Here is a 114,508-nt window from a genome sequence, read left to right as displayed (position 1 = left end):
AACTGTGTCCTTTTAAAGGGAAGCCAGCCGGGGAAGAATGAATGCTCGTTTTACAGAGCACTTCCCATCTGCCGTTCACCAGGATCCTCACCCTCCACCAGGCTGGGGGATCTTGGGCATTGGACAGCCAGCCTGCCGTGGGGCAGTCCCCCAAGTCCCTGGAAGTGCCAGGCAAGGCATACTGAGGTGGTGGGGTTTTGCACATTTCAAAGAAGGAAACCTGGGACCTGATATCTCATTCTAGAAAGTAATCATGGACTTAATTGCATTTTCCTGCAGAGTTGCCTTAACATCAAGGGAAAATCAACAGGGATTGTTCAACATCAAGACTAATCTCACATATGGAACTTATTGAACGGAGGAACGTTTTTGCTGGCTCAAGGTGAAATGCTGGGCTAAATTCTCCTTCAGCTGTGAGAAAAGCCCTAGGCACGCTCATCCTGCATTTTTCCAACTGTAAAGAGCTTCAATTATACACATATAACCCTTCTCTCCCTTCTACAGCGGTGTCGCAATGCAACAGTGCCTCATTATCATCAAACTCCTCTTTTATGGCTATAGGAATATGTGGAAGTCTTCTACCCTTGTTACACAAATGACTCCTTAGCAGCTTTATTTTAAGAAACTACCCACAACTGGTAACACAACTGCATTTTATCTGTCACTGAGGGGAAGCTGTGACTGATGCCCGAGCGTGTCCTCAGCAACCACGCCTATTAGGGCAGCTCCTATGCATCTAAGCCACTACAGTAATTCACCACTCCCTGTGCTCCACACTGAATCAGTCTTGCTTCTGCTTACAAACTTGCTTGCTAATCAGACATTTAATACTACTTATGCATAGGGAGGAAATATGTAATTCCTTTATTGGGATAAAAAAAAATGATACTAAAGAGCAGGTCAAGTTCCAAATCCAGCAGTAGGTTTAAACCAATGTTGCTCCCTTTTATCTCTCTCTTTTTTTTTTTTTCTTTTAACAGCTGTAGCTGTGCACAGATGGAAAAACATTTGGTCAGAAAGCAGCAAATTAGTGTTTTCAGGCTAGAATTCTGCTCCCACCGCTCCTCCATTTCCATGCAGCTCAGAACGCTTTACTTCTTCTTAGTACTGACATTTTTGCACACCCAGTTCATGCCGTCCTTCAGACAGAGAAAAGGTAATGTTAGTCAAGCGACGGGAGGAGGAATCCCCCCAAGCCCACCCCACCACCATTCTGCAAGCACCACGTTCTGCCTCCTCATTGACCCCCTGCCTGCCCTTCTGTCCCCAAAATCACTGGGGGTTAAAAAAATAAGTGCTTCCTTGCTTGGTAGATGTTGTCACACAGAGGTTATTAAATCTTTCATCTGACCCTAAAAAAGTATCCATCATCTCATCATGTCCCTATGTGTAGGTCCTACGAGGAAGGATCACTTTGCAGTCAAGGTATGTCAGTGGCAGATGAAGGCTCAGTTCCAGGTTTGGCTACAGATGATTTCTGTAATCTTGGGCAAGTCATCTCATCTTTGAGACTCGATTTTAGGAGACTGTTTGTTATACGGTCAGCCCCCAGTTACGAAAACAGCTCTAATTCTCTGTTCAGCCTCAAGCCTTGAAATCCAGATCCATGAAAGTCACTGCAATAACCAGACCTGGACCCTGCTCCCTGTTCCTCAGGGCCCCCACAGAAAATGGGCCCTCAGGGATCCTACAGGGGTTCAGTGAGAAGCTATGTGGTCATGTTTTAAGAGGCTGATATACTCTTTAAGGTGTCTCTGTAAAAATGTGTGGGTGAGCTCTCTGGCCAGAGCAAGCAGGACAGCAACACTTGTGCCATGTATATCTGATTTGTGAGTTTATTGCTGAGATCCCAGAATGGGATATGCTACTGAAAGCCAAAGCAACACTTCATCTGCTCCTGTCACTTATCACTGAGACGTGCACAATAGAGTGCAAGATGCACAGTCTCCTCATATTTGTGTCCTATCAAATCCCTTACCTCTATCCTGTCCATGAGGTATCTCTGCGGATAGGGAGGCTAAAGGTAAAAGGTAGGGTTTTGGGGATGAGAGAGGAGCAGCACATCTTTGTGTTTGGAAGTCAGGCAAATATCACCTCAGAGTTCAGAGTGGAGGGATTTCACTGTGTTATGTTCAGTGGTCATTTCTGTATCATTACCGCAACAACCTTCGTTAGACTCTAAGAAAGGTGAGAGCTTTTGGGAAAACGTCACTGGTAGCCCCATTGTAGCAGTGTTGCTGATTTCCTATTCCCTTGTTCCCAGACTGCCGAAAGTCTGCCAAGGGCCTCAGCTTCTCCAAAGACAGGTAGCCCAAGGCAGAGTACAGCAGGCCCTTCAAGTGAGCGACACTCACTGCTGTGCCTCTGTGTTGTCCCTCAACCACAAAGGTGGTAGCCATGTCAGAGGGGAGCTAAAGAGTTAAGAGAGAAGAGAGGGAGTCCTCAGGGCTTAATCAGAAGCAGAGAGGTTCTCACTTGAAAATACCAATTCACCTTGATAACTGCGCTATGTGACACTTCTTATCTGAAGGGGAGCAGCAACTTTTGAAATCAGCCCTTGTTGCTATGTTAAATAAAGAATAAGTGAGCCCACTTTGTGCTGGGATGCACATGAGGCCCTACACTAATAACACTTCTAACTCTAACCTTGGGGAGGGTTGGTGTCTCCAGTTTCATTTATTTATCTCCCCAGCAGAGATCAGTGTAAAACAAATTGTCTGAAATCCTCTGAGCAAATGGGAAAAGATGAGCGGTAGATTCATTTTAAGGCCTGGTAGCTTTGTGTCTTCCCCATTCAATAACACTGATAACCTAGGTGTAAAACATGTAATGCCTTAAGCAATCAATAGCATGGTTTAAAGCTTATCACTTTAGAGAGAGAGGGAGCGAGTGATTCCCAGCATGAGGAATGCCAGGGCTTAACAATGGCGCTGGAAGGAGAAGTGTCAAGCCTTTAACATGATTGTGTGCTTTAGAAATCTGCATGATTGCCTGCAAAGAGTAAAAATAAATAAATAACTAAAAATGCTCCCACAATGATTTCAGCTTCCCTTGCCTTGGAAGCAATAATCACATTTGCACACATCGTGGTATACAAGGCAAGCAGAGCTCCTCATTCATTTTGAATGTAGGTTTATTTGCTGAACCAGAACAGCTGAGACAGCTTAAAGTAATAAATATCAGCTGACACTCTCAGCTATTCAGCACAGTAATCCCAGAAACAATACATCACTGCAAAACAACAAACACGCATCCTATCTTCTACCTAATCTGACCACAACCTGAATTCACAGTGATTAAAACACTGCCTGCTGCCATTGGGGAGCTCGGCAAGGAGAAAGGCAGACCATTGCAGCACCAGCGCAGCAAGGGTCATAAAGCAGAGTTTATGATGGGATTTACCATGGCTGGGAGCCTGGCTGCATGAAGCATTTAACGAGGGCAAGAGAATGACATAGCAAAATGCAAGAGGAAAGGTGAACTCCAAACACGCTTGAAATACGTAAGTAGGTCACCAAACTTTTAAAGCAGGAATAGATTTTAAAAACTCTTTTCTGGCATGAGTTAATTGACAGGAAAAATCACATTTAATTGTAAATATCCCCCTGCCTGACAGTGATAAAGCGAAAATTAACATGTTCAGCTGTATCAAAAAGGTGTATGTGAGATGCCTTCCTCAGCTATGTCTGCAGCTTCTGGTGCAAATTTTTTTTTGAGGGGGTGCAGTTGCTCTGCAGTGTCCCCAGATGCTTTGGAGAATACCAAATGCAATGCAAAGCAAAAAAACCTAAAAGGTATATTTGCAGTTTTTCTACTATGGTGTGAAGCAGGACAGAGCATTGGTAAGATAAAGAAATCCAGGGAAGCTGCTACAAACACAAAGAGCTGCTATGGGAAGGGCACATGGGAAGGAAGAAACAGTGCTTGAAAGAGTCAAGTCCTCAAGGAGTCAACTGTTGTCATCCTTTGTCCCTGCACACTCTGTCCCTATATCTGCATGTTTAAAAGATGGTTCTGTGAAGAAAGTATAATCCCCACAGTAACATTTAGATCTTGATAGATGTCCTTGTGCTGCTTTGTTGAGACACAGAGACATTGGCAGGTACTCTGAGGACTGACGCGGATACAATTATTAGTATTCCAGCCTCAAGTCAACCCTGGGAAAACTTAGCCAGGGAAAGATTTCAGATCTTTCAGCTTTGCCTCTCTTAGCTCCTTAACAAGCAGCTAGTAAACTTTACCAAAGCAAAGAGAGTGAACCCCAGGGAAGAGGATAATGCTCCTTGCAGAGAAATGCTGCTCACACAACCCCGCCTTGCTGCAGTCCCATCTGCTGTTGTGCCAAGGGAGTTGTATTCCAACGCCCTTTGGGAAAGTACTGGTAGAGCCTTCCCTGGGAGAAATAAAAAGTCCTGCTTAAGATTAGCCCACTGCTTGCTTCTTCTTTGCATTATCAGCTTTGCGGCGATGGGAGTGAAGTAATCTGACTTCAAACACAGCAAACAAGTCCTTTCCACCCCATAAAAAGCATCACGATTTTTGCTCCCCTGCAAGCCTGGAATCAGGCAAGGCCACAAGCTTGTGACCCCTAGTATGACCTTAAGGACAGAAAAACTTAATCCTTTCATGTAATCCTCTGTCTGCCATAACAAATTGGGTCAGGCAAGTGCAAAATTCTCAATCTCTAACATTTTTGGTATGCGTTATTCTGTCACTTTCTTCTCCCTCTGCACAGCCAGGACTGTGCCTTCATTATCTGTCATTTCCTTGCACCTCCAGTGATCATACAGGCTGGCTCTTACAGGCTCCTGCCAGTACATTATCCACTGGTTTTTGCCGGGGTGAAAGCTTATTTTCTTGTCCTCTGAGACCCTGTATCCTTGATGCAGTACTGTAGACTCCCTCCTTACCCTACTGAAAAATCAGAAGACACTGCGCTGTAATCTGGAAACATGGTTGCTTTTCCTCAACATGCACAGGCTCTGCCTGCCCCAGGAGAGCTGCAGTCATCAAACTGGTTTTAAATCATATTTACAAATAGCTCCAGCACCTTGTTAAAATGTGGAAGATCCCCATCCAGCCTTTCCTGGCTAAGACTACACCTAAGCTCTGCAGATAACCAGATTGCCAGGGATGGTCCTGTTCTGAATCTTGCCCTTATGAAAGTATTGAATTGCAGCATAGAAATAACTTAGGTCTTCGGCTTCATTCTCAACTGGGTTGAAATAGCCAGGGAAGAGACAGAGGTTCAGCCCTTCCCACAGTCCTTTGGGCCAGATGGGCTCTGGCATAAATTGCAAAAGTTTAGTGGCTACTCTCAGTTTCACTGGCTTTTAATGGTCTCCAGAGGGTCATTATGTTTGGGAGACTCTGGACACAATACGCTGCATCATCATTCTGGAGGACAGTTCCTTGGGGCAGGCTGAATTCCCGCTGCCTTGATTGGAGAATCTTGCTTCAGACAAGAAACACGCTGCAGAGCACACATTGGTCCCAAGCCTTGAGTCATATTTAATATCACACCCTGGCCCCTAAATAACACCTCAGCAAGAGAGAAGGCAGCAAAGCAGAGGGGTCCTGTTTGCTTTCACACCACCCTGGCTGGCCAGGGTGGAATGTACACAGCTTTTTCACAACAAGGGCTACAATTTGAGATCTCGTTACAAATACCCCAAGAGAGCCTACGTGGCACCAGAGAATCGCTGTGAGGCAACAGTTCCCTGATGTTCCTCTGCTGTCATCAGTAATTACCTCCCTCACTTGCTGTACCCTGTGCCAGGTCTCAGTGTAGGCTGGTCAGTACCCCATTCCAGAAGCAGAGCCCAGATGGCTGTGGCAAGGAGAAAAGGCTTTCCTGCTTTTTAACTGGAGCTGAGGATAAGATCAGACCTAAGCAGACATTTTGCTTGAAAAAGCCTCGATGGCACCATGAAGTCTGATTAACAAGTGCTGCCCACAGTTACAGTCAGGAGGTAATGAAGTCTTCAGCTGGCATAACAGGGGCTGCCAGCTGGCATCCAGAGACACTACATGGAGTTTCCAGTTAACCCAGTCACCTCTCTTCTGAGCCTGCTCAGGACATTGCTAGGCCCCTTTTCCAGGGTCCCTAATGGTTAATTTTAAAAGAGAAGATGACTATATGGATTCTCCCCTTAATTAACAGTTTTATTAAATAACCCATTTCAAATAATAGTTAAATTCTCTAAATTTATATCACTCTATTAACCATAATCTAATCTCATTAACCTTGAAATCCCCAGTCTTAACTACCCAGTTCTGTACATGATGGTGCTAGCTGCTAAACTAATTAAATGACCTTCAAACTATTTCTCCTTCATGTATTAGCATTATTTATCTTTGCTCATTGCTATTCTTTCAAGCTATCACAAACATCTTCCCATCTGAACTCTTGCTCCTGCATGTGCTTGGTACAAGCTATGACACCATTCTTCCTTGCAAGATCCGTCAGAAATGTCTCCAGTTCTACTCCAGCTAATATATTCCATCACCTGCGATGGTTGGCGTGCTGGTTCCTTGGCTTTCATTCTGAACAACTGATGCTTCCCCATCTCCATTTATTTTGCTGCCACTCACTGTCATTTCTCAACGAAGTCCTTAAAGCGGCGACCTGAGATTTAACCACACATGGAGAGCTCCTGTTCTGAGCCTCTGGTACCTGTGGCCCTGGTGTACCATAATCCTCAAAAACATCTTTCCTAATCTGACTCTTTAAACAACTTCTTTGATTCTCCTAAAGTTTGACCTCTCCTTAACATACCAAGACTGAAGACACCATTTTTGCCTAGGCTGATCTGGGTTTAGTTTAAAAGCCATCTCCCCAAACATTTTGTTCAATTTGCAAGGAAGGGGAGGGCTTGACATTCTTGCTGTCTGATTTGACACGGCTGAAGTTACGGCTGAAGAGAAATGTAGGGGCTCTTCTTCTATAAGCTATAGAGAGGTTGCAACTTTCCTGACTTTTCTGCAATAATTATTTATGGAATAAGCTGCAGTATTTAGGGCAATGAGACTGACTACAACAAAGTGGGATGTTATCTAGCCTGCATCTAAACTAATTTGTCTAGATAAGCACGATGAACAAAATACATAGGCCTGCAAATACTTTTATTTAGTTCTGGTCTTCTGTTTTCTGGAAGTGAATGCAGAAGCAGATTTCATTTCCCTGGCAGAGGGCATTGGGCTGAGCATTTTACACTACTGGATGATTAGGGATGTGCTGTGCTTCAGGGAGGAGGCACAGTAAGAAGGTGCTGTCGTGGAGAAGTGTGCAGCCCACTACAGAGAGCCCACAAATCTGCCTGAGAAGGAAGCACATTTCAAAGCTCAAGAACAGAAAGCAACATTTTGTATCATTTACTTCTTCCACATCCAACACATATCTCTGAATTTCATCTGTCTCTTTACTGCCCCTTTGCAGTTGAAGAGCTGCCTTGGACTTCCATAACCTAGAGAAGGGCCTGAGGCAGGTAGGAAGGTGACCTATGTTTGCCTGAAACCCTGTTAACTGCAGCCTCGTTTTCCTGGTCAGATTTCTTTGGGCTGGAAACTTCAGAGTGAAGATAAGAGCTGAAGCCCTTGACAGCACTGGGTACAACATAGCTGAATTTGTAGCTTAGCTAACTACAGGCCCTTTAGAGAACACCACCTACCACATTCAGGTCTAAAAATCAAGTTGAGAATTTAAAATCATAACTGCTGTACTGGGTCAGACCAATGGTTCACCCAGGCCAGGATCTTCTTTCTGGATGCCAGGGGAAAGACCATGTAGGAACAGCATCTGCCTTACCCTGTTCTTTGCTCCCAGCTCATGGCCCAAGCTGTTTCTCAGTCAAAAGCTGCCTCCAGATCTTACTGGTCAGTGATTGCCTGCACATCCCTTCTTCAGAAATTCATTTAAGTATTTTTCAGATACCCTTTTTTTCTGATACCTTTGGTCTCCCCAACATCCTGTGCCAATGAGATCCAGAATTTAATTATGCCACTTGCAAAGAAGCACTTATTTTTATTTCTTTTAAACTGTTTTCTGATTATTTCATTAGGAACACTCTTCCTCTAGCAATGTAAAAATAGCATACAGTCTGACATTTTTATACCACATTTTATAAATTCTGAACATATTCCCACTCTCTGTTCTCTCTCTTACAACTGCTAGTCCTAATTTATTTATTATCCCTGTATACAGATGCCACTCTGTGCTGCTGATCATTCCTGACAGAGGATCCCCAAATCTCTCCTAATTCTAAGCAGATATGTAGACTGTATTTTTTTTCTGATTAGAGTAGTTAAGAGCCTAGAAGAGGTTACCTAGAGAGGATGTGGAATGTACGTGCTCAGAGATACTTATAACTTGACTGGACAAGACTCTCAGCAACCTCCTTTAGACTCACAACTATCCCTGCTTTAAACATGAAGTTGGTCTAAAGATCTTCTGAAGATCCTTCTACTTAATTTTTTGTTGGACTTTATGATTCTACTATTACTACTAAAATCTTTTAAATGTGGCAGAGACAGAAATTGAGGCCATGTTCAAGATATGGGCTCACAATGACTTTAACCTGCTAAAAAAGATGTTTCTTCTTTGCTTTCTTGTAATTGTCTAGCATTTGAATTTTCCTCTCTGGCCTTTGACGAGCTCTGCTCCCAAGGATCTGCTTCTGAGTAATGGCAGCTAATTTTGAGTCCATCGTCGTATAATTAGGATTGTTGTTTCTCATGTGCATTATTTTGCACTTGTCAACACTGAATTTCATCTGCCATTTTACTGCCCACTCAGCATGGAGGGCTGCTTCTGTAACTCTTCGTACTCAGCTTGAGACCTCACTATCTTGAACTGCTCTATAGCATCTGCAAATAAGATTTTACTGAAACTGCAGTGAAGATAAATGTCTTCACCATTCTGTTTCTTTAAATATCAGTGAAGGGAGTACTCAGATTTCCAGCTCTGCAAATACCTCATTAATTCAGGAAAACCTAAGAGTGAAATAAACAAACCTAGGTCCCATTTACATTACAAAGAGCTACTATACTGCAGGAACTGACTACAGCACAGGAGCCCAAGACACAACTCCTACAGTTCAGCACAGGGAACAGTGCAGGCCCCTCGGTGTGTTTTTGCTGCCCCACATGCTGACATTAGAAGAGGTTGTTGCTCCATGTGCAACTCTTGCATTTCTCTGGATCAGAAAAATTGATCAGTTTTTTTCCCTGGTGCCTGGGTTTAGTAAAATGCCAAATGACATCAGCAGCAAAGGTAAATCAGATTTCTAGAGTCCATACTCGTACCAGTCAAAGGGTTTATAGTAAAAGACAATTTGTTTTGTGAGAATGATTAACCTGACAGCAGTCTCTTTAAAAGAAATCAATGTCTTCATCTGGGCCAGCTAAGGGCTCCTGACTGGGGAGGCAATCACTGTCCCCTTTACCAGGGATGGAGAGACCCCAGGGGCCCACAGCTCTCCCTTCCCTTTGCACAGGACCCAAGACACGCACCCCCCACGTTTTGCACTGCAGGGCTTTGGCTGTGCTGACCCTCATCAGTGAGGCTGGCCCAGCCCCACCCTGCAGATCAACAATCTCTTAGAGATGGCCTGCTGGCACAGCAAGCCTTCTGCAGAGCCTCACCTGTACTCCCTCTCCCGAAAGAGCTGAACAAGACTGGATCTGCCAGACTCTGTCCCGGATTGTGTGTAGGTTCAGTCCTTCGGCAATCTCCGAAGCAGGGGCAGCCGTCAGCAAATCCTGCTTGTTAGCAAATATGAGCACGGGGACTCCGCTAAGCTTTTCTTCATCCAAAAGCTCAGCCAGCTCCTGTATCATTTACAAGGGAGTGGGGTGGGGGGAAGATGGTGAGAGGGAAGGAAAGAAAACCTTCAACCACCAGTGCTTGTCTCTAATTAGAAATATATTTAGGGCAAACGCTAGAAGAGTGTGTTCCAGTGAAACCTAGATCTTATTATAAGAGAGCAAAAATGTATACAATCATCTCTGCCCAAGGTTCAAAAGCTATTTCTTCCAATTACAGGTTAGAAAAAAATCTTCATTTTGGTCTGAAATTAGCAGTTGCCTTAAAGACTACAACTCTGTGTTTTACCAGTCTCTGATCCCAGGAGACCAAAACTGATGAAACAGCAAAAAACAACATGTAAATTGGCAGTATGAGGAATCTGTCTTAAGTTATTGACTGACTGACCTGATTTGTACCTGAGCAAGCGTTGACACTGGCCCTGATATCTTTGCTAATCATGAGTTTCAAGGAGTTGTTCGAAGTCTTAATCACTGCAATTGAAAAAGGAGAGGACTTCCCCACCCCCACCACCCCCCCCCCAAAATGGAAATCTCCCTCCCACAGGAAAGTGCTGATGCTTTTGAAGGCATTGGTTAGCTGAAGACAAGCTAGATCAGCCTTAATAGCTGAATTTTGGCTCCATATGCATAGCACACATTGGGTGGCATCTTAAAAAATAGGTTTGTTCATTCAAAACTGGTTGACTCAAAAAGATTTTTTGAATAGCTCAAATCTGAATCTGCAGTGGATCAATGGTGGCAGAAATACTCCATGTCTAGGTTGCGCAATGGTCTCATGTGAAACCGGCACTCAGTCTCAAGTCACTTCCCTATGGGAACATATGACAAACTCAGCAGAACATGAACCTGTAGGGGCTGCTGGCATTGCAGACAGATGAGTATAGGAGATTTTTGTGGCCTCCTTATTTAGCTGGAAAGGTCTCATGCTCTCAGATAACGTTCTAACATCTTTTATCCACTGAATAGAAACTTCTGGATTAAACAAGTTGGGGAGGTGCTAAACTGCAGTGGAAATACAACTCCATCCCCCCAAGAGCAATGTTTGGTTTGGAAGCCGGGATGAGAGGATGGAGTTATAAACAGAACTGGCTGGGAATTTTTCAACAAAATAGGTCTTTCATCTGACACGGTTGATTTATTGAAACCAAAAGTGTTTGCGGAAATATGACGAGGGGTTTAGGCTGGCTCCGCCTGACTCAGGCAAGTGATCTGCTGCTTCCTTTCCATCTCTTTTGCCCAATGAATATTAAATTACTGATATAAAATGAAATAGCTCCAGCAGGGGAAAGATTCCCCAACCCCTAGAACAACCAACAGTTCTGCTGTTGGGGTGTGTCCATGAGACTTGAGAGGCAAAAGATCAAGTATTCCTTCAAATCAGGCAGAACAGAAGGCTTTAATCTACATCTCCCATTTCTGTGGGGTAAATCTATTGCTAGCTATTTTGGGACACTGTCACTTTCTGAATTTTATACAACGAAGTTTAAAAGTCCTATTTTTGTTCCAACCTAAACCAAAAAATGTTACAAAACACCAGAACTTTATTTTCTGGCCAGTATTAGTTAGAAAGTTCTTAGCTTTTTTACAATTACATCCAAAAGACAATCAAGTCAATATGATTTCCATTTCAGCTTCATAAATAAGAGAATAGGATTCCTCAGGGTCTTGGTTTGGCAAGGTTTAAAGGACTTAGAGAAGTTTGTTGCTTCTTTCAGTATTAGGCTCCAAATGTTATTATTGTATAACTTCAATGAACACTGTTCTATTTAAACAGAATTAGGCTACCTATTTTCCTTGTTTCACATCTACCAAAATAATCTGTATTGATGTTGAAAGACAAGTCTCTTGAAATGCAAATTTCCTTCATAAACAACAAAATCTTCTTCCTAACTTTTGTGAGCAAGGGGCACTCAGAAGCACTGAGTTACTTCAAAGGAAGCTGGCCTTAAGTAACTTACCTGACCTGTTTCTTCAAACCTCTTCCTATCTGCACTGTCAATGACATAGATCTGAAAAAAGAAATTACAGGAAAAGTTACTCTTCCCAGAAGATACTCTTCCACAGTAGCATGTGCTTAAGTGAGTTGGACCTACTAATTACACTTTTGGGCACAAAGATCCTTGCTATTATTTGCAGCAAATGTTGACAAAACTTCATGATGTTCTGAAAGGAGAGGAACCACCTCTTTTAATGCCGGGGGAGTGGACAGCCATGTGGGTAGAATCAGAAAGGAGCTGGCAGCAGTACTGGAGATGCTGTCACCATCACCATAGTGTATTATCTGAAGAGAACAGGAGACTGTTGGTATTGTTTCAAACTTATTGTTACAAGCTGAAGCTGAGCATAGAAGGGCAAAACCTGGGAAGCCAGACATGGCCTTTCACCCCAGCAAAGTGTACAAACACTGACCTGGTGTGACTGTGCCGTGCTGCCCTCTAGCATCACCTCCTCAATAAGCCACTAAGGCACACAGTGGCACTCAGGGGACACATGAATGCGTTGGAGACATTGAGTTTGTCTCCATCAGGCAATCCTACTGTAGCCTCTTGGAGAGGGTGGTTGGGTATGAGGGCTGGATTTAGCCTGCAAGACTCCATCTTCAGCTGCCATCTAAAAAAATGGGGAACCTCAGTACAACATGCAGGCAGGAATAGACTGGTATCCCTTTTTCATTGCTTGATACATGAAGGTTTTTGAAGAAGGATGCTGGGATAGCAGACAGGGACAGGACTGGTAACAAACACTGAGCATTTTGCTTCCAGTTGCTGCCATTCCCCATCAGTAGTGATTGAAGCTGCTAGCATGTCATCTGCATGCTCTTTGGTGGCTTACAGGGAGCAAGTGTCAGCCTGGTTTTCAGGGAATAGATGAGCACAGCACCCTGCCATCATGATAAATGGCATCCTTGTAGGCAGTCTCAGCATAAGACTCCATGCTTCCAGAATAATTTTGATCAAATAGTAGAAGGAGGGAAGATCTCTAACAGCAATATCTATTAAACTATAGGCACTATCTTAATGAGCAGCATTTGAGTTGTTTGAAATGGGACCAAACATGCAGCAGGAAAATCTGTATGCGAGGCCTGAGGAGGTAACCCAGCAACCTCCCAGCCGCTCTGCCGATCACTTGGGGGCTGATGTGCACTGACAGAGGCTGGGGGACACGCGGCAGGGCTGGCCGCAGCTGCGTGGGGATGCGTCACCGGAGCACACACCCGGTGCCACGTGATGGGGACCAGCCCGTGGGCATGACACACAGGCCTCTCCCTGCAATGTGATCCCAGGCACGTGCACCAATACTGGATCAGCTACACACGTCCTCCCCGTCCTACCAAGCATCCACCCCTATGCATCCCATTTAGGGTAGGAAACACAGAGCAAAAGAAAGGAAGAAGCTGCAGGGATGGCAGCTGTATTCTGGGGCAATACTGGACTGTCATCTGTCCTCCCTCGGGACATCTCTGGGGAAGTCCACAACACATGAATGCAATGGTCGAGCGCTGCTTGTGAACTGAAAGGCGGCACTTTCCATATTACGGTGCTTCTCTAACTGGGAAGGAATAGCTCTGGGTCCCATCCAGCCAGGCTTTCTCCTGCTCCACTCATTCCTCACTAGGGAGCTGTTTTGCAAGATGAGAACTAGAGACAACAGTGCTTGGGGCAAAAGCCACAAAAGCACAGCACAGAGAAAGCAAAGTATGTGCCGAGTGCCTACTTCCAAACCAGCAAGCGCTGTGCCAAATAGCTGCAGGTGCCTGTCTGAATATGCAATCAGCCAGATATCCACACCTTATTTGCCTGCGTTAAGCTTCCAAATATCACAGGTGTGTGATGCAAGATCAAGCTCTCATTCAAAGGCACCTGCATGGATTTGAATTTGTAATTACTTCCTGCTTTTTAATACTCTTTAGAGGGTCCTTTCTGTTTTATGCAATGCAGTTTAGGGGAAGAGAGAAGCAGGGGGTCCTGGGAACTGTAGTGTATCTCATGTCCAACTTCCTTTTATGGCCAAGGCCACACAAGAGCCTGTTTTTGCCTGTGGCAGTTGGTAACATAGTTTACCAATTTGAACACCGTGTTGGAGAATGGTGATTTGAGAAAGAAATTCCTGTAAAGCTGGGTACCTCCTTTGAGAAACAAGCCAAAACACAACCTGGAATAAATGGGTTGGGCAGAAATTGCAGGTGGTGGGACTAGATGAAGAAATAACATAAATTGGCTCAATTTATAAATGCACAATCTGCACCAGGTTTGTCAGAGGGTAAAACTACTGGCTGAAACAGGGGTAAGGACTGGCAGAAGACAGAGTGAGCCATCAGCACATACGTGATCTCAGTTTTGGTGTGTATGGAAATAGCAAAGCACTAGCTCAACATGCCAACATCTCCCAGTTTGGAACTGGGTGTCAGTATTAAGTGCAGTTAGGGGAACTCAAGTCCATCTGTGCACCAGCTATTTGTATTCACACTGCTGCTTCCCCCAAAATGATTCAGCCTCTATCCACCCATTTTTCTTACTCATATGAAAAGAAGGGGTTTCTCTGTACATTGCTTTAACTGGGGTGAGAGAGCGGTAGGGAAAACAACTGCTTTCATCTCCTTCAGTCTTCAAATTCACCTGTATTTCTGCATCTCCCATGCAGCACACACTAGGAAGGGTGGAAGCCCACAGGCCAGTGTAGCTCATTGTCTTTGCCAGCAGAGTCTTCCAGATATTGTTTTGTGGTTGCACAGCCTCTGCAGCCTGAGCACCTGCCACAGCAGGCAGAGATCCCAACACTGCTGCTTTGCAGGGCTGACCTTGATCTACACACTTACTGCCTCCCCACCACCCACAGCACTAGAGCCTGGGCTCAGTGGGCACAGACACCTCACAGCCACACCATCTCTGTCCTCAATAGCCACAGAGGAGCACAGTGTGTGACCTGCTCGTTTCTCAAACCCAGATCATACCCCATGGAAAATCTCACAGTTCCTCTTTGCAAAAGCAATCAACCAGGTTTATGCGGTGGTGGCTGTCCTTGAACTTTAGAGTCCAAATTAAGGCTCAAAAACAAAGATTGGCAAAAGAGAGTATCAAGGGTTTATTAGTCACATTTAAATAACAGCTTCATTTGGACAATGTTTTCTAAGCCTGCAGGCACAGCCAGGCCTTTCAGCAACTGGACACGAGCCTTGGTGAACAGAGTCCTATTCCTAGTTCACTGATCCTTCCATGCAAGTGCACTGAAGCTCCTGATACATTAGTGAGTATGTGTGTGACAGGAGGGAGGAATGGCATCTTTCTGAGAGAGCTTCCCACTTTCCCATGGGAGTCAGCAGACCTTGGCTTTTCTCTGTTCCCACAGGCAATACTGCCTGGGGCAGAGAGAGGCCTGCAGCCCCCAGTATGCCTTCATCCTGGCATATGTGGCTGCATGCTAGAGGTGATCTTTGAAACTAGCCAAGACAGCACCTGAAGGGTCCCAGAGCAATCTTCTCTGGCATGGAAAAACAAAGGTCCTGCACTGTAAATATAATGTAGCTAATCGTAAGGTAAATACAGCTAAGTTGTCAAAACCATTAAAAGACAGTCTTATGATTAAAGGAGAAAAAGAAAAGACAAGGGGTTTCTCTGTGTCCCTCACTCAGAAACTTTCCCATCTGATGCCAGACAGAGCATTTAATTCTTATTCCTCAGTTTCTCCATCTATAAAACAAGGGCACCATACTGACCTACCTCTACAAATGATGCTTAAGTCACATGACAGGCCTTCAGAGTCTCCAGTGAAAGGAGCTATAGATGGGTAAAGTACACGTTATTAATGTTCTTTCATTTGAAAGAGACTGAGATGAGAGGAAAGGAACTGGCTATAAACAGCACCATCCTGTGAAAGTAAAAACATGCAACTGAATGATTTCTGCAAACATAACTGTATTTTTCTTACTGCACTCAACCAATCTTGCCATTTAGCTCAGAATAACTTCTGTTACAATGGCAATGGTGTTGCTGAGGGCTGGGACATTACATTACTTGTTTCTGAATTTCTGGCTGAGACCTTGGAAAGCCATTGCATGAACACAGCATTCAGCTGCAGCCAATACTCACAAGGATATCAGTGTTTTCAAAATAGTTCCTCCAGTATGGTCTGATCTTCCTCTGTCCGCCTATGTCCCATACGTTCAGTTTGAAGCCTTGAGACTGTACACTTTTGATGTTGAAGCCCTGGAAAGAGCAGAAACAAAGCCACATAGAGCATAAACCAGAATGGCTGGAGCATATTCGTAGCCAGACATGAACACCTTATATATCCCATGCCTCCAATGTGCAGTGAGGTGGGCTGGGCAGCCACTAAGATGGATCAGCTGTGGGACAGGCACCAGCAAAAGCAGCTGCCAAACCATCAGTTTGTCAGTGTTCTTGGGTCAAGGGTTGATGCTGTCATGCCTATGGAGACATATGATGCAGTTAGTGCCCTGAGAGAGCTCAGCAGGGTGGGTGCAGGAAGAGGTGGGAGAGCTGCAGATAAGGAGAAAACAAGGGCAGTGTGAGAAGCAAGATTGAGCTTGTGAAAGCTGAGTAGACAGTCACAACTAATATGAAGCCAGAGGTCTCAGCTCAATTCGACACGACACAGCTAATGCTGGGCTTAAAAGAGCAACAGCTGCACGTCTGAAGGGTCCATTTCATCAATTAGAGCACCAACTGAAAGTGCATTCAAGTAGAAAAACAGGATGTGGTGTGGGCTGGCAACACGCTGCCACACCACCCAGGGGACCAAGGCTTGGAATTAGGGTGCCAGGCCTGGGAGCTTTGGGAGGCAGCTACAGGGTGGGGGGAAGCATCTCCCATAGCTCTCTAGCAACCTCCTCTGGAGCAATGCTGCAGTGCTTCTGACGGGAGCCATCCCTCTCCTCCAACCCCAAAGCTCAACAAAAGGGCATGAGAGACATTAGAGAGGAGAAGTGGTATATGCAGAACCCTTGGAGCTGGTTGGGTGAAAGATGTAAACAGATAAGGGTTTGTCCAGTGCTGCAGCATCCACTCTACATGTCCCTGTTTGGCAAGGACAACAGGAACAAAGTCTCATCCATGCAACTGTAGCATGTCTCAAAAGCCTTTTGCAGAACTCCACAGCACTCATCCACTTTTGCACTACCTGACCAATCTGGCCTGAAGCTCTCTGGCTCCTTCAGGAAGTCTCCTCTTAGGCAGAAAGGACACAAACTTAATGGTGCACCAGGCTCCAGTTGCTCCCCCTTTTACTGAAAGACTGATGAATCATGAGTGCTTTATATAATGTGGCAGGTGGCACCACAGTAACTGCCTCAAGAAGAAAAGGCCTTCCTCACCTGTGTTGGGGTGATGTGGCTGATGTCCTCTGATGCCAGCTGTTTCAGGAGTGTGGTCTTGCCTGCATTATCCAGTCCCAAGAGGAGGATTCTCACCTCCTGGTCTGGGGTGCTTTTTAGTTTGCGCAGGATTGACAGTAAACCCTAAATGCACAAGAGAGACCACAGCTGTTATTTCCCCACCCCAGCCCTCATCCCCCACAGTGCTATGCTCTCCTCCCTTGAAATAGATTCTGTCTGGTGGTGGGTCCCAAGACACCCCGAATACTTTTCTGCAGTCCCTATTCCCATTTCATTTCCTACTCCTCCCTTTGCCCCTATTTTCTTCCATCTTAGAGTATCAACAAGGTCTCAGACAGCACAAATGCCACACAGTGGGGTGCACTGCTGGCTGCACTGCTCTTGTCACACAGCTGCTTGGCATTCCCCGTGCCAGGGAGACAGTGCCTATGCATACCCTGTGCAGAAGCTGCAGAGCACATCCTTGCCAGCTTTTCATTACCTTTATCAGAGGGAAAACACCATTAATTTGATCTGCCTCCTAGGTAACTGCAGGTTACGATGTACGTGACATTGGTTCTTCTCATAGTAACTACTCTGATCATCTCAAACCCCGTTTATCTGTCTAAAACATGCTGAACCCAGGGGGCATGTGCAGTTCTGAGTCTCAGGATGTAGCACTTAACAACTACCTCAGATTACCACACATCCTCACTAAGAAAAGCACAGTGGATTCCAGTCATTACCCAGGCTCAGCTCTCTGAGCTGACAGTATCACTCAGGATTAGGAAACAGAATATGCAGGTCACCTCATTTACAAACATGCACCTTACAGCAGCACACCCAAGCTTTTGTCAGTGCTACCAGTCAGAGACCAGCACCTGTCTAAAATGGCTGGAAAAATATTCTGGATCCTGGCACATAACCAAAAGATGCAAATCATCCCGCTTCCACCTGCACAGGACCAGGCTGTGACACCAGGAACACCTCGGTGTTTTCGGCACGCTGCCACACTACTCTGCAGCCCCTGTATGTCAGGGACTCCTCCTCAGAGCCCAAGAAGCACACACACCACACTGAGACCCTGCCTGTGGACACAGGTGCTCTTGCTACTAATTCACGTGAGAAAATCCAGGAAAGAAATACACCTACAGCCCCTTCTGAAGCCCTCAGTCCTCAGCCCTCATCTCTCCCAGACAATTCCCTTGTTGAAGCCCACTAAAACCAAGAGCCAGGAAGAAAGTTCAAATATCAGCAGAAACCGGAGCCCATGGGGCCCATACGTCGAGCCTTTTTGTTCTCCCAATAGCAAAATTGAGAAAATGCTTCTTGTCAACCTGCAAGGGTGTAATCAGTTAAATGTCTTGAAGTGCTTTGTTGCTATGAGGAACTAAACCCTCTAAATATTCCTGCTGAGAGCCAAGGACTATTTGAGCCTTGAAGGTTGCTCCTGATCCCCTCCAGATCGCGGCAATCAGAAACTTGTCCTCAGGATAAAGAGCTGCACGTTGCAGTACAACCGTCACCGCTGCAACGCATCCCCTGTCTCCAGCAGTGTCCTCCTGCCCACTCCCAACCTCAGCCATTCTGCAAATGCTGCTTCTGACTGCTCACCTCCCTGCTCCCAGGTGGGAGTGCTTTGGGAAGGACTTGGCACTACAGGCTGTGAAGCTAGAGCTTTTAGTAACGCTCAGAGATAAAAATGCATATGACATCTGATCCACCCCTGTAAGCATTTTTGATTTCAGTGTAATTTAATGGGTTTCTGTTAAATTAAGAGCTACAGCTCAAAATACATGTGTGATGTGTAAGAAACAGGGAGAAGAGAAGGAACTTAGTAAAACTGGGTTCGAAAGGTCTCTGTAGAAAGCTGCAGGATTGCCACTGTTGCTGTGCTTCTAAAAAGCACTGTGGAAAGCTGAGGTTCAGAAATTCAGAGCTTGTGCAAGCAACAGCAAAACTGCAGTCTTACTGCCCAATAAGCAGGCTGAAGGTATCACCTATTTCATAGGTGATAGGCAGGTAAAAAACTGGGAATCCAGGCCCTGCTCAAGAGCTGTGAATTAGAAATGGGCTCTGCTTGGTAGAGGGTGCCATGCCTGCCCAGTACAGGCACTGGCACAGGCACAGTAAATCCCCAAATAGCTTTTAGTTGAAGTGTAAAGGCCTGTAACACCACGTGCAGGGCCCTGAGGGCCAGATGCTCACAGCTGGCTCTCACCCATGGGCCCATGGCTAATGAATTTGAAGGGCTGTGTTCAGTGCAGCCAGTCACTGCAAGCCCTGCCAGCCCAACAGCTCATCTCCCTGGCCACAGTGCCCAAGCCATGTTCTGCCCCAATGATGGTCTGCACCTCCACACGTCTGAGGAAAGAGAAAAGGAATAGCAAAAATACTTCTAATGGTTACTTGTTTATATGCATGTCCTTAGTGCCCTTGACATCATTAAAAAGCACAAGTTTTATCTGCATGACTAGCAACACATTTTCTTTTCACTGGCCATCAAATTTACAGTTGTGTTTGCTGGCTTGTAAATCTGTGGATTTATGCTCAGTGTGGACAGACTCCACAGGAGCAGGAACTCTAAAATTCACACATTCTCCTTCCTTTATAGGGAAACACTGAATTTCCCATTCTTATGGGCCTGACCCAAAGCCAATGTACATCAGCAAAAGCACTACTGCCGACTTTGGAGAGCTCTGAATCAGGCCCTATTATTTTAGTTTATTGCTCACAGTTAAAAAAAGAAGCTGTTGAAATGCTAATCCTATTCACAGCTCCACTTGCTAAGAGCAGAGCAGTGTATCCCAGAGCAGATCAGGATTAGGTGCCTTTATATTTCAGAATTCAACTCCAAAATACTGAGCGCAAAGAAATGTATTACAAAGTATTGCTTATCTACCACGGAGGAATTCTCAAGGGTCGGGAAGAGGAACAGTTGTAAATGTTAATAGAGCTTCTCCCATCGTAGATGGATGCTATTTCTGGGCCAGTATGACAGCCTATGAGAAAACGATCAGCATCGTTCCATATTCTACTCAAGTGACACTGCTGCATGGCTGATCACAGGATTATCGGGGGTAGCCAATAGAAGAGAAGATATATATAGAAATAAAAGTATTCTCTAAGGTATAAAGTAAGCTGATTTAAAAGGCCGGAAGACAAGCAAGACAACATAGAGATGTGGACTTTATTTCAGTAGCTGCCAGCATAGGTTACATGGTCTGTATATACAACTTAAATCAAGAGCCAAATAATAGTATTGGTTCCTGTGACTGTTACTATTTTGTAAATAGTATTTAAAACTTGAATCCAGCATTCTCCCTGTAGTTAGAAAATATTTAAAACTAAGGAAAGCCATGTCCAGGTGCATTTCCCAATTTTTTCTTTTTAATTTTTTTTTTATTGGTCTTGTGAGCACACTGGCTAGAAAGACAGAAGGCATTTCCTGACAGCTTAGTAGGCTGGAAAAAATAACTCAGCAGAGTTCCCTGCTGCATGCCACCACAATGTGGAACAAGCAGCCCCTGTTGCACACACACTGATGGACAAGCACTCCTCTGCTGGCAAACACAATGCTGAAACTAACGGGCTGAGGAGAGTCAGAAAGCAATGCCTTGTTATTGATGGGACCTGTCAGGTAGAAAGCCATGAAATAGGAAGATCTGGTGCAAAGAGGATGCACAGAAGCAACAGAGGAGGAGCAGATTTTTGAAGCAGGGCAGGTAAGAAATGTCTCATGCTGGGACTTAGCCAGTAGTGAGAAGGGAAGATTCCCAGGATGCCTGCATAGGAGCCAGGCCAGTGGCACTTGCTCACTGGAGTGTCCAGGGTGAGAAGCAGGATAAGTCTTAAGCAGGCCAGGGTTGATGTGAGCTAGCTGAGGAGCCGCAGAGATGTCTCACAGGAGTGTAAGGGCAGCGTGTCAGCTGCACAAAACTAAGCAGACTGCGGCATCTGTAACAGAGAAGGGAACTGCAGATGCTGCTCAGATAATGAACAGCACAGCATGGCAGCGTGTGCAGCCTTTGGAGAAGGGCAGCCAGACAGAGCAACTCAAGGCTGTGCACAGTCAGCCAGTATCTGCTTCTTGATCACCTCTGGGTTAAGCAAACTATGTCTTATATCAGATTGGCTTGTTTAAAAACATCTTTGTCCTTGGTGGAGAGGGTTTTCTTTACAAGCACCATGAGGAGACAGACTGATGGGGTCAGCAATGAGGAGACTATTTTCCAGACAGTGAGCGGGGACATGCAATAAAGAAAAAGAGACTCCTGACAATTACTATGAAATCAGAGTGGGGCATTAAATTTGAAGACGCAACTAAATGGGTAAGAGCACTCATAAACACATTGAGCATGAAAGCAAAGCTAACCATCTTATTAGCATCCTTCAGAAAACAGGGATGTGTGGTTTTATGAAAGTATATCATTGCTAGGTTTAAAATACCCACCAAATTATCAAAGGACTTTCAAATATAGCTGCATGCAGTAATCCTATTCTCTCTCTCAAAAAAAAATCCTACATATATAAAAATACAGTGACATTTATAGTCCTAGCTAAGGGTTTTGTGGGTTTATTCATGCTGTATATGGGTCTCTTGAACTAGTTGATGCATGTAACTACATCCTGTACCACAGGAGCCACTGAAAGGAAGATTCACTTTACAGGCCAAAGCAAAAATTGGTTTGGGACAAACAGAGCATTGAGATAATCTGTTTAAATATTGTATCAGATTGGCAATATAAAGCCATAATGGAAAGAACAATTCTCCCTTGTATTGAGGGCTGGATACACTGGGCATGGATAAAAAGCGTGGCCCGCAAGCTGCTGCAAAGTACGGTTGATTCTTATTAGGAAAGAGAAGTCAATGTATTCTGTTTAACTTTATTAGCCACAAGCCTCAGATAATGAATTTAAAATAAAGCCACCCTCAGTCACCACCAATTGCTTATCTACTAGATGTGGACATTTAGGTAGAATCAATTCACTTCACCAAGATGCAATAGAGCCACAAAGCTCAGCAGCTCAGCCTGCCATTACGACCACATCTTTCCCATGTCTACGCCCCTGCAGAGATGCCCTCTTTCCCGCTACTGCAACCACAAGTCACTTAATCCTCAAGACTCATCTCAGCCAAGCACATTTGCCATTGAAATGACAACTCCTGTCTCCGTACAGCTCCCCAGCACTGCTGAGCTCTATTCACAAACTTCTGTGACTCTCCTACAACCGTGGGAGAAACTTCACAAAATATCCATAAAACCAGCCCATGATTCGTCTGCTAATTCCTTCTCTGCCACACCTACAATCCTTGGTGAGGTTTAGGCAGCAAACATATCAAGTTCAAACCTGTCTTGGATTCTACTTATTCGTATCAGTTGGTTATCTCTCACCCCAGACAGATCATATTTCCATGGCATGGGAGCACCTCCATGCTCTGCTGGCACAGCACCTAGCACAGCTCTGGGCACCAATTTATTTACTTTCTATTCAGCAATATGGTAGCAGTTCACCATTTTTGAAGTGTAAGTTAAAGACAGAGGGTACACGTGACGATTTCAGAAAGTCACGCAGGAGGAGCTGACACAGGGAAGGACGAGGGGCTTAGCTGAGCCAAATATCTTGCCTTGCACAGTGGATATATGAGGCTACATTTGTCATCCAGGGTGCAATCCTGCACAGACAGAGCTGGAGGAGGGGAGTCCATCCTGACAACTGCACTGATTAGCTGGTGTCCTGAAGAATGACGTCTGATTACCTTTATCTTCGGCTGCAGAACTGCAAATGTCACTAATGGTCATAAAATCATCCAGTCTTTTTCAAAATACAACTGATGTAAATTAATCTATTGAGCACAGTTTATTCAATACTTCTTACTCTGGCAAAACTCCCAAAAAATCATTTGCTTACTGCATGTCTCCACCATATGGTGTCATTCAATGCAGACTTTCTTTCCTGCATTGAAATCCAAAATTTAATGGAGTCGAGTCACCTACAGAGTTTTTCCAGCTCAAACCTACTAATGTAGTTTTCTGTTAAAGAGGTCACACAGCACTTTCCAGTTCGATACATAAGCCAATACCAGCATGAATCCTCTTTTCATAATTAAAATCAAACTCCTCTGGTTTCAGCAGGTTTGAAAGAAGTATTTTGCCCTGTGCAGAGAAGAGCCAATGCCTATCACTGGACAATGTCAGCAGTCTCTGTCTGGTTTCATAACTTCAAAGTCTTGGCCAGTGACTGGTATTCTCTCCTATCTGCAGGTGATTTCTCATATCATCTTCTCAGCAATCAGTAAAATAAACCAAAAAACATGACATTGAACTGTACTGAAAACTGAAGTAGTGAGACACTTATAATCCTTGAAAGCATTTTTAATGGAACCGTTTTAAATAGAGCCTTACTGCCACGGAACAAGGCACAAAATAAAGTCTTTCTAAGTATGAGGTATGCCTAGAGCAGGCAAGACATAGATGCTGGTTTTCCTAGAAACATGGACTCAAGACCAGAAGAAAGATGCCTGACTATGCATTTAGCTATGCTGGTATTTTATCCTTTTCACCAGATGTGCCTTATGTCAGCTAGGTACTCTGTGACTCAGTTTTCTCAACTATAAAACAGGGCCACACTTTGACTAATCTGGTTTTGACACAATGATGTCATCTTCAATCAATGGTTTTAGAAAAACACTGGCCATCCTCTGGCCCCAGCATCTATCAATAACATACCATGTCTCTTGGTAAAAATTGTTATTACAGTGACAATAGGAAGCATTATTGTGACGAGGAAGCCACAAGCTCTGCTTTTCACAGCATTTCCTAAGCTTTGGAAAGCAGCATATCCTTTCGTGTAGCAGCCTCCCTTCGTCCTTGCCACGCACCCACTGCAGATGCTGCTTAATGGTGCCAAAGACTTTCAGCACTACACATCTCTCATGCTTTGCAGTTTTATGGCTCATCTTTCCCTCCGTGCTCCAACTACAACCTTCCACCACCCCTGCCCCACAGCTGTGAGAAATCCTAGTATGCTCTGCAGAAGAAGACACTGCCCCTCTGTACTTACTCACTTGGATGAACACTGAAATAACTTAAACCTCAGCATTAACCCTCTTATCACTGGAGCTGGAGCAAGCAGTCATCGAGGGGAGTTTAAGTGCTTCTCAGTGCAGTCAGGACATGGCAGGAACGTGCTCATGGGCAGCTACCATGGCTCAGATGACAAGCAGTAAATTGTTACATCAAGCTGTCTGGATGATTTCTGACTGCTGACCCATACCCTCAGGCTGCCATAGCTGCTTTGGATGTATTTGCTGTTGTTTTGGAGTTTCTACCACAAATGATTATTCTGTTTTACTGAAAGTTGAGAATCTGGAGAAATAGTGCATTGCTCTCCAGTCCTCTGTCCAGTCCAGCCAGCACACCAGGAACCCCAAAGTGCCACCCACCCTAGAGCCTTGAGAGGCTACAATTCAAAAAACAACTCCAAGAAATGGAAAATAGACAAAGAGGCAGTAAAATGTTGTATCAAATAACATGAACACTGGTGAACACCCAGTTACCCTCTCTGCACACAAAGCACCTGGATAAGAGCAGCCAGATCCCAGACTACACCAGCTTATCAGGACATCATAAGGCAGAAGAGTAGATCTGGCAGCTGCAAGCCAAATGTGTCCCACAAAGCACTGCACTGCTGGAGGCAGCTGCCCTCATCTTTACAGCAGATGTCCATCCTGTGATGGCTTTGGTGCCTGGTGTGACATGTCCCATCACCAACTCATCTAAAATAGAGAAGATCCCATAGGCTTTATCTCAATCTTCTTCTCTATGACCCAGCAGGTAGGGATGCAGCCAGAATTAACCCAGTGAAGATAAGAAGCTGCCTTTGGTGCTCTTGCTTACACCTCCTCCCATGCATGAATCCTGCTACTTGCATGAATCCAACTTATGTCCAGAGGGCTCCTGGACAAAATAAGGCTTTGCCCTTGGGAAAGCTCCTTCCCCATCACTATTGCCTTCTGCTTGTGCTCTCTCTTCATGCAGCATCCTCACGAGTGGCTCCACATCCATAGCAGCTCTCTCTCACCACCCCTCACCCATAGTTCCAACCCCTCCTTCTAGTCCTCACTGCACTTTGCCAGCATCCCACTTGTCCCACCCCAACTACTTTGGCATTTAAACCCAAATTGTTTCCAACACCTGGATGACCCTGGTCTATCATCCAACCTTCTTCCAACCTCAATTTAGACTGCACTACACCCTCACCACCTCACCTGTTTCCCAGCATTGCCCTCCACCCGAAACACACAGTTTTTTCCTTCAAACTGTGCTACTACCACTCAAAACAATTTATTTCTCTTGTCCAACACTTCTTTTCTCCCTGGGATCTTTCTGTCTCTCATCAACATCAAAACTCCACTTCCAGTCTTTCCCACAGTTTATTCTTATTTCTTCTTTTGAACCCATACTGTCCCTCATCTTGCCAGCCCATGACAGAAAACCCCAGAACACGCAACATCCCAGCAAACTATCCTAGCCAGCCAAACATTGACTGGGTTTTCCCACTGACTCACCAGACTGTCCATCCCATCCAACTGGCAGTTTTCTCTCAGTCCCTGAGCACTTTGTCCTGGCCATTTCTGAACACCTAACCCCTTCATCCAGTCTCTCTCTGCCATGACTGAATTCCCCTTCTCAGGCTGTGTATTAAAAACCAACCCTTCCACCTCAGCAAGCTGTCTTCTAGCTCCCTCAATTTCTATAGCCAGGATTCAAGTCCCAGGATGGCCTCCTCCCATCTTGGCTGGGTTGCCCAGTGTCCCTTTAGAGTCACAGCTGCTCCCAGACTCTTCACAGGCAATCTCTGAGCACTGCCTTCCATCCTTGCCAGGCTCTTCCATTGCTCGTTCCCTCCTCAGGCCACTGCCATCCTGGTCCCCAGCCCTCCCAAGCACCCACCCCTCCATCACACCTTCTACACCTTGACTAAATCAACTCCAGGCATGCTGATTCCATCCCAACAAAGAGGCCCATAGCATCCTCCTGGCCTCTGTCTAGACGTGATTCACAAAATCAATTAGATTGTAAAACACCTCTGAGATCACCAAGTCCAACCTATGACCGAACACTTACATGTCAACTAGAGCATGGCACCAAGTGCCATGTACAACCTTTCCAATCTTTCCCTAAACATCTCCATGGATGGTGATTAAACCACCTCCCTGACCAGTCCTTTACAATGTCCAATCACCCCTTCTGTGAAGAAATTCTTCCTAATGTCCAGTCTGAGTCTCCCCTAGCACAGCTGGAGGCTATTTCCTCCTGTCCTGTCACTTGGGTCACTTCTACCTGGGAGAAGAGGCTGATCCTCACCTGTCTATGACCTCCCTTCAGGTAGCTGAAGAGTGATAAGATCACCCCGAGTTTCTTCCTCGTCAGACTACACAATCCCAGCTCCTTCAGCCACTCTTCACAGGACTTGTGCTACTGGCCCTTCACCAGTTCTGTTGCATTTTTTAGCACTCAACATTACGTCTGTGTGCTGCCAGGGCCCCAACCCCAGCCAGGGTCTTCCACAGCTGGAGGCCCCAAACTTGCACTGTTCCCATCCCTTTGTATGGGTGCCTGAACCCGCACAGCCCCAGGCCCCCATGCCTGACTGGATGCCCCAGGTGGGCACTCGGACCCCAGGCTGGCCAGACTCCCTGGGTGGGTGTCACAGGGTGGGTCAGGCTGCAAGGGACCACAGTCAGTCATCTGCTCCAACCTCCCACTCAGGCGGGGTCATCCTTGAGCACGTGGCACAGGATCGTGTCCAGATGGTTCTGGCATATCTCCACTGAGGGAGATTCCACAAACTTTCTGTGCAATCTGTTCCAGTGTGTGGTCACCCGCACAGCAAAGTTCTTATTGTGTTCAGGTGGAACTTCCTGTGCATCAGTTTCTGTCCGTTGCCTCTTACTCTACTGCCCGACAGCACCAAGCAGAGCCGGGCTCGGCCGCCCTGGTCCCATCGCCTTAGCACCCCCTCTCGTGGCCCAAGGCCTGGCCGTGCCTGCCACGAGCCCGGCCGGGCCCGACAGACCCTCCGGCCCCCATCACCCCACGCTCCGCGGGGGGATCATCCGCGGCCCCAGGCGCCCCCGGCCGCGCTGGCCCCGGCCCTCACCTCACCCCGCCGCGCTGGCCCCGGCCCCGGCCCCGGCCCCGCTCGCCCCCGCCCCGCTCACCATCCTCGGCGCGGCCCGGGGTTACCATGGGCAACTGCGTCACACCCACCCCGCGCGCCGACGTGCCCGCGCCGGGGGAGGGGCCAGCGACGGCCCCCACCCACAAACGGCGCATGCGTACGAGGACGGCCCTGCCGGGAGAGGTGGGCGCGGCCGCTCGGGGCTCTGTGATTGGCTGAGGGCGGCCACGCGTCGGAGCGCGGGGGCGGTGAGCGACTCGTGGGCGGGAGGCGGGAGAGGGGCCTGGGACCGCAGGTGGGGACACGTGGGGACGCGATGGGGCCGGGCCGGGCCGGGCCGGGCTGGGGCGGGGATGTGCGGTGCCGAGCCGAGCCGTGCCGTGCCGTGCCGATCCGAACCGAGCTGAGCCGACATGAGCCGTGATCCAGCCACGCTGGAGGTGTACCGGGGCTGTGCCATACCGGGCCGAGCCTGGCGTTTGCCGAGCTGTGCTGTGCCTTACAGAGAAGGGCAAGGAAATTGGCGAAGGGTCTGGAGCTCAAGTCTTATGAGGAGTGGCTGAGGGAGCTGGGAGCGTTTAACCTGGAGAAGAGGCTCAGGGAGACATCGCTGTCTACAGCTACCTTTGAAATGAGGTTGTAGCTAGGTGGGAGTGGGCCCCTTCTCCCAGGCAACCAATGACAGGACGAGAGGATATTAGTCTGAAGCTGTGCCTGGGGAGGTTCAGGTTGGACATTAGTAAGAATTTCTTTACAGAAGCGTGATTAGATAGTGGAAAGGACTGCCGAGGGAGATGGTGGAGTTTCCCTGGAGGTGTTTAAGGAAAGACTGAACATGGCACTTGGCTAGGGTTAGGCACTAGGTTAGCCATGCTGTAGTGACATGACATGGTGATGTTTGGTCATAGGCTGGGCTCAGATGATCTCAGAAGTATTTTCCCGCCTAATTCATTCTGTGATTCTGTGCTGTGCAACCGTGGGCATGTGGTGCAGCACCCCGGGGAGCATGCAGGGCAGTGCCATGGCAGTGCAGAGCAGCATTAGGGATGTGCAGGACGGTGCTGTGGAGGGCACAGCACAGTGTGCGTGTGCTGTGCACACTCGGGGGGTGCAGAGTAGTGCCCCTGTAGGAGAGCCTGCAGGGCAGCCTTGTGGACAGTTGAGCTGGGCCCTACAGTGCTGTACAGCACCATACCCCCCCAAGGAGGGGGGTGCGAAGTGCTATGGGGTGCAGCACAAGTGGGGTGACCCCAGGCAAGCAGGGTGATGTGTGAAGGAGTGGCCTGACTGCAGTGTTCTGCTGACAGCAGGAGTGCAGGGGCCTCCTGGGCTCAGGGCTGCTGAAAGTCCAGTTGTCCTGTTAAACATAAACCTGCCATGGCTCTCACCCAGCTGACTGCTCCTGTGGCCGTGGCAGGCATGCACTCAATGAGCAAGCAAGGCAGGATCCTACTGAGCGGCCTTTTCCCCTGCCCAGACCTACACCAAGATGGCCACAGTTTCCCTTAGCTTCAACATCGACTCCCCACGCTGGGACCAGAGCACCTTTGTGGGGCGCCTGAAGCACTTCCTCAACATCACCGACCCTCGGACAGTGCTGGTGCCAGAGGAGGAGCTGGACCAGGCCAAGGCCCTGGTGGAGGGCTGCAGGTGAGGGGCAGGGATACAGATGGGGGAGGTGCCGTCCCTGTGTTCATGGCCATCCCAACCACTGTGCAGTGTTGCAGGGGGATGGAGGCAGTCATTCTCAAGCAGGTATGCTGTGATGTAACGTCTGTTGGAGGTAGTTTTGGGGGGGTTTCCCAGGCTTCTCCCAGGAGCCTCAAGCCGTGACATGCATCCTTCTCTGGAGATGTTTCCTCTGCCTTTCATGTGGTGCCCAGAGCTCTGTGCCTCAGCAATGCTGGGTGCTGGCGGGCCTGTGCAACTTCCCCTGATGGGCTTTGGGTTTGCAGGGCTGGGCTGGTGCCACCAGGAAGCAGCCAGGAGCAGCTGCTCTATGCCAAGAAGTTGTACGACTCAGCCTTCCACCCTGACAGCGGTGAGAAGATGAACCTCATTGGGAGGATGTCCTTCCAGGTGCCGGGGGGCATGGCCATCACTGGCTGCATGCTCCAGTTCTATCGGTGAGCTCCTGGGTACACCAGGTTGGGGACACAACCCTGACAGCCCCCAGCCCCTCTCAAGGTCCCCAATGGCCAGAGCACAGCCAGCCTGTCTGGGTGCTGCCCAAGGCATGCCCATGCTGCTGTGTCTGCCTGTGTCCCATGGTCAAGCCCAATGTCTCTGGGGTCTGTCCCCAGCACCCAGCCTGTGGTAGAAGCATCACAGATTCCTCTGACCCGTGGCATGGCTGGGTATGGTCTCACCTCACCCTGAGCTCAGCTGAGATGTTCCCATAGGCCCTGTAATGATTAATGCAACCAAATCCTGCTTGGCTGCTGCTCTTGGTCTGTGGCCCATAGCAGTCTTTGAAACTGAGGACCAAATGTGCCCTTAGGCCAGGCTGCTTCAGCATCCCCAGCCCCTGCTGACAGCTCCCTGCATTTCTCTTCTCTACCCCCCCTGCATTCCAAAACATGCTCCCTGTGTCCCTTCCTGCCCCACGTCATTGTCCCCACATCCTGCCCCACTGCCCCACGTCAGTGTCCCTGAGACACCAGTAGAAACCCAGGCACCCTCATTCCCCTGAGCCTCTTCTGTCCCTATGTGTCCCCTCCTTGCTGCTTGCTTTGACAAAGGCTTATCTCAGCCCAGCAGAGGATGGCTGCCACCCTGCTGAGAGCTGTGTCTCCCACCCCTGCCTAAGTGCCTTGCAGAACTGGGCCCTCCCCTTTCTAAGCTCCCCAGAGCGACCAGAACTCCTGGGATCATTTACCAGCTCTGCCACTGGCTTGTCACTTTGCCACAGTTTCTCAGTTTCCCTTTGGAGACACCATGATGAGTGGATTGCAGGCATCTTGGCTGTCTCCCTGCCAAGTCTGGCCGCAGGCACAGGCCAGGTGTCCCTGACAGCCCTCGGGTGCTCTCCCATCCCTTCCCTCCACAGGACAGTGCCTGCCGTGGTTTTCTGGCAGTGGGTGAACCAGTCCTTCAATGCCTTTGTCAACTACACCAACCGCAACGCTGCCTCCCCCATCTCTCTGAGGTGAGCGGCCCCACAGGATGGAGTGTGTCCATTTGATGCACCCCTGGATGACCTGTAAAGACCCTCTATGCTGTGTCTTGGGCACAGAAGGAACAGGGCTGAGTCAGAGTTGGTGATTCTGTTGTCTCCCTTCTTTGAAATTGCTGTCCAGGCAAATCGGGGTGGCTTATGTCACGGCCACTGGTGCAGCCCTGGCCACCGCAGTGGGACTCAACCTCTACACCAAGGTATGCCAGGCTAGGGCCAGGTGGGGCAGCTGGGCACATCCTGCTCTCCTGTGCTGATGCCAGCCTGTTTCCCACAGCGAGCCCCACCCTTGCTGGCCCGCTGGGTCCCCTTTGCAGCTGTGGCTGCTGCCAACTGTGTCAATATCCCCATGATGCGGCAACAGTAAGTGTCACGTGTGGCTGGGGGGCTTGAGGGACCTAGCTCCCTCCAAAGGCAAGCTGGTGGCAGCCAGGCTCCTGGGCTGCCTGCCCTCCCTGCCTTGGATTCCCCTCTTGGGAGCTGGAGAGAGATGAACTGGGGTCTGTGCATTTGCAGTGCTGTGTCTGTGGTGGAGATGGGTGGGATGGCTCAGCCTCCACCTAGAACAGGAGGGTGATTTTCGGCTGAGGATAGCTGCTCTGGAATCCTTGCTGGAAGATCTCTCAAACCCAAAGATCTCCTGCATGTCGTGGGAGAACCCCAGTCCGTGATATCCTGATGCTGGGACACCCCAGTTGGGGTCCTTGTGGTGACCTGTGCCTGCTGCTCGAGGTTCCCCACAAGTCATGGCACAAGGAGCTCGGGTACTGTGTGAGGGACTGTGCCCTGGTTCGGCTGTGTGTCCAGGCAGTGTCTGTCCCTAGCACGGCCAGATCCTGCTCGCAGCTGTGCCCTGAAGATGGCAGCATCGGCTGGGCTGGGGACCGTGGTGCTCCGGGGTGCTGGGGCCCCGTGCCCTGGGGGCATCCGGGGCTACTGCGTGTAGAGGACTCCCCTGGCACCCCCTCACCCCATTGCTGTGTCTTTATGCTTTCCCGGCCATCCTGTCCTCCACTCACGGCTGCCTGTCCCCTTCAGGGAAATCATCAACGGGATCACAGTGACAGATGAGAACAACAACGAGCTTGGCCGCTCCAGGGTGAGTCTGGGGATGGGGATATGGGTTGGGGCACGGCGCTGCCGGGGCTCACCTGCTGATTTTGCTTGCAGAGGGCAGCAGTGAAGGGCATCGCACAGGTTGTGCTCTCCAGGATCACCATGGCAGCACCAGGCATGAGTGAGTGTGGGGCAGGAGAGTGCACAGCTGAACTGGGGGCTCTCCAGGACCCACCACCTTGCCCTCCCCTGCTTCAGTTTCCCTCATGAAAAAGAGGTGGTCCTGCATCCCAGATGGCATTTGCTCTCCTCATCCGGCCATTCCCATCACAGGTCCCCAAGCCCTAGCCCCCTCCATGCCAAACCACAGCCTGGGAGACAGGGGGTGCTCCTATGGCAGTTTGGCCCCACAAGGATGCATCTCATGCTCTCTGGCCCTAGCCCCTCACCCTGCAGCCTGGCACCCCCTCTGCTCCTGAGACCCTTGACATGCTGCAAGCCCAGAAGGAAGGACAGGAACATGAGGAGCACAGACCATACTGCCCAAGTGATGGATGTGTGGGGGTCTTGTGTCAGGTCCTTGCTGCCAGCAAACACTCAGTAGCCCCCAGCATAACTAGCTGCTTCCATGGCCTCCATGTGGATGGTCCTGCTGGGACAGCCCTGCAGGCTGGCTAGCAGGATAGCTGTTCTGGGATCTGGGCTGACCTTTGCTCTCTGTGCCTAGTTATTTTGCCCATCATCATGGAGCGGCTGGAGAAATTCACCTTCATGCAGGTGAGTGCATGTTTCTCCTGCCAGTTGGTTCTGTGGTGCTCCAGCCCAGCTTCCCTGCTGCTGATATGCTGGGGATCAAATGGGGATTTGCAGAGCCCGGCTTGCTTTGCTCCCTACTTCAGTCATTGATACACCAATGGCTTCTCAAGTGACATGGGAAGCTATGGGAGGGTGGCAGGTTTTGGTGCACACCAGAGGTGTTGGGCATTCAGCCTTATTGAGGGGAGAAGTCTGCCCACCCTGTGAGTGGGTCTTGTGGTGAGGCCAGGGACCCAATTCTGGCTCTTCTCTTGCAGCGGATCCGGGTTCTCCACGGGCCTTTGCAGGTGCTGCTCTGCGGGGGCTTGTAAGTATCTCACTCACCTCAGCTCAATCACCTGTGAGTGCCTGGAGTATGGCTCCAAAGAGATGCTTGAAAAAAATACTTCTTTCCGAGAAGAAATTGCAAAGCTGCTTACCTTTCAGCTTGGACTTTGCCCAGTTGTTGGGAGTCATGGTGTGTGAGCAGCATTTCTTGGGCTGAAATCCCTATGGCTGAAGGGCAGACAGGCTGGGATCCCCAAGACTAATGCTCTGCTCTTTTCTGTCCCACAGCCTCCTCTTCATGGTGCCAGCAGCCTGTGCCCTCTTCCCCCAGCGATGGTACCTCTTCCACTGTTTCCTCCTCCTGCATGGGATCTCGGGAACTTTCCTCTTTCCCTAGTTCCTCTCTGTCCATCCCAGGAGAAGCATGATGGGCACCCACCCTTCAACCCAAGGCAGTGCCTGCCTGCACACACTGGTGCCCGGGGCAGCAGGAAAGCATGTGCCTCCCCTGCTCTGGGAGCTCTGTGCTGGGAGCAACAGGACATCCAGCTCCATGGGCAGCTCTCTGCTTTCCAGCACTGGGAGGGAAGGGTGGTGGGTCTTGCCATGAGCCTGCAAGATCCCTGGGACTGCAGAGGCCTCAAGTGGCAATGGGAAGGGAGGATGGTTTGACTGGTGGTTGAGGAGGAGGATCATGGCTCTCAGTGTGTATCTTCCTCTCCACAGCTCCCTTGCACTGGCTGACCTTGAGGTGGAGCTGCGTGACAGTATCATGGCCAAGCACGGGGACAAAGTGCCATATGTCTATTTTAACAAAGGACTGTGAGTGGAGACTACCTCAGGAGCCATCACACCCCTCTGGCCTCCTGCCACTACTATTCCCATGTCCCCCGAGCAGGGTCAGAGGCACAGTCCAGCCCAGATCTGCGCCCCCACCCAGCACCTTCTCTGCAGCCTTCTTCCACTGTAGAATCAGGATTTGACTCTGTGTCCAGCTTGCAGCACTCTGGCTCATCCTGACCCATGCCCATCTGCTGCTGGCCATGTCTCAGCCTTCTTGTGTCCCTCTTGCCCTGAGGGATGCCTGTGCTTCCTGTGCCTTCCTGTGGCCCAGCCTGTCTGGGCCTCACTGGGTTTGGCCCCATGAGGCATGAGGCTCTCTCCCTTGGGGCTCAGAGAACAGTTCTACCTCCAAACGCAGATATCCTGCCATTGTACCAGCAACCAAACTACATTCCTGCCTTAAACCACCACAGTAGCCTCTTCTCAAGAGATGGATCATGTCTTGGCAGGTGTGAAGGGACCTGTTCTCTCTGCACCATGAGAGTGACAATTCCAAAGTCCAGAGATCAATGCTTGGACTATGCATTCCTTGCTCTCAGATACAGGTTCTATTGACTCTGTGTTTGCCACAAGCCAGGAAATAAATAGCTAGTTGTTTTTAGCTCTGATTTCTTCATTCCTCTGAGCACTGTCACCCTTGTCCTGCATCTCTGGTCCCCACGGTAGAACCATGAAACTGCAGCTTTAGGGGACAATTGGCTCTGTGCCCCCTTTGACATGGGGAAGAAGACAGAAATCACAGAATTGTTAGGGTTGGAAGGACCTCTGGAGGTCATCTATTCCAGCCCCCCTGCTGAGGCAGGGTCATTGGAGCAGGTTACACAGGAATGTATCCAGGTGAGTTTTGAGTTTTTCCAGAGAGGGAGACTCCACAACCTGCCTGGGCAGCCTGTTCCAGTGCTTTGCTATCCTTAATGTGTAAAGAATTTCTTCCTCATGTTGAGGTGGAACTTCTTGTGGTTTAGTTTATGGCCATTGTTCCTTGTCCTGTCGCTGGGCCCCACTGAAAAGAGCCTGGCACCATGCCCTTGGCACCTGCCTTTGAGACATTTATATGCATAGATGAGATCCCTCTCAGTCTTCTCTTTTCTAGACTGAATAGACCTGGCTCTCACAGTCTCTCCTCATAAGAGATGCTCCAAATCCCTCATCATCTTTGTGGCCCTCTGTTGAACACTCTCCAGTAGCTTGTCTCTTTCTTGTCACAGAGCTGTCAAGGCATTCACTCAGGCTCTGAATTCACTCAGTGCTGATGCACTGCAAACAGCAGAGGAAGGTTGAAAAATAAATGTGGTGATTTTTAAAAACCAGCTGTGGGTTGTGCTATCTCTGTTTCTGGTTCTCTGGGCTGGACTGGTACGCAGGTCTCATGCTTGCCTTGGAAAGGAAAAGTGTGGACTTTGTAACTGACCAAGCATCAGGGTGAGGGTGAGCAAAAGGGCCAGGAGAAGGAGGAAGAGTGTAAAGGATGGCATGAGCTCTGAAACTCTTGGGCATTCAGCAGCCTTCCCCAAGAGGTTCTTGGGGCTGCAAAGTCCTATGTCAAGTGACAAAGGTGATTGTGCTGTGTTCACAGTGACAGTCATCCTCTTCTGGGGCCTGGGAGGATAATACTGGGTGACCCTTCCTACACCCATGGGTGCTGTTTATCTTCATGGCCAGGCAGAGTTTCATGAAGCTATCTTGGGTCTGCCATGAGGCCTCTCCCACCCCAAAGGAGAGCAGCTTGAGTGTGCTGCATCCTAGTCTGGGGAGAAAGGAGCCCAAGTCCTGGACTAAAACCCCTGCTTCCAATCAGCTGCATCCAGGCTCTGTTGGCTGATAAATATCCCTTGGTGGGACAAGCATGTTTCTAACAAAGCCATATGACATGGCTGCTCTGAGAGTCCCGTGGATGATTCATGTTCCTCCCTCCAGTCAGGGATACATGTCAGATCTCTAGGGCAGCAGCATTCTCACATCAGCCACTACTCACATCTACTGCCTGAGTAGAGACATCTTACCCATTCTGCTCCTTCAGAGAGAGCAGCTAAACCTGAAAGGTACTTCTTGAAGTGCCAAGCTGTATCCACAGCAGGTTTGCTTCTGCCAAAGCTGCAACAGGCAAAGATAATGTCTCCAACCACATGTAGTTACTGCTAGAAAGCTGTAAAAGAGCTCTGAAATAATTAATAGCAGAGCAGAAAGTAGGAAAACATGTTCAAAGATGTATATCTGATCCCTGGGCATTATTAGATCTCTTGTTAAAGCACAATTAAAGTAATAGATAAGCACATTAAATGAAACAGATGTCACTCCTCCTGGGAGGAGCCGCAAGGAGACTGCCCTCTGCTTTTCTTAAGCTCCTTAGCTGACGCTGCTCTTGTCCTACACCCCAAACTGCTGTGATGACTTTCAGAAAAGTATCTGTAGCAATCTTTTGGGTCCAAGGTGCCTCTGGCATGCTTGGGAGCATGGTGATGTTTGTAAAATCATGTGCTATAGCACTCGAAAACTGCCCTTTCCCTGTTCTTGCTGTTCACCCTTCCTGCCTTGGCAGTTTGGAGGGGTCCTGGCAGGGCAGGGAGCTCCGTGGGCAGTGATTCTGGGGCAGCAGCCACACGAAGCCAAACTTGGGACCATGGCAGCAAAGCCTCAGCTGTTTGGCCACTCCTTTTTTCCTGCCCCATCCATACTAGAGGGGCAATGGAGCACAGAGACCTCCTGAAGTGCTATTGCCATCTCAGATCAGCTCTTCTCCTGCCCTGGGGAGTGGGACATGGTGCAGTTCATTGCTTATGGACAGAGTAAGAGGTTTGCTCTGGGCTTGTAGAATTGGCAAGCCATGCTCAAGACAGAGCTTCCCTCCCACCTCCCTGAGCTTATAGCAGTGGATTCCCTCTTCAGATCAACATGGATTTATGCCAGCTGACAGTTCAGCTCAGCAGGGTTTCTAGGTTTCTAGGTTGTAGCTGGAATCTCCCCCTGAGGATTCAAGTCATCTCAACAGCTCACATCACTCTGGACACGGTCACTGCAGCCAGTGCCTGCCAGCCCTCCCCAAAACCACAGTAAGTCCACAGCCTGCCTTGGTCTCACTGGGGAGCAGAGGAGCTGCTGCCAAGCTGTGGCCAGCCTGGCCTCCATTTCCCATTGCAACAGGAAGGAAATCTCATTGCAAAGAGTCAGAGCCAGACAAATCCCTGCTTGGGAAGAGCAGCAAGTGTTAATTGCTCTCCAACAATGAGTCACACCTGATCTGGGCTTGTCCTGTGCTCCCATGAACTCCATGCCTTTTCCCTGCTGTGCCTCTAATTTCAGGGCTAGCTGGGAACAGGAATAAAGCTCCTTCAATAACTGTGTGTGGCGGAAATGTCAGTGTTCCAGCATGTTTACGACCTCACTTCAAATGGTAACCACACCAAAGATGTCACGTTGGTCTGCAGCAGAGCCTGTGTAGGGGCTGGGGAGGCTGCTGGGCTCCCTCAAGCACTGGCAGTCCCAGTGGGAGGGCTTGGCCAAGGGCCTGTGGAGGCTGGGATCTGGCTGCCACAGGAAGAGGAGCGAGCATGGTGAAGGTGTGATGGGTGAGTGCCTGTTGGCCCACACTAGCAGCTGGCGGGTGAGCTGATCCGGATAGAAAAAAGCTAGGGCATGAGATAAGTTATTAAATCAATTATTTTTTCTGGCCTTTCTTAACGTGTTATCTGAGCATCTGATGAGCCTCCTTATGTCAATCCACCATTGAGGCTGTCTGGTACGCTGGGAGCGGCAGTGTAGAAACCCTCTGACACTGCCCCAGGAACATGGGCTATCTCTCCCGAGCCGTGAATCAATGTCCAGTGCTGATGCCCCCACTCCGGCTGGGAGTGTGTACGATCACTGTGTGGGGACATGCTGGGACACAACTGCAGCGGGAGATCCTCTTCTCCATGCTGCTTATGTCTCCCAATGGTGCTGGCACCGACATATTGCTACCCACTGGACGCCCTGAGTCCAGTGCCATTCCACTGCTGCCATCCCAGCACCCTCTCCATGCCGCACTTCCCAGGTCCGGGCGGGCTGCTGGGGTTTGGGACAATGTGAGCGCACTGGGGAGGAGGTTCAGCAGGGCTCATGCTGAGCAGGAGTGACCAGCTGAATGGAGGATGAGTGCCTGGCGGCCACAGGGCGGCTGTGGCTGTGGAAGAGGATGCCTGTGAACCCCCTTTTCGCAGTGCCCAGTTGTGCTCACGAGGTTCCATTGCGGTGTGTCTGTGTGTCTGTGAGCGTGTCTGTGTGTGTGTGTCAGTGTGTGTGCGCAGCCCCCGCACCCCTCTCCATCCAGTTCCGCCACTCACAACATGGCGGCCCGAGTACGACCACAGGCTCCCTCCTCGCAGTGCCACGCTCAAGATGGCAGCTCCCTGCGCGCAGACCCCGCCCCTCCCGGTTTTGCCATAAGCGACATCGCTCTCAATCAATGGCAAGCGGAAAGCCGCGCCGGCCGCCCAATAGACGAGTGCCGAGGGCGGGTCCGGGCGCGGGGTGCCCCTGGGCTCCCGTCCCGGGCCGCAGTCGGGCCGGGGAGGCGGGAGCGGGGGGTGGGGGGGATGGCGAGGAGGCTCCGCGCCGCCATGGCCCTGCTGCTGCTCCAGGCCCTGCCCGAGGGGCTGCCCGCCGGCGCGGAGCCCGCCCAGGTAAGGGGGAGCCTCTCGGGGGGGGTCTGGGGTCGCGCCGTGCCGTGCCGGGGGGCTGCGTCCCTGGGAAAAGGGGCGGCTCTGAGTGCGGGGGGCTGCGCCGGCCCCTTGGGGCAGGGGCTCTGGCCGGGAGTGCATGAGGTGCCAGGGGGAAGAGGCTCTTGGGGGCCCGCCTGTTTGGGGAGCCCCGTGACTTGAGTGAAGCTGGAGGAGATGCAGAGCCCTGGCTTTGGGGCTCCTGTGTACCGTGGGGATGGAGAGGTGGTGTAGGGATCCAGGCACGGGTGGCAGTGCCGCTTGCAGGGGCTTTGTGCGGCAGAGTGGCTGCAGGACGACAGAGAGAGGTGTTTGACTGGACACCAAGGGAAAGGTGGCCGTAGTGAGGGCAGGGGGCTGGAGCTGGTAGGTGCGCAGGGGCCTGCGGGTGGAGGTGCAGGTGTCTTTTGGAGGTGGTGGCAGGGAGCAAGGTGACCTGTGAGGGGACAGAGGGGACAGAGCTGAAGGAAGTTTGGAGTGAGCTGGAGGGTGGCAGTGGGGCAGAAGATGTGGGTCAGCAGGAAAGTGGGACTTGTGTAGTGCTGCCCAGGACAGGTGAGCTGGTCTTCTCATGGCAGGAACAGTGGAAAAGGCTCAAACCTGTGGGCAGCGGGAAGGGAGAGCATGTTACAGCTGGGATGAGGGGAACCAGGCCTTGTCTTTGTAGGCTCTGACCACCCGGTTACTACTTTTGTCGTGTTGGGGAAGGGTTTTAATGAAGTTGGCTCCCTCTTTTTCATCTCTTTACTTTGTCTCCTGTCTATGCTGCAATATGTACTGTTCACATCTCCAGTGGTGGTCTTGAGTCCAGCAGTGTAGACACCTGTAACTTCTTCCACCTTGGTGTGTATGGTCAGTGACGCTCAGTGAGGACTGCACTCGGCCAAGTAACCTGTGCACGACTTGGATCTTATGGTTCATGGAGTCATTATGTCTTTTTCACCCCGTGCAGAGCATGGATGGAACATGATGACTTCAGGTTTGATATGGTGTATTCTGTATAAAGTACAAATTGCAGTTTGCATTTGTTGAAGGTCAGAGATAGTGAGATGCTGATCTGTGACTATCGGTCACAGGTGTCATGGGGTGCATTGTGCTTAATGTCAAAGGGATGCAGATGGATGTGTCCTTCTGGAAGGCATCTACTAAAACATTTCTTAATATTTCTGCAGAAGGAGGAGGTGAGGAATTTGTCTACGATTACAGGACTGCTGCTACTGAACATGCTACGATTACAGATGTTATGCATCTTTTGAATTCTGTTCTTTTTTTCAAGGTGTTGAGAGCACCAGATCTACCTTAAAAGCTGTGTAATTTGCTGTTGGTAGAGCCATCCCAAATCCCCTTCAGCCACACCGAGGCTAAGGCTTGGCCGTTCCTGCCCTAGAAATGAGCATGTAACAAAAAACGGGATTGCGTTGAACTGTGTGTTTTCCACATTGTCTCAACTGGCTTTAATAGATGGAAGTCGTGGTGCTTGCTCCATTTCACCTGCAGGCTGAGGTACATAAACTAAATGTAAACAAGCACATCTCAGAACCGTTTTGCTCTCTGGTTGTTGCGGTACCCAGCTGTGAGCAGTGGTCAGCTGGTAGGATTATCTGTATGGTAGCTGTGAGTCTCTACAACCCTATACATGCTAATAAAAATGTCATACCTGCTTTGAAGACTGTGCAAGAGGCTCCCTGCCTCAGACAGTTTATACATTAGTCAAACAAATAGGAAGTAGAAAAGGAGGAGGGCATGGAAGCAATTGTACATCTGGACTGCATGGGGAATAGTGGCATTTGTGGCTTGTGGATATACTCTCTAGGCAGTGCACCAGAAATAATCCTAAAATAATATGTCTTGAGTGGTACAATACATGAGAGTGGGGGAGAACAGGTTTGGCTGCCTACGTTTTCTTTAAGAGCACTCGGTTAGGGATGCATCTTTTACTCATTTCCTTTCCATAGTCTGTCTATATAAAACTCTCATAGCTTTTTTTAGATCTCAAATGTATACTCTGTCTGTCAAAAGGCTGGTATTATCTCACTGCACACTAGAGATTGACAGCTGCCCACTCAAAAACCAGCATGGTAATGTAGGATCTCGAGCATGTAACAAAACTTCATCTGCTTTGGTGTTGCCTTAGAGCCTGATTTCATCAGAGTGAGCCTGTGAGTTCATAGAGAAGACCTGCAGTGGGGCAGTGCTGGACTTGGAAAATCTCTGCACCAAAGGTTTCTGTGTTTCTACCTGAAACCCTGACAGTGTTTGTCTCTTGTCCTCTCCAAAGTGCTGTTGCCCTTGCTGCCTCTGGTGACTGCTGCCTACTTCCATGTACTTTGCAGACATTTGCTGTGTCCTGATTGCTTCTGCTGTCAGGGAGAGCTTCTTGCTCAGGGTCTGTGCCCCCTCGCCTGGAAGAACTGTACCACAGACCCAGTGGTCTAAGGCTGGGCTGCAAGGTTGGGCTGCAAGAAATGTGTCCTTTAAATAATTCAGGAGGTGGAGCTGTACTGCCTAGCACTGAACAAACATTCAGGAGAGCACACTGTGCTCTGCAGGAGTGTCTGATTTTTCAGGTTAAAATAAGTCCTGGCTGCCCAGGATTGTCAAAAACCTTTCTTTTAACTAAGGTGGATTGCAGAGAAAATGATGAGCTATTATATTATCTTCTATCCCAAGTCCAAGTTTATCTGCCACCATGACTATTCTTTGCAGTTTCACTTGTAATCAGAGCACAACATTTTGTTAACTCGAGTGGAAGTATTTATTAGTAGATTACAGGCAGAACTATTCCAATTATGTTGTAATAAAATCAGGATAAACATCACAGGAAGAAGAAATCTAGCCATGTTCAGTAGCAGCTGTAGAAGTACAGTCTTAGCAGCACACCTTAGCTATGTGCTCCTTCTCAGTTTGTGGCAGAAGGAAATAAGAAATGAATATACTTCAAAATGAACTGGATAAAACTTGTAATGAAAAATTTCAAACATGAATCATTTTTCTATCACAGTGTGGGAGGGGTCTATACATCACAGTTCATCTCTACAGGGCAGAATAAAGGTTATTTGACCGTCTCAACTATCTGTCTGCTTCCCATGCCTGCAACTTAATTATCACATAGTTTTCTCAACTGTTATTGTCTTTAAAAGCAAGAGATTTCAGTGAATGTTAACTGTGTGACAAGTCTGTGGAATGTCTTTCTCTAATAAGGTGGTTTTGAGCCAAAATCTGGCAGAAGCATGTTCTTCTTAAAGACCAATTTAATCCCAAATTAAAGAGTTTGCTTGAAGTACTGTGACTTGAGGCATGATTCATCATATGTGACAAAGAGGACAGATCCTTGCTTTAAGGAGTAACTCAACATGTCTGTCACTGTGGCTAACACCCCTGTAACACAGAGTTTCTGTCCAAGGCTGTGACCACAGCTCTGACTGCACCAATGTGGAGTTACCATGCTTCATCCAAGGCTTTGGTTGGATTCACACCCTTTCAGAGCATCACTTCAGGTAGTCTGTGAACTGAACAGCAAAGTTTCAATTCTCATGTAACAGGCTCCTCATCTGTAAGTTTAAAACAACATTTTTGATTAAGGTAAAGGTAATTAGTTACAGCTGCACTTCTGTGTCTCGTGAAATGTATCAGGTTCTTCAGGAGGAGAGCTGCTGTGTAACCATAGGATGTATTTTGTCTGCCATATCTTTGTCTGTGACTCTTGGTTTTTTGGCTTGCTAATATCCACAATTTTGGCAGGAGGCAGCAGAGATCAAAGTACGTGATGCACTTGCTCAGAACAGGAACCTCTAAATAACTGCAGGCTGGGTTAAGGACTGCTCTTTCTGTGATGATTATACCACCATGAACTCGCGTGTCTCATCTTTATAGCACGCTTTCCTGCTGATTAAATTTTGTTTCTGAGTTGCACTCATAATTGCACAAAATGCTGTAAGACTTTCAACTTGCATCTCTGCAGCTGGGCAGCAGATGAAAAGCCTGGTCTGACAATGTCCAGTGAACCCTGGGGAGGAGCATGGCAGATTTCTTCATAGAAGTCAAGGCATCTCTGTGACTGGGACCTGTCATTGCCTTTCTGAGAATTTCCCTGCCACTTTACAAATATTAACACAAATATAGCTAGCACCTGTTTAAGAATGAACGTGGGCAACTGTTGCAGAGTTGTGGTGTGCCAGAAGTGAACTTGGAAGGTTTCATCTGCCAGAGTTGTTTTGCTATGGTTGGGGATTTTTCCATCCTCCCAGCCTGTTGGGCCAGGTCAGCCACATCTGGCTAGTGGGAGCATACAGTACTGAGTGTCCCTGAGCAATGGCTCTCCTGTTTGAGGTGCTGCTCTGCAGCAAAGATCCTGCCCAAAGTGGTGATCTGCCATCAGTAGGGAGGCAGAGGATGGATGCGCTTGGTGTTTGGCCACATTTCAACAGCAGTTATTCAGACCTGGCTAAAACACCCACTGAACCCTCATATTTATTCCCAGAAGTGCTGTTCCTCTAAGCATCTTCAACAGCTGCTTTTCTGCTGGCAAAAATGGAAACTCTGCTCTTTTATATAGCTCTGTCAGCCTGTATTAACTTGATGTTATGTTGATGTTCACTGTTGTCTTTCTATGGTATTAGAAGGGTACTAATAATGGTAATAGTTTGTGTTTCTTTATGATCCTCCATATGGCCATCCTCTGAGGTAATGGGCAATATATTTAGTAAATGCAAACTACCCACCTTTTCTTTTTGCCTTTTTTTCCCCTTTAAGTCACATTGGGAGGATTGGCAGGATTTAACAGACTTTTGCTTGTGGCAAAAAGCTATCATTGGGCTAATGATCCTGTGGCCTACTTCTCCACACAGTGCTGTCACTGATGTGCCCTGTGGTTGTGCCTATGCAAAGGTCTCCTTGTCAGGCATGTCCAGCACTTTCAGTAATGCTGAGCTGCATGTGGCCTTTTGTTCTGTCTCCTGACAACATGTACTTGGTACCAGGTTTGGGGATATTCCTCTAATCTGAGCTGCCCTGCTTTACAGGGTAAGAATTTGCCCTTTCTGGTTAGCTGCATATGAATCCTCTGAGCTTATTAATGCATATCACCAATGACTTTATATCTCTTACACAGTCCTTTCTTGCATTTGTTTCAGAATGAAACAAATGAATCCAAGACAAGCAGGCAAGCTGTGCTGCTGTTTTTGCAGTGTGCAGGAAAGGACTCAGCATGTCAGAGATCTTAAAAGCTGTCTCTGAGGCAGGACTGGTGACAGTCCTGGAAGGGCCATTAGTCATGACAAGGCAAAGATGCTCATTGCATGTTGCAGGACAGCCTGATTATGCCAGGTTTTGGTTTGTACTTCTGAGTCAGAAGGAAAAGAGCTCGGGGTGAGGGATGGTATTCTTGTATGAATTCATTGAGAGATGGTGACAGGGAAGTTGGATCCCTTATTCCCCCTTGCTGTCATGTGTGGTTGGAAAGCCCACAGCTAAGAGGAGATGTTTTGAGATGCCAGCACCTGGGTGCTGTGGCAATGGAGCTGTGACAGGTGATTGTGTGGCTGGGCCTGTGAAGAGTGCACGTAACAAACGTGCCTGAAATAACAACTGGCTGGAGAGGACAGGCTTGCCAAGCAGGAACTGCATGCCCCTACCCTGCTTGTTAAAAGAAGTGTGTTAGTGTGGCAGTCACAAATGAAGTTTTTTCCATTATTTCAGCAGTAGATACTGTTTGACTGCAGAGGAAGGCTCAAGGTGCTGCAGAGACCTGCTGTTTATCTGCTTGGACAAGGAAAAGCTTGATTCTTCTCTAATGATGTGATTATCAGTAGGATCATCACCTCCAGTATTATTTTTAGATGATAGCTGTGGTCTGTGCAATTGCTTTTGGAATTGCAACAGAGCAGTTCGCATGCAGGGGTTTGCTAGGTGCAACGTGAGGTAGGTGATGGTGGCAGAATGATGCAGCAGGACAAACTATTTAATGCCAATGTAGCCAATGCTCCCTGGCGTACTCTGCCCTGAACAACACCTGCAAATAGGAGGGAGAGACTGTATTTTGTGTGAAGGCACCTTGTGGTGCTGCTTGTTTGCAGGCCTTCTCTGCTGAGCCAGTATCCATCCTCCTGGCATCTCCCGAGGCTGGTCCAAACTGGTCAGAGAAAAAAAGAACATGAGAACTGGGTTGTGTAGGAGATTCAGATGCAGTTTTCTGACAGTTCCTTCTTCCCAAGCACTTTTATACTGGCATATTGTAAACCAAATCCAAACACTGACAGTGCACAGGACGCTTATGAGGAAGTGACTGAGAGGAGATCCCCAGTGCCAATCCTGAGGGGACAGAGCTTTGGCCAGCAGCATTTTAAATGGCATCTTGCTGACAATGGGTTGCAGAGGTGTAGGTGGGTATGGCAAGCAGCTACCAGGACCGACAAGTTGCAGGGTGCTAGGTTTAGGGAGTAAGAGAGCACAGGGACCTTTCCTTTTTTCATAGAGGATCAAGACCTTGCATTCCTGACTGCAGGCTTTAGGACTAGCAGAGGAAAGAGTGAAACTCGAGATCTGTTAGTAATAATGAATAGGATTCTCCCTTCTTTCCTCTTTAATCTCCATTAGTATGAGGTGGAAGTTTGTTACTTCTAATTGTGATGTGTTTTTATTTCATTACTAGTTTTGGTGTGTGCAAGGCAGTAATAAAAATTTCAGAGGCAACTCGAGTGGGGGTCCATGGGGTTTGGTTTTTCGGTTTTGGGGTTTTTTTGTGTTTTGGTTTGGGTTTTTGTTTTTTTGTTTTGTTGCTTGTGGGGATTTATTTTTGAGATCTGGGAGGGAACATGAGAAAAGCAGAAACTAACCCTCTCTTGGCTCTACTTCAGGCTGAGGGAGCTTGTCAAGATACTGACATTTGTTAAATGTCCTGAAGAAGGGAGAGAGAGTGACTTGAGCAGGAAAATGGATTTTATTAATGAAAGAAAATAGTTCACAGAAGAAGGTGAGCTTTATGTAGTTATCAGTGTCCATCTCCCCATCCATTTTGAAGCTACTGACCAACTTTAATGAAATTTGATAGGAAGATACCTCAAAGATGCATAAAATTTCAACAGAATTCCTAAAAACAGATAGGCACAGAGACACCTTAAAAAACCGAACAAACAGGGAATCACTGAGTGAGAAGCTACACTAGTGAGCTTATTAGCACCGAGACATTTTTGAGTTGGGTTGACTGACTTGATACATGCCTTGCCTCTTACAGAGTCTCCGCTGGAGCTCACAGTTTGTGAGCCTGCAATGGCAGTCAGCCTCGTGGAAAACGTTTATGGGAGGTCAGCTCCAGTGGTTACAGAGCTACTTTTATTTTTCATTTTGTCTCCCGCTGGCTAAAGAGCAAATTGAAAGTGAAAAGGTTGATAAGCTGTAGAAACAGCAATGAAGAGTGTGTTTTGCCAGGAATCTCACCAGCCATCCTGAGCTTTCCCTGTGTAAAAGGTGTCAAGTGTTCCTTTGGAAGCAGGGAAGACACTTGACCATTAATGACTCACCTGCAGGCAGTGGAAAGGCTTTTTAGTGAGCAGAACTGATTCACTCTTTTCTCTCGTGTCCAGCACGCAGATATGACCAGCAGGTCAAGTACTGTTGTCCACAAGAGACTTTTTTTAACTTCTTGTGGAATCAGAGCCGATAATGAAGAAAGTCTCGGATAATGCTTCCAGTCAAACAATGGTACGTGTAATGGTGGCAGCCACACCAGAGGCCTGATACAAAAAGAGTGCAAAATATGCAAAAGTCCTCTTCCTTGCTAAGTTTTGTATTCCTTTCTCTGTGTAATAAGCTTTTAATTGTTTACACTGTATCAGGAGTCACTTGTTTGTTTGTTTTAAAAACCTCTTTCTCTCTTTGGGATCCTCTTTAAATCCCAGGTGGTGGATGACTGCCAGCAGGAACCCACAGGAACTGCATGTCTTCTGTCTTCAGCAGCAGATCAGGCCATCCTGTTGCATAAATTACCCCTGCAGCCATCCCACTGGTGGTGGGCAGAAAATCTGTCCCACAGAGGTAGCAGTCCGTAAACGCACCTTTTAGAGCTGAGCTAAACAAGATTTGGGAGTGACTGATCTGGAATGAAAGGGTTACGTGAGGGCTGAGATTAGAATAAGCCAAGAGGTAAGGGAAGGGCTGGAGGAGGTGGTGGACATAGTACAGTGGTGTTGTAAACACTGAACAAAACCTTTAAAGAAGGCAGTCTTCAAGGCCACAACACTGGGCGACTTCATCCTGGGCTGACTTCATCACATCCTGTGTATCAATTGTAACTGTAAAATTACCAAACTTACCTCTCTTCTTGGGGGAAGGAAAGAATTTTCTTCAAATATGATCTGAAAGACCTTTACTCTGCTTGGAATGCATGTAACTACCTGAATACATGTGAAAGTCATGACTCATGTCAGGGTCTCCTGTGTGATGAATTCCTCTACTTAGTGGTTGCCTCATTTGTTGTTTGCAGACTGCTTTTCAAACAGTGAATGCCGAAGAGGAGGAGGAGGAGGATTATGCCTGTGTTGAGTTGTCTTCAAATTACCTTGTTGTTTTTGACTTCTGTCTTTTTAGAAGATGCAAACTTCACAAACAGCTTGCATTTGACTCTCCAACCTCCTATGATCTGTATCTTAGATAAAACAGGCTTGCAGACATCTGTCATTGCTGATTGTCTCCATTTACTGACACTTAGCACTTGGACTCCAACAGAGCCTATCTTAAATCGCTGTGTCAAAAATAAGAGCTCTTATTTTCCTCTATTTTTTTTTCCTACCTGTATTGTTTTCTTTTTGTCTCATTGTTTTGCGCATTTTCCCTACTCATCTCACTAGGAATTTTTGCATCTCACATGCTTGGTTATTAATATCACTCTCATGTTTGTGGCTCATTGTTTTTACTGAGTTTCTTGCTTTCTGCTCTTTTTATCTCTACTTTCCAGAGTCTGTGTTCATACTAAACCAGTGGTTAGGCTGTCAAAACAAGAGTTAGGAGATTTTTCTCCTCGGACCTATTTTGTGTTCTTAGGCCCATCATTTGACTCCAAAGTCCAAGGATCATCCTGCCAAAGATGAATTCTGGAGGTCTGGAGCAATCATTTTCTGTTCTGAAGTCTGCAGTCTGCTTTCTTTAGATGGACTAGCTGGAGAAGCAGTCCTCCTTTATTTTCAGCATGATATATATCTTTTGAGAAACATTGTCCCAGGAAAACTTTAGTTTAAGGGCCAGACAAATCTGTTGTTGCCTTGTTTCACCTTTGCTGGCATGTAACTTCAGGGTGGTGTGAAATGTAAGGGCTTGCTGTATTCCTGGTGTGGATGAGGCTCAGACTAATCTCCTTTTTTCACAGTCCTTAACAGAGCAAATAAACTTTGGGGAACACAAAGTGTGACAGTGATGGTTTCTTGTCTGTGTTATGTTATCTAACAGTATATAACCAAAACTCTTCTTGCTGTAATCCTACTCTAAAATATTTTAGAAGTGCAACCAAACAATTAAGTACATTCATTGTGTCCTAATAAAACAGTCTGCATATGCAAGGCAGTGAACAGTTTGACTTTGGCTGGAAAATGTAGAGGTCTTCAGGGGAGGAAAGCAGCACTGGACAAGATGTTTACAGTGACTTGGCTGGGTGGTGTGGGCCATCTTGATCTTTTGGAACCAAACAAATGGAGGGTTTATTTGTGTCTACAAAACTATGTACCTTGAATGAGTTTTATCTGTAGGCTGGCTGAGTGCTGCTGTTGATGTAGCCTTTATAATTACACAGAAAAAGTTAATTTTACAATTCTGGAAACCTGAAGTTCTAGTGGCACTTCACAAGCTGGGACAGACTCTGAAATGAATGACCCTAGATTTTGTTTATTTGTATTCTTTTGCTGAGAGCTCTTCCTACCAGTGGATCTTCTTTTGCACAGGCACTGCCTGCCAACAGTCCTTCTGAAGGCACTTTCCTTCAGGACAGGGTGTAAAGTAAAACTTGTTTATGATTTTAACTAGTGTCTCTAATTAAAGAAATGGTCTTTAACCATACTTCTTTTATCTGGTTCAACCTAATAATCTCTTCATTTACAAGTCTTGCACTGCTTCTGTGTTGGTCAGCTTTTTCCCTATCCTGGCAGCAGGCATCTTGCATATGCTTGTCATGAGGGCTCTTGAGGGTGAAGTGCCTTGCTAGTTTACTTAACCCAAAAGATAGTGCAACAATGGGGGAAAAGTAGAAAATTTTGGGGGTTTAGCTGCTGTTGTTTGTTTGGGGTTTTTTTAGAGTGAATTTATAAATATTATTAAAAATATTTTTTAAACGCCCAAATGTACTCCCTTTGATGAACAAGTAGTTTTGCAAGAATTCTTCAGTTGTAATCCTGGCTTACCACATGATATTAAGAAAGTAATTTCATGTTTCTCATCTACAGTGGGGACATTAAAATGGCAAATGTACTATGAACTGTATTTTTTGTATCAAAATACTAGGGGATTGTGTGGTACTGACTGTATAAATACTGTGTAATTTTCCTCTTCAGCTGGATGGCTGGCTAAAAGTCTTCAGGTCTAAATTATTAATTGTTAACTAAGAAACACTTGCTTTTCTTCTGCAACGTTTTGGTCCAAAGGTTTTTAATGCCCTCAAGTACTATGGTCAAACTTTACCTAATTGTTGAGATACAGTTTTATTGTTCTTGGCTTCTTCTGTACTTGAGTGGAGACTGTTCTTCTGTTTATCTGGAAAGCATTACTGTAAATAATCAACATGTGAAGACATGAGGATTGAGCTTTAGTGCCCCTCACAAATTGCATGTGCTCTGTTTATGCATGGAAAACAATTCGTTCAAGTGAAAGCTTTTCCTTCTTTGCAGCTGACTTAATTGGTTCTGTAGCGAAGTCAAAACGTGGAATTTATTGTATCTTATTTCCCCTTGGAGACAACAGAACACAGAGATGGAGATTTGGAACCAAAGCAGCAGGTTCAGTGAGCAGAGCAGTGGGAGAAGCTTGAGCTGGCTGAAATGCAAATGCAGAATCTGAAAAGGGAGTGCAGAACCCAAATTGGCAGCACAAACTGTTTTTACAGCTGCATTTTGACTTCTGGATGCTTAGTACAGGATAGTCTCTTTTCTAGGCTTTTGAACTGCATACCAAAATCTTCAGATGGCCATGAACCATGAGAGCCTGCCACAAGAGCATACCTTGGGAGAGAAAGGGAGAGGGAGCATGGAGCAGGTTGCAAGCAGATCCTGATCCTTGTGGGATGCTCTTGGGCTGGGCAGGCAGAGGAATGACTTCCAATTGCCCTTGAGATGTCCTGGATGTCATCACGAAAACTTGCCTTGCTTTCTTTGGCACCAGGAATTTGACTGCCCAGCTGCTGGGAAGGCTCAGACATATGTGTTAAGTTCTTCACAGGATGAGATACCCAACCTTTCTGCAAAGAGTAGAATCATCTGATGGGTCTATGGGGGACATTTTATATGTGCACACTGAAATGACATCCTTAATTCCAAACAAGCGTATGTCTTGCACTCTTGCTCTTTTACATTTCACCTTTCATTTGGTGATGAAATGAGCATTCTAGTTTAACTTGCTAGTTCTTCAGTGCTAACCTGTCTTCTCCCCAAGTGCGTGGGCTTTCCATGGAGCAGAAGTCTTTCAGATAATCCTTCTCTTCCACAAAGAGGGAGCAGACTATTTCTGCATGGGTGGTGGGTGTTCATTTTTGCATTTGTTGCTCTCATTAAAGTGAGAGCTTGTTCCGTTTGTGTCAATAACACCTTTGATCCTCTTATATAAAGGGAACACTGGGTGTCCTGCAGAAACGACCTCTTTCAAGTGCCTTGCAATTTTATGCTTCTACATCATGGTTAACAAAAGTTCATAAATCCGTACTGGACTGGAGACCAAGTACAGTTCTCTATACTGTATTCTGCAGCACACACAATTTATTCTCAGCTTGACCTCATGATTGACCTCATGTAGACTTGTGCCCTTATAAGTAGCAGCTAAAATCAGTGGTCTGAGCACTAATCTGCAAGTTGCAGACAGTAGGTTATTTAGTGAGAATGCTCCACAAGTCTCTTGCTGCAGCATTTTCATTCAAAAAGGTCACTTCCATGAGTTCGTGCACAGCTGAATTTAATGTTCTTTCTCAGCAAGGCAGGCCACACTGGAGAGTGCATAATTATAATAAATACAACTTTGTTCTCAGCTGAAAAATCCATCTGAAATAAATTTTTCCAGCCCTTCCAAGAAATGCTTTTAGTAAGATAAATAAAAGCAATTCTTGATGATTTCACATTCATTCAGCAGGAATGTTGGTGGGTGTAGGGTGCCTTCACTTAAGTCACTCATCACAGTGCCTTCTGGGCTCAGTCATATTCAATAGCTGGCTAAGGATAGCACTTGCAAATTGGGTTTCTCACAAACCAATTAAACTAAGTTCATTATTTCTTACTTGGTTTTAATCCTGGTTATTATTTTGAGTAAAATTGTTCTTAGCAACAAGTACAGAGAGTTCAGTTACAGTCTCAACTCAGACAAACTTTCAACAATGCTTTGATAGGTGCATCTGGTTTTTGGGATATGCGTGTATTTATACAAGCTTTTGTGGCTTATTTTCTGGTTGGCACTTCTGTGTAGTCAAAGACGATTTGTTTTCTTCTGCGTTCTGTTTCGCAACAGTGGAAATACTGAAAAAGTCTCAGACTAAATATGGAAGGAAAACTAGGAGTTTTTCTTTTCCTCCAAAACTTCTAAGCAAGTACTTTAAAAAAATCCCCTCTTTGCTTTCATCTTTCAAGAGACTGAGGAGAGTGTGAAATGTCCTATCTTCTCTTTCTTTTATTTTTTTGTCTAGGTATAGCAAAGAGGCTCTGCTAGTTGATTGGGATACTGCTACTGGTGGAAGCTGAATTTTCGCACAGTTCTCCTAGGTTCATGCACAGGTCTGGTTACCTTTGAGATTTCAGAGGGGCTCTGGAGGGTGGTCCTTAAATATCTTTTTGCTTTCCCTGCAGAGACTTTAGATAAGCAGTTTCCAAGCTCCTCCACTCAAAACTACCACAGCTTTTGGTTTAGGAACTACCTACTTCCCATTGTTCGTATTGTTGTACAGTTGGTTGTTGCTGCAAGGTCACTCTTCTGCTGGGATCTATGAGACTGCAAGGGAGAAAGACTCATGTGGCAGTGTCAGTTGTAAATGAAAGGAGGCCTTTCTAAAAGAAAGAAGAGCCTGATATCTAGGAAAGAAGAGACTGTTGACTGTGAAGGGAGAAAGCAGAGGGAGGTGACTGAAATCTGAGTGCTCTGACTTCATTAAATGCAAGTGATAGTCCTGGACCTGAGGATATGGGGTGGAAACTCAAATTTACTTTCATTCATCTTCTATGTGCTAAATTAGATAGTCATCTCTCAATGACTTGGTATCTCTTCAAGCCCCAGTGGGTTTCCATTGACACCAGAGAATGATCAAAGGGGAAATATGCTCTCTCTTGCAATGCAGTCTAGACTGGACTTGTGCCTTATGGTCACATTCATTTAATACCGATTGGGAGCAGATTTAATTAGCACTTAGATCATGATGGTCTGCCTTTTTTTCTCAAGGTATTATTTTTCTCTCCTTGCTTATCTACTTTATTCCACTGCCTTCTTTTTCCTGATACAAGTCTTTGTGTTCTCTGTTTTATCAGTTGAAGCCATCAGGACTTGAATACTTGGTACTTGCTAATGAAGCTTGCTTGGCAGTGAGAAGGTATGGGAAGCTTACTTAAATTGTTTCAGGATCTCTCCAGGCACTCTGACCCTATGCACAGACATGGCTTGTTTTAGAAAGATTGTCTTAACTTAGAAAATCTGCTCTTGTTCAAAGATGAAAACACACATTGATCAAAACCTGAATTTCATGTGGATTGTGTAAACATGTAATTTGGGTTAGATCTGAACATTGGAAAATATGTGCCACTATTGTCCAGGAAGTTCCAGTGCAAGAAATGTGGGGAACTTCAGAATGTCACATTAGCTGTCTCCTTGGGGAAGTGCCTCAGAAATCCTGACCTCTGCATTTCTGCCATGTGTGTGACGCTAGTGGAGATATCACTTGAGCAGTTGCAACATTCTTGTATACATGAGTTTGAATAACATTATGAACTGTGGAACGAATAAGGCTGTGCTTCCCAAATTGCTCCCCAGAGACTCTCCCTCTGGCTCTGCACATGAGCATTTACTTTATCATCACTGTCTGCTTCCATCAATGCCATCAATGCCATGTTTCCTATGGTCAAATCACAGAAACCTTTTTCTAGGAGTCTATGCACTTGAATTTCGAGGGATGATGGCTGTGGTGCTCTTGGACACCTCTGCTCTTTGCCAAACCGTCATCCAGTGTGTAAGATTTTGGGCTGACACAGATATCCTGTTCCTATCCCCATCCGCTAAAGGTTTCCTGTTGAAGACGTTAGTTTTACTCTCCTCTTTATCAGCCCTGACAAAAGTTGTTGTTTAAATGTTGCTCAATATTTTCAACATGATTTTGGGATGACTGCTAATTCTTTCAATGCAGTGTTTTGTTTTAGAATTTCTAATCCCATTTTCTATGACTAAGTTCAGTTGCGTGGTTTCCCCAGAAAGGATTAGGGTTTACTGCTATAAGTACGTCATCCTGCCTTTGAAGCTGCTTGCTCATGCTTTCCTTGGCAAGTTCTGGCAGATGTGCTTGGGAACAACAGAGATGGTATCTTTTTGAAGCTGTGAAAGGGTTAATCGGAAGCATGTTTATGAAATCGGGTTGCTCACCCTTACAAGCTTTTACTGTTATCTTTTTGAATGCTTTTGGAAGTTTTATCACCTGCCTTTGTAACTTATATTACATTTTTCTTTACTTTCTTGAAGCTATTAATGCTATGTGTGATACTGTGAAAATTACCTATGATAAATACTTTTTCTTGGCAAGTCCTTAATTGCACACCTCTTGAATGCCAACTGGAGAATGTGACTGTCTTCATGTGGATGGCCTGACAGTTTTGGCTGGTATTTTTGGGATAGCTGAAGGAGTGTAGAGCAGCTGAAGCACATCTGTACTTCCAAAGCAAACCCAAACAAAGGACTTTCATCCCCCAAAAGGCAGATCACTGTTTGTACAGATGCTTCTTCTCAAGAGCCTTTTTGTAGGATTGGTCACACTTCTGGGTGAGTTTCCATATGTGGTGGGGAGAGGGGCTGATGGCTGTTCATAGGAGTATTATTTTTCATCAGGGAGATGAAAAATACTGCTATTGATTAGGAGATGGCTTTGGAGATTCTCCAGTGAAATAGGGCACCTGCACATATATTGTACTTTTTGAAAAATGTTAAACAGCATCTACCCTCTGCTGGGATTTCTTAATTGTGCTTTTGGCTCTATCTGCCTTGCTGGCACATGTACCATTGTGAAATTTTTACAACCAAACAAAATATCAGAGAATGGTTCTCTTCAAGATGAAGCTGATAGCTGCCTTCAGCTGATGCCTCTGAAACCAGTTGAGAAGCATGTGCTTGCCTCATTGGGACCTGCACCTACCTGCACTGCTATAGCACCAGGATATTGATGCAAGGCTTCTGGATTGCAAAGAGCCTGGATAGTTCTGGTAGGGGAGATGCTGTGATGTCAGGCTCTGCAGATGTACATGATGCAGTTGAACAGAATGTGAAAACTTAGTTCCCAGTAAGTCGTCTCAAAGTGGATCTATTTGTGCCTTTTCATACAAAATGTGTCTTCATTTTCAGTAAATTTCTAAAGCCATGACAGAGACTATTAGGACTTGCTGTGTTTACCCCTGTCTAGTAGTGAATACTGAGCTTTGCAAGTACTGGCTTTTGATACAAATCCATGTGTTGTGTACTTGTAATACCAGGATCTTCTAGAAACCCATAGGAATCAAGTGACTGTTACTTGTATTTTCTTGCTTGTTAAAATTGCACAAATGGCAACTCTTACTTCTGGAGATTTCTTCCCAAGGAAGTATCATCTCCTGGGATTTAAGTATTTGCTGATGCAAATCTCTGTGATCACAGTTAAAGAACTGCTGAGTGTCACATCATTAGGTCACCAGTTCAAATCTAGTCCAAAGAGGTAATGGGCATTTTTATACCCCTAATGCCTTTCATCAGGATTTATGTTTACTTGCTTAAACTAAAATTGGAGCATCTGCTACTCAAATTTATGGTTCAAAATCAACACTAGAAGCAGTTTTTCCTATAGCAGAAAATCCTGTTTGACTTGTGTATCTGTATATGCTTGTAAGCACACATGGAGCTTTAGACGGAATAAAGGTTGCGGAGAAATGGATGCATTTAGTCAAGTCCGGTATTTTTGGTATGCTTTTCTATGACTTTTAAATTGCAAGAGCTTTTGAATAAAATATAGGAGGATACAGACTTTGAAAGCAAAGAAATTTTGAAATTGAAAATGCAATGGGAGAGCATTTTGAATGGCAACTGAAACACTTTTGGACAAAGTATTTCTGAAATTCTTCCAGGCAGCTGCTCTTCTAAAGAATGATGGTTGGTTGGCTGCTTTTTTTTTTTTTTTTTTTTTTTTTTTTTTTTTTTTCTTTTTTTTTTTTTCTTTTTTGTTTCTTGTTTGTTGCTTCTAGCTTTCATGTCAGAATCCTTCTACAAAACTCTACTGCTAAATCTGACCTCTAAATTCAGGTTTCCAGTCAAGAAATATGCATTTCAGTGTAGAGTAACATTTAGTACTTGTGATAACACATTGGACTGTACCTTGCCCAGGCTACAGAGAGCTTCAAGGGTTCAGTTCAGCCACACAGGCCTTTGCAGCTTCACAGTTCCTCTTTGTGTCCTCTTTGAGTTGTTATTCTGAAGTTGGGAAATCCTTGCAGTCTCTGAGATATGCTGTGATATGGAAAGCCTTGCTAATCCCTGCAGTCAGGGGCTGACCTCTTCTTGCTGGGATCTGCCTGCAACCAGCTCTTTCTTCCAACATTTTCCTGAATGTTTCCTGAGCGCACTCTGGCTTGTTTCAGGGACCAGCTTGGCAACGTTATCAGGAATCAATAGCTGGAGTCCTTCAGGAAAGAAGTTGAAGATGCTGAAGTATGAATTCTGGTGTCCTGGTTGTTAGAATCTGTTAGCAGAGATGTCAAGATGTGAAGAAGAGAGATGTGAAAGCCGGTGCGAGTGTTCTTTTCTTTGTGCTCCTGAGTTGAGAAATTAAGATTTGAGCTGGCTTCCCCACCCCAAAGGCTCTTGCATAGCTTCCCATGCATCTCATGCCATGGGAGGTCACTGGTAACTTTTGTCAGCATTTTGAGGCACAAAAAGTGGGTTGTGAGGTGTGGAGACAGAAAAATTAGATATTTAATGGCATGGAAAAAAATTGCCTATAGAATTTGAGTCATCACTGTGGCATTTTGTTATGAGGGTTACAGTCCTGTGAGTCTGGAATATATGTTTTCATGTGTGGTTACTCTGTAAAGAGTCTTCATTCATGTGAAGGTCTGAGTTCTTGACACTTTGGGAGAAATTACGAGATCATTCATTTTTAATCCTGATGCCACTTATTGCTACCATATTGCTGGTTATCTCAGAGGCTGTTGGCAATGTATTTATAGCTTCCTACTTAGAATGTCCAGTTACAATCAAGTATGTCAGAAGCACTGAGTACATATTTCTGCATCTCTTTTGATGCTGATTTTATAAAGGCAGTATTGAAGTTCTGCATTAGCAAAGGAATACCAACCACTAAACTATTTCTGCCAGTACTTTAAATCTCTGATTACTTCTTGGCTTGTAACTGATATCAACCAGAAATGATGCATGGCTAGGAATCTTTCTAAATTATCATCCATCTTTTTGCTGGAGACTGAAAGAGGAAAGTTACTAAAGTGGAAAGAAAACTTTTCTTTAAGCTGAGTCATGAGAATATTGGCAAGTTGCAAGGGAAAATTTAAATTTGGTGTTTGCTTACTATAGTTAACAATGAAATCCTCCTTTACAGGAAATTACTAGAGTGAATTATGCTTTCAGTCTCCTTGATACTGTGGAAGAATAAAAGAAAATAGAGTTGTCTTGGTTTAAATTTTTTTTTAATATAGATATTTGGTATAGGACAGGGGTAAATAAAAGGAAGATGCTTCTTTTTACTGACAGTTCTCCAAAGATTGACCCTGAAGACATGGTCATCATCAACAATTACTAGTTTCCATAAACAGTATGATTTTGTATTTGCTTTCTCTTATTACCTGCAAATAACTAAACCACAGAATGTCCTCTTCTGAAACCTGTGAGCTTTTAAGAGTTCTGCTTGTTTTCAGTATGTATACAAGTAGTAGTACTGAACTAGTATGAAAAACATCAAATATAAAATGAAGCATGTAAAATCTCTTGTGTAATGTAAAGTAATAGGTGTTCTCTATAAACATTAATGTCTTAATCTGTTTCTGATATAGTAAATTCTGTTCTTATTTTGCTAGTAGAAAAGAAAAGAATAGAAAACAGTGACTTTGCCAGACATGAAACCCAGTACAGTCTGAGAATGAATGACTAGTTATTTGCAATCCCAGTTATGTTTTGTATAGAGGCCATAATTTGTCTTGCACAAGAAACTGGGCTAATGTAAAAAAAAAAAAGTGTTATCTACCTTTTTGAAAATAGATGAAATATACTACAGAAGAACATATATGTCAATGGGAAGTAAACATAAACTTAAGAGTGCAGACATCGAGTATAGCTGAGCATGACTGCAGGGAGTAAATAAAGAATCTCTTGCCCCTTGCTTTTCAGGCTGTACATAGGACCAAGGAATACCTTTCATGAGGGTGGAGCAGGCTTTTCCATCCCCTTTGTGTCTCCTTCATGTAAGTCTTGGTGCCAGGCTTTCATGACACAGACTGGGAGCCATATGGAGTGAAGCTGCAGGTTGTCACCAGCCCACAGCCACAACTCTTACACTCCTGGTGACAGAGGAGTGTTTAGATGTTAGTGGGATTTGATGTAGATCAAATTGAACATGAAAATTTCAGGGTGTCCCTGTGCAGATTTTTGTCCTACTGCCAGATGTGCTTTACTGAACTGTTGCACATAATGAACAACCTTTTGTGATTGCATTGATCAAGATAGCACCTTGGGTGTGCTCCTCATGCATGGGGAAAAGTGAGGTCAGTGGGAATGAATGTTGTGCTGCAGCTTAGACTGGAAAAGAGATACTTTGGTGTCCTGGGAAGAATAAGTCTTGGACTTCTGCTGTGGGGCATTCAGTCTAACGTGGCATCTTAATGTTCTGTGGCAGGTGACTTTCCTGCATTCCTTGTTGGGCTGCCCTACTTGTTCAAGTGATGATCAGCTCTGTACTTTGTCCTCTGCTTTTTCCTCTGGCAGGCAGTCCTTTCTGTTGTCCTGGTACATGTGCTCCAACCTTGCCTGCCATCTCCTTCTGGCTCAGAATTAGCCACTGTGTTATTCCTTGTAGATGTGGTCACAGGTCCCACCCTTCAGAAGACTGGAAGCCTGGTTTTAAGTCACTTCCACAAGCTTTTTGGGTGTGATGCATAGCATGGAGAGCCATTTGGATGTTGGTCTTTCAGATATCTGGATGTTGTGGTGGGAATGAAGGCAACCAGAAAAGCAACAGGCAAGAAAATCCTGTCAGCTACATCTGCCAATAGCCCTAGATGAATAAAACTGAGATGTTCACTTAACTCCTCCACCTTTCAGGTTAGATCTGTTTGTTTGTTCAATGAGTGAGGAGTATTATGTCTCAGAACATGTGCAGAAGTGGGTGGCTACATGTAGGGCTCTCAAAAACTCAGAGAAGTTGGCGTTCTCATATTCTACACTGACACAGTGACATTCCTGGTAAATTGATGACAAAACATAAAATCTTTTTTTCTCTTGCTCTTCTCCACAGTTTAACTCTCCTTATGATGCTTATCTCTAATCAAAGGATATTAACAAAATGTTTATCTTCTTGGTTTTACAAATTTGGCTTAAAAATTCTCTACTTGGTAAACTTGGCAAACATTGCCTTAGTATGCAAACAGTGGGGATGGGATAGGGGAAATCACTTGGCTGTTGAAAAGCTGCATATGGGAAAGTCACATGGAGGTTTCAGTGTTTTATTTATAATTCTGCAAAGGCCTCTTCTTATTTGAAAAATAGGAGAGACCAGATAGTGGCTTCTGGAAAGCAAACAGCTAGATTCTTCCATGAGTATTTTTAACATAAATATTAACATCACAGATTGTGACAGTATTTTCTCCTTGAATACTTGTTTTTAGCGTTCAAGATGTATAACTGGTAAAGTAACATTGTGAAGAAAACTGCAACTCCTGTAGCATCTGTTTTTTAAAATTCTAATTGTGAAGCCATAAGAGATGCTTTGTTTTCATTTAGCAAATATATACTGAGTTTCCAGGAAGGTAACTTGATTTGCAGTAGGCATACCCAGTGAGAACCATATGCTTTTCATGTTTGTCTTTTATTGTAGGATTAGAGTATTTATTTCAAAGTCTTTTTGAAAAGAACATTAACATTACCATTAAGTAAGATGTAAGTAAGAATCTTCTGCATTTTCAGATTTGGCTGTATATGTGAGGAGACATTTCCAAACACAAGTGCTTGGAAGGATTTTACTAGTTAATAATGTAACCATGAGTTTTATGTCAGCTTGATTCTGAGCAGTGTTTTGCTGATACCAGTATAAGTTAACTATATTATGTGAACCTGCTTGAACAGAGCTAAAGGAGCAATAAAAGTGATCTGCCCAAGAGGCTTTAGCATTTTCCCTCTGCTCAGATTTCTGAACATGACTAAGTCTTTGCAGAATGACATCTAAGGTTACACTTGGAGTCATTAGGTTATAAACAGTCCATAAAATGTTTTACATACTTCATGTTAATATTCCTCAGAAGATCAAGGTTCCCTTGGGAGAAATGAGAATATGCACCAAAAACATTCTCAGTCTTGAGGTTTATCCACAACTTCCTTCATCACTAATGATCAACTGTCTCATGAAGACATTATTGCAGAACAAATTTTGATGCTGCTCTGAGTGTTTATATATTGGAGGAATCTACTGGGTAACGCCCTTTCATGTTTTTGCTGACTGGCTGAGTTGTAAATTATATTTGAAAGTCTTTCTGACTCTAATTGGTAGGTTTATGTGAACCTTCATGTTCAAGAATGTTTCTGAGCCCCAGGCTGTGTTAGGAAAAAAACATGGTAAAAGTGTTCAGATCTTGACAGAATGTCTGAATTTGTGCTATTGAATAGATAGAGAGTTTCTTTCATTTCTGTTCATTCTTAGTAAGGCTTAGAGGCGTTGAGGGTGAGTTCTTGACATTTCTTGAAGATGCCAGAGTCTCAGAGTCTCTCTGAGAGATCTGACCCACCACGTTGGGTGTTGGGGGTTTTTGTTTGTTTGTTTGTTTTGGTTTTTGTTTGTTTGTTTTGGTTTTTGCCAAGAATAAATCTGTTTCTACTGTGACAAAATGGTTGTTCCTAGACACCATCCAAGTAAAGCTGGGTCTGTGGGGGGACTGTTGAACTTGGGAAAACCATCTTGTCTTATGTTCTGGCGTTAGCGTTGACTGCCGATACTGAATGTTTGGCATCTGCAGTGGTACAGCAGCAGCCTGTGCTCCTTGCCTGTGTGGTCAGCTAACCTGACCTAGGGCAACACTGAAATAAAACAAAACCTCCAGACCACCAACTTGCCCTTCAGAAACTAATCTTATTTCAGATTCCACTGTTATTTTGTGAAATACTGGGATTTATAGACCTGCCAGGATGGCTCTGGCGGAGCTATCACATTACAGCAAGATCTGGGCTCTCAGTCAAACCCCTGACTTAGTGGCATTTCTCATACCTAAGGACACAACTCACAAGGGATGTCCTTGGCATCTGCATGCATAAAAATTTCTTCCAGGTCATCTAAAGAGAGCAAAGAGTGGAGGACTTGAACAAGAATCCGGTGAGAACTGCTGTAAGCTGCAGACACTCCCAAGCCAGCTGCAGTTCAGGGACTGTAGGAGCCACTGGTGCATCTTCCTCCTCTTGGGAGGTTTAGGAGGAAGCATTTTCCATGTGTATGTTGGGTTTTTGGAGGCCAGGCTGTTCCTCGGGGTAGTTCAAAAGCTGTCTGCAGACAATTTGACAGGACCACTTCACGCTAATGAGAAAGCAGCAGGATTTCGTTTACTCCAGCCTGTCTTGAAAAGGGAAGTAGAAAAGCTCAGCTGTGCAGAGCTACAGGACTGTGAAGCACAAAAAAGCTGGAAGACTTTCTTCTAACTGCACAGCTCAAGAATACATAGTTGAACGTATGAGAATTCACCCTCGTCCAACATGCTTTGTCTGACAACAAAGCTGCTTGATTTGTCTCTGTAATGGATCTGGTTTCCAGTCTGAATCCTTCAGGCATCTCTGAAGGTCTCTTTTGGTGCATGGTAGATGTAATGAATGCCACTGGTTCTGCTGGCTTGCTTTGGGAGATAAAAATTCCATTTCACTAATATGTTTTTAAATTTGCAAAAGATGGCTTTAGCTTTTTTGATTTTGCTTGGCTTTGAATTTCGGGACATTTTTGATGGTCAGTTATTTTTCCTCATAGTGACTTCAAGTCAGTGTGAGCTCAGACTGCAATAGACAGTCCACTGTGTGTTGACACTTATAAAAGATAAAGCCATGCTGTCAGTTTATGCTGAATTCTTTCCAAAGATGGGGTATATGTGGTAAAAGTTCTTAACATTTTTCTTTCTCATGCCAGACCTGCATTTGAAAAGGATTCTGAAATTTATTATCATCTTCATTATATTTTGCTGATGTTAAAACCATCTACTAAATCCATCCATCTGAAACTGAAGGGACAGTAAAGATTTTACTGATTTTATCATTTACCTTTGGTGTAAAAACTATATTGCAGCTAGTAAGGAACACACAAAGGCTTAGGAAAAGGTTCTGCAAAACAGTGTTAGATATAAAAAAAGAAAAAGAAAGATATTGATCTAAAATTTAATGAATGAAGTGAGTGTACAATAACTCAGTAACTGATACAGACTGAAAGGGTTTGCAGCTCTTTCGGTTCTTGAGGGAAAAGACCCCCCAGACAGAAAGTGCACAAACTCCTGGTTGTAAATCTGCACATATGAAAATAAATATTGAATGTATAGGGGGTCGGATTAAAGGAAAAAAATAAGAAAAGGTTAGAAAATTGTGAAGTGCTTCAGTCTCTACTGAAGTACCACAACAAATCCCTGAAGGTTTTATAAGCATCTCTAAGGCAACAGGAAATGAGCAGTGTGGATTTATCAGGAACAACCTCATGGGAGGAGGCTGATGAATTTAATTTGGTTAATTCAATGGATGCTTTACAGCCCAGCCTGAGTGAGGCAGCACATTGGTTATGGGATACTCGGTGAGGATCTGTGTTCAGGAGGGTCCATTAAGTGATGAATATTTGCTGAGGAGTGTCTGTGGTGGTCACTGGGATCCTGGAGGGGTTCGTTCTGCCTCTGTGCCAACAGTTTGGGAGACAAAGAGAAAACACTTGAGATGCAGAGGGAAGTTTGTGTGTATTTTTTTAAAACAGAACAACTTGAAGAAATAGCCTGAAGACTATTTCACTTTTTCTCAAGTAAAAATGCAGAGTATTTAGCAATGGAAAAAGTGAAGTAGTCTGGGATTTTAGACCAGAAGTTGAATACAGTTCTTTCAGTAAAAAACTCAGCAAATCTTTAACAGTGTAGAATTGTCCTATACAGGCATTTGGTAATACTCCACGCTAGTAAGTGATATGCCCCATTTTGGATCCCACATTTTAAGGTGGGTTTAAGTTTCAGACTGAGAAAGCCAGTAAAACCTTGATTTAATCCTTGTAGTCTAGGAAATGAAGACTTCTTCTGTCTTCTGGAAGCAGCTTATAGAGGAATGGAACAAGTTTCCAGGTGAGCTAAGTTAAGAACATCACTACAATCAGTCATCTTGTTTTTAGTGGAGAAGAAAAAATTACTGCCTTATCTTGCACTAAGGCCCGAGTTTATGTTAATGGGAAAGAACATCCTTATGTTTAAGGTCATCAAGCACAGGAGTATGCCTCCTGTTGAGGCAGTGGGTACACTAGTAATTGCAGTTGCCTTAAGAATAGGGTAGAGAAATGTTGATGCTTTGGGTGCTGTGAATCGTTCCCAGAGCAGTTTGACAGCCTGATGCCTCTGGGTTTGCCTCTTTGATTTTCAAGCAGCCCTGACTTTTGAAGCCTGTGTTAAGAAACAAGTGCTGAAAGGAGGACAAGTCTGATGGTCAGTCTGTAATTAAATCTGTAACTAAATCCTGCTCACAAATGTTGCTGTCTGTCCCTCAGTTCTTTATGTATTTTTACCTGGAAGATGTCTTTTCAATGGTCTAATGACTTTTCAAAGTGCAGGCTGGGTCTCTGAAATTAAATTGGTTGTTAGTTTTCTCACTTGTTGCCAGGAAATGAGGGTTGATGTCCTGGTGTTCCAAAGGAGATGTTCAGAATTTCTACTCCCCAAACTACCCTCTTCAGGGGAAAAATACTACTGTAGGAGCCTGTGATGTGTCAGAAGTGAATATTTCTAAAAACTGAAAATATTTCCTTGTCTTAGAGTTTCTTCATTCAACAGTCACCCACAGGGCTGTGAGCTTCCTGAGTGCTGAGGGTGATGTATATTGTTCACCTTTTGAAGAAAAAAAATGTTTTGCTAGTGGGGGTTTGTTTTGGTGTTTTTCTGTTTTTTTTTTTAATATTTACTGTTTTACTGTAGTCACTCTAATTAGCACTAACTGCTTTCCTGCAAAAAGGTAGGATGTCAATCAGGTTTTGATCTGTTTTGATTTTTTTATACTGACGCATACAGACCATTTGGTTTATGCTATGGGAGAATTCCAAAAGAAGCAATGTTTGCAGTAGTAAAAGGTCACTGGTTTTGTGATCTAGAGCACATGCATGTCTGGGAGCCAGGCCTGAGCAAGGAGAAAGGAAGTGCTTGATCTTCTCTCTTTTCCTGCAGCCTGCAACCTTGCTGCAGAGAAGTGCATGAAAGAGCTAAAACCGTGTGGATCATCTGGTCCTCCTTCTGTTTTGCACTTTATCCTGCAGTGGAATAATAAGCATTAATGGAAAATACAGCAGTTTGGATAAGATAATGCCCATAAAGGCAGACTGTGGGTATCAACGTTTCTTCCCAAAATAAAACTGAATTAAGTTTTTAATTACTGAACTCTCTGAAATAAGCTGATGCACACGTTTTGTACCTAAGGGGGAAACCCTACAGATACCAGAAAGGGAGTTGAGACCACATGGTGTTGGAGGTATTTGCCCTTGAAAGGGCAAAGCCGCCTGGCCAGCAGGTTTGTCACTGAAATTTAGAAACTGGCTGTGATTCCAGGTGCCACCAGTGCCTTTAATGCTTCAGCAAAGTGCAAACTGCGTAATGCCAGGGCCGGTGCTGAAACGCGACACCGGGGCATCGCTTCCTCCCAGCCGCCTGTTCCTTGCATAACTTCGGGCTTCCCGGGGCGGCCTCTAGCTGAGCCGAGCCCGACAGGAAATACTTGGGTAGCCGGTGGCAGTTCTGCTAGGCATAGAAAGAATAGCAATTAATTGTATTCTCGGTCCAATGGTTGTAGTACTTCAGGCGCTATCCCTGTTCTGTGGGTAGGGAAAATGAAGCAGGATGGTGAAGCTGGTGATGGGAGGCACTGAATTTTTCTGCCCTGTATGCTTGGTTTGAACCAGCTTCATCTGCACCTGGAAACCTATATCTGTTAGCTCTGCTTGGCAGAGCAGCAGAGTGTGTGGCCTTTTGGGGGGCTTCTCTTTTTTTCCTGGTAAAGATGTCAGTCAAAACAGAACCCATAGTGTAACAGGAGAGACTAGGCTTTAAGATATTTTATATTTTGTCTTTCACAGATACAGGTGAACTCAGCTTGAATCTATCCTTAACCATACACAATGCTGATTTATTCCTTACTTTTGTTTACTCATTTTTTAAGTCCAAGTACTTGGAGAGATCATAAGCAATGCAGTAATTCAAGTTAGAAAAGACAATTTTTTGTTTAAAATGAAGTTTTTGAAGTGTTTTTTTCCATAAAGTTGCATTTTTAAGGAAGTTTCTAGCAGTGGAGTTTAAGACTAAATAGTTCTCATAGAGTTTTGTCTACAGATTTAAAAGTGATGTCTTTAATACTGTTTTGCTGTGATCTTTTAAATGCTTGTGGTATTGAGCTTTCTTAATAGTTGAACTTGTGATTTCCTTTCATTCTTTGTTTTGGTTGTATGAAGAAATGTGATCTTCAGTGCCCTTCATTTTGGAAGCGGAGGAGTCTGTCTTTCTGCTTGTCGGACCACCACGCCGTGTTGGAAGGGCTTTCCTCATGCTTGTGTCAAACTCTGAGCCTCAGCCTACTTGAGTGTACAGATGAGTTTGTGTTTCTGCTAGATAACAGAAATCCTGTAAAACTCAGATACTTCACAGCCCATTGGGTTAATTGAGAGACTTTTAATTTTGGGAATACCATATTGTGGAACACATGTATTTTCTAAGAGGAAGAATATTCAGTTAAAAGCACTTGTTTGTAGTTTGAGTACTGCAAACGCAGTCTCCTGCAAACCAGAATCCATTTATCAGTGGAGATGTAGGTAGCACGGCAGGGCCTGGAATGAAAAGTCCAGGGATAATAGGGAAGTTCTTGAGGGTGTACATATGTAGAGAGCAATTTGAGGACATTTGCCTCAGCCTATTGCTCTGTGCTCTGCAGTGTAACGTTACCAAACCATAATATCCAGCAGTGTGCTCAAAAAGAGGTGCCTGCTGATGTCTTTTTTTCTTTTTTTTTTTTTTTGGAAGGATTTCCCAGAAAATCTGTTCCTCCAAAGAAGGGTTCAAGCCACATAGAAGTGGTGTTCTGCTGGAGAAACATAATTCTCAGAACATAATGAAAGAACCTCTTTGTTGTAAAACAAGCTGCAGAAAATAAGACTGCTAGGATTTGAGGGGAGCTTTTCTGAACTTCTTCAAGATGTAAACTTATGCTCAGGAAAGGCCAACAAACTTAAGAGAGATCTGACCAGACTATATGCGTAACAGATCCTCCCAGCAAAGTCTTACCTGATGACAAAGCCTGTTTAACCAATTGTTTACCTCTTGTCAGGTTAACCAATGCATGGTTCCTGAAGCAAGAGGGCATTCAGGTGCCCATTTGACACGACTGTTTCTGAGCAAGGTGTGGGTTTTAGATTTATAAAAGTAGCCGAGGTTAACATCCAATTACTTTGTAATTTGCGGGGGTACCATCACTTACAATCACAGGCAACTGCATGTGTGATTGCCTATCACAACTGCTATGAGTTCCTATCTCTTTGGGTGTTTCCCATAACCAACATGCCTGTGTGTCATGTGTGAGACTGGATTTTATCTGAATATTGGCTTTTCACACAGTGGCACTTTGTGAGAGTGCAAAAGGGGCAAAGGGCAATTAACTTGCTTGGATTTTATCTTCTTGCCCATGGTAATGTAATGCAATTTGGCTGATCCCTGACCTTCTTGTGCACTCCAGACTTCTGTCGTAGGTATATCTTGGTAAATCACGTAGCCACCCTTATCTTCAACAGATTGTCTGTTTTTGTGGTAGGTTCTTTATAAACACATTTGCAGGCTCTGAGAGTTCATGCCCTGCCTTATCTGCAGCAGGCCTTGGCCTGTGTAGTTGGGCCCAGCAGCAGCAGTGCTGCATCCCAGATAATTGCTTCATGTATAAAAGTATCCTTCTCTTGGAGGATCTCTAAGTTAAGACCGTCTGCTGTATAATTGCCTATTGACTTGGCCTATGATGAAAAATCCATCTTCTAGGACCCCAGAAGGTATTTAGAGCAGCGTTATCCCATGGAATCTAGAGGCAATAGAAGAGTAAGGAAGATGAAAACCTTAAAGTCAATTCTACTCACCCCAGCACTAGTGTTGTTAGTTTTGGCAAATCCTGTCTCAACAGTAAAGCCAGCTGCCATTTTGGCATCAACACAGACAGACTTGGCATGATCCCTTCTGGCATCAAAAAAATGCTTCATGGGAGCTGGCACCAAAGCTGTGAAACAAGGGTAAGTAAGGCCCAAGGGAAACGCCAAGCAGCCATAAGATGAGCACTAAAAATAGTGAGTTGCTGTCATTTGTAGAGAAATCAAATAGCACTTGTAAGAGTAGGGCATCCAAGTGCTCCATCAAGGTTGTGCTCGTAAGCATCTCTGGGACAATGCATGTCTGTGATGATGTGACCAAAGGGCACACACAGGCTGTATTTTTGGGACCCACATGGTGCAAGACTCTAAAACTAGAACAGACACTTACCGTCTTAATTCTGTGCTTAGGGTATCCTGTTACTGTCTGCAGACTGCCTTCTTCCCTGTCTGGAGCAGATCGTCTCCTCTTGAGCCATTACCGAAGTCCTGTTTGCATACATGGGCATCAGGAAGACAAGAGCTGTAGTGCCAAAAAGCAAGGAGCCAAGCTGGTGTCCCTGTACCACCCCGGATACACTGTGGCAGTCTCATCAAGTATTTAACAGCTGAACTCTCCACTCCCTCCTCCTTCTCCCCCTCCCAGCAGGCTTAGAAGAAAGTTGAGTAGGCTTTACCATTACTTCATTACCCACTTCAGACTAAAAGTGAAGCCTGACATCTTCATTTGGGCATCTCAGGTGCCCAAAAACCTGGGAATGCTAAAGGGGCAGAATCAACCCAATCGTTTTTGAAGCACTTAGCATCACTTCTCAGTAGGGTGCTTTCAACCCTTTAGTCCCTCTGTGCCTCAGCGATGAAGGACTTTGAAGCTTTTTAACACTTCTGGGCTTGGATGGCAGACGTGGGTGTTAGAGTGGTCACACAAAAGTAGATTATTCTCACAGACTTTGGCATTACAGTTGCATTGGTTTGGCTGCAGCTCTGTTGCTGTGAAGAAAAGCACGCTGGACCTGTGGCTATTGTTTTCTGCTCCATGCTCTAAACAGCAGTGGGAACAATATCACTGAGGGCTGGAAACCTCAAGCTACACTTAGGAAAAACTATTTTGGTCTCAGAGAAGAGCCTGGACTTTTAATTGCTGCCACTGTCCCATCAGCTGAACAACAGAGTGGGTAGGAGTGTCTGAAGAGCCTGGATGTGGTTGCTTTTATCTCCTCTGTCAGACACGGGTGTTGGAGAGGACTCCTCTTGGGTATGTCCTCCACAACCACCCCTTGTCTGCTCCCTGCCCTTTCCTTGAATGCCCTTAGGATAGTGTAATACAAAAGGCAGCTTCAGAGGAAGGATTGCTTGCTGTACAAAAGTGCAAAGGGAAGTGCTTTTCTGTTGGCATTTCTTCACCCACAAAGGAGCAGTGAAGAGGAGGACAAGCTCTCACTGAAATAGCAGATGATGGAGTGGATAGTGGCTTCCTCTGCGGTGCACACTACTTGAGTTCAGGGCTTACACATGGCTTTTGGGTGGAGATGTGGTACATATTTGTACTTGCCTGCTTGGCTGACAATTGCTGTTCGGGATTCAGTTGGAATCAAGAGTCAATTGGAATCAAGCATGAGCTGTTGCTGTTGGGGCTCTCAGTAACACTGAGAATATTTTGAAGTGCAGAGTCTCATCCTCCCTGGTCAACCAGTGACTCAGAGAGAAAGACAGGTAACAGCAGTGAGGTTGAAATGCACTGTCCCTATTTGCTTAACTTACTAAGCTCCAAGAGTTTTTTGCACTTCTGAATCACTGAGCTGACAGAAGTGACGGCCTGTGGGGAAGAGGCACAGCTTCTTACCACTGCAAGCCCTTGTGTTCTGTTGCACATTAAAATTTATTGATCCATCAGACTGGTTGCAGTCCTAACTCACACACCGGTTCCAACAGATACGGTGTCTTTTCCTGAAATTATTCTTTGCTTTCTCCAACAAAGATTAAGACAGTTTGGCCTGAAAAATAGTAAATGCAATGACTCCAGTGTTCTTGTTTTGTAGCTGAAGTGCATGTGGATTGGGGGACATACTTTACCCCACTCCTAAACAATACAGTAATACTAGACAGAGTGAAAGGTTTGTTTTGGGCCACTTGTCCCCTGAGCAAAAGAGTAGATATTCTAGGTCTTGCAGGTACTGGAAGTTACCAGCTTGACCTCTTCTTCTTGGTCCTCTGGAATTTGTTGATGGCATTCTTGGTAGGCAGTGCCAATGCTGTATATTACATGAACCCGGGACACCTGGTCCTCACAGTGGAAAGGCATCACGTTCTTGTAGTGCTATCACTGGGGTGGGGAAGTTGCCCTTCACTCTTCAGGGATCTACAAGTGCACAGGTGGGCAGACAGAAATGGTTCATAGGCAGATTTAGCATTGCATTGCTGTTCCAGCATTGGTCATCTCCCAGTGTCTCATGCTAGTTTTGCTAGCAAACTTGTCCCTTTCGAATATTTGCTGTGAAGGCAGATGGAGCTTGTTGTTCCTGGATGTTGTCTTATTCTAGAGAAACAGAGATCTGCTTTTACACTTTTCTGTACATTTCTCTCCTTTTTCTGTTCTTTATTCCCCAATCCATCCCCAGGACAGGGAAAGGTAAAGTCACCTTCATTGAGGGTACTTCTTTCACACTGTGTTTTGAGTGCATGCCAGATTTATGAAGTCTCAGTCATAGCACCCAGGGCTGCAGGCTAACAAAAATGGTGCTCCAGAAACACTCCTCTTATCAACATGAAAATAACAGAGTGCACTGGGGAAAATGGAAGTATAATTAGATAAAATTGTTCCAACGTTATGGTCGACCTGTGTATGTAGCTACAGAACTATGGTATTAAAGTTTAATCAAGAGGATATTACACATCATCTGTATTTACTGTTCAAAACCTCTCTCTGCCTAGGACTGTGGTAGTGGAGCAACTGAGAGCAGCCTCATGCTTCAAGCCTGACAGATTTGAGGTGCACAACATCAATTTTTCTTGCAGGCATGTTATCATAACTGGATCTCTTCAGGGTGTATCAAAATGAGTACTATTCCTTGCTTGGTTACCAGACCTGCTTGCAAGCATCTCCCATCAAACATGGAAAGTGACTGTCTTGTCAAACAACTTCCATCTTGTGCTTCACTTGCATGTTATATCTGAGGTCATGAGGCACAGTGTGTTGGCCTGTGAAGGTACTGAGCAGCATCCTTTGTGGGACATCAAGTTTGGGGCAGATGGCATGTTCTGGAGCAGTATTATAGACTGGTAGTGCCTAGAGGCCTCTACTCCCTCTTTTCCAGTAGAAACCTGCTCACCACTTTTATGTGGTGGGATCCATGCTGACACACCAAAAAGGGGTGGTTGGTGGCTACCTAAACAAGCAAATTTTGAAAGTAATGTAGATTCCATAATCTGTCCTGACATTAGTCTTGACTTTTCAGAGCCCTCAAGACAGTCATCTACTGAGGAGCTGTGTGAACAAACACACACAATTTATATTTGTTTTGTTATTATATCTTGGATAGACACACTCTTGTGTAGCCTTTGCAGATCTTAAGTTCCAGGTTTGTATAAAGGAAGTGAACCCATGCTAAGCCTGCCTTAGAGCTGCTCTTGCTTTCATTAAAATAATTATTATTTCAGCTCTGGTTTCCCCCAGGCAGAGAGTAGTAGAAAATTAGAAGGGTTTTGGAAATGGACAATGAGAAGCTGAAGGCTTTAGGATAAGATTTTACATTAAGAGGATAGGGAAGATTGATATCTTTTATAAGAAGATAGCTAACAGGTACAGAGTAATGAATGGGTGAGAAGATGGATGAGGACTTCTGTTCCCACCTGTTAATAATATGAAAGTCAAATTAGAAGGTGGTGAATTCATTCCTGATGAAAGAAACTATTTGTTCACAACCACTGTCTATGAAACTCACTGCCACCAGGCAGAGCTTTGGGGCAAGAATTTACAAACTTAAAAAAGAAGGGGTAAAAGGATACCAGTTGGTATATACAAAACAATTGCAAGGATTAGGAGAACCTAGGTGTTTTGCAAAGGGTCTAAGGCTGTTGATCAGTGTTTTGTAAGGGTATGAGCTACCTTGTCCAGCTCTTTTTCTTTTTTTTTTTTTTTGTTTGTCCTTCTACAGGGTTTTTTCCGTAGTCGCCTATAGCAGAGTTGTGGAGCATGTTACTGGCCGCTGTCACTCAGGGACTGCAAGAAAGGGTGGCTGCTGCTGCTGCAGTCGAATGTGGTAATGCCTGCTTGCAAACCACCTTTTTTGTGTCAGTCTTTCCAGGATTGCTAAATTCACACATAAATTAGGATGCTTTTGCTTTTCCACCAAGTTACTGCTTTTGATAGTCCTTCACAACTTGCCTTAGATCTGGAATGACGCTTTGCCTTTTGAGCGTGTGCTGGGGAAGAGGCGGGTGGTTAAAGTTAGATTTCTTCTGACAGTAGGGATTTAGAAACTGCTGCATTAGCTCAGCCCTGCGATCTGCCTGGTCCAGAGCTCTGGATAGCAACAGCCAAAATCAGATATTTCAAAGGCCAGTGTAAGGCCACAGAACAGATTACTAAAACAGAAAACTGCCCTTTTATATCACTGGTGTTTGTCCATAGAATTGGAAAAGCAAAGGTTGAAAGTTTGTTTGATCCAAGAGCACAAAAGCTGGAAAATCCCATTGCCTGGCTGATGCTAGTTAACACCAATGTTTTGTATCCTCCAGGAAATTGCTTCGTTGCTTGTTTTCTCTTAGGGAAATCAAGGATGTGTTTACCCTTAAACAGCATTTTTAGATGGTGCCTTGAAGTTGGTGTAAAAATAAGTAATGTTTGTGTGTAGGCCCAGTTGTGGAAAGGACACACAGAGTGGGGTTCTCATTTGGGAAACCACTCTGGGCTGGACTAGGCTGAACTCAAAGGAGGTCACTGAGTAGTTCTGGCATGTGCAAAATGGGTGTCTTTTTCTGACACTGCTGAAAGCTGTCTAGCTGTTGGGTGGCAAGGGGTGTCTGTTCTGCTTTTTCTTTTTTTAGTTTCCTCTTTAATTTTTTTCCTCCTATTTCTAATTAGTATTTGCAAGAATTTTATGTGATTTCTCTCTCTCTTCTGAAGTACTGAAATTACTACGAAAACTGCTACTAAAAAAGACATTCAGTGACCTCACTATACAAAACAGTATATTCCTTTCCTTGTCATTTATTTTAATGTGTTGGGCTCCAAAGCCAAAGAAGTCAAAAGCCAGGGGAGTTTGTCCTCTGTCAGATATCCACAGAGCTGCTGCTGGGGCATATGGGAGTGGCAATGGTGTCCCAGGCCCCCTCCCCCTCCCCGACAGACGAGGACAGCTGCTGATTAAAGAGAAGCACAAAAAAAGAGGTTGCTGAACTTTCAAAGTGGAGGTAGAAAAGGAAGTTATATTTAGATTACCTTCTGCAGTGTCATCTTTTACACCACTGTGGAACTTGCTGTACTCCTTGGGGGAGGACAAACAAGACATGCCATCCTGGGCACCGGATGATAAATTTGTTTATAAGGCTTAATTGCCCCTTGGCATGAAAATGTGAAATGAGCTGAAGTAGAATGAGAAACCTTTTGACGGGGCTAGTCATATTTTCCTTGGGGAGAGGTAAATTTGAAACTCTTCCCATCACTTATCTGATGCTAAAGGGGTCCAATCCTGATCCTTCTGAAATCAGGGAAGTTGTTGCTGTTTTGCTGTTTCTTTAGAGGGACAGCTGTTATCAGGAGTTGAGGGTTGAACAGTGTTATGAGTCAGAAAAAGTGGTGGCAGGCAGAAGGTGGCAGGGAAGCACTTTGGATCTGTAAAGACTACCGAGGTCCCCAGTGTCTGGAGGTACTCAGAGAAACCATGGTGGTGGCTTCTGGGACTCCAGTGCTGTCCAGCAGGCAGCATCAAACTTAGCTTTCTCCTCAGAAATAGATGAACTGTCTATTTTTGCTTAGTGAGATTTAATCATCACCATGCTGTTGGCTCATGACAATATTTTTAATAGACTGCCCTCCATTGCAGCATCCCCTTAGCAGGGAGGAGAGCACTTTTGCACTCTGCTCCACCAGGGCTCCCTGACAGGTCCCGTTTGCAGCAACTTGCCTGGTATCACCCAGCAGCTCAGCAGTCTTAAGGTTCAGGGCTGCCTTTTGGTGTGGGGCTTTTTTTGGGTGAGTTTTTTTGGGGTTTTTTTGGGGATTTTTTTTTTTTTTTTTTTTTTTTTTTTTGGTGGATGTGTGGATTTTTGGTTTGTGTTGGGGGTTTTGTGTCTGTGTGTTTTTGTGTTGGGGTTTTAGTTTTTTTTTTGTTTGGGGTGGGGTTTTTTGTTTTGTTTTTTTGTTTTTTTTTTTTTCAGAACTGCCTGACCTGATGTCATTTCCCTCTTGCAAACACGCCGGCTGGGCTGCGTCTGAGATATGTCACAGGGAGTGGGAGGAGGAGGAGGGGGAGCCAGCGAGTGCGTGCAGTGTCCCAGGACCCTGTTTACTTAGCATTCCCAGCTGAGGAAGCCCTGGTTTAAATAGGATCGGAGGAGCAGGCTGCCCACAGCAGATGAAGAAATGGTTGCTGTGGGGCTTTAAATTCCTGCCTTCCCATGTGCTGGCGTGGAGGATGAGCCTGCAGAATGCCTTTCCTCCTGGGTCTCAGACAGGTAACCAACCGGCTTAAGTGCGGTGGGAGCTGCTTGCTCAGGTGGAGGATGCGACTGATTACTTTTATTTTTATTTCCCCCACCTCTGAGGACATGATTTCTGACTTTCCCAAAACGGAACTGTACAATCAGCACTTCCCCACCCGTGGTGTGTGATCGGAGAGCACAGTTGTGCGAGAGACGCTTTTTATTAGCAAGGAAGGAGCAAAACTGTGAGCCAGGGATAGAAACTTCCTTGTTGTTGTTGGAGGCTTTGCAGCAGAGAGATTCTTTGTGTCGTTGGGTTTTAGGGTGCTTTCCACAGTCCTTAAAATGGAATTGCATTTGCATTTCTTAAAAACATGCCGAACTTCAAACTGTTTCCTTGTACAGGCATTATTTTGTATGTAAAACTGTGGATTTTTAAAAAAAAAAAAAAAAAAAAAAAAAAAAAAAAAAAAAAAAAAAAAAAAAAAAAAAAAAACAGAAAATGCCCAGGAAGAGCTATATACGTGTGTGCGTGTCTCATCTCTAACAAAAGTCACCAAATGGAAAATGGCAACATGCTGTGGGTGATTTTTTAATTGTTTTGCGAGAGTTTGAGCTTGAAGAAGAAACTTGGGATAATTTAATAGCTGGTAATATCGAGTGGAATGAGAAATGGTAGCAACTGCCCAGCTGCTCTCTGCTGGAGGAGGTGCCAACTATGTGTTCCTAGGCTGAGGAGAGCAAACCCTTTTTTTGGTTTGGGAGGCACGTCTGTAGGGGAATCTAACTGTAAACTCTTTCCAGCAGTGCTGTGATCTGTAATCCACAATAAATAAATACTGAATTATATCAGAGTGCTGCTTTCAGTTTCTAATTTAGAATTTAAAAGTCGAGATTGGACCATAACATGCTTTAAACTACCTACTTTCAGTTGTTTATCAGCGCTAAAAGACTTCAACTCGCTGCTGAGTAAACAGTGCTGTCTCTTTTTCCTTATCAGTTCAGTTTTGGTGAAAGGCAGCTCTCTCCCCACCCCCACACCCCCCCCCCCATTCCGAAAAGAGTTTTACATAAGAAACTACCTCTAGCACAATGACCTTCTGTGATTGGTGCAACAGCTATAAATAATAGATCACTTGTTAGCACTCAGGGCAAAGAGATTTGCCTTAAAAACTAGGAACTGAACCAGAGGGGGAAATGCAGGCACAACGGCTGAATGGCTTTAGGTAACTCTCAAATTGCAGTGAGATGTAGCTGCTTCAAATGCTGAGATTGCTTGAGACTCACAGGTGTGTTTTTCTCTAAAGTTCCTGTTTTTAAAGAATTAATTTTGTTTTAGAGATCTGTTCAGTGCAGTTGGGGTGCTGCATAAGGTGTAAAAGTAGAAGTTAGGTGTAATTTGGCTTAATTTGCTGGAACAGTGAACATCTGGTTGTCTCAGTGGATGGATGGTACTTTTTTCTCTGCTGGTAACTTTTCGGCATCAATAGAGGCATTTACAGGAAGCAGGAATAAAAGGTGTTGCCTCAAGAACACAAGAGTAAAGTTGTTGACTATTTTTATCCACTGATAAAGGATATACTGGGAAAGAGCTGCTTGAACTTTTCATAGTTTTAATCATTTTAAGTCTTAAAAAAAAAAAATCTAAGTATTTGTGAGTATGTCTTGCGTGCAAATATTATTCAGAAATTTATTTTTCCAAGGGTTGTTACTGAACAGTGCTGTTTAATTGAAAGTAGGGGAGGAATTCAGGAACATCTCATCACCTCCATTGTGTCTTGGTTTTTACTTGGTACATTCAGACTGTAAACACTTGGCTGTCTGGGATGCCCTTTGTTGTTCTCACTCAACACAAGGGATGCTGATCCTGGGCTGCAGACTCAGGGAAGAGGTGCTGAGTGGATTGCCCTCCCATGAGCTATGTGATGAGGATGGAAGGATCAGAATGAGACCTTTAGCTCCCCAGGACCCCTTGCTCTACACCCCTGGACTGCACTGAACAACTGCTTTCCCTGGATCTGCCTTCATTTCTTCTTTGGGAGCCAGCAGCATTGTAGCATTGCAGATGGACTGCCAAACACCTGGTAAAAGTAAGGTGTCTGGTTGATTTGGGTTTTTTTTTATTGTTGCAGTGGGGATGATACTTAAATCCCTAAAAAGCTAGGTCAGCACTATCTGACATCAGTGCAATATGGGTGTTTAAAGCTCCCAACCAAGGAAACATGATTGTAGGAGAGCTCTGCTTTTAGTTTTGAGTGAGCATTTCCTCCTAAAGTTGGAGATGGAAGCTCAAACACATTAACCTAAAAAAAAAAAAAAAAAAAAAAAGAAGTTGAATTCTGAATGTTTTCAGTTTTAATTTTAACTTCTTGAGGTTTTCAGCATGGTCTTCTGTTTGGTGGTTTAAACCAACAAAATGCAAGATGACCTCCTCAAAGCTGTAATTTCCTAGAAGTCTAGAAGTGTGTGTCTTTAATGTGAGAAGGCTGAGGACTGCAGCTGGGAAGCTTCTCACAAGGGGTGAAGAAGTAGATATATGGTGCTTAAAACACTAATGTATAGTTGTCGGAATCTGTAATTGAAACTTGCAGTAAACAAAAATGAAACAAGCTCTTATTGAAATATATCAAAGTGTCCATGACCTGTGAAAGGATAGTGTCCCTTTAAAGATAGTTGGAGTATTTCTTCAGGATAAATGGATGCAACAAACCAATTTGTTCCTCAGATAAAGGTTAATAAAACCTTGGAGGTTCTGCATCTGCTGGGGGTGAGGATGGGTCTGCTGTGGCTTATTAATCATGGTGATCTAAATATAATTCTCCTGATGCTGACATTAGCGAAGCAATAAATGTTGTGGATTAGAATTCCCATTTTGGAGATCTTTATTGTGCCTGAGACAGCTCAGAGGCATCATTCCTCCCCGACTTATTATACTTCTAAAGTGTTTGCATATTTGCACTTACTACACTTTTTTCCACACATTCTGCAAAACAAAATTTGTGGCGGGTGACTTAAGAAGAAGCGTCCAGACTTGATTTATTTCCTGGCCTCAGCTGTCTGTCATAAGGCAGGCTTACAGGAATCTATCCCCTGTTGTGCTGGCAGGGCCTGGCACATGAGGTTCCAGTAACTCCCAGCAGTCAAAGCCACTTTCATCTGCGGCAGTCTTATGTATTTTTGTTAAATAGAGCCCTCCAAAGGCATGATGCTTGCTCAGATGGTGGATTTTTGCTTTTATGTTCCAAAGGACTCACAGGTGTAATGTTTGTGAAGGCAGGAGATGTCTGGAGGCTTTGGTGCAGGCTCAGCCACAGCGGTGTCTGTGGGTGCTGAGCTGCCCTGGTGGTCCAGGGTGCTCCAGCAGTTCTGCCTGTCCTTGCTGTGATCCCACCTGCTGTCTTTTTCTGAAAGGATCTAGTGAGTTTTTGTTTAAGATTAACTTTGATTAGGAACTGGGGGGCTGCTGGCTAACCAGGAATTGTAGAGTCCAGCCAAGTATTTTCGGTAGCAGTTTTAACTTACTGCTACTTGAGTGCCTTATCAGACAGAGATCATTTTCTTTGGTAGTTCTGTGTTTGCATTCTCACAAGCTGTTGCTGATGCACACTATCACTAACCAACACTAGTGATAGTCTGATATGAGAGAATGAGTAACAGCCTAGTCGGAACTAGTAAATAGTGGATATCAAATAGTTGTTTCTGACATATTTAATATACTGACAACAACTTCCATTCTGTTACTCAGAGTGCTTAACGAATATATATACTTCAAATATCGATTGTGAGTTACTCAAAATACATCAATGCATTTTTCTGAGGATAGTGTCACTTACTTAAATCCATCCTGCTTGTTATGGGTGCGGCTGGGTACTGAGGCAAGGGACTGCTGCCTGCAATTAATGAGATTAGTGAAATAACTAGGTCAGGATTTTGATTTATTATTAAATAGATGCTTATTACCAAAGTCCCTATGAGCTGTGAAACCAGAAGGTCTGGAGTGGTCACACCTCGAGCCCAAGTCCTGTTAAAACCAGTTGTATCTTGCCCTTCAGCAGATGCCATTTTGGTAGTCTCCCTTCATTTTGTTGCTGGGCTTTTCTGAGTCCCTCTGTCTGTATGCCTCTTATTCAGGCCTTTACTCACTGCTGTCATCTTGTTGTTATTCTCCATCTCTTCCTATTAAAATAGTAATTTGCTGCATAGTGCCTTGACAAATGCTGTAGTGAAATTTGAAGAAATTAAAGAATTAGAGTAGGTAAAAAACCTGGCTATCCTAGGAGACAGGAATGGCCTACAAACTGCTGTAAGTAAACGCTAGTCACATTTCAAGTGTTTCCCAGGGTATTACCAAGGTTAGGATGAATGGATACTCTGCCAGTTTGAATGACACATTGAGGCCCTATAAAGGTGCTCATATTTAGGGTAATGGAGTCTAGATTTCTGTGGAAAGAGGAGACAGAGCAAAAAGCTAAAATGATTATTAGATTTTGTGATACTGGCCGCTGCTGGTTTTGGTTACCTGATTAATGTCAACTGAGGAGTCAACTTTTGTAGGTTGTTGGCTGCCAGCTATGCACTTCTGAGTGTGGGCTGTGGTGTTTGTTGCTGCAGTTGCACATATTAATTTTCAGCTTGGAAAAGAGCCATGCTAGCCTGGAATTTGCTCATCTTCATCTTTCTCCCTTCTGACTTAGCAACAGTGTGTGCCCAGGTTAACTGCTGACTTTTGAGATTAGAAAAGAGAGAAGTGCCTTGATCCTTTTATTGTGATGGAACTCCACTGTCAGTCAGTTATTTCCCTTCATTTCCAACACTGGCTTCAGACGCAGTAAATCCTAACAGATTTACAGATATTAAACCCAACCATTTGCTACTGGAAACCTTTACAAAAGTAGGGTAAGGAGGTCTCTTCCATCCTTCCTTGCAGCTCAGTCAACCTACAGACCTTCATGAATGCTTCTTGTCTTGATTGTGCCCCAGATTTTGACCTTTAATTTGTCACATAGGCCTCCAGTAAAGGTCTAATACTTAACTGGAAAGTGAAGAGAATAATTGGCTTTTTTCCTTGGCACTGACATTACTGTTTGCTGTGGCTTCAGATGTGACAACATGCAGCACTGCCTTGAGTTCTCTTATATTTACCGCTGCTGGATATTTTAAGGATTATTTGTAAAAGCTCTTGGCAGCAAAAGTGGACTACTGGCAGAGTTGCCGAGTTGCCAGTGTGGTTGTGGGTTTATCACAAATGCCAAATATCAACAAGAAAATAAGTAAAAAGAAATCATATTTGTTATTACTTTATAAAGTTTATGACATGTGAAAAACTAATTCAAAATGCCCCATCTTAATATGAAGAGACTCTCAAAATACACCAGATAAGGTCTTCCCAGCTCAACCAGTTTCATGACAAAGAGCCTGTACCACATATCACAAATTGTTTCTGTTGAACTGAACTGGGAGGGAACACAGGCTGCACATCTGCAGAGTGTTCTCCCAAGTGCTCCGCTCTGACTTCTTGTGTGTCAGGGACTGAGTGGTTCCAGTTTCTCAGACCAGCTCTTGAGATGGTAGCATGGAGGCAGTGATGCACATGCAGCCTAGGGTACGTGCTGGTTTACAGGACAAAGTGAATCCCCTGAAAGTAGCTGGGAGTCTCCTAGGCTTTGCAGGTGGGAGATCATGGATGGCATGTTCTGGCTTCTTAGTTGTGAAACAAGACTACTCTGCTCTAATGGAGCTGAATGCTCTTTGAGAGCAGACCCATGTAGATCCTGCTTAGTAATCCTGCCTGGAGGCATCTACAGTTAGCTGAACAAAGGCTGGTGGGGAGGGATGTGCTTGTTTGCCTGGACAACAAGAAAATGAGACTCTCCTTCAACAGGGGAGCCCACTCTGGTGTGTAATAGCCACCGGCTACTGGGGAAGAAAGTGCTTTTGGAAAGAAACCTCCCCCTTCTGTGTTTTCCTAAGGCTACCTTAAAAATATTCCAAAACCCTTCTGTAATAGTTCAGTAAAAACTCCATGCTGGTAAGAATGACTAAAAATTATCATTAAAACTGGTGCTTGCAATGGAAATTAAAAACAAAGGCAGGCCAATAAAATATGTGTGCTCCAACTTTGCTTCTATGAGAGTTTTTTCTGCCATATATTTTTTCCTTATCTATAAAATTACTCTTTCTGTCCTGTGCCTTGCCTATGGCTCTTAGTGTGAAAAAGGAAATAGTACACTTTCATAGCACAAGCACTTGGGATATTGTTTCCAGGAGACATTTAGACTCTAGATAACTGTATTGCTGATATATCTGAAATAGTTAGTTTGGCAGTTTCTGACACAAAGAATGCATGGCAGAAGGAAGTAGAAATAATAAAATGCTGCTGGTATGAAAAGTGCAGCCTAAGATGTAAATAGAAAGTGAATTCAGATCAAAGAGGTTGGAAGTAGGTAGAAATTTCCTAACAAAGAATGTCACGGTCTCTGTCATGGCTAGGGTGGCTCTACATAACCTCTTGACTTGCAAAAAATGAGCAAACTGTGCAGTGGCTCAGCTTTTCACAGAAATGAGTCTTGACTTAAAAGAGGAAAGGAGACTGAAACACTTGTTCCAAAGGAGTCACCTGTAACATATCCCAAAGCAATGCTCTCCCTGTGCCAGAATCTTTCCCTAGTAGACCTCTCTTTGTGAAGATCTGTTGCCTTTACCTTCTATCGCGTTCCCTGTGCCAGGCTGTGTAACCCAGCCCATGATCTGAGCAGTAGTAGGACCATGTGACCTGCTAGGATCCTTTCCAAACCAAATTATTCCTTGATTCTGTGAAACTGTTTGGAAACACGAGTGATAGTTCTGGGTCTGACATGTGGCCCCTGAGTCTGACAGCTCCATGTTCCCAAAAGCCTGTTGGTGGCTGGGCTGGCAGAGGGCTGCAGAAAGGCTCCAAAATGAGCTGCTTAGACTTTGAGGAGTGTGGCTGGTGGTCGATGCTGCAAGGACTTCAGAACCCCTGCTGTTCTGAACTGTGGGAGCTGAAAGCCAGCTGTGGGACTATTTGAAGGTACAAGCACATGTGCATTAGCAGGGAAGAGCATTTGTCCTGGTCAGTGTGTAAAGAAGCTCTGGACAGTAAGATTTAAACTCTGCTCTTGATGGGAAGCAGAATGTCGCCTGAGAGTTGATCTCCAGGAAAAACCTGCAGAATGCCATCCTGGCTGCTCAGGATCCTCTGCTGAGAATGTACTCACACATGTTGGTCAGCTGGGTTAACAAGGATCAGCCCTGCACATAAGCATGTGTGGAAAAGTAATTTCAAATATAATGAGGTTGGCAAGAGGGAGTCAGTAAGTTCAAATAAAAGGATGGTGTGATGAAAGTCTCTGAAATCAGGAGTGCTGCAAGTTTTTAAGTGGGAAAAATACAGTTGAAGATGTTATGAGTTGCTGCTGCCCAAAGACACTGATTTGTTCCTTATTGCTACTCTTTGAAGCAAGCAACACTGAATGGCTGAAATTTTTGGGGAGTAAACCAGAAGTGGTCAAGGATGGATCAAGTGTGGTGATGCAGAGGAGATCATAAAATGGAACTGTGAGACTCTGGTTTTTCACCAGCTCCATGTGATTCATTTGCTGGTTCAACAGGTCACATTTATCTTCATGTGTCAAAACCACACACCTCAGCTAGTCATTCTCTGACTTGAGCATTATCAACAGGATTGCAATTTTGCAATGGCATCTTAATTTCTCAATTCTCTTCATATGCGAGCCAAAATCTATGCTGTTCATCACTTACATTAGCTCTGCAAAGCCAACAAAAGTGAGGAAAAAATGTAAATAAACTAATAAGAGCAGATAATAGATGTGTCCTATTTCTAGTTATTTTGCTGGCTAAAATTACTATTTTGGGAATGAATAGCATGCTTGAAGCAGAAAATGCTGTGGTAGCTCAGCAAAGTCTCCTAACAGTTGCCACCAGTTAGAGATGGAAATACCTCCTTACCATATAGGAAAATGGTGTTTCTACTATTGTCATGCCAACATCTCAAGGCAAGAACCAAATGTTTGTTTTAGCTGCCTGTAGTAGTTGGACTGGTCTGTCCAGCAAAATGTTTGTCTCTTCCTGAAAAATAGAGGCAGGTACCCCTCCGACTTGTTGCCTCTGTGGGTGAGTTTTAAAGGTGCTTTTTAGAGCCTTTTGTGGAAATCATAATATCCATGGAAGGAAGGGAAGCAGTACATCGTATGCTGAGTTATGTTTGCTGAATTGTGCCCTCACATGATCAAAACCCTTTCAAAAGTTGGTGTGACTTCTTAGGAGAAAAGAATCAGCATGGGGTCTTTCCTGCTGAGCCTCAGATGGCAGGAGGTGGTTCTACTTTTAGAAGTTATGTTGCTTCTGTAATTGGGGTGCTTAGATGAGAGACCTGTGTTGGGGAGGTGTGGCTCCAGCCAGGGTGCAGTGTGGTGGGGTTCTCCTCCAGGTCCCCAAATACACTGAAAACTTAGTGCAGGACTCTTCTGCACTGAAGCTGCTGCCTCACATCACTTGTTCAATGAGGTGGTTCAACTTTTGAAATGCACTTGGTATTTTGTCTGTGTGGTGGCTCCATAGAGGTTTGAGAGAAGTGTGGCCATGGTGGACTCACATAAAAGAGAAGAATAGTGCAGTTCAGTCAGTACTGGGATCCACAAATGTGCATCCCTGTCGCCTTCTGGTGGGGTTTTGTTGGGCTTTAGTGGGTTGGTGTTTTCTTATTTGCAAGTTGGTACTTCCAAATTTTTTTTCAACACAGCTTTCAGTATAAGCCTACCCACATTTTCGTTTCCTTATAATACATTTCAAGTGAATGAAAGTGAAAATAAGAACTTTGTTACAGTGTTTTTAATTAAGATTTGTTTGTTTCTCAAACTCCATAGTGTTCTTGGAACTCCCAGGTTGCTTCAAAACCTATTAGAGGATGTACAAACCACAGCCTGTAAAACGCTTCTGTTTTCTTGTGCTTTATACTTTTTCCCAGCCATGTTTATAGACTAGCAGGAAAACACAGACTTCTGGGAAGTGGTGCACCATGTGAGGAACTGAGACCTCACAGCATAGACCTTTTCCATGTTAGGTGTCTTGAGGACCTGCTGGGTGATATGCTACAGCTGATTTGGCTCTGCTTCTGGACTATTTTGCTATTCCAGGAAGAAGTTTTACAGGAATGCTAGTCTTCCATAAAGCACATGGCTAATTATTATGAAATCATTTTAGATAGGAATCTTGCAGGAACATATTGTAATTTTCACTTAGATCTAAAGGAATCCAAGCAGTCTTTTCTCAAATTATGGTGTTCCCTTTATGAATGCTTTTCCTCCCCTTGGCATCAGCCCCAGTAATACAGTGATATTGTGTACAATGTGGAACAAATGTCATCTCTTCTTCTAAGAGAATGCTTGGCTCCCAAAATGTGGTAACTTTTAGTGGAAAAGGAAGGGATGATGAGACAGCAGCACTGACTAGAAGCTAAAACAGTCTAATTCATGGGTTTGGAGATACGGGGATTTTCTTCAGAATGGTCTTTTGGTTTTTGGTGGTCCTTAGGTGTCTCTTAACCTCCTTATGTATTTTAGAGTTTCCAAAGACCATAACTTTTACTTTTCAAATGCTTGCAGATCATTGAGTAAAACATTTACAAAAGATACTGACAAAGCATCTTAAAAGTGTGTCTGTTTAATTTTAGGACAAGGAAACCTGCATGGGTGTCAACAATCAAAGTTACATATGTGAAACGGGCCACTGTTGTGGACAATCCCAGTGTTGCAACTACTACTATGAACTCTGGTGTAAGTCCTTCCATTTTGTATGGCTTCCCTTCCTAATCTGCATGGCTCTCATACTATACTACAGGTCTGGCTTGTGTCCTGTGGGGTTATATTCAGCCCTTGTTGTGCATTGCCATTGTGTTTCACTGCAGCACAATCCAGAGCTGATGTGATGTGACAAGGAAATAGGGTTGTCACAGTGGGTGCTTTCTCAGGAGTAATGGGTCGTCTTGCCACTGTTGTTTGCTCTTCTCACTGATTTGGGTACTCAAGATGACATACAGGAGTAAAGAATCCAGCTTGAGGGAGAAATGCCATACACACAACACTAGAGCTTGACACACTCAAACAGGGAATTAATTCAGTGTCTTTAATCGTGTTTGCTTTGTTCTTTACAAGCACAACAAGTTTAAATCTGGTATATCTTTTTAAAGATGTCCTTTCAAGGAGGAGGGCCAGTGTGCTTATTCTCTTCAGGACTGTTCTGAGTCCTTGTGTAGAGAGAGTCTTGGGTAAATCCTGGGGGTTTGCAGTGGCTGAATGTGGTACTGTGAGGATCACACATTGCCCATTGTAACCCATCTTATCTTCTCTTTCCCAGAATGTGAGATTTAAAAACACTGAAGTTTCCAGCAAATGGCTGAGTGACTGTACCTCCTGAGTCCCCTTAGATGGCAGCAGGCAGGTCAAAGCAGGTGGTCAGCAAAACTTGATTAAGATATATGGAAAAATGGGAAGTTGAAAGCATAAGTGATACATGCTGAATTTTAAAGGAAAACTTCAGCTTGTTCAGTCTGATGGTGTCTTCTTTCTCTAGGAGGAACACAAAAGGGTGAACATTGATACTGTGCTGTTGTATGCCCTGAGCCTAGGCTGGGAGGGCATCTCTGCTCCTGGAATTTGGAAATGTGGTGCTCTGAACATTGTACCCCTACATTAGAGACTGGAGATACTTTCTTACCACACCCAATAGTGTCTTCTAGTTTTTATGCAACTATGCTTTCTACTTAATCCCTCTGTTGTGCCCACAGTTTTACTTTCCCAAAGTAGTTTGTGTGTGGAAATGTGTTACACATACAAAGACTGTCTCTTAACCTGGATCCAAGGACTGGAATAGCTGACACTTCATCCTTTAGTCTAGAAACATGCTTTTACTTCTCAAATTAGCCAGTGAAGTATGGAGGATGTGGTTATAAACTGAACAGGACTCTGTAGTAAGCATCTTCAAGACACACTGTGCTCAGACTCCAGCAGCTGACTATGTTGATACTAATGGCAGGATTTTAATGTGTTGCAGACCTTTTACAGCAGACTTATTTTCCAAAATGTCCAAACAGTTCAAGAAACAATTCAGGATAGGGGGCCATGGGCCAGCTCCAGGAACTGTAGCAGGCTGAGAAACAGACATTGGAGCTTTGGAGTGCCTGGATCAGATTGTAGCAGTCAGCAGCACAGGCAGGACAGATGGCAGGAATTTTTTCAGGCTAGAGGGGATGCATGGACAGAGCAGAGTGGGGAAGGTCAAACCCGGTTTTGCATTTGTGTGGGTGGGAATGTAGAGGAAGATGCATGTGTGCAAAGGCTTACTGGCTCCTTAGCAAGCAGGATCTAAATTGAGCAGCAGCATGGGGTGCAGCTGCACACTGGAGCTGGTGGCATGGTCACCATGTTTCTCCCATGGACATCTTGAAAGAGAAGCTTAGTTGGATTGCATACAAACAGTCTGGTCCAAGCAATAGCCCGCTGCCATTTTAATGGGATGGTTTAGCTGTCTTTGTGCTCTCAGTATGGCACAGACTTTTATACTTGGCAGTGCCTGGCTGCATCATAAAAGTTCTTGGAAGATGAAAACAGATTTTGTTAGAAGGAGGCAAAATATTAAAGGCTTCTTTTTAGAGCAGACTCACAGGTCACAGTGAAATCATGGAATAAACATGTTGGTCACACACACTGCTGGATGGTTCCTCAGGGGAGATAGATTTCTGTGTGTTCACATTCCTTCTGCTTCACAGAGAGCATCGTGTACCACACCAAAATGAGGGGAGTCATTCAAACATGAGACCTGTTTTCTAGGCTTTTTGCAAATTCAGGCAAACATCCAACACTGATAAAATCAGTTAATGTTTTCAAAGCTTGATTTGCCATTTTGAATGGTAGGAAAAAGCATGTCCTTTAAATGTAAACCCATATTCTAGGGCTTGTGAGCTTAGCTGCTGCTCAGGAGTTGCGGAGTATCTTTGATAGGTACGTATGCTGAAGGCCTTCAAGGTGAAAAGTGGTGGTAGTAAATGTAATTAGTCTTAATATGAGCAGTGGAGAGCAACAGCTTTACATGCTTGGGAATAGATCAGCTTTTTAAAAGTTAATGATAACTTCTGGTTAATGAACAGTTAACATAGCAGCACCTTTTAAGTATGGCTTCATGGTTGTTCTGTTTTGATTTTAACCAGCATATGCATGTACTGAAGTAGCTTTTGGGAAGCTTTTGCTTCTCTTGACCTTCTCAGACCACCAGTGTGTGTTTCAGACTTTTGTGTGCCTGAAAACAGACCTTCTTGCTAGTCCTGTTGAATTAAATATTGGATTTATCTACCACCACAGCTTTGTGGGAAGAAGAAGCAGAGGAGGGTGGCATTTGAAATGGAAAAGAAAACTAGTCGGTCTTTGCTGGACATGCATTCTGAAACATGATCCTTTTTTGTGGCCACTTGGAATTTTTCCTGTAAAAAGGACCTTTTTCCCTGTTAGGAATTTGAAGGAAGTTAGTCTTTGAAAATGGCTGATCTCAGCAATTCTAGGCAGCAAGTAAGATTGTGGTAATTTTAAACCAGTCATTGAGGGTAGTGGAATAGGATGTAAAATCAAGGTATTATTTTGTTAAGGGGTGGAGTGGAGGAATGGAGTATATGATATGCCAAGCAGGTGGACAGCCTATGTTTAAAATTAGATAACAGCCCAAGTTCAAATTCCCCACCCACCTCTTATTTAAAAAAACCAAAAAAACAAAACAAAAAAAAAACTACAAAAAAAAAAAAAAAACAAACCCCAAAAAGCAAAACAGTGCTGTGTTGGCAAATAATAAAACTATATTCAGATTTATAGATTTAGGTCTAATAACTATATAAAGGTCTAGTTAGTTCATAAGCTTGGTAGCTGGTAACCTGGTGGGGCAAAAACGGCGATATGTCTTTTCATTTTCTTGGAATTTAATAATAAAAAATAAAATGGAAAAATGTACTTTACTTTTGCGTTTCCTCACATAGGAAAAGATGTTTGAGTGGTGGATGAGCTGGGTCAGCATTTTCATTGAACAATTTAATTGGACTCCCCAGAGAATTCATGGTCCCCAAGGGGGAGAATGGCAGCAGCCAGTGGATTTTTCTTCCTAGCAGTTTTTATTCAGGTCTCTATGATGTGATTGTGATTTGCTGGAGTTTTCCAATGTTGGCCTTTTTCCAGGCCTGACAGGTGTCTTATTGCTTAGACATTCCACAATACCACTTTTCAAAATACAGGAGAGAAGGTAATCGAGGAATGCAGTTCCTGTGTTTTGCAGGCTAAGGGGTAAGGCTCAGAGGTTCTGGATTTTCCCAGGTTTAAGAGTATAATGTGGACTGGACACTAAATCCAGGTCTGCTGACATCCATCCTGTGTCTCTCCTTGCCTTTGGAATCATTTAATGATCCCAGAGGCTCTAAACACAGCAAGCAAAGCTGTAGAAAGTACATTTCATTGTGTGGTTGGAAAAATAGTACACTGTGCTTCAGGAATCATGGAGCATGGAAACAGGCAGCTGCTCACTGCTTGAAAAAAGTTGTAGGATTTAGAGAAGTTTGAGGGCTTAGCTGGTCTTGGGTCATGTAGGTACTGTACAGCAACCCAGCACTGGTAATGAGTGAGCATTCATATATTGCTTGTACCTGTTTTGTTTAGTTTTCTGTTTTAGCAGTGATACTGAGCCCCTCTGTTTCTGAAAGAAAGAAAAGAAAAAAGATGTTGACTGTTTAGGTCCTAGTGGAAGGGTTGTACAGGAAAAAATGTTCTGTTTGCAAGCAGCATAGTCAATGTTTTTGCTGATTTTGAACATTCTGCTCATTTCTGCACGCTTTCCCTTGGAATCGCTAGACAGCTCTTTTCCCAAAAAGCATGCTGCCAGAAAATTCTGGCAAGGATCCGGTTAGTTGCTAAAACTAAAGGAACTGCTGTAGCACGTATATATTCCAGGAGGTCAGCTTTATAATAGGAATTCATGTCCAAGAGTTTGCTGCAGTCTCCAAAACACTCAGTCAAACAATGCACCAGTCCCATGTTTTCATCCTTACCCCATGCTGTCATATCCCACATCCTTTTTCAAAGAAAGATTTTTGCTGTTCCTTGCCTTTCACCCAGCCTTCTACGTGGTTGTACTTGCTTCTCTTTCCTAGGTGTCTCAAACTTGTCCTTGGGCTGTTCCTCCTCAGCTCTGCTGCAGCAATAACCCTGCCATGACAAAGCCTCACCAACAGTACAGTGCAAACAACAGATGTCACAACCACACAGAAATAGGGTCACTGAGGGAGTTATTTCCTGATTTACTTGGACTTCTTGTAGCCTAATCCAGACAGCCAAATAGCCTTAAGTTTGTTTTGGTCTGGCTCAGTAAAATTTTCAGATCCAAGGCAGAAGGCAAGCTGTCTGGCATAGCCTGGCTATGCAGATACTGACTTTTGCCCTATGTGGCTGCTTCCACCTGTGCTGTGTTAAACAGCCTGGAAAGGCAAGAGAACTTCCTAGTGATGTTTCACTCCCTGCCCTACATACCTCCAATCCAGCTTGTCCCCAAGTACCTAGATCTGTTGTTCCCAGATGTTCAGGACATGTTCTCAGCTGGATGTTCCACTCTGGTCTTTGTTAGACTATTGTTCAACATGTAATTTACCAACATAGATCTCTTGGGAGGGACGGGACTTACAAATGTGTCATCTGGAGCATGGGAGCAATTGCCCTTGGAAGGCTCCCTCCCTAGGAGAGAGGCATAAAAACAGTGTCTGAGGATTTTCTGCCTCACATTGACTCTCATTGCACAATAGGCAAAGGATTTTTCTGAAACTTGTGTTTTTCCATCTTATCTCATTGCAGTGGGTGTACCATATATAGTGGACGCTATTCTGAAAATTAGAAACCAGTTGCAGTTAACATGTGTCTCCTTTTGTTACCAGTTTGGGAGCAAGCGAGCAGGAGTTGGAGATGTCTTCAGCTTTTTTCTTTTGCCATTGTACTGTACAAATATTCAGTAACTTTTTCCTGCAGTGAGGTCAGGCTGGGACTGCAGTTCCAATGACTTAAACTAACATAAAACTGTCACTGAAAGTCACAGTCTTTCTCTTGCTGCTGCTGCTGCTATGTTTGCCAAACGAGTTTCAACCTGCTCTGGTTCCCTCAAACCAGTTCAAACCACAGTTGCGCACAACTTTGTGCCGGCACAAGAAGAGGTGGAGGAAGCAGGAGGTAGGGTTGAGACAGGCAGGAGAGGATCGCGTCATTCAGCGGCTTCTTTTATTCCTTCTTAAAATGTTCATGGGCCTATGGCCTGCATCCTTCCTCTGGCATTCCTGAGCAGCAGTGTTGGCTGGTACAAGCTCATGCCTGCAGTGGCAGGAGATGATGTGACCCCTCTGCCAAAGGACACGATTAAACCTAAGGGCATCCAGGTTGTGGTACCAAGGAAATTTCTCTTCCCTTTTTTGATTATAGTGTTAGCCCTGTGAAAGACAATTTTTTTCCAGCTGTGACTGACTGTGAGGCCACCATTTGGGACACTTCTTAGTCAATGAAATTGTCCCACTTCTCCTTCTGTTCAAAACCAGCTCTCATAGAGCCAAAGCTATTACCCAGATGCTTGTCAGGCAGACACAAAGGCACTTTGCAGTATGTTTTGGCTTGCTTTTAGGGGATTTCCTGCCAACAGAGCCATGGCATTTGCCCAAGTTTACCATGAACTTGAGGGCAAATATCTCTGTTCGTACCCTTGGAACGCTCCAGAAAACATTTTCCATTTTGCACAGGATAAAAGGAGCTTCCCTCAACGGCATTGCTGATGGCAACATCCCAGGCAGCAAATACAGTACAGCATCAAAGCAGACATTGCTCCCTCCTTTCTCATGAGGAAGGAGTCTCTGTTTTTTTAATTATTAAACTGGTTTATTCTTATTTATTTTAAAGTTTGATCAAAACTATGGTTTGATTTGGTCCTAGAAGGGGTTTTCTTGAAGCTTTAAGCATGTTCTTTCACAGCTGGTAGGAAACATCTCTAGTGTACGACCATGTGATGGGGCTCCCTTTCCCAAGAATGCTGTAAATGTAGCAGCAGCCTTCTCTTTCTTCAGTACTTCCTCTGGTTGTGAGAGATGGCTTTCATGGGACCTAATTCCATTCCCAGGTGTTTCTGCAGTTTCCATTCTGACTTCCTGTGTCTTGTGCTCATGTCAGGCTTACAGCTCTGAGCTTACAGATCGGTGCTGATTCTTTTACTTTTATTAAAGGTTTTGGTGCTCTGGCAGGGAAATCTCTTGGCAATAATCAACTCCTCAGCTGTGTCTGTTTCACCTTTGCTTTCATCACTACCCACCTGTAGGCATCACCAGTGAATTTAACCAAAAATATAGCAGTGTTTCTCAGGACTCAGTTGTTTTTGGGCTGGAGAGTGTTGCAACTTCTGACCAAGAGCAAGACTGAAGTTGCCTTCAAGTCTAGTGGTCTTCTGGTGCCTGTTTCACTCCAGACTGGTACTTTGCTTCTGCTCTGACTGTCCATCAGAAGTTGTATTTCCAAAGTCACTGGTTTTTATCTGTCATGTTGTCCTAAGATTGCCACAAGCTTTTGTTCCCAGTGGCCACTGCCAGGTGGCTGTGGAAAATACCCTTAAATCAGACATTTAATGGCAAATTTGGCTCAGAATGTGTCTCCCAACCATTTTTTCTTTTCCAGTGAGTGCAGCAGTAGCTCAACACAATACTGGTGAAAAACAGCTTGTATCCATTCGGGAAGAAAAAACATCTTGAGGAGCAAGAGGAAGGCATTTGGCAACATTGAAGGCTTTTGGGGACATTGAACACAACCAGAAGCTCAGTTTTACTTGGTTTTTAGAGGCTTTTTAATGCCAAACTTTAGTTGCCTCTGTACATCTTACCCATTTTCATCCCAAGACAGAATTGGTACCTGTTTTTACCCTGAAGGAGGTGTTAGTGTGTGCTGCTGCTGTGCTTGGCCCCTACGTTTCCTGCTCATTTCGTGTTGTCTTTGGGTGAATTTGTAAGTCCCCTCCTGCCAAATGAGCTGCTGGCTGCACGGGCCAGTGGTCTGCTCAGCTTACCTCCCTGCTGCTGGTTTGAAGCCAAGCCTCACCAGGTGTACAAATGCACAGCTCAGTCATGAACATCTTCACTGTTCACCCCATACTTTTAGACATAATATTTACAATTGCACTTGGCCTTGGAGCATAGCTTTATTCCAAATAAATGACTATACTGTATATTTTCTATGCTTTTGCAATTTTCTGTTCTGCAGCTAAAACTGCAGCTGTGCCCAAACTCCTGGCAAGGGAGTGTTGTAGAGCCTTTTATGGAGGCCCTGAACTCCCAGCACTGTACTGGACTTGCAACCAGAGCTGCGCCCAGTCCTTCTCCCAGCACTGGCACCTGTGCCCAAGTGACAACCAGGGAGCACCTCATGTGCCTCAGCTCCCATGGGTGTCCCATACTATTGCTTCTGATGCACTGGGGGCTTTCCAGCCCTGCAGTGCAGATGTGCTGTTGGATGCCAAGGTGGGGATACAGCCATTAGAGAGGATGCCAGAAGCCAGGCCAGCAAATGACTCTGGTGGACACATGCTGCTGATCTCCTGTGATCATCCAGGCAAGTCCTCCAGGCTCTGCTGAGTGCTCCATCCAGGCTCATGCTGAGTCAGGGGTTGAGTAATTCCTAGAAGCTCTAGGAAGTGTCAGCAGTTAATGAAACCAGGCCATAATGTGGTATTAGTGGGTTCTTTTTCTGGAAGTTCTCATGAAAAACAACAGATCTCATCTGCTCACATTTGCGAGCATGCACAGACCCTTTGCAGGAGAATGAAGGTGTTGTTCCTGGCACTGAGGCCAAATTGCAATCCACTAAATGATGGTGTGTTTACTTAAATGCCACCTGCGGTTTCAGTAGGATCCAGCATTAATTTATTATCCTAAGCAGTTGTATGTTGTTACTGCATGTTGTTAACAGAATTGCCACTCCTCTTCACAGGAATGGCTGAGCTTACTCTGACCCCTTCTCTGAGCTTGTGTATCAGTTTGTGTGCAAAGCACTTGGGGACTTTTTTTTGGAATGGGTAGAGAAGTTTTCTAAAGAAATACTTTTTTAATCTTCTGGATGCAGGCTTGGGTGGGAGCAGTTATTCCCTGCAGAAATATTTGGCTGCTACAGCTGAGATTGCTTAACAGTGGCAGTTCTCCAGGACATCTTAACTAATTAAGTGCTGCTTGCTACCATTGTATCTAGACTCCTTGGGAAAGGACATGATCAAATGTGTTAAAAAGCATCTGTTTTCATAACTGTAGCTAAAATCCGTGGATAGCTGGGCGTAATTTTCCATTGTTATTGAACTCATGATCATGGCCTGCTCTTTGAAAATAAGGAGTACTTAGAAGATGAACTGCAGGCCTGCCTCAGTGCATGGTGGCATGCTGTGCCAATGACCTGGTTTTGATGAGTGTATTCTTGCTTCCTCAGCAAGCAAGAGCCAAGGGACCTTCTCTTAGCAAGAAATAAAGTGTATTTATTGGTGAGAGTCTTCAAACTGTGAGACAGTTGAAGTATTGCATTTGTGTACCAAGATTTTGGTAGTGATAGAGGCTACGGAAATTGTTGAATTGTTTGGCTTTGGAGTGAAGGGTGGACTGGATCAATCCTTTTCGTTTATATAAAAAGGTTTTTTTTAGAAACCGGAGGGTATTCGGAGGTCAGTGGCCACATTCTCATTTTGGTTTGGGAAGTGTAGAGAGTATCTTGAGCACTTTATCCTTTGCTTCTCTGGAGCAAAGATCACAGTCTCTTCTCTGGTCAGTGTGGTACAGCTGAGCAGGCTGGCCAGAGAAACTACCCAAGAACCTTCATTTCCAGCCAAGAAAAAAAAGGGAGTAGGAGAATATGTAATACCTTAATTTGATAGCAGTTTTTGATAAGTTTGGTGGTAAGGCAGGTTCCAGTTTGATTAGGGAAATAGATTGCACAAGGCAGAATAGAGATTTCAGTTTGCTGTGCCAAAATACATGAGGAATTTGGGTTACGACACAGGGAGGTGAAAGTCCCCACTCAAAATGCTCAGAGGCACGATATGGCACATCCAGTTCCCCTACAAACAGCCCAGTACAGGTCTCTGAGATGGATGATACAACTGCCCTTTGTCCTGAGCCAGAGCAATACTCCTTTCATTCTTCAAATTCCTGAACTGTTCACCTTTCCCCACCTAGCTCTTAGCAGAGAAAACATAGCAAACACAGCAGGAGATGCTGAAAACATCAAGGTATTGTAAAGGCATGACTAGAGGTTTTTAGTGGAGAGAGAAGAGCAGTTTGATACTACAGGATAGACTGGCCAGGCTGGAAATGGGCTGTGGCATTAGGAATCTCCATTTTGACTGCTTGGGAATAATGAAGAATGGCAGAGGTGTTACAGAAAGAAAAACAGTGTTGTGATCTCTAGCGAGGAGTGGCTGCCAGGCCTATGTGTTTCTAAAGGAAAAGCTCTCGCAGTATCTTCAGATGCAAAAACTGAGCTTAAAAAAAAAGCTTACAGACACTGGGGGTAGGTCAAGCTGTGGGCTGCAGTTGCAGGAGACAAAAGCCTAATCTGGAGTGAATGTTCCAGCTTCTTGAAGTGTGTCTCGGAAACATTTTGTAGTGCATGCAAGTGAAAAATTTGTGGAAAGGGAGAGTTATTCCACATGTTGGAGGACGTGGGTAAAGTTCAGGAAGTGGTCTTTTAAAATTCCCTTTTAAGGAGCAGTGTACATACGGTACAGCAGTGCACAGAAACCAGCCATGACCACAAACAAAGCAGAAGTTAGGTTTCTTGAGGATTCAGAGAGGGAGGCTAGTTTAATTTAATTTTAGATAATTTAAGACATTGAATACAAAAATAAGTTTTAAAAATATTTTGAGACATTTATGAAAAAAGAGCATGTTTTTGTTAAACATAACAATGAAGGATTTGGGCTGGAAATTAAAGAGCAGTGCAAACAAAAGCAAAACATAGTGTTTGGGGTTTTTCTCTTCTTCTGTGGTCAATCTGCAGAGTGTCTTTTGTGTCTTGATTGTTATTTTCAAACCAAAGTGACTGTGGGAGGCCAGCTCAATGCTATTCACAGCTCTGCTCATTTTTTGCTAGAAGAAATGGTAACCAAAGGGTAGGAGCAATGGAGGGGGGAGCCATCTCCATATTTGGTCCTTCTCCAGAGTTGTACCTATTGAACATGATCCACATTCTACCAAAGTGCGTTCAGAGTTATCCATTCCTGGCAAGGCTGAGTCGTTGTGTCCCACACAGGCAGGAAGGTCAGTGTTGAAGCCTCCTGGCCTAATGCATATTTCTGCCTTTAGAGCAGTGCAGGTTCAGATCCAGGCGTTCAGATGATCTTCTCCATTGGCTTCTTGGGGTTTCCTACATTTGGATGCAGCTCTCACACAATGGCTAACACTTACTCTCCTCTGCTGCAGGGTTTTGGCTGGTGTGGACCATCATCATCATCCTCAGCTGCTGTTGTGTTTGCCATCACCGCCGCACCAAGCACCGCCTCCAGGCCCAGCAGCGGCAGCACGAGATCAACCTGATCGCTTACCGGGAGGCCCATAACTACTCAGCCCTGCCCTTTTATTTCCGTATGTACCTCACACTGCTTTGTCTGGAGACCGTGGGGAGCACGGCAGCAGCGAGTTTCCCGTGTTAGGTGGAGGGAGGGGGCAGCAGTTGGGCTCAGCAAGAGGCTGTGGGAGCTTTGCTGCCTAACCATGGCGTGCAGTGAGGAGATGGTGTTGGATGCATTTGAACCCCCTTGAGTCTAGAGTTGAACCAACTACACCAACTACAGCACCTTCACACCCACCCCTGAGAGTGTAGTGATTCCCTGGGTGTTTTTCTGCAAAGGTTCTTTACATACCTCATTCAGGACTTTGTGGATGTTCCTCCTTTCCAGCCTGGACTTGCTGCTTGTGGGACTGAGGTGTGGGAAGTGGCTTCAGAAAATTTGGTCACACAGTCTGGGAGAAAGTGTTGTCTCAGCAGAGACTCTGCTGGCTCCCACCCCGTGCTGTGATTCCCAGGCCACACTGCTGGTCAGCAGCCCTAGGACTTTGCATGAAGGAGCTGTTGCCCACAACTCTGGGAAAGTACAATCACTTTGTGCTCTCCTTGCGTTCTGCTATGCTTTGCTAGAACAGCAAGTCTCCTCCTGACTGGAGGTACCACAGCTGAGTTTCCTCTGACACTGTTGAATTGAATGTATGAACTTGCTTTTCTTGTTAAACTCTGGCAGTCACCTCAGAAACCTTCCCCAGCAGCCTTTTCCTCCCCAGCCCCAGGGATATGCAATTGCACATGGAAAATTGCAGTGCTATCCTTAAATGTTTCCAGTGTTTAAGTACATTCTGTCTATATAGACTATCTTGTTGCCTCTTAAGAAATAAACAAAATTTTTCATGGGTTTGAAAGGCTGTAAGTACAATAAGCCAAACTCTTTTGCCAGTACTGCCAGTTTATTCTGATTGCACCAGAAGAATTGAATCCAGCATTAAAACAGCAACCAAAAGCCAGGATCTTCAAGTTCCTTGTAACTGCCCATGTCTCTTCATATTTGCACAATGCTTTGTGAGATGAAATCTTTGCTCTTGAAAGTGGAAATTCAGCTGAGAAGGCGGTGTTGGAAAGGCCCGGGGAGTTGTTCCCTCCGGCCAACACAGGCCATCCCCCAGTGTGGTTTATGGGGCTGTATTGGGGTTCACAGTCCAGGGAGGTTTGCCTGGTAAATATAGAGAGAGCCAGGAGATCAGTCTGCTGTTCCCAATTGTCCATTTCCTCCTGTAATGGTGCACTCCTCTGCCGTGTTTGCTGCTTCTCTAAAACATGACACGCCTCACCTGGGACAAGTTCTGGCACCCCTTTGTGGAGCCCATTGTGCTGTTCAGTGGGAAGGTGCTGGTAGGTGACAAATGCCATACCGACCTGAATTAGTGACTCGTTTCCTGAGATAAACTGCTCCTGAAATAACTTCTCCTCCTTGCCTCCCACTTCTAGGGTTTTTGCCAAACTATTTGCTACCTCCCTATGAGGAAGTGGTGAACCGACCGCCGACCCCCCCGCCCCCGTACAGTGCCTTACATCAGCAGTGTGTCCCAGCAGGCAGCAGTAGCACAATCCCGGACACACCCAGGACCCTGCAGCCAGCACAGAGCAGCTCTGCAGCACCCAGCAGCAATAACAGCAGTACTGACAGCACCGGGGCGCCCGGCCGCGGGGACCCCGAGCCCTCCACCACCGAGCTGGGCGAGAGAGCCGTCTCCAAAATGCAAAGCGTCGAGCCTGGCAGTACCAGCACAGGAGCCGAGCTAGTGGAGAGAGCTGGTCCTGATAAGGATACAGAGTGCAAGGAAGAACTGCTGAAAGGTTACAGCTCTGAGAGCTTAGAGCAGAGCAGCGCCATTCCCGACGCCAAGGACAAGACCCCGGGCAGGCAGCGCCGTTTCACTGGTGACTCAGGCATAGAAGTCTGTGTGTGCAACCGGGGCCATCACGACGACGACCTCAAGGAGTTTGATGGGCTCATCGATGATGGTCTGGACGGGCCCCTGGACTTCTGTGACAGCTGCAGCGGCCGTCCCCACGGGGATGAGGAGGAAGGGCTTTTCAGTGCCACGGAGGAGCAGCACCGCGAACACAGCCACCACCACCTGCCCCGGCAGCCGGTGTGTGTACTCTTGAACACAATAAATGAGCAGGACTCTCCAAACTCTTGTACCAATAACTCCCCCAGCTAAGGTGGCGGAGTGGAAGGGAGAATCGGGGGAAAAAAAAAAACAAATAAAAATGGAATAAGAGGATTAAAACTTTAACAGGAGGAAAAGGTGATACAACCTTCTTTTTTTTTGTTTATTTTTCTTTCTCCCCTCCAATATAATATGGGGACTAGACCTCGAAGGCCCTGCTTGTGGGGGACGGGTCACTCTGGGTTTTATTAATTTTATCTGCCCTGCTCCATGGAGCAGGGACTGATGTTTCTAAATGAGACCTTCTAAAGAATGGAATTTTTCCAACGGTGATTTTGGTGATGGTTAGTATGAGTTTGTTGGTTTTAGTTTTCTGAAACACTGCTTTATCTTACAATCAGTAAAACTCAGCAAATCTCACCCTGGGAGGATACCAGATCACTATAAGGCTTCAACCTCCAGGTGTCTTCCCAGAAGCAAGCAGCTTCTGACAGTGCCGGCAGTCAGTAGCCCAAGAGTTCTGGTTTGATATAGTGCTCTTGAGGCATTGGGGATTTCTTTTCATCTTTTAATCTTTTTTCTTTTTTTTTTTTTTTTTCTTTTTTTCTTTCCTCATGTTAAGTTTCCCTGAAGCTGGTGAATGCCCAAACACATCAGCCATCAGCCCTATAACCTCTGGTGCTTCAGTGTTTAATACAGCAGGTAGGAAGTTTTCCACTTGAAGCTGGTGACTGAAGGACCAGTTTCTTCTAGAAGGAGTGTTAGTCTACCTTAGGCAGTTTGAAAAGAAAGGGTTTGCAGAAATTTGCCTTTATGTGTCATTTTTAAATGCAAGTGTGTTCCTTCAATGCCTCCAAGAGCACAGTTAGCAGTAGAATCCAGGCAGCTGGGCTGCCTTCCAAGTACTGTGGTCTCCGAATGACCTTTTCCCGGTGTGCTGCAAAAGGGCTTGGATTTATTTTTGTCCTTTTTTTGCACCCCGATAGCAGCACACTGGAGTTCAGATGACAAAAGAACAGGGCTCTCCTTGGCCAGCGTGCCTTCAAGCTTTAGCGATGCATGTTGAACAAATGGAGACGAGAGCTCCGTCCATTGTGAAAGGGATGATTTACCTTGTAGATGTGGAAGACCTGTGCAGTATTTTTTTTTAATCCAAAAGTTTGGTGCGATTCTAATGATGACCACTTAAAGAAATGAATGTCTGTTTTCTTTCTTTTCATTTTTTTTTATGGTGGCAACTGGCTACTGTATAATGTCTGTGAGCGTGTGTGTGTGACTGCAATCCATGCATGCGAGTCCTACTGGTAATATGAAAACCTGCTGTAAGACTGCAAGAAAATTTACTGTAGCTTTGCTTTAATAAACAGTAGAGATTTTTGTTAGTAACAACCTGAAGGAAGAAAAAAAGCAAAAAAAAAGGAAGAACTGAAAGTAACATTCCCTAGAGTGCTCATGTGGAAGAGAGCACAGTTCAGACTATGTAACTTGTTCTCGGGATTTCTCCCTGTCCCTTTTATAATTATGGTCGTCCAGATCATTACTGTTATGGGGAAAAAAACATTGAAACCTGAACTTGGACATACTCAGATCTGATTGATTGAAAACCAAAATCAGGTGGAAACCAAAATATAATGCCTTTTCTGATAACTTGTCCATGTGTATGTGTATCATTTTGTGAGCTAAGAACAAGATCTGTCTTTAGTTTGTGGATTTGTTTTGTTATTCTACCTGGAGGTGTGTTGGCACTGGCTGGTGGCAATGCAAGGGAAGTGGTGCTTATGCCAGCATTTTAACTGCACATTTGAGGAGAGCACTCTTACCTTACAGGGTTTGGAAGAACCTCACTCCCTTGCCCATCAAAGCCTTTCTCTTTCCTCAGAACAGCTGATAAGGACAGCTCTTCAATTTGGTTCTTAGCGTGCTCTTAAAAATGAAGGACATCGATTTGGATTCAAGAGACCTCATTCCTGCATGTCTGGAGCCTGGAGACCTGGATGAGTGGTAACAGAGAGGCTGTGCGTGCCCCAGAGCCTGGCTGCGTGGGGGCTGGTCACTTCAGTTGTGTACACTGACCACATGGATCTTTTGAGAAGATAATTAAATATCCCCAGTGCCACCCCCAGGGATTCTGTATGTATTGTACCCGATTTTGTTCCTCGCACCACAGAGGATGCTAAAGAATCGTATCAGTCTGTAAGGAATGGGGTTTACTGCTGTAAGTCCTGGGGATGGTCCTGAGCCAGTGGGGGACCCTTTGCCAACATTTATGTGGCATAAGGAATCTCCATATTTGCTTTCCAGCCATCCCACTAACGGCAGGCGCATCCTCTGGACATGGAGGTAAGTACCAGTAAGCCAAGCTGATGTTTCTAATTTTAAAAAGTCAGGAAGAAGCAGTGGTGTGCCTCTTCTGACTCCTGGAGGTTTTGGGGGTGTTTTGAGACCATAAAGAAATAAATGGAGCACAAAGCATATCTCTTCCGCTCACAAGTGCCTGAGGACTGTTAATGGCTTTCAGTGCTTTAGGATTTTAGACCTGCAGCCAAGGGGCAGCTGGTATGGTGAGAAGGAGTGGTGCAGGACAAGATAGGGGGCAAGTGAGCTCCTTGGACATACCCTGACTGGTGCCTCTTCAGGCAGGCGGAGGACTCCCAAAGCTTCAGCTTTGGAGCTTTAGAAAGGTGCTTGACCCTCACATGTATCCCTGTGTAGGAAGCCAACGTGGCCTGCAGAGAGCTCTTCTCCAAATGCACACTGTAAAATGCTAGAGGTGTGAGGGTATGAGCAGATGTGCATCTCCAGCACTGGAGTACCAAACCCCACCCATTCCCAGCTATAAGGGGTGTTTTACTGGGAGTCATGAATACGTCATTTCCAAACTGAGCTGCAATAATGCAGCAGGTTTTACAGCAAATTTGTGTCAATCTAGTGCTCGGTGGTCTGCTTACAATGTGCTCTAGGTGTGGCTGCCAATACTTCTTGAAGTCTGTTTTTGCTGGAGTCCATGGCCATGTGGAGCTGCTTACATGGAATGTTTTTGGCCAGTGAAGCTGGCTCCGAGGGCAAGGATCCAGCAGGTGTCCTGGTGGGCTGGGGTTGTGTTCCCTGGGGACAGGTGAAGAGCACAGTGTGGTGGCTCAGCGAGTGTCCTCTGGGCACAACAGGGGCTCCTGGGATCGGTGGGTACTGCAGCATCTCCTTGGTGTTCCCAAGAGACTTTTCAGCTCTGTGATGATGCAAACTCATCATCTGGGAACACTGGTGTGATCTTCCTGCCACATATCATTGCATATTTGTACAACCCTGTGGATGGGTGTTGGCTGAAGATGGAGGAGGAGGGAATTGTGTCTTGATGCTTGCTGGCAATCTGCTCTCAGAGCTTTGCCTGCCTAACTGGAGGCTAAGGAAAGCCGAGGTGCAGTTAAGCCTCTGTGTTACACAGTTATCAAAAGCTTCCTGGGGCAGGAAGCCTGGAGAGAAGCAGAATGAGCGGCTCCACTGCCAGCATGAGGCTGTTCTGCCGAGCGATGGGAGATTTGGGCTCCCTGGGCACCCCTCACCACTCGGGGATGTGAGTCAGTGGTTCTGAGTTCCTGCTCTGCACTGCCAGGGCTCCCCAGCTGTATCTCCTCTGGTTCTCTACATGCCCAGGCTGGGCTCATCCCAGCCTGACCTGCTCCCGGCAGAGTTTGGCAGGGAGCTGGGGCACAGCCCAGCTCTGGTGAATAAACTCCTTTGCTGTCCTGAATAGGGCTGCTGCTTCCTGGCCCCCCATCACCACCTGTGCAACACATCCCAGGGATGCTTTTGCTGCTGTTCTCTTTTTTTTTTTTTTTTTTTTTTTCTCTTAGTTTATACAGGAAAAGCGAGGCCGGGAGGGAGGGCAGACAGGCAGCCCCTGGCTCAGGCAAGCCCCACAGCATCCCACAGAGGGCAGCCTGGGAAGGCCAGGATGAGTTGCCTCTTCGTCAGAGCTGGTTCCCCCCATCCTTGCAGCACAGATCTGTTTTTATCAGATGGGACGGGTGCCTGCTGCGGGGCCGTCGCGACGGTGGTGCAAGCACTGCAGTCTCTGTGCCGGGGGGGGGTGACAGGCTGCCGGCTTCTTTTCTCGATTTGTTTTCGACCGGCAAACAGCTGTGTCCTGAGGTCTGTGCTTACTCAGTTCTCCTGGCCCCACGCCCGGTGCAGAGCCCGCAGGTATTCCAAGCGTCTCCTGCTCCTCCTGGGCTGGCCGTCACTCTCCGGCACAGTCCAGGGTCAGCCAGCGCTTGGTGCAAAGACGAGCCTCTCAAATTTAGAGGGCTTCTGAGCTGAGCCCTGTGGCACAGCTGGGTCAGCCAAGTGCTGTGGGGGTGGCTTTGTCCCCCAAAATGAGTTTGTGCAATGGAAAGGCTCAGGTTTGCTCTGCCCAGTGCCCTCAGCAAGCTGCACATGTGCTTCATGGTGTACCCAAGAAACTGTGGGAATGAAAAACCTTCATTCTTTCCATTGTCACCAGTTCCTCCCTCGCAGACCCCCTTTGCCTCAGGGTGCTGGAGCCAGTGGCCCAGGTGAAGCTTTCTGGTGGAGCCAGGGGTTTGGGTGCAGCAGCACAGCCCCGGAGCAGCTGTCAGGATACAAATACCAGCCGGGTGATTCAGCAGTGCCTCTGCCCACTCCCAGAGCAGGGAGCAGCCGTGCTGGGGGCTGTTTACCAGCTCACAAAGTGCCAGGCAGCTGGTTCTGGGCACTGAATTTCCCCAGCAGCATCTTCTCCCAGTGGGGAGGAGGTGGGCTGGGTAGGGGGCAAGACACCCTGCAGCAGGGCCCAGCTTGGGGTGCTGGGATTTGCAGCATGTGCTGGTCTCCCAGCCTAGGACAGCACATGCCAGCCCTGGCAAATGGGGAAGGTGGATTGCAAGATGCTGTGGCTGGAGGCATTCTCCAGGTTAGAAACATCCCTGGTTCAAAGGTCCCCATTCCTGCCTCAAGGTACATTTAGCACTTTTGTGGGTGCATTGGCAAACAGCAAGGTGTCAGCCCCTTGTTGATTCTGGCAAGGAGAAAATCCTTTCCCTTACCAAGAGAAAAATCAAATGCCTTGGCAAAGGAGTACAAATGTGCTGGAGGTCCTGTTCATGCTCCTGGAGTCATCACAATGTTACAGGAGACTGGAGTGGAGCCTCTCTGCCAGTGTCAGGATCTGGGACAGGGGAAGGACAAGGCTGGCATGGAGCTGCCAACCCCCAGGGAAGCTCAGGGCATCATGTTTAGCCAAGTTTTCCCAAAGCCCATTCTGAGTCCCGTCCCACTTCACCCATACAGCTTCAGTGTGTCGTATCAGAAGTAGAGGGATTGGAAACCCAGTGGCACCCTTGGTGTGATGGAACCAGGCAGAAAGCAGGAGGGTAAGTGAAGTTCAGCCCTTAGAAGCCATCAGAGACTCTGTGCAGCAGCAGTGGGGCTGGGCTCCTGCTGTGCTCCCTCTGCCCAGCTTCTGGTGGGTCAGCTGCTCAAATCAGCCTGAAGATTGCCCTTGGGACAGGTATGTGCATGGCAGTTCTTCCTCCAGCTCCTCCATACCACCCTGAGTCCCCAGGAAAATGGACTGGGAGGAGGGAGGATGTTCCCGTTATTGTGCCAGGCTGCAAATGCATTGCCTTCATCATCACCCTTGTGCCACAGGCTGACAGGACCCATTTGGCATCGGATGCCAGTGGTGAAGGGGCTGCATGAAAGCCAGGTGCTGGGGGTTTGAAAGAACTCATACACATTGAGCAGGAGGTTCACTGGTGGGGAAGTTTATGTCTGTTTTCTTGCCTGCCAGCAAGAGAAAGGGCAGGGGGGAAATGAGGGGGTGTGCAGGGCTGGGGTGTCACATTGTGCTGGGGCTCTGTGAGGCTTTCCTCTGCCTTGGCTGCTTTCCCTCCAGGGGCCCTGAGCCATAGCTGTGCAGCTATTTAGTTAAATATTAAGAGGTCAAGTAATAGAGAACCAGAAACCTAATTACACGCTGCCCTCCATGGCACAGTAGTTTTTGGCAAAAGCAAAGCAAACACGGCCCCTTGCGTTTCGAGAAGGTTGTGCTGCTGCTGCTGCTGCTGCTGGAGCGATGGCCAAAATCCAGCCAGACAGTGAGTGCTCAGGATAGTGAGCAGGCAGGAGCTGCCAGGCTGCTGCAGAGAGGTCACAGCCTCCCAACTGAGCCCAGTGCTCCCAGCAAGTTGCGGGGCCACCATACATCTCACACTTAACCCTGTCCTCCATCTCCTGCCCAAAAAATAGCTGGAGCCATGCTGTGTTAGGAATAGCTTTATCTGGATAAACCCCATTCATGGGGCAGCCTCTGTGGTCCCAACCCCCATCCCCCTGCCTGGAATCCAGGGCTTCTCCCCATCATGAGGCCACTCTCCAGGCCTCCCTTAGCCTGGCCTTCACCTGAAACTTCTGCACCTGCAGCACAACACCAAACTTGCCCTCCAGCGAGGGCAGGGGCTGGTCCTCAGGGCACTCCAGTGTGAACCTCTGCAGCACCCAGGCCAGGAAGAGGAAGAGCTCCATCTTGGCCAGGACTTTTCCCAGGCAGACACGGATCCCGGCTCCGAAGGGGAGGTAGCTGGGTGAGGGTGAATGAATGTGCTGGCCCCGCTCATCCAGGAAGCGGCCTACAAAGGGAAGGGGCACCCCTGGCATCAGCAGGCTGATCCTTCTGCCTGAGACCTGCCCAAGTTCATCACGTGTGTGTCCCTCCCAGGAGCTGCAAGAGCAAGAGGTGCACCTGCCCCAGACAGGCAGGAGCAGGATCCAACCTCCCAGCACCAAGCCTCCCTCCAGGGCTCAGCCTCTCCTGCTGCACACACCCAGCCATCCCCTGGCCCAGGAGGGGATGAGGATCATACAACCCACCAGGATTGAACTCCTCAGGCTTGTCCCACTCCTTCTCGTCGTGGTGCACAGACCAGAGGTTGATGATGACCCTGGCACCCTTGGGGATGGAGTATTCCCCAATGCTGCAAAGCGGACACAGAGTGAGGCAGTCGCTCCCTCCCCACAGTCTCTGCCCATGACCTGGATGGGCCCCACGGGGGGTCTCACCTGGTGTCGGCAAGGGACACGTGTGGGATGAGCAGGGGGGACACGGGCCGGATGCGCAGCACTTCACTGATGGTGGCCTCCAGGTAGGGCAGCAGCGGGCGGTCGCTGAGGTGGGGGTGACGCACCAGGCCGATCTTGTGGTCCATTTCCTCCTGGATCTTCCTCTGGATCTGGGAGGAAAGTAAAGACCATTGCAGGAGCCCAGGAAGCAAGGTGCCCTGTGCACGGTGGAGTACACCCAGCATCATCCGCATGTCCTATCAGCTTGTGTGGGGCAGAAGTGCCCACAGCCTGATCCTGCTTATCTGCAGAGCCTGACTTCTCTTTTGGCACCTGCCTTCCCCAAAACTGCCCATGACGTCCCTGGTGCTGAAGGGAACCCAAGCCCCCGCTGTAGGGGTACCCCCTACCCCCCCTACCTCGGGGTAGTGGAGCAGGTAGAGCACAGCCCATTTGAGCACAGTCGTAGTGGTCTCCACACCAGCCCCAAAGATGTCCCCCACTGTCATGAGGAGGTGGTCGTCAGTCAGCTCCAGCCCTGGCTCTAGAGGGCTGCTGTTCTCAGCACTGAGCCTCACTTGCAAGAGGGCATCCATGAGATCCTTCACGGTGTCTCTGCAGAAAGCTTCCTGCCGAGGGACATGCATGAGCCAAGCTGTCCTGGGCACAGTGCCCACCACCCCAGCTCTAGCATCTCCCTGTCCTGGCCCTGCTGGCACCTTGTGTTCAGTGAATTTCTGCTGGAGCAGCTGGTCCCGGACCTGGAGGCATTTCTTCAGCAGGGCCAGGTCTTTGTTGGGAAATATCTGAGGGAGAAAAGCACACTACAACAGTCTACAGCTCAGCCCAGCCCAGCCCCTGCAGGCCCCCAGGCAGTCACTCCGTGCCCACCAGTTTACTGGCTCTTGTGGGTCACCAGGACAGGGACCCTCCTAACTCAGGGGGACTCCTACAGGACACATCCCAGCTCCTTCCTCACATGTGGGGTGAGAGGAATGGGCAGTGCCCATGTTCCTGCTCACCTGGAGCCAGGGGAAGATGTCCACCAAGCTCTCCTTGGCCACGGTGTCCACGATACCCTGGCTGTACTCCAGCATGGCCTCGAACTCGGGGTCCCCACGCCGGTATGAGGAGTTGAAGCAGAGAGAGCAGACCACGTTGGTGACGGCCCGCGTGAGCTCGGGGGCCATGTCCAGGGCCGTGTCCTGCGCAGCGCTGAGCGTCTCGCACAGGGATGCAGCCTCCCGGCAGACTGGGGTGGAGGAGAGGTAGGCCAGGGGGTGATGAGGGAGTGATGATTAAGCCAAGGGGGTGAAAGGGACAGCTGGGAGCTGGAAGGAGGGGTCCCCTGCTCATTCAGGGTGTGCAGCCTGCAGAGGCCACCCATCAGACAGGGCTAGGCCCTGAGGGGCTGGGATGGGCAGAAGGGACAATGCTGGGTGCTGGGGAGGAGCAGAGAGAATGGAGATGTGCAAGGATGTCCTCCTGGGCGGAGTGGGGGGCTGGCTCCATGCCTCAGTCTCCCCATCCGTGAGTGAGTGGAACTAAAGTTCAGGGTAGAAAACACATGGAGAGGTGTTGGTAAAGTACAGGGGATATAAGGAGAGGGACAGAGCCCCTGCCTGGCAAGCTGAAGGGATACCAGGGGACATGGGCTGAGCCACTGTCTTTCCTTGATTCCCGGGGAATCAGGACACTTGAGAAGAAAAAGTGCAGCGTGAGAGGGAACTAGAGCTGGGAGGGAGCCTGGGGCTGGAGGGGGGCACTTACTGATCCTCTCGAGGGCGAGCGAGCCCTCCCCGAACATGGAGAGGGCAGTGTGCACCAGCTTGCGCTGGAACTTCCAGAGGGGCCCGTAGCTGGCGAAGGCGATGTCCTTGCCCCCCCGGGACAGCAGGTCCGTGGTCACCTGAGGGACAGGCAGTCCCAGGGTCATCCCGCTGCAGGGCAGCCCCACTCATCTCACCCCATCCCAGAAATGGTCCGGGGGGCTAGAGGTTAATGCAGGCAGGCAAAGCACAGGACATGTGGTTTGCTTTCCCGCTGCCAAGGACTGATAAAGAGGTCTGGGGACAGATGTGAAGGTTAGGGGCTCTAGGATGCCCAGGGAATTTAAGGGGTGCAGGGAGCCTGGTAGTACCTGAACCCACATCCCCGTGCCCAGGGATGCTGCCAGCTGCAGGAAAAACAGGCACCCTTGGGATGGAGGATAACAGGGCTCGCCCTGGGGAACAGGGTATGGAGGGGCCGCCCTGCCCCTGACTTGCTGCAGGCAGGATGGGGAGGGGACACGGACCCTGCTGCGTGCCACTGTCTTCCTTGGGAGCGTCCCCCTCCTCACCCCACGCCACAGTGGGAAGGGGTCCCCAAGACCTGCTGCCGACTCACGGTGCGGGGCCGTCCGGCGAAGTCTTTGCCCTTCTTCAGCAGCACCTCCCTGGCGTGCCGATAGCTGTTCACCACCACCACGTAGTGGGAGCCCATCCAGAGGGCGTAGAGGCTGCCGTAGTGTCCCTGCAGGCGCCACAGCCGCAGGTGGAGCTGGGGGTGCCCGGCCAGCTGCAGCAGGCTCCCCACCAGCGGCAGGGCCGGCAGGCTCCGTGGGCGCCCCAGACCTGTCCCCGTGGCCATTGCCAGGGTGTCCCTCCGGCGCGCCAGCCGCCAGGTGCAGAGCAGGGCCAGGGCCAGCAGCAGGGCGCCCAGCAGCGCCATGGCGGGGCCGGCTGAGGGGCTGCGGCGCGCGGGGGGCCCTTATAGCGGCTGCGGGGTCGTCTCCTTGACTCTGAGGCGGGCTCGGCTCCTTATCGGGGGGACAAGGAGGGGGGAGCAGAGCGCTGGGCCCGTGGCCAGCTCCGCAGCTGTGGGCGCATGGCGGGGGGCGAGGGCAGCGGGGCCACGGCCACCCTGGGTGGCCATGGGGGAACTGCTTCCAGCGCGCTGGGGGCCAGGGGATGCCCAGGGTCGGATCCGTCCTTGGGGTTCCATCCCCAGGGCCCTGTGGAGGGCCAGCTCGAGGTCTGTCCTGGGTGTCGTGAGCACAGCTCGGGGGTCTGGCGGGGCACTGGAATCCATCCCCAGCCGGGGAGCGGCACAGCAGATCCGGGAGGGAATGGGCAGCGCTAGAAATGTTGGTGAGCCCGGAGCATCCCTCATCATCAGCTGCTGTCAGTGCTGGGGAGACACGGATAGCACTGGACACTGCTGGCAGCCCTCGGCAATGCTGGTGAGCGCCGGTCAGCCCCTGGTACCATTGGTCAGCCCTGGTCAGTACAGGGCATGTACTGGTCAGGGCTGAGAAACCCTGGTCAGCCTTGGTCTGTGCTTGTCAGTGCTGGGCAGCCTGTGGGTGTCTGTGCCCGAGGCGATGATGTGTTCTGGGGGAATCCTTTGGGAACTGAAACCCCTCCCGGCAGTATCCCCGACCACCGCGGGCTCTGCGCCTTCCCGAGCCTTAGGGCCCCCGGCGCTCGCCGTAGCGGCTCCCGGGAGTAGGCGGGGCGGGGTGCGGGCGGGGTAAGATGGCGGCGGGGGGCGCGGCGGATGCCCAGGCGCGCTTTGGCCACTCGGTGAAGGGGCTCCTGACCGAGAAGGTGACGAGCTGCGGCACCGACGTGATCGCTCTCACTAAGCAGGTGCTGAAGGGCTCCCGTAGCGCCGAGGTGAGCGGCGGGTGCCGCCGGGCGGCCGATTACGGGGCCGGAGCGGAGCTGGGAGCGGGGAGGGCGGCGCAATGCATGCTGGGTGCTGTAGTCCGAGAAGGGGACACATCCTTGTGTCTGGGCAGGGACGGGGACAGCGGGATCGGAATGCGGGCACGGCTGGGCAGCGCCTCGGGACTCCGGCGGTGGCAGGCGGGAGGGTGGCTGCCAGCTCCTCATGCTGACAGGTGGGAGCGGTGCCTCAGGCGCTCCCGATGGATGTGCTGTCACGGCACTGCGGTAATCCCCGCACGGTGTCACCCTGAGTGTCACCCTGCCAGCCGTCACGGGGGCCTCGGAAAACGCAAAGCTGCAGTCTCAGCCTGGTCTGCACGTCTGTCTTGTAGCTCCTGGGTCAAGCTGCGAGAAACATGGTGATGCAAGAAGATGCCATCTTGCACTCGGAAGATGTAAGCTGTGTTCTTGTGCTCGAGCAGCAGTGTTTCTAGGGCGGGAGGAGAGGAGGGTGGAAAGAACAGTTTGCAGCCGTGCTACGGGAGCCCTGGAGAGAATTCCATGACTTCAGGCAGCAGGGCTGGTGGCCAGAATAATTCAGTGCTTCCTCAGACCCAGTGCTGCTGGACTCCCGGTGTCCTGCAGGCTGGCCAGCCCTCAAGCTCTGCCCTCTCTGACACAAAGCTTGAGGGACTGTGGGCTGAAATAAAGCACTTGTCTCTGCCTGTCACTGGGAAAGGAGAAGGAAGTGTGCCACTGCTGACAGCTACCAGCGGGGGTGTTTTGGAGGCATTGCAGCAATACAGTGGTGGCTGTGCTGGAGGAACCCCCAGGGCATCAGGACGGCTGCACTGTGATTTCTGTAGGCATTCATTCTGTGTTTTGTTTTCCACAGAGTTTAAGAAAAATGGCCATAATAACTACTCATCTACAGTACCAGTAAGTAGGGGACACCAGTAAGTAGACATTCTCTCCTGGGGGCTGAGTGGATCCTTCAGTCCTTTTCTGTTCTCCTTGAAGACTTTGCATGTAGCTGCGAGCTCAGACTGATCCCTCTTTTGCAGTTTTCCAAAGCTGAGCACGCCTTGGAGCTCAAATTTTCCATCCCTCTTCAGGCTGTTTTGGGGTGGGAGCTGAAATTTTTGCCTCCTGTTCGCCATGCACTGTGTCTCCCATAAGTGTGTATGATGCTTCTGGGACTAAGAAGGAGAAGCCAGTGCTGCTTCTGTCTCCCAGAACTTAATCCAGGAACACCCTGGAACACAATCCTGGAACATCCAGGAGTTTTGGCCTCTTGAGCCCTTGTTCGACATAACATAAACTGTGACTGAGATTTTGTCTTTCTAATGCTCTTTTTGTCTTTCCTTTTCTCATCTAGGCAAGAAGCAATTCAAAAGAAGTGAGTTCTGGGAGGACCTGGGGGACATGTGTGTGGGGTTAGAAAGGGGAAGGTGATGGAGTTGGATGGGGGAAAGCAGAATGGAAAGATTTTTGCAGCTGCCTTTGAGGCAGATGCTGGCCCAGCAGGATAGCACTTCAGTATTGTGAAGAGATGGGAATTTGAATGAAGAGATGCAATTCATACCCAAGCTTCCTTTTGTTGCTCTGGTGTGATAGAGCATGTGAGTTGCTTGTGAGAGGAGATGACTGTGGTGGGGACAGAGCTGTGTACAGCAGGGTACATGAAGTGAAGTTTCCTTTGTGGGGACACAGAGGGGGCTCGGGGGACCCCAGGGTTTCTCTTTGCTGTAGTGTCAGCTCTAGAGCTGCTCTGGTCCCTCGGGCACAGGCAGCACAGCACAGTCTGGGAGCAGATTTCACCATGAATCTCTTCTTGCTTGGTGCCCAGTGTGGAGCGCTCGTCAAACCTTCAGGACCAGCTGAGTCACTTGCTGAAATGAAGGGGAGCTGAAGGCTCGAGGAAATCTCAACCAGCACTGAGGGAGTGAAGGGTTCTCCCCCCTCCAGCCCCTTGGGGCTCAGAACTCTGTCTGGATGATACTGGATGTCAGCTGGGATATGTGCAGAGTCTGTGCTTCTGGGCACACGGCCCCTTCTCGTGTGCCTGCATCCACCTCTGCTCCAGAATGCTCACCTGCACACCCACACCTGGCTGAAAAAAACTTCCCTGAAACTTTGCTCTTCCCAGTAATTCCTGTATCTGCTTACTTCCCATGTAGCATGAAGTGCTCAGCCCACCCCAGCACCCTTGGCAAGAAATGCAGAGTTGAGGCGTGGTGTTTAAATGCAGGTGCCTGCAGTTTGCCACTGGTCTGTATTTAGCCACAGAGGTGGCACAGAGTGCAGTTTATTTAGGGCATTTAATCAGTGTGAGCTGCAAGTGCCTGGGTGGATGAGAGGTGCTTCAGTGTAGGCTGAAGTGCCAGTCCCAGCACAGAACTTCTGAAGCCAGAATCTAAGCACACACATCTGCCAGTGGCCTAGCTGGACGCGGTTTGGCCATCATCCTCCTCAGAGGTTATCTTATTTTCCTCTCTGCCAGAGTTTGGAACATCATCCCTTTGCCAGCCCATATGTGCTGCATTTGGCCTTCAACTGCATTCCTTTTCCTGGGCTGCTGCTTCAGCTTTTGATGAAGCAGCCTTGGCTGTGGCGTGTGTTTGTATCTGGTTGGGAAGGTATCCAAAGGCCCGTCTGGGAAGCAGGCAGAGAGAGCATCAGGAGCTGGTGTGCTCAGTTCTACAGTGCTCTGTTGAAGAGTAGTGAGCTGTTCACATTCAGAACCAGCTATAAATACTGTGTCTTGTTTTTGGTAAGTCACTTATCTATAGCACTTGGAGTGCACGGGAAGCACTTGTTTCCCTGAGTGTGCTTTTCACCAGCTGATAGGAGTAGGCAGGCTGAGAGCTGACAATGGCCTGCCACATTCCTGTTGGAATGCTGCTGGAGTCTGGGTCCTGTGCTGCAGAGCCTTCTCAGACTAGATTTCACCATCCCTGCCAGTATTTTTGCCTTGGGTGACATTCTGACCCCAGCTTTGCAGGTGTAGTTTGGGAATGAGAGTTTTCCCTGCGACTTTCTTGCTGGGAATAAAAGCTGTTCTGAACACCACCAAACCACCGCAGTCTGTCCTGGATTCTGTTGCTGGTGGTCCCTGTGCACTGGGGAGGCTGTTTGGGATGGTGGGTTTCTGCCCCCCTGGACCCCCCATTCCGCTTCAGCTCAGAGGGCTTTGCAGAGGTAGTGTGACCTTGCTGCAGGTGGCTCATCCCTTCCAAAGTCCTGTCCTCTGCAGAGGCTACAGCAGTCCTGTAGCATTAAATTTGTGTCTCCCTGCCTTTGGGGCAAGCAGGAACAGGGCTGCACTGTGGAGGTGCAGAGCTGTTGGAACAGGCAGCAGGGTGGGTTTGGGGGTGTGGGTGCAGCAAGAACCATGAATGATGGCAGTGTGCTCGGCACGGGAGCGGGGCCAGCAGCCCTCGCTGTGCGTGTGTCCTGCGGGGCCGTGTGCCAGGGGCCTGGGCAGGCAGGAGCCGGCGTTAGGGCGGAAGCCAGGCCCGGGCAGTGTGGGATGCCGGGACAACACGGGATACTGGGGAGGAGCGTGGCCCAGGCTGGGCAGAGTCCAGCTGAGGCCCTGCAGCTGGAGGCAGTAAGATACCCCAGGGCCTCTGCTGGGGCTGCCCTTGGGGCCTAGGGCTCTGCAAAGCAGGGGAGGGGGATTTACCCTACAGGGATGCTTTGGGGGCTCATCTCTCCAGGGCAGCTGGGACTGGGTTTTTTGGGTGGAGGGATGTTGTCAGGGGGCCTCTGGAGTGTCCTATTAGACTGCAAGTTTGGGGGGATTCTCAGGGTTCTGCTGGGGGAGAGCAAAAAGTGCTGTGGTATCTGGGGGAAGAGGGGGATTCAGAACTGTTGGGAGGACCTGGTATGGTGCCCATCTCTGTGGTTTCAGCCACCAGCCCCACATTCCTGTTGCAGTGGCAGCTCCCAGCGGAGAGCAGATCCACCAGGAGGTGCAGGTGAGAAGTGTGGATGGGAGCTGGGGAGGGATGGGGCAGTTGGGCAGGGGATGTGTGCCTGGGCTGTGCTAGAGTTCCTGCTGCCATTAGAAGATAAAGCTTGTTTCTGGGCCCAGATGAAAATGCCAGGTGCAGTTGGCGGCTTTGCTCCTGTTTCACACAGGGATGGGAGATGGAGCAACCTGACATTTCCCTGCCCTTGTTCCCTGTACCCCTCTCAGCCAGAGAAATGGTGGCTGCAGCTTGCAAAGTTACTGAAAATGGGAATTAAATTCCCTCCTGCACAAACACATCAGTGCGTGTGAGCAAAGGGAGCTGGGCAGGATGGGGGCAAAGGGATGCCTAATCTTACCATAGTTTTTGGCTAGGTGGAAATGAGAGTGCCAGTGCCAGAGGACATGTGAACATGTACAGGCCAAGTGTAGGCATGGCCCCCATGTTTTATAGCATAGGGAGCTCCCAGGGCTCAGCTTGGCACAGTTTAGTGGCCTCTGTCCTTCCCATCTCAGAACTACTATGGCAAAGAGCTGCAGAAGTCAGAGGACCTCAAAACCAATGCGTGCATCACCTCAGCCAGGCCTGTTTCGAAGGTGGTGAGAGATGCCCTGGAGCGCATCCATGAGGAGGTGGTGGCCAGGTAAACGCCAGGGTCTCTCCTCCACTGCCGTATCCCCATGGGCTGCAGCCCCTTCTTGGCTGTGCCATGGGGCACCTTCCACCCAGCTCAACTCAGGATCCAACCAGGTACTACGGCTGCGGTCTGGTGATCCCCGAGTGCCTGTCATCATGCCGGATTCTGGACCTGGGCAGCGGCAGCGGCAGGGACTGCTACCTGCTGAGCCAGCTGGTCGGGGAGCAGGGCCACATCACTGGGATAGATATGACCGAGGGCCAAGTACGGCACAGATCTGGGGCTCCCCATCATCCTTCCAGCAGCACCCCCACATCATTCCCTTCCTTCCTGCCAGGTTGAGGTGGCGAAGAAGCACATTGCCTACCACACGGATAAGTTTGGCTACCAAAAGCCGAATGTGGAGTTCTTCCATGGTTACATGGAGAACCTGGGTGATGCTGGACTGGCTGACGACAGCTACGATATTGTCATGTAGGTGCTGTGCAGGGCACAGTCACCCCCAGTCCTGCTGCTTCCCGGGGCTGTGGGCTGGGTCTGCATCTCAGTGGGTCACTGCTTCAGAAGCACATGCTAGGAAAAAGGAAATCCCAAGCCAGAGTCTGGGCTACAGTCTGGGAATATATACTGCCTTTTTCATGGCCAAATTGGTGTTTCCAAATCCTGTGTGAAGTGATGGGACACACAGCAGCTGGTGGTGCTAAGTGTGCAAGAGGGTGCAAATAAGCCTTGGTCTCCTCCCCCACAGCTCCAACTGTGTGATCAACCTTGCCCCTGACAAGAGGGCTGTGCTGCGGGAGGCCTTCCGTGTGCTGAAGGTGATGGTGCTGGGTCTGTGGCAGCAAAGCAGGCTTGGGGTGGCCCTGTTGTTGGACTGCCACTGAGAAGCAGCAAATGGGATCTGGCAAGGCGCGGATGCAGGATGGGGTCAGGGGAGGACATCTCTGCGGAGGGTCCCAAGCAGGGTAGGATTAGGGGGTTCCCAATTCTCCTTGCCCCTTTTGTCTCTTTGCTTCTTGAGGCCTCCCTTCACTCCTTGCTGCCCTCCAGCCCGGGGGAGAGATGTACTTCAGTGATGTCTACGCCAGCCAGCGCCTGAGCGAGACCACCCGGAAGCATCGGGTGCTGTGGGGTGCGTAGGGCTGTGGCGTGGGGGTGACATGGCCTGGGGGGACTGGACCTTTGCCTCCATTCCCTATGTCTGTGGTCTCGTACCAGGAGAATGCCTGGCAGGAGCCCTGTACTGGAGAGACCTGTACAGCATTGCTGAGGAGGTGGGGTTCAGCCCCCCACGCCTGGTCACCGCCAGCCCCATCAGCATTGGCAACAAGGAGCTGGAGGGCATTGTCGGTGAGGATCCAGCCAGGGAGCGCCAGCTCTGGGAAGCTGGGGGAAGCTCTGCTGGCATCCCAGCCCAGGTGTTCAGTGCCCAAGCCACCAACCTCTCCCTTGTAGGCGACTGCCGCTTTGTTTCCGCAACTTACCGCCTGTTCAAGGTGCCAGGTGACAGCCGGACCGAGCCAGGACAGGTCACCTACAGTGGCGGGATTGTGGGGCACGAGCGAGAGCTGGTGTTTGATGCCAACTTCACCTTCAAGGTTTGGGGAGGCATGCTGAGGCTCTGTAGGGAAGAGCTAAAGCTGATGAAGCTGCTACTCAGCAGCATCCTCTGTGATCTAGGGGGCAAGCTTTGGTGGAGGGGATGGTGGGTGGGAACCAAGGAGCTGTGTAAACCCAGGGGAGTGCAAATGTACAGGAAAGGGAGACAGATGTATGCATTGCTTTGTGGTAAACGTAGAAGTAGGACATCCATGGTGGTTTCTTGGAATGGTTTGAAGCCTGATGCTTGGGTTTTGTGGGTGTTTCTTCAGGTTTTGGGTCAAGACGTGCTCCTGCTTTCACTCTCCCCATCATCTGGCTGGGTGGCTGGAGTCCCCAGGGACACATATCCAGGACCCCAGGCCTGTGACCATTCCTCTGCCCCCAGGAAGGAGAGGTGGTGAACGTGGATGCTGAGATGGCTGCGATCTTGCAGAGCTCCAGGTTTGCGGAGAAGTTCCTGATCCGAGCTGGTGGAGCCAACACTGCAGCACTGCAGGGCTGCTGTAGCAAGGGAGTGAAGGTTGGTAGAGGGCAGCTCCGTGGCTGGGTTAAGGAACTGGGACATGAGTGTCCCATGCCATCAGAGTTGCTATGGGGTATCAGAAGGGCTGTAGCATGATACCAAGACATGTGACTCCTTCTGGGCTGGGTGGAAGCTCATGGGACACCAAGAGTGATGCCTGGCGCCTGAGTCAGGACAAACTGTACCCCTACCCAAGCTGGAGCCCTCCAAAGGGGGATCTGCTCTGACTACCCCAACATGTCCATGGGGACTGGTGAGGCTGACAGCTGGACTTCTCTGAGGTCTCCCAAGGGGAGTCATCCTTCCCCTGAGGGCATTGCTGTGCACAGCCTGCCCCAGGGAGATGATGGCCCATTCCCATGGTTTCTTCCTGCCCATTGCTCTCCCGCCTGCTGATGGAAGAGCAGGTTGGCCCTGGCTGCCAACCCTGACCCTGCAGCACAAAGCATTCTATCTGCTGGAAGCCTATCTCTTCTCCTTGGTGGTCCCTGCAGCCTGTAGATGGGCCAGGAGATACAAGTGAGATAACATCCTGCAGCTGTATATCCCTGAAATACAGCCTCGTGCTTTGGAAGGGGAGATTTTGTCAGGACTCTATCCAAGTAGGAGACATTTCTCAGATAAAAGCAGAGCCAAAGTCCCAGACAAGCTCTTGGCTTCTTCCTTGCTGCAGGAAAAAGCAGCTGGAGTGACCCAGAGGCTGCCTCCCATGATAGCTAAGGAAGTGCCAAGTGCCATTTTCTCAGGTGCCTCTTGCTTCCCACTGGCCTGATCCTGCCCTGGGTTTTTCTCTGTCCTTCAGGAGAAAATCTGTGATCCCTTCCAGCTGCTGGAGCAGCTGAGAGCCCCAGGTCCTGCTAGCTGTCCTGCTGGCACCTGTGGTCCCCCAGGGTGCTGCTGAGTGGCAAGTGGCATCCCCACACCTCTGTTGGAAGTCATTTGGGTGAGAGGACGTGGCTCCTGTGACGTCTTCCACCAGAGAGCAAATAAATACATGTCTGAGTTCAAAGGTTGTGTGTTTGTAGCTGCCCCGGGGCCATGGGTGCTGTGCTTCCCTGGCAGGGCTGGTGGGGCAGGTTGTGCCTGTTGCAGTGAGGACCCATCCTGTGAGTCCCCTCACTGTGGGGCTGCCCATGGCTGCGTGGCTTGGGCACACAGGCAGGGACAGTCTCTGTCTCACGTGCAGCCCTGCAGCCTGTTCCAGGAGATAGGGGTTGCTCTCTCTTTCCCTGTGCAGTGCCTCTGAGGTTTCTGTTTTCCCTGGACTCCATCTAGTTGGAAAGCCCAGAGTCCCCTGCAGGCATCGCACCTGCAGAGTTTTGCAAGGAAATTGAGCAGTTCTGGAAAAGAAGAAATGCATTCAGCTGCATCCCACAGCAGACAAAGAGCAAGGTGGGAGGGCTTTTAGGGTGTGGTGGGAGGTGATGGACTGCAT

The 114,508-nt window shown here is 46.9% G+C and overlaps 6 protein-coding genes and 1 long non-coding RNA gene across 17 annotated transcripts; 5 read left to right on the top strand and 2 right to left on the bottom strand.

Annotated features, from left to right (window-relative positions):
• Nucleotides 1–841: 841 nt before the first annotated feature.
• ARL3 (ADP ribosylation factor like GTPase 3) lies at nt 842–27,471 on the bottom strand. The gene is made up of 6 exons (XM_053948548.1): nt 27,384–27,471; nt 17,156–17,299; nt 15,912–16,028; nt 11,784–11,834; nt 9,643–9,828; nt 842–1,139 (listed from the first exon to the last, which is right to left on the bottom strand). Exons 1-6 carry the CDS (start codon nt 27,384–27,386, stop codon nt 1,092–1,094), a joined length of 549 nt encoding a protein of 182 aa, XP_053804523.1. The 5' UTR covers nt 27,387–27,471; the 3' UTR covers nt 842–1,091.
• SFXN2 (sideroflexin 2) lies at nt 27,410–34,810 on the top strand. 2 transcript variants are annotated; one of them, XM_053948546.1, is made up of 12 exons: nt 27,410–27,526; nt 28,821–28,993; nt 29,299–29,469; nt 30,393–30,491; nt 30,643–30,718; nt 30,796–30,881; nt 31,557–31,617; nt 31,689–31,755; nt 32,302–32,351; nt 32,648–32,697; nt 32,946–32,993; nt 33,384–34,810. In XM_053948546.1, exons 1-12 carry the CDS (start codon nt 27,410–27,412, stop codon nt 33,481–33,483), a joined length of 1,098 nt encoding a protein of 365 aa, XP_053804521.1. In that variant the 3' UTR covers nt 33,484–34,810. The 2 variants fall into 2 exon arrangements, with proteins under 2 accessions (XP_053804521.1, XP_053804522.1); XM_053948547.1 differs by lacking the exon at nt 27,410–27,526 and adding an exon at nt 27,596–27,638.
• Nucleotides 34,811–37,807: 2,997 nt separating this feature from the next.
• WBP1L (WW domain binding protein 1 like) lies at nt 37,808–97,305 on the top strand. Of its 3 annotated transcripts, none has more exons than XM_053949055.1 (4): nt 37,808–38,158; nt 82,519–82,621; nt 93,343–93,504; nt 94,916–97,305. In XM_053949055.1, exons 1-4 carry the CDS (start codon nt 37,823–37,825, stop codon nt 95,653–95,655), a joined length of 1,341 nt encoding a protein of 446 aa, XP_053805030.1. In that variant the 5' UTR covers nt 37,808–37,822; the 3' UTR covers nt 95,656–97,305. The 3 variants fall into 3 exon arrangements, with proteins under 3 accessions (XP_053805030.1, XP_053805033.1, XP_053805034.1); XM_053949059.1 differs by lacking the exon at nt 37,808–38,158 and adding an exon at nt 72,547–72,839 and having other exon boundaries at nt 94,916–97,251; XM_053949058.1 differs by lacking the exon at nt 82,519–82,621 and having other exon boundaries at nt 37,860–38,158.
• Nucleotides 45,783–47,594, top strand: LOC128791409 (uncharacterized). Its single transcript, XR_008432044.1, has 2 exons — nt 45,783–45,892; nt 46,090–47,594. It is a non-coding gene; the product is annotated as an uncharacterized LOC128791409 (long non-coding RNA).
• A 4,578-nt stretch (nt 97,306–101,883) lies between the features above and the next one.
• Nucleotides 101,884–105,490, bottom strand: LOC128791327 (steroid 17-alpha-hydroxylase/17,20 lyase). Of its 2 annotated transcripts, none has more exons than XM_053948888.1 (8): nt 105,070–105,490; nt 104,452–104,590; nt 103,704–103,933; nt 103,401–103,487; nt 103,101–103,310; nt 102,682–102,851; nt 102,493–102,596; nt 101,884–102,251 (listed from the first exon to the last, which is right to left on the bottom strand). In XM_053948888.1, the coding sequence occupies exons 1-8, from the start codon at nt 105,391–105,393 to the stop codon at nt 101,983–101,985; spliced, it is 1,533 nt and encodes a 510-aa protein (XP_053804863.1). In that variant the 5' UTR covers nt 105,394–105,490; the 3' UTR covers nt 101,884–101,982. The 2 variants fall into 2 exon arrangements, with proteins under 2 accessions (XP_053804863.1, XP_053804864.1); XM_053948889.1 differs by having other exon boundaries at nt 103,260–103,310.
• Nucleotides 105,491–106,115: 625 nt separating this feature from the next.
• On the top strand, nt 106,116–109,411 carry BORCS7 (BLOC-1 related complex subunit 7). Of its 5 annotated transcripts, none has more exons than XM_053948894.1 (5): nt 106,116–106,340; nt 106,727–106,789; nt 107,230–107,273; nt 107,713–107,733; nt 108,184–109,411. In XM_053948894.1, the coding sequence occupies exons 1-5, from the start codon at nt 106,200–106,202 to the stop codon at nt 108,233–108,235; spliced, it is 321 nt and encodes a 106-aa protein (XP_053804869.1). In that variant the 5' UTR covers nt 106,116–106,199; the 3' UTR covers nt 108,236–109,411. The 5 variants fall into 5 exon arrangements, with proteins under 5 accessions (XP_053804869.1, XP_053804870.1, XP_053804872.1 ...); XM_053948895.1 differs by having other exon boundaries at nt 106,193–106,313; XM_053948897.1 differs by lacking the exon at nt 107,230–107,273 and having other exon boundaries at nt 106,193–106,313.
• Nucleotides 109,412–109,894: 483 nt separating this feature from the next.
• On the top strand, nt 109,895–114,102 carry AS3MT (arsenite methyltransferase). 3 transcript variants are annotated; one of them, XM_053948890.1, is made up of 11 exons: nt 109,895–109,947; nt 110,277–110,317; nt 110,827–110,954; nt 111,062–111,212; nt 111,286–111,422; nt 111,697–111,766; nt 111,999–112,080; nt 112,167–112,298; nt 112,404–112,546; nt 112,936–113,070; nt 113,876–114,102. In XM_053948890.1, coding segments are annotated over exons 1-11 (1,119 nt in total). In that variant the 5' UTR covers nt 109,895–109,946; the 3' UTR covers nt 113,975–114,102. The 3 variants fall into 3 exon arrangements, with proteins under 3 accessions (XP_053804865.1, XP_053804866.1, XP_053804867.1); XM_053948891.1 differs by lacking the exon at nt 113,876–114,102 and adding an exon at nt 113,747–113,868; XM_053948892.1 differs by lacking the exon at nt 113,876–114,102 and having other exon boundaries at nt 112,820–113,071.
• Nucleotides 114,103–114,508: the final 406 nt, after the last annotated feature.

This window comes from Vidua chalybeata, chromosome 8, assembly GCF_026979565.1.
Source record: "Vidua chalybeata isolate OUT-0048 chromosome 8, bVidCha1 merged haplotype, whole genome shotgun sequence".
NCBI classification, from domain to species: domain Eukaryota; kingdom Metazoa; phylum Chordata; class Aves; order Passeriformes; family Viduidae; genus Vidua; species Vidua chalybeata.
Note: the sequence above shows the minus strand (reverse complement) of the source record. Positions and strands in the feature narration are given on the sequence as shown.

Excerpts from the sequence above, each read along its gene's own strand:
- WBP1L (XM_053949055.1), top strand. The coding sequence starts at position 37,823 with ATGGCGGCCCGAGTACGACCACAGGCTCCCTCCTCGCAGTGCCACGCT. Across the intron at positions 38,159-82,518 it reads CCGGCGCGGAGCCCGCCCAG|GACAAGGAAACCTGCATGGG; the intron begins GTAAGGGGGAGC and ends GTTTAATTTTAG. Across the intron at positions 82,622-93,342 it reads CTACTACTATGAACTCTGGT|GGTTTTGGCTGGTGTGGACC; the intron begins GTAAGTCCTTCC and ends CCTCTGCTGCAG.
- ARL3 (XM_053948548.1), bottom strand. Across the intron at positions 11,835-15,911 it reads TTGAAAACACTGATATCCTT|ATCTATGTCATTGACAGTGC; the intron begins GTGAGTATTGGC and ends TTCTTTTTTCAG. Across the intron at positions 1,140-9,642 it reads TTTCGGGAGAGGGAGTACAG|GACGGCATGAACTGGGTGTG; the intron begins GTGAGGCTCTGC and ends CTCTGTCTGAAG.
- AS3MT (XM_053948890.1), top strand. Across the intron at positions 111,423-111,696 it reads GACAGCTACGATATTGTCAT|CTCCAACTGTGTGATCAACC; the intron begins GTAGGTGCTGTG and ends CCTCCCCCACAG. Across the intron at positions 112,299-112,403 it reads GGAGCTGGAGGGCATTGTCG|GCGACTGCCGCTTTGTTTCC; the intron begins GTGAGGATCCAG and ends TCTCCCTTGTAG.
- SFXN2 (XM_053948546.1), top strand. The coding sequence starts at position 27,410 with ATGGGCAACTGCGTCACACCCACCCCGCGCGCCGACGTGCCCGCGCCG. Across the intron at positions 30,492-30,642 it reads GCCTCCCCCATCTCTCTGAG|GCAAATCGGGGTGGCTTATG; the intron begins GTGAGCGGCCCC and ends ATTGCTGTCCAG. Across the intron at positions 30,882-31,556 it reads ATCCCCATGATGCGGCAACA|GGAAATCATCAACGGGATCA; the intron begins GTAAGTGTCACG and ends TGTCCCCTTCAG.
- LOC128791327 (XM_053948888.1), bottom strand. The coding sequence starts at position 105,393 with ATGGCGCTGCTGGGCGCCCTGCTGCTGGCCCTGGCCCTGCTCTGCACC. Across the intron at positions 103,488-103,703 it reads ACATCTTCCCCTGGCTCCAG|ATATTTCCCAACAAAGACCT; the intron begins GTGAGCAGGAAC and ends TTTCTCCCTCAG. Across the intron at positions 102,252-102,492 it reads GCCTGAGGAGTTCAATCCTG|GCCGCTTCCTGGATGAGCGG; the intron begins GTGGGTTGTATG and ends TTCCCTTTGTAG.
- BORCS7 (XM_053948893.1), top strand. The coding sequence starts at position 106,416 with ATGCTGGGTGCTGTAGTCCGAGAAGGGGACACATCCTTGTGTCTGGGC. Across the intron at positions 106,620-106,726 it reads TGTGCTGTCACGGCACTGCG|CTCCTGGGTCAAGCTGCGAG; the intron begins GTAATCCCCGCA and ends TCTGTCTTGTAG. Across the intron at positions 107,734-108,183 it reads CAAGAAGCAATTCAAAAGAA|TGTGGAGCGCTCGTCAAACC; the intron begins GTGAGTTCTGGG and ends CTTGGTGCCCAG.